This window comes from Coregonus lavaretus (genome assembly GCF_964263955.1).
Source record: "Coregonus lavaretus genome assembly, contig: HAP1_SCAFFOLD_665, whole genome shotgun sequence".
In the NCBI taxonomy this organism is placed as follows: domain Eukaryota; kingdom Metazoa; phylum Chordata; class Actinopteri; order Salmoniformes; family Salmonidae; genus Coregonus; species Coregonus lavaretus.
The window spans coordinates 8,125-132,277 of NW_028163411.1; the positions used below are offsets into that span (position 1 = coordinate 8,125).

The following is a 124,153-nucleotide window of genomic DNA, read 5'->3' on the forward strand; positions in this document are numbered from 1 at the left end:
GAAGTGTGTGGTGTTATGGTGCAGTGAAGTGTGTGGTGTTATGGTGCAGGGAAGTGTGTGGTGTTATGGTGCAGGGAAGTGTGTGGTGTTATGGTGCAGTGAAGTGTGTGGTGTTATGGTGCAGGGAAGTGTGTGGTGTTATGGTGCAGTGAAGTGTGTGGTGTTATGGTGCAGTGAAGTGTGTGATGTTATGGTGCAGGGAAGTGTGTGATGTTATGGTGCAGGGAAGTGTGTGGTGTTATGGTGCAGGGAAGTGTGTGATGTTATGGTGCAGTGAAGTGTGTGGTGTTATGGTGCAGGGAAGTGTGTGGTGTTATGGTGCAGTGAAGTGTGTGGTGTTATGGTGCAGTGAAGTGTGTGGTGTTATGGTGCAGGGAAGTGTGTGGTGTTATGGTGCAGGGAAGTGTGTGGTGTTATGGTGCAGTGAAGTGTGTGGTGTTATGGTGCAGTGAAGTGTGTGGTGTTATGGTGCAGTGAAGTGTGTGGTGTTATGGTGCAGGGAAGTGTGTGATGTTATGGTGCAGTGAAGTGTGTGATGTTATGGTGCAGGGAAGTGTGTGTGGTATATAATGTCTAGCTGCACTGAGCAGCTCCAGCCCTACTCTAGGAGTCATGGAAACGCTGTCTGGATGTTTCTAATGATATCATGTATGAAGTCATCAGAGTGGGACTAACCCTATATGTGTATATATATATAATATTCACTGGAGCCCCTGTAATGAGTCTTTCTAAAGTGAAGCCATACAGAATGACTTGTTTGTTAACTCCACCCATCCAACTCTCAGACAAATCTTCAAATGGGTTTATTGACAACATACGTGAGGGAATGAATCATCCCTCGTGCTTTACTAATGGTAACAGTGATTTGGTATGGAATACTGAATAACCTGTATGACAGTTGAATCTAAACAGGATTTGGTATGGAATACTGAATAACCTGTATGGTGGTCTCTTCCCTCTGACATTTTCTTAAAGAAAAAAAAAAGTAAATATATAATTTTATAAATGTTAATTTAGGAAAACTTTTAAAAACAAAAAGTAGAAAAAGAAAGCAGATATCTAGATTGTCAAATACATGAATGACCACTTAAAGTTTTGTGATATCTTTGGCATAATTGTTCAGTAAAAAAGTGAGCATAGAATTACTTTTTACATGATGAATATCTTTTAAAACACATGTATATCTATGATACAAATCATTATTCTGAACAACTGCAGGGTTGGAGGTGATTGGAGTTCTGGTATCTGTTTAAATGTATTCCTACTTTCTGATTGGTTGTGGAATGTACATGACCAAGTCCTTGCTGTGTGATTGGTTGGCCCAGTGGTAACTATCTGGTGATTGGCTGCGGGGCATAGAGGAAGATGGCGCTGAATGTTGATAGGATGTCTCTGGACTCTGTGGTGGCCAGCTGTCCTGCGGTCTGGACCAGAGCTACGTGGTCCCCTTTCCTCAGAGACAGGATCAGGCTGAACGAGACAGAGCCTCCACAGGGACAACTGTCCTGAGCCACTGTCCCTGCTCCAGACCCGGAGCTCATCAGCCTATGGACACTACGGTTGGAGACAGACAGAACAGCCTCCAGTCCCTCCCCCTGCCGAGACGTCAGAACTCCTGAGATCAGGTAACGCCCTTCCATCGGTATCGTGAAGATACCTGGAGAGAGGGAGGGAAAGATCATATTAGTCTGTGTGTGTGTCTCTCTGTGTGTGTGTGTGTCTGTCTGTGTGTGTCTCAGTCTGTGTGTGTCTCTGTGTGGGTGTGTCTCTGTGTGTGTGTCTCTGTGTGTGTGTGTGTCTGTGTGTGTGTGTGTGTTTCTCTGTGTGTGTCTCTGTGTGTGTGTCTCTGTGTGTGTGTCTCTGTTTGTGAGTGTGTGGACGTGTTTAACGATTCTTGTGGGGACCAGAAGTCCCCACAAGAATAGTAAACAAACAGAAATTTGTCCAACTGGGGACAAAATCAAATGCTATTTCTAGAGGGTTTAGGGTTAAGGTTAGAATTAGTGTTAGGGTTAGAATTACATTAAGGGTTAGCGTTAGGAGCTAGGGTTAGGTTTAGGGTTAAGTTTTTGGGTTAGGGTTAGGGTTAGGGTTAAGTTTTTGGGTTAAGGTTAGGGTTAGGGTTAGGGTTAGGGTTTAGGGAAAATAGAATTTTGAATGGGACTGAATTGTGTGTCCCCACAAGGTTAGCTGTACAATACTGTGTGTGTGTGTGTGTCTCTGTGTGTGTCTCTCTCTCTGTGTGTGTGTGTCTCTGTGTGTGTGTGTATCTCTGTGTATCTCTGTGTGTGTGTGTGTGTGTGTGTGTGTGTGTGTGTGTGTGTGTCTATGTTACCTGTGTGAGGGTTGTAGTGCCCTCCATCGTTGACCAGCACCTTGTTGAAGCGGATGGTTCCAAACTCTCCAGAGAACTGAGTGGTCAGACCAGCAGAGAAGGAGAAGGGGTCTGCCAGGAAACTACTGTCTGAAGACACTGCGACACAAAGACAGACAGGTGGTATTAAATCAAAGTGCTTATGGAGAGTTAAATGTACACCTAATGCAATTAGTGACACATTGCTGTTCTGCGTAGTTGCGTAGCCCCTCAATTTGTAATTTGACGCAAGAGGGTCTAATGGCGCCAGAGGGAATGGTGGCTGTTTTATGGTTATGGTTTTAGTTAGTTAGTTTGTTTAGGGTTAGGGTTAAGGCTTAAATTGTGCTACTTACTCAATTTTTTTCAGCTGATATAGTAATATAATCATGTTTCCACCATCATTTCCTAACCCTAACCCGGGTTAGCCTAATGACCTATGACCTAAAAGAGCTTCTGGACATCAGAGCAGCTATCACTAACCTCCATCTGGACGAGGACTTATACTTCAATGAGTCGGAGGCAAAAGACATATTGATTACCGCGGACCAAGCCGAAATCCCTGACACTCGAAGAAGGAGGAGACAGCGCTATAGATGCCGGTGTGCGGGTTAGGGTTAGGGTTAGGGTTAGGCTATAGATGCCGGCATGTGGGATACCTGACGAGACTACCTCGGAGAGTGGATAAACCGCCTCTACCCTCTGTTCTATTGGAGAACGTGCAATCACTGGAGAATAAACTGGATGACTTCCGTTCAAGATTATCCTATCAACATGATCTGAAGTACTAACAGTGCATTCGGAAATGATTCAGACCCCTTGACTTTTTCCACATTTTGTTACGTTACAGCCTTATTCTAACATGGATTAAATTGTTTTTTTCTCTCCCTCATCATTCTACACACAATACACCATAATGACAAAGCAAAAACAGGTTTGTAGATATTTTTGAAAATGTATTACAAATAAAACACTGAAATATCACATTTACATAAGTATTCAGACCCTTTACTCAGTACTTTGTTGAAGCCCCTTTGGCAGTGGATTACAGCCTCCAGTCTTCTTGGGTATGACGCTACAAGCTTGGCACACCTGTATTTGGGGAGTTTCTCCCATTCTTCTCTGCAGATCCTCTCAAGCTCTGTCAGGGTGGATGGGGAGCATCGCTGCACAGCTATTTTCAGGTCTCCCCAGAGATGTTTGATCGGGTTCAAGTCCGGGCTCTGGCTGGGCCACTCAAGGACATTCAGAGACTTGTCCCGAAGCCACTCCTGTGTTGACTTGGCTGTGTGCTTAGGGTCGTTGTCCTGTTGGAAGGTGAACCTTCGCCCCAGTCTGAGGTCCTGAAAACTCTGGAGCAGGTTTTCATCAAAGATCTCTCTGTACTTTGCTCTGTTCATCTTTCCCTCGATCCTGATTAGTCTCCCAGTCCCTGCCGCTGAAAAACATCCCCACAGCATGATGCTGCCACCACCATGCTTCACCGTAGGGATGGTGCCAGGTTTCCTACAGACGTGACGCATGGCATTCAGGACAAAGAGTTCAATCTTGGTTTCACCAGACCAGATAATCTTGTTTCTCATGGGCTGAGAGTCCTTTAGGTGCCTTTTGGCAAATTCCAAGCGGGCTGTCATGGTCCTTTAACTGAGGAGTGGCTTCCGTCTGGCCACTCTACCATAAAGGCCTGATTGGTGGAGTGCTGCTGAGATGGTTGTCCTTCTGGAAGGTTCTCCCATCTCCACAGAGGAACTCTGGAGCTCTGTCAGAGTGAGAATCGGGTTCTTGGTCACCTCCCTGACCAAGGCCCTTCTCCCTCGATTGCTCAGTTTGGCCGGGTGGCCAGCTCTAGGAAGAGTATTGGTGGTTCCTAACTTCTTCCATTTAAGAATGATGGAGGCCACTGTGTTCTTGGGGACCTTCAATGCTGCAGACATTTTTTGGTACCCTTCCCCAGATCTGTACTCGACACAATCCTGTCTCGGAGCTCTACGGACAATTCCTTCGACCTCATGTCTTGGTTTTTGCTCTGACATGCACTGTCAACTGTGGGACCTTATATAAACTGGTGTGTGCCTTGCCAAATCATGTCCAATCAATTGAATTTCGCACAGGTGGATTCCAATCAAGTTTTAGAAACATCTCAAGGTTGGTCAATGGAAACAGGATGCACTTGAGCTCAATTTCGAGTCTCATAGCAAAGGGTCTGAATACTTATGTAATTAAGGTATATCTGTTTTTGCCTTGTCATTATGGAGCATTGTGTGTAGATTGATGAGTAAAAAAATAATTCAATACATTTTCGAAAAAGTCAAGGGGTCTGAACACTTTCAGAATGCACTGTAAATCTAGCTGTTTTTTCTACACATCGGCAGGACAGAACGGCAGCGTCAGGGAAGCTCAGCGGAGGGGGTGTGTGTCTCTTTGTTAACAGCAAATGGTACACGATCTCTAATATTAAGGAAGTTCTGCTTGCCTGAGTTAGAATACCTCATGATAAACTGCAGACCACACTATTTACCAAGAGAGTTCATCTATGGTAAGATACAGGACTGTTTTGCTAGCACACACTGGAATATTTTCCGGGACTCATCCAATGGCATTGGGGAGTTTACCACATCAGTCACCGGCTTCATCAATAAGTACATTGACGATGTTGTCCCCACTGTGACTGTACGTACATATCCCAATCAGAAGCCATGGATTACAGGCAACATCCGCACTGAGCTAAAGGCTAGAGCTGCCGCTTTCAAGGAGCGGGGCACTTATAAGAAATCCCGCTTGCCCTCAGACTAACCATCAAACAGACAAAGCATAAATAAAGGACCAAGATTGAATCCTACTACACCGGCTCTGACGCTCGTTGGATGTGGCAGGGCTTACAAACTATCACAGCTTACAAAGGGAATCCCAGCCACAAGCTGTCCAGTGATGCGAGTCTAACAGATGAGCTAAATACCTTCTATGCGTGCTTCGTTGCTACCAACACTGAACTATGCACGAGAGCACCAGCTGTTCCAGATGACTGTGTGAACACCAGTGGTGGAAAAGTACCCAATATTCATACTTGAGTAAAAGTAAACATACCTAAATAGAAAATGACTCAAGTAAAAGTGAAAGTCACCCAGTAAAATACTACTTGAGTAAAAGTCTAAAAGTATTCGGTTTTAAATATACTTAAGTATCAAAAGTAAAAGTAAAAGTATAAATCATTTCAAATTCCTTATATTAAGCAAACCAGACAGCACGATTTTATTGTTTTTTAAATTTATTTATGGATAGCCAGGGGCACACTCCAACACTCAGACATCATTTACAAATGAAGCATTTGTGTTTAGTGAGTACGCCAGATCAGAGGCAGTAGGGATGACCAGGGATGTTCTCTTGATAAGTGTGTGAATTGTACCATTTTCCTGTCCTGCTAATCATTCAAAATATAAAAAGTACTTTTGGGTGTCAGGGAAAATGTATGGAGTAAAAAATACATTATTTTCTTGTTGTCAAAATATAAATAGTAAAGTAATGTACAGATACCCCCAAAAACTACTTAAGTTGTAAATATTTATTTAAGTATTTAACACCACGCAATCTGTAGCTGATGTGAGTAAGACCTTTAAACAGGTTAACTTTAACAAGGCCGCAGGACCAGACGGATTACCAGGACACGTACTCAGAGCATGCGCTGACCAGCTGGTAAGCGTCTTTACTGACATTTCCAACCTCTCCCTGACCCAGTCTGTAATAACAACATGTTTCAAGCAGACCACCATAGTCCCTATTCCCAAGAATGCCAAGGTAACCTGTCTAAATGACTATTGCCCCGTAGCACTCACATCTGTAGCCATGAAATGCTTTGAAAGGCTGGTTATGGCTCACATCAACACCATCATCGCAGACACCCTGGACCCACTCCAATTCGCATACCGCCCCAACGGAGCCACAGATGACGCAATCTCAGTTGCACTCCACACTGCCCTCTCCCACCTGGACAAGAGGAATACGGGAGAATGCTGTTCATTGACTACAGCTCAGCGTTCAACACCATAGTGCCCTCAAACCTCATTACTAAGCTAAGGACCATGGAACTAAACACCTCCCTCTGCAACTGGGTACTGTCACCATTCCTGCTGACCAACCATGGAAGCACGTCACCCGCCTTAGGGCAAATGGAGGGAAGCAGCCTGTGGCGAGTGGGGTTTCTTTAGCATTGGGAAGCCCGACCCAAATCCAGTTGTCGAACAGCTTCGCCCTCCTGGCTTCGGAGGTTCAACTACCATCGTCACCTATACAGACTCTTTCCCAGGGGGATTCTGCCTTGGATTCTGTCTTGGACTCGGATCCTCCATGTTCCCGGGGGACTCTGCCTTAGACTCGGATCTGCTGCCCTCCTCCTCTTAACGGACCTCGAGGATGTCTGATGCACCGGATCCTTGGTCAGCCATGTGGGGTCAAACAACATTAGAAGGGCTAGCTCGGAGGTGCTGAAACTGGATTTTAAAGATTCTAGCTCTGAAAGACCCCTAAAAGCAGCCGATTATTTCAGGCCCTGTGCCATCGCTGGGCCCCGGCAGCGAAAGGTTCAGCAGGCTACTGGCATTACACATCTAGCTAAAAGATTACTGTAGTTCTGTTTGCATAACTTTTATAGATACATTTGACACCTTTTGGAAACAGAAGATGCTCTACAGGAATGACGGTGTCCATCCAAATCATCTTGGTGCCTGGACCCTGTTCTCGCATTTCAAGGCTGCATTGAGACAATGACTTATCAGTGACCCAAGCCCTGCTCAGATAATCCCTACCATTGTGTCGCTGAACTGTCATAGTGCTGCTGCAAATTCACAGGGGTGTTAGCAGTCATAATGTAAGTAACCTAATTTCTGTTCCTCTAAATGCCTCTTGCAATCGGACAGCTATTGTCAGCAGTAATCATGTGCCTATGACCCTGAGTTATACTGTTAGCACTGAGACATTTTGCCCTAGTAGGAAGCCCACTGTGAGCAGTTCACCCTACACTATCAGCTCAAATATAAATATCGCTGTCATGTATACCTCTGATAAGCCTCCCAGTAAAGCAAGAAAAACAATCAAGGATCCCAGAAATGTGCTAAAAATAGTCCACATTAACATATGTAGCCTAAGAGGTTAATGAAATCGATTACCTGCTAGCAACAGAAACCATTCATATACTGACTATCTCTGAAGCTCACTTAGATAATTCCTTTGATGATACAGGGGTACCAATACAAGGTTATAACATCTACAGAAAAGCCAGGAATGCCAATGGAGGAGGTATTGCTGTTTATATTCAGTCATATTCCTGTAAAGCGTAGAGAGGATCTCATGTTAAATGCTGTTGAAGTAATATGGCTACAGGTTCACTTGCCTCACCTAAAGCCTATTCTTGTGGGAAGTTGCTATACACCACCAAGTGCTAACAGTCAGTATCTGGATAATATGTGTGAAATGCTTGATAATATATGTGATATCAACAGAGAGGTATATTTTCTAAATATTGAAAAGCTTTTATCAAGCTGTCCACTCAAGAAAAAGCTTCAAACTGTAACCAGTGCCTGCAACCTGGTTCAGGTTATCAGTCAACCTACCAGGGTAGTTACAAACAGCACAGGAATGTAATCATCCACATGTATTGAGCACATCTTTACTAATGCTGCAGAATTTTGCTTTAAAGCAGTATCCAAATCCATTGGATGTAGTGATCACAATATAGTAGCCATATCTAGGAAAACCAAAGTTCCAAAGGTTGGGCCTAATATAGTGTATAAGAGATCATGCAAGAGGTTTTGTAGTGATTCCTATGTTGAAGACATTAAAAATATTTGTTTGTCTGATGTGTGTAATGAGGAATATCCTGACGCTGCACTTGAAGCATTTATGAAATGGTTTATTCCAGTTACTAATCTGGTTTGGGTTTAGTGGGATTATCATTTGTTTTTCAACAAGACAATGACCAAACACACCTCCAGGCTGTGTAAGAGCTATTTTACCAAGAAGGAGAGTGATGGAGTGGTGCATAAGATGACCTGGCCTCGACAATCCCCCGACCTCAACCGAATTGAGATGGTTTGGGATGAGTCGGACGGCAAATTGAAGGAAAAGCCACCAACAAGTGCTCAGCATACAGTGAGAGAAAAAAGTATTTGATCCCGTGCTGATTTTGTACGTTTGCCCACTGACAAAAGACATGATCAGTCTATAATTTTAATGGTAGGTTTATTTGAACAGTGAGAGACAGAACTACATATCTGCATTGTAGATATGTAGTGGTATAATAATGTGTTGTATTGTAGATATGTAGGGGTGTAATAATGTGTTGTATTGTAGATATGTAGTGGTGTAATAATGTGTTGTATTGTAGATATGTAGTGGTGTAATAATGTGTTGTATTGTAGATATGTAGTGGTGTAATAATGTGTTGTATTGTAGATATGTAGTGGTGTAATAATGTGTTGTATTGTAGATATGTAGTGGTGTAATAATGTGTTGTAATGTAGATATGTAGTGGTGTAATAATGTGTTGTATTGTAGATATGTAGTGGTAGAGTAGTGGTGTAATAATGTGTTGTATTGTAGATATGTAGTGGTGTAATAATGTGTTGTATTGTAGATATGTAGTGGTAGAGTAGTGATGTAATAATGTGTTGTATTGTAGATATGTAGTGGTGTAATAATGTATTGTATTGTAGATATGTAGTGGTAGAGTAGTGGTGTAATAATGTGTTGTATTGTAGATATGTAGTGGTGTAATAATGTGTTATATTGTAGATATGTAGTGGTAGAGTAGTGGTGTAATAATGTGTTGTATTGTAGATATGTAGTGGTGTAATAATGTATAGTATTGTAGATATGTAGTGGTGTAATAATGTGTTGTATTGTAGATATGTAGTGGTGTAATAATGTGTTGTTTTGTAAATATGTAGTGGTAGAGTAGTGGTGTAATAATGTGTTGTATTGTAGATATGTAGTGGTAGAGTAGTGGTGTAATAATGTGTTGTATTGTAGATATGTAGTGGTGTAATAATGTGTTGTATTGTAAATATGTAGTGGTAGAGTAGTGGTGTAATAATGTGTTGTATTGTAGATATGTAGTGGTGAAATAATGTGTTGTATTGTAGATATGTAGTGGTGTAATAATGTGTTGTATTGTAGATATGTAGGGGTGTAATAATGTGTTGTATTGTAGATATGTAGTGGTGTAATAATGTGTTGTATTGTAGATATGTAGTGGTAGAGTAGTGGTGAAATAATGTGTTGTATTGTAGATATGTAGTGGTGTAATAATGTGTTGTATTGTAGATATGTAGTGGTGTAATAATGTATTGTATTGTAGATATGTAGTGGTAGAGTAGTGGTGTAATAATGTGTTGTATTGTAGATATGTGGTGGTGTAATAATGTATTGTATTGTAGATATGTAGTGGTGTAATAATGTGTTGTATTGTAGATATGTAGTGGTAGAGTAGTGGTGTAATAATGTGTTGTATTGTAGATATGTAGTGGTGTTATAATGTGTTGTATTGTAGATATGTAGTGGTGTAATAATGTATTGTATTGTAGATATGTAGTGGTAGAGTAGTGGAGTAATAATGTGTTGTATTGTAGATATGTGGTGGTGTAATAATGTATTGTATTGTAGATATGTAGTGGTGTAATAATGTGTTGTATTGTAGATATGTAGTGGTAGAGTAGTGGTGTAATAATGTGTTGTATTGTAGATATGTAGTGGTGTAATAATGTGTTGTATTGTAGATATGTAGTGGTGTAATAATGTGTTGTATTGTAGATATGTAGTGGTGTAATAATGTGTTGTATTGTAGATATGTAGTGGTGTAATAATGTGTTGTATTGTTGATATGTAGTGGTGTAATAATGTGTTGTATTGTAGATATGTAGTGGTGTAATAATGTGTTGTATTGTAGATATGTAGGGGTGTAATAATGTGTTGTATTGTAGATATAAAGTGGTGTAATAATGTGTTGTATTGTAGATATGTAGGGGTGTAATAATGTGTTGTATTGTAGATATGTAGTGGTGTAATAATGTGTTGTATTGTAGATATGTAGTGGTGTAATAATGTGTTGTATTGTAGATATGTAGTGGTGTAATAATGTGTTGTATTGTAGATATGTAGTGGTGTAATAATGTATTGTTTTGTAGATATGTAGTGGTGTAATAATGTGTTGTATTGTAGATATGTAGTGGTAGAGTAGTGGTGTAATAATGTGTTGTATTGTAGATATGTAGTGGTGTAATAATGTATTGTATTGTAGATATGTAGTGGTGTAATAATGTGTTGTATTGTAGATATGTAGTGGTAGAGTAGTGGTGAAATAATGTGTTGTATTGTAGATATGTAGTGGTGTAATAATGTGTTGTATTGTAGATATGTAGTGGTGTAATAATGTATTGTATTGTAGATATGTAGTGGTGTAATAATGTGTTGTATTGTAGATATGTAGGGGTGTAATAATGTGTTGTATTGTAGATATGTAGTGGTGTAATAATGTGTTGTATTGTAGATATGTAGTGGTGTAATAATGTGTTGTATTGTAGATATGTAGGGGTGTAATAATGTGTTGTATTGTAGATATGTAGTGGTGTAATAATGTGTTTTATTGTAGATATGTAGTGGTGTAATAATGTGTTGTATTGTAGATATGTAGTGGTGTAATAATGTGTTGTATTGTAGATATGTAGTGGTGTAATAATGTATTGTTTTGTAGATATGTAGTGGTGTAATAATGTGTTGTATTGTAGATATGTAGTGGTAGAGTAGTGGTGTAATAATGTGTTGTATTGTAGATATGTAGTGGTGTAATAATGTATTGTATTGTAGATATGTAGTGGTGTAATAATGTGTTGTATTGTAAATATGTAGTGGTAGAGTAGTGGTGAAATAATGTGTTGTATTGTAGATATGTAGTGGTGTAATAATGTGTTGTATTGTAGATATGTAGTGGTGTAATAATGTATTGTATTGTAGATATGTAGTGGTAGAGTAGTGGTGTAATAATGTGTTGTATTGTAGATATGTGGTGGTGTAATAATGTATTGTATTGTAGATATGTAGTGGTGTAATAATGTGTTGTATTGTAGATATGTAGTGGTAGAGTAGTGGTGTAATAATGTGTTGTATTGTAGATATGTAGTGGTGTAATAATGTATTGTATTGTAGATATGTAGTGGTGTAATAATGTGTTGTATTGTAAATATGTAGTGGTGAAATAATGTGTTGTATTGTAGATATGTAGTGGTGTAATAATGTGTTGTATTGTAGATATGTAGTGGTGTAATAATGTATTGTATTGTAGATATGTAGTGGTAGAGTAGTGGTGTAATAATGTGTTGTATTGTAGATATGTGGTGGTGTAATAATGTGTTGTATTGTAGATATGTAGTGGTGTAATAATGTGTTGTATTGTAGATATGTAGTGGTGTAATAATGTATTGTATTGTAGATATGTAGTGGTAGAGTAGTGGAGTAATAATGTGTTGTATTGTAGATATGTGGTGGTGTAATAATGTATTGTATTGTAGATATGTAGTGGTGTAATAATGTGTTGTATTTTAAATATGTAGTGGTAGAGTAGTGGTGAAATAATGTGTTGTATTGTAGATATGTAGTGGTGTAATAATGTGTTGTATTGTAGATATGTAGTGGTGTAATAATGTATTGTATTGTAGATATGTAGTGGTAGAGTAGTGGTGTAATAATGTGTTGTATTGTAGATATGTGGTGGTGTAATAATGTGTTGTATTGTAGATATGTAGTGGTGTAATAATGTGTTGTATTGTAGATATGTAGTGGTGTAATAATGTATTGTATTGTAGATATGTAGTGGTAGAGTAGTGGTGTAATAATGTGTTGTATTGTAGATATGTGGTGGTGTAATAATGTGTTGTATTGTAGATATGTAGTGGTGTAATAATGTGTTGTATTGTAGATATGTAGTGGTGTAATAATGTATTGTATTGTAGATATGTAGTGGTAGAGTAGTGGAGTAATAATGTGTTGTATTGTAGATATGTGGTGGTGTAATAATGTATTGTATTGTAGATATGTAGTGGTGTAATAATGTGTTGTATTGTAGATATGTAGTGGTAGAGTAGTGGTGTAATAATGTGTTGTATTGTAGATATGTAGTGGTGTAATAATGTGTTGTATTGTAGATATGTAGTGGTGTAATAATGTGTTGTATTGTAGATATGTAGTGGTGTAATAATGTGTTGTATTGTAGATATGTAGGGGTGTAATAATGTGTTGTATTGTAGATATGTAGTGGTGTAATAATGTGTTGTATTGTAGATATGTAGGGGTGTAATAATGTGTTGTATTGTAGATATGTAGTGGTGTAATAATGTGTTGTATTGTAGATATGTAGTGGTGTAATAATGTGTTGTATTGTAGATATGTAGTGGTGTAATAATGTGTTGTATTGTAGATATGTAGTGGTGTAATAATGTATTGTTTTGTAGATATGTAGTGGTGTAATAATGTGTTGTATTGTAGATATGTAGTGGTAGAGTAGTGGTGTAATAATGTGTTGTATTGTAGATATGTAGTGGTGTAATAATGTATTGTATTGTAGATATGTAGTGGTGTAATAATGTGTTGTATTGTAGATATGTAGTGGTAGAGTAGTGGTGAAATAATGTGTTGTATTGTAGATATGTAGTGGTGTAATAATGTGTTGTATTGTAGATATGTAGTGGTGTAATAATGTATTGTATTGTAGATATGTAGTGGTAGAGTAGTGGAGTAATAATGTGTTGTATTGTAGATATGTGGTGGTGTAATAATGTATTGTATTGTAGATATGTAGTGGTGTAATAATGTGTTGTATTGTAGATATGTAGTGGTAGAGTAGTGGTGTAATAATGTGTTGTATTGTAGATATGTAGTGGTGTAATAATGTGTTGTATTGTAGATATGTAGTGGTGTAATAATGTGTTGTATTGTAGATATGTAGTGGTAGTAATGTATTGTACACAATAATGTATTGTTTTATTATAATGTGATTGGACCTCAGGAAGAGTAGCTGCTGCTGGAATAAAAATAAAATGAAAAAATGTGTACAGTGCATTCGGAAAGAGTTGACTTAACATTTCCACATTTTGATACGTTACAGCCTCATTCTAAAATTGTTTACATTTTCATCAGATCAAATCTACACATAATACGCCATAATGACAAAGTAAAAACAGGTTTTTAGAAATGTATGCTAATAAAAAAATACATTAACAATGAAATATTACATTTACATAAGTATTCAGACATTTTACTCAGTACTTTGTTGAAGCACCTTTGGCAGTGATTACAGCCTCAGGTCTTCTTGGGTATGACGCTACAAGCTTGGCACACCTGTATTTGGGGAGTTTCTCCCATTCTTCTCTGCAGATCCTCTCAAGCTCTGTCAGGTTGCATGGGGAGCGTTGCTGCATAGCTATTTTCAGGTCTCTCCAGAGATGTTTGATCGGGTTCAAGTCCGGGCTCTGGCTGTGCCACTCAAGGACATTCAGAGACTTGTCCCGAAGCCACTCCTGCGTTGTCTTGGTTGTGTGCTTAGGGTTGTTGTCCTGTTGGAAAGTGAACCTTCACCCCAGTCTGAGGTCCTGAGCGCTCTATAGCAGGTCTTCATCAAAGATCTCTCTGTACTTTGCTCCATGAATCTTTCCCTCGATCCTGACTAGTCTCCCAGTCCCTGCCACTGAAAAACATCCCCACAGCATGATGCTGTCACCACCATGCTTCAACGTAGGCATGGTGCCAGGTTTCCTCCAGACGTGACGCTCGGCATTCAGGCATTGTCCTTCTGGAAGGTTCTCCCATCTCCACAGAGGAACTCTGGAGCTCTGTCAGATTGACCATCAGGTTCTTGGTCACCTCCCTGACCAAAGCCCTTCTCCCCCGATTGCTCAGTTTGGCCGGGTGGCCAGCTCTAGGAAGCGTCTTGGTGGTTCCAAACTTCTTACATTTAAGAATGATGGAGGCCACTGTGTTCTTGGGGACATTCAATGCTGAACAAATGTTTTGGTACCCTTCCCCAGATCTGTGCCTCAACGCAATCCTGTCTTGGAGCTCTACAGACAATTCCTTCGACCTCCTGGCTTGGTTTTTGCTCTGACATCAGCTGTTCCGGACGACTATGTGATCACGCTCTCCGTAGCCGATGTGAGTAAGACTTTTAAGGTCAACATTCACAAGGCCGCAGGGCCAGACGGATTACCAGGATGTATAATCCGAGCATGTGCTGACCAACTGGCAAGTGTCTTCACTGACATTTTCAACATGTCCCTGACTGAGTCTGTAATACCAACATGTTTCAAGCAGACCACCATAGTCCCTGTGCCCAAGAACACTAAGATAACCTGCCTAAATGACTACCGACCCGTAGCACTCATATCTGTAGCCATGAAGTGCTTTGAAAGGCTGGTCATGGCTCACATCAACACCATTATCCCAGAAACCTTAGACCCACTCCAATTTGCATAACGCCCCAACAGATCCACAGATGATGCAATCTCTATTGCACTCCACACTGCCCTTTCCCACCTGGACAAGAGGAACACCTACGTGAGAATGATGTTCATTGACTACAGCTCAGTGTTCAACACCATAGTGCCCTCAAAGCTCATCACTAAGCTAAGGACCCAGGGACTAAACACCTCCCTCTGCAACTGGATCCTGGACTTCCTGACGGGCCGCCCCCAGGTGGTAAGGGTAGGGAACAACACATCTGCCACGCTTATCCTCAACACGAGGGCCCCTCAACTGGATCCCTGTTCACCCACGACTGAGTGGCCAAGCACGACTCCAACACTTTCATTAAGTTTGCCGACGACACAACGGTGGTAGGCCTGATCACCGTCAACAATGAGACAGCCAATAGGGAGGAGATCAGAGACCTGGCCGTGTCGTGCTGTCACGCTCTGGCTCCGGGACTCTGTATAGTGAGCCAGGGTGTGTTCATTATTTGGGTGTATTTCTATGTTTGTATTTCTGTTGGGTGCATTTCTATGTTTGGTCAATGACTCCCAATCGGAGGTAACGAGTGTCAGCTGTCGGCTCGTTATCTCTGATTGGGAGCCATATTTAATCTGTATGTTTTCCTGTGGGTGTTGTGGGTTTTTGTTCATTTCGGTTTGTGTTAAACCGTAGACGTCACGTTATTCGTTTGTTGTTCTGATCGGTTGATCATCATCATTATTATTATTAAACATGTTCACCTTCAACGCTGCGCCTTGGTCCTCCTCATTAGACGATCGTGACAGAAAAACCCACCAAGATGGGACCAAGCAGCGTGTCCAGGAGCCGTCGCCAGGGAGATCCCTTACAGATCTCCTTCGCCTCCTGGACTGGGTCAAGCCGAGTGAGGAGGAGAAGGGCTTGACGCTATGGCAGAAGGGCGAGAGGCTGGCGAGGTCTATGGAGACCTGGTCCACGGGTAGGAGAGACGCCCCGAAAATTTTTAGGGGGGGGCTCGAGACGTCGGACCAGCAGGAGGCCGCGATAGAGCGGCCCAGTGGGTTGCTGGAGAAGGCCGCCGGGTTACGGGGGCCACTGGTCAAAGAGGGGATGGAGGAAGTGGAGGCACGGCGAGAGGTACTGGCGTGTGTTGCCAGTCCGGTCCGGCCCGTTCCAGATCCCGGTGTGGGGCCAGTGGTGTGTGTCCCCAGTACAGTCCGGCCCATCCAAGCTTCCCGCACCAAGCCAGTGGTGTGCGTCGTCAGTCCAGTCCGGCCCGTTCCTGCTCCCCGCGTCAAGTCTGTGGTGCGTCTCGTCAGCCCGGCTCTGCCCGTTCCTGCTCTCCGCACCAGGTCTGTGGGGCGCGTCGCCAGCCCAGTCCGGCCCATTCCTGCTCCCCGCATCAAGTCTGTGGTGCGTCTCGTCAGCCCGGCTCTGCCCGTTCCTGCTCTCCGCACCAGGTCTGTGGTGCGCGTCGCCAGCCCGGTCCGGCCCGTTCCTGCTCTCCGCACCAAGTCTGTGGTGCGCGTCGCCAGCCCAGTTCGGTCCATCCAAGCTCCCCGCACCAGGTCAGTGGTGCGCGTCGTCAGCCCGGTCCGGCCCGTTCCTCCTCCACGCATCAGGCCAGGGGCGCGTGTCGTCGGTCCGGCTCCGGCCAGCGGGGCTGGACAGGACCAGGGGTACTTTGGGGGGTTGGAGAGGAGGTGGGGATCAAAGAAGGAGCCAGAGCCACCGCCGAGGAGGTGTGCCCACCCAGCCCTCCCTTGTTTAGCCCGTATTGAGGCGCGGTCGCAGTCCGCGCCTTTAGGGGGGGGTACTGTCACGCTCTGGCTCCGGGACTCTGTATAGTGAGCCAGGGTGTGTTCATTATTTGGGTGTATTTCTATGTTTGTATTTCTGTTGGGTGCATTTCTATGTTTGGTCAATGACTCCCAATCGGAGGTAACGAGTGTCAGCTGTCGGCTCGTTATCTCTGATTGGGAGCCATATTTAATCTGTATGTTTTCCTGTGGGTGTTGTGGGTTTTTGTTCATTTCGGTTTGTGTTAAACCGTAGACGTCACGTTATTCGTTTGTTGTTCTGATCGGTTGATCATCATCATTATTATTATTAAACATGTTCACCTTCAACGCTGCGCCTTGGTCCTCCTCATTAGACGATCGTGACACGTGCCAGGATAACAACCTCTCCCTCAACGTGTTCAAGACAAAGGAGATGATTGTGGACTACTATTGTGGAGTCATTAAAACCAATTTTTCAACCACTCCACAAATTTCTTGTTAACAAACTATAGTTTTGGCACGACAGTTAGGACATCTACTTTGTGCATGACAGAAGTAATTTTTCCAACAATTGTTTACAGACAGATTATTTCATTTATAATTCACTGTATCACAATTCCAGTGGGTCAGAAGTTTATATACACTAAGTTGACTGTGCCTTTAAACAGCTTGGAAAATTCCAGAAAATGATGTCATGGCTTTAGAAGCTTCTGATAGGCTAATTTACATCATTTGAGTCAATTGGAGGTGTACCTGTGGATGTATTTCAAGGCCTACCTTCAAACTCAGTGCCTCTTTGCTTGACATCATGGGAAAATCAAAAGAATTCAGCCAAGACCTCAGAAAAAAGATTGTAGACCTCCACAAGTCTGGTTCATCCTTGCGAGCAATTTCCAAACGCCTGAAGGTACCACGTTCATCTGTACAAACAATAGTACGAAAGTATAAACACCAAGGGACCACGCAGCCATCATACCGCTCAGGAAGGAGACACGTTCTGTCTCCTAGAGATGAACGTACTTTGGTGCGAACCAATCCCAGAACAACAGCAAAGGACCTTGTGAAGATGCTGGAGGAAACAGGTACAAAAGTATCTATATTCACATTAAAACAAGTCCTATATTGACATAACATGAAAGGCCGCTCATCAAGGAAGAAGCCACTGCTCCAAAACCGCTATAAAAAAGCCAGACTACGGTTTGCAACTGCACATGGAGACATAGATCGTACTTTTTGGGGAAATGTTCTCTGATCTGATTAAACAAAAATAGAACTGTTTGGCCATAAAGACCATTGTTGGTTTGGAGGAAAATGGGGAAAGCTTGCAAGCCGAAGAACACCATCCCAATCGTGAAGAACGGGGGTGGCAGCATCATGGTATGGGGGTGCTTTGCTGCAGGAGGGACTGGTGCACTTCACAAAATAGATGGCATCATGAGGAAGGAAAATTATGTGGATATATTGAAGCAACATCTCAAGACATCAGTCAGGAAGTTAAAACTTGGTCGCAAATGGATCATGACCCCAAGCACACTTCCAAAGTTGTGGCAAAATGGCTTAAGTACAACAAGTCAAGGTATTGGAGTGGCCATCATAAAGCCCTGACCTCAATCCAATAGAAAATTTGTGGGCAGAACTGAAAAAGCGTGTGTGAGCAAGGAGGCCTACAAACCTGACTCAGTTACACCATCTCTGTCAGGAGGAATGGGCCAATATTCACCCAACTTATTGTTGGAAGCTTGTGGAAGGCTACCCGAAATGTTTGACCCAGGTTAAACAATTTAAAGGCAATGCTACCAAATACTAATTGAGTGTATGTAAACTTCTGACCCACTGGGAATGTGATGGATGAAATAAAATCTTAAATAAATAATTCTCTCTACTATTATTCTGACATTTCACATTCTTAAAATAAAGTGGTGATCCTAACTGACCTAAGACAGGGAATTTTTACTAGGATTAAATGTCAGGAATTGTGAAAAACTGAGTTTAAATGTATTTGGCTAAGGTGTATGTAAACTTCTGACTTCAACTGTAAGTAAGCATTTCACTGTAATGTCTACCCCTATTGTATTCGGCGCATGTGGCAAATAAAATGTGATTTGATCTGATTAGAGTTGTGTTACCTGGTGTAACTTGTGGGGTCTGTGACGCTGGGTTCCATTGTTGTTCTAGTATGAGTATAGGTGTAGTTGTGTTACCTGGTGTAACTAGTGGGGTCTGTGACGCTGGGTTCCATTGTTGTTCTAGTATGAGTATAGGTGTAGTTGTGTTACCTGGTGTAACTAGTATGAGTATAGGTGTAGTTGTGTTACCTGGTGTAACTAGTGGGGTCTGTGACGCTGGGTTCCAGGGGACCTTGGCAGCTACTGGGATCGTCTCACGTTTGTTGAAGGAGACTGGCTTCCCTGGAGGGTTGTGTCCTGGTGGTTTAGAAAGCATTCACTGGGTTATAATCTCTCATAGCATTTAAAACATTCAGAAGGTTGTGTCCTGGTGGTTTAGAAAGCATTCACTGGGTTATAATCTCTCATAGCATTTAAAACATTCAGAAGGTTGTGTCCTGGTGGTTTAGAAAGCATTCACTGGGTTATAATCTCTCATAGCATTTAAAACATTCAGAAGGTTGTGTCCTGGTGGTTTAGAAAGCATTCACTGGGTTATAATCTCTCATAGCATTTAAAACATTTGGGCAACATTTGGATAACATTGTGGTAGTAACTCTGTCCACATCCCCACCACTACTGACCTGGTGCTCCAGCGAATCCTTTAATAGGTGTGGAGGATGAGTCCTCTGATCCTCTCCTGACTGTCACCCTCCTCATGTAGCCTGGTGGACCAGCCTCTCCCACCTCCAGGACCCGACGCGGCTGACTGGAGGGCTGGCGAGGTACCATTGTTAAGAAGGGTTGGTTAGGGTTTGATGGTTGGTTAGGTTGGTTAGGATTGGGTACTAGGGTTAAGATGGGTTGGTTATGATTGCCTGGTTGGTTAGGATGGGGTACGAGAATGACAGTGGGCTGGCCTGGCTGGTTAGGATGGTTGGGCTGATGTGGCACCAGGTACAGAGTTGGTTGTTTAGGTTGGCGGTGGGTGTTGGGCTGTAGAGGGTTGGTAGGCTGGCGTGGACTGGCTGGCTGTCTGGGGTTGTAGGGTTGCCTGGGGGTCTGGAGGGGCGAGTCAGGGGGGGTCATGTGGGGGATGTAGATCTGGTTAACCCTGGGTCTGGTCTGGTCTGGTACAGAACCAGGTCTCACTGGTTCATCTGAGAGAGAGAGAGAGAGAGAGAGAGAGAGAGAGAGAGAGAGAGAGAGAGAGAGAGAGAGAGAGAGAGAGAGAGAGAGAGAGAGAGAGAGAGAGAGAGAGAGAGAGAGAGAGAGAGAGAGAGAGAGAGACGAGAGAGAGAGAGAGAGAGAACGAGAACGAGAGAGAGAGAGAAAGAGAACGAGAGAGAGAGAGAGAACGAGAGAGAGAGAGATGGAGAGAGAACGAGAGAGAGAGCGAGAGAGAGAGAGAGAGAGAGAGAGGGAGAGAGAGAGAGAGAGAGATGGAGAGAGAACGAGAGAGAGAGAGAGAGAGAAACAGGGAGAGAGCGGGAAACAGGGAGACAGAGAAACAGGGAGAGAGAGAAAGAAACAGGACAGCAACACAATTAGACCCAACCAAATCATGAGAAAACAAAAAGATAATTACTTGACACATTCAAAATAATTAACAAAAAAACAGAGCAAACTGGAATGCTATTTTGCCCTAAACAGAGAGTACAGTGGCAGAATACCTGACCACTGTGACTCACCCAAACTTAAGGAAAGCTTTGACTATGTACAGACTCAGTGAGCATAGCCTTGCTATTGAGAAAGGCCGCCGTAGGCAGACCTGGATCTCAAGAGAAGACAGGCTATGTGCACACTGCCCACAAAATGAGGTGGAAACTGAGCTGCACTTCCTAACCTCCTGCCAAATGTATGACCATATTAGAGACACATATTTCCCTCAGATTACACAGATCCACAAAGAATTCGAAAACAAATCCAATTTTGATAAACTCCCTTATCCTACTGGGTGAAAAACCACAGTGTGCCATCAGAGCAGCAATATTTGTGACCTGTTGCCACAAGAAAAGGGCAACCAGTGAAGAACAAACACCATTGTAAATACAACCCATATTTATGTTTATTTATTTTCCCATTTGTACTTTAACTATTTGCACATTGTTACAACACTGTATATAGACATAATATGACATTTGAAATGTCTTTATTCTTTTGAAACTTCTGAGTGTAATGTTTACTGTTAATATTTATTGTTTATTTCACTTTTGTTTACTATCTACTTCACTTGCTTTGGCAATGTTAACACACGTTTCCTATGCCAATAAAGCCCTTATATTGAAATTGAAAAAATTGAGTAGAGAGAGAGAGAAACAAGGAGAATGAGAGAGTTACAGAGATAGTTTTTTGTTGGTTTACCATAAGGATTGGTGTTGTGGAGCGTGAGTATATATGAAACCACAATGATGCATCATATCTCATAATTAATACCAGTACCTTGGAACACGTGGTGGAAAAACAGGGTAACTATAACAACCCGCTCATAAACTCTTCTCTCCACATACAACCCACCCGGTTTCTCATAAACTCTTCTCTCCAACCCACACGGTTTCTCCCTGAGGAAGCAGCTGCTAGGCATTGTGCAGATGTTATTCCAGTGAGTGTTGGAAGACTGACAGCTGAGCAATAGACTGGTGCCCCTAGAGACCTCCTCACCTTAACCTCACAGAGAGACAGGCAGGGTCCTCCTCACCTTAACCTCACAGAGAGACAGGCAGGGTCCTCCTCACCTTCACAGAGAGACAGGCAGGGTCCTCCTCACCTTAACCTCACAGAGAGACAGGCAGGGTCCTCCTCACCTTAACCTCACAGAGAGACAGGCAGGGTCCTCCTCACCTTAACCTCACAGAGAGACAGGCAGGGTCCTCCTCACCTTCACAGAGAGACAGGCAGGGTCCTCCTCACCTTAACCTCACAGAGAGACAGGCAGGGTCCTCCTCACCTTCACAGAGAGACAGGCAGGGTCCCCCTCACCTTAACCTCACAGAGAGACAGGCAGGGTCCTCCTCACCTTCACAGAGAGACAGGCAGGGTCCTCCTCACCTTAACCTCACAGAGAGACAGGCAGGGTACTCCTCACCTTAACCTCACAGAGAGACAGACAGGGTCCTCCTCACCTTAACCTCACAGAGAGACAGGCAGGGTCCTCCTCACCTTCACAGAGAGACAGGCAGGGTCCTCCTCACCTTAACCTCACAGAGAGACAGGCAGGGTCCTCCTCACCTTCACAGAGAGACAGGCAGGGTCCTCCTCACCTTAACCTCACAGAGAGACAGGCAGGGTCCTCCTCACCTTAACCTCACAGAGAGACAGGCAGGGTCCTCCTCACCTTCACAGAGAGACAGGCAGGGTCCTCCTCACCTTAACCTCACAGAGAGACAGGCAGGGTCCTCCTCACCTTAACCTCACAGAGAGACAGGCAGGGTACTCCTCACCTTCACAGAGAGACAGGCAGGGTCCTCCTCACCTTAACCTCACAGAGAGACAGGCAGGGTCCTCCTCACCTTCACAGAGAGACAGGCAGGGTCCTCCTCACCTTCACAGAGAGACAGGCAGGGTCCTCCTCACCTTCACAGAGAGACAGGCAGGGTACTCCTCACCTTCACAGAGAGACAGGCAGGGTCCTCCTCACCTTCACAGAGAGACAGGCAGGGTACTCCTCACCTTCACAGAGAGACAGGCAGGGTCCTCCTCACCTTAACCTCACAGAGAGACAGGCAGGGTCCTCCTCACCTTCACAGAGAGACAGGCAGGGTCCTCCTCACCTTCACAGAGAGACAGGCAGGGTCCTCCTCACCTTCACAGAGAGACAGGCAGGGTTCTCCTCACCTTAACCTCACAGAGAGACAGGCAGGGTCCTCCTCACCTTAACCTCACAGAGAGACAGGCAGGGTCCTCCTCACCTTCACAGAGAGACAGGCAGGGTCCTCCTCACCTTCACAGAGAGACAGGCAGGGTCCTCCTCACCTTCACAGAGAGACAGGCAGGGTACTCCTCACCTTCACAGAGAGACAGGCAGGGTCCACCTCACCTTAACCTCACAGAGAGACAGGCAGGGTCCTCCTCACCTTCACAGAGAGACAGGCAGGGTTCTCCTCACCTTAACCTCACAGAGAGACAGGCAGGGTCCTCCTCACCTTAACCTCACAGAGAGACAGGCAGGGTCCTCCTCACCTTCACAGAGAGACAGGCAGGGTCCTCCTCACCTTCACAGAGAGACAGGCAGGGTCCTCCTCACCTTAACCTCACAGAGAGACAGGCAGGGTCCTCCTCACCTTCACAGAGAGACAGGCAGGGTCCTCACCTTAACCTCACAGAGAGACAGCCAAGGTCCTCCTCACCTTCACCTCACAGAGAGACAGGCAGGGTCCTCCTCACCTTCACAGAGAGACAGGCAGGGTCCTCCTCACCTTCACAGAGAGACAGGCAGGGTCCTCCTCACCTTCACAGAGAGACAGGCAGGGTCCTCCTCACCTTAACCTCACAGAGAGACAGGCAGGGTCCTCCTCACCTTCACAGAGAGAAAGGCAGGGTCCTCCTCACCTTCACAGAGAGACAGGCAGGGTCCTCCTCACCTTCACAGAGAGACAGGCTGGGTCGTCCTCACCTTCACAGAGAGACAGGCTGGGTCGTCCTCACCTTAACCTCACAGAGAGACAGGCAGGGTCCTCCTCACCTTCACAGAGAGACAGGCAGGGTCCTCCTCACCTTCACAGAGAGACAGGCATTGTCGTCCTCATCTTCACAGAGAGACAGGCAGGGTCCACCTCACCTTCACAGAGAGACAGGCAGGGTCATCCTCACCTTAACCTCACAGAGAGACAGGCAGGGTCGTCCTCACCTTCACAGAGAGACAGGCAGGGTCGTCCTCACCTTAACCTCACAGAGAGAGAGACAGGGTCCTCCTCACCTTAACCTCACAGAGAGACAGGCAGGGTCGTCCTCACCTTAACCTCACAGAGAGACAGGCAGGGTCCTCCTCACCTTAACCTCACAGAGAGACAGGCAGGGTCCTCCTCACCTTAACCTCACAGAGAGACAGGCAGGGTCCTCCTCACCTTAACCTCAAAGAGAGACAGGCTGGTTCGCCCTTACCTTAACCTCACAGAGAGAAAGGCAGGGTCCTCCTCACCTTCACAGAGAGACAGGCAGGGTCCTCCTCACCTTAACCTCACAGAGAGACAGGCAGGGTCCTCCTCACCTTCACAGAGAGACAGGCAGGGTCCTCCTTACCTTCACAGAGAGACAGGCAGGGTCGCCCTCACCTTAACCTCACAGAGAGACAGGCAGGGTCCTCCTCATCTTCACAGAGAGACAGGCAGGGTCCTCCTCACCTTAACCTCACAGAGAGACAGGCAGGGTCCTCCTCACCTTAACCTCACAGAGAGACAGGCTGGGTCGCCCTCACCTTAACCTCACAGAGAGACAGGCAGGGTCCTCCTCATCTTCACAGAGAGACAGGCAGGGTCCTCCTCACCTTCACAGAGAGACAGGCAGGGTCATCCTCACCTTCACAGAGAGACAGGCAGGGTCCTCCTCATCTTAACCTCACAGAGAGACAGGCAGGGTCATCCTCACCTTAACCTCACAGAGAGACAGGCAGGGTCCTCCTCACCTTCACAGAGACAGACAGGGTCCTCCTCACCTTAACATCACAGAGAGACAGGCAGGGTCCTCCTCACCTTAACCTCACAGAGAGACATGCAGGGTCCTCCTGACCTTCACAGAGAGACAGGCAGGGTCCTCCTCACTTCACAGAGAGACAGTTAGGGTCCTCCTCAACTTCACAGAGAGACAGACAGGGTCGTCCTCACCTTAACCTCACAGAGAGACAGGCAGGGTCCTCCTCATCGTCACAGAGAGACAGACAGGGTCGTCCTCACCTTAACCTCACAGAGAGACAGGCAGGGTCCTCCTCACCGTCACAGAGAGACAGACAGGGTCGTCCTCACCTTAACCTCACAGAGAGACAGGCAGGGTCCTCCTCACCTTAACCTCACAGAGAGACAGGCAGGGTCCTCCTCACCTTCACAGAGAGACAGGCAGGGTCCTCCATACCTTCACAGAGAGACAGGCAGGGTCCTCCTCACCTTAACCTCACAGAGAGACAGGCAGGGTCCTCCTCACCTTCACAGAGAGACAGGCAGGGTCCTCCTCACCTTAACCTCACAGAGAGACAGGCAGGGTCCTCCTCACCTTCACAGAGAGACAGGCAGGGTCCTCCTCACCTTAACCTCACAGAGAGACAGGCAGGGTCCTCCTCATCTTCACAGAGAGACAGGCAGGGTCCTCCTCACCTTAACCTCACAGAGAGACAGGCAGGGTCCTCCTCACCTTAACCTCACAGAGAGACAGGCTGGGTCGCCCTCACCTTAACCTCACAGAGAGACAGGCAGGGTCCTCCTCATCTTCACAGAGAGACAGGCAGGGTCCTCCTCACCTTCACAGAGAGACAGGCAGGGTCATCCTCACCTTCACAGAGAGACAGGCAGGGTCCTCCTCATCTTAACCTCACAGAGAGACAGGCAGGGTCATCCTCACCTTAACCTCACAGAGAGACAGGCAGGGTCCTCCTCACCTTCACAGAGACAGACAGGGTCCTCCTCACCTTAACCTCACAGAGAGACAGGCAGGGTCCTCCTCACCTTAACCTCACAGAGAGACATGCAGGGTCCTCCTGACCTTCACAGAGAGACAGGCAGGGTCCTCCTCACTTCACAGAGAGACAGTTAGGGTCCTCCTCAACTTCACAGAGAGACAGACAGGGTCGTCCTCACCTTAACCTCACAGAGAGACAGGCAGGGTCCTCCTCACCGTCACAGAGAGACAGACAGGGTCGTCCTCACCTTAACCTCACAGAGAGACAGGCAGGGTCCTCCTCACCGTCACAGAGAGACAGACAGGGTCGTCCTCACCTTAACCTCACAGAGAGACAGGCAGGGTCCTCCTCACCTTAACCTCACAGAGAGACAGGCAGGGTCCTCCTCACCTTCACAGAGAGACAGGCAGGGTCCTCCATACCTTCACAGAGAGACAGGCAGGGTCCTCCTCACCTTAACCTCACAGAGAGACAGGCAGGGTCCTCCTCACCTTCACAGAGAGACAGGCAGGGTCCTCCTCACCTTCACAGAGAGACAGGCAGGGTCCTCCTCACCTTAACCTCACAGAGAGACAGGCAGGGTCCTCCTCACCTTCACAGAGAGACAGGCAGGGTCCTCCTCACCTTAACCTCACAGAGAGACAGGCAGGGTCCTCCTCACCTTCACAGAGAGACAGGCAGGGTCCTCCTCACCTTCACAGAGAGACAGGCAGGGTCCTCCTCACCTTAACCTCACAGAGAGACAGGCAGGGTCCTCCTCACCTTCACAGAGAGACAGGCAGGGTCCTCCTCACCTTCACAGAGAGACAGGCAGGGTCCTCCTCACCTTAACCTCACAGAGAGACAGGTAGGGTCCTCCTCACCTTCACAGAGAGACAGGCAGGGTCCTCCTCACCTTCACAGAGAGACAGGCAGGGTCCTCCTCACCTTCACAGAGAGACAGGCAGGGTCCTCCTCACCTTAACCTCACAGAGAGACAGGCAGGGTCCTCCTCACCTTCACAGAGAGACAGGCAGGGTCCTCCTCACCTTAACCTCACAGAGAGACAGGCAGGGTCCTCCTCACCTTCACAGAGAGACAGGCAGGGTCCTCCTCACCTTCACAGAGAGACAGGCAGGGTCCTCCTCACATTCACAGAGAGACAGGCAGGGTCCTCCTCACCTTCACAGAGAGAAAGGCAGGGTCCTCCTCACATTCACAGAGAGACAGGCAGGGTCCTCCTCACCTTCACAGAGAGACAGGCAGGGTCCTCCTCACCTTCACAGAGAGACAGGAAGCTTTGGCACTGACCGACTGCACAATATGGGTCTCCTAACATGAATAACTCTGTGTGTACCTCACCCTACACCAGAGCCTCTTTCAGACATGAGGTGATGTATTCTGGAGCTGAAGTACAGAAACACTCTGCTGGTTTAGTAACTTCAGTAGCTTCAGCTGTTTGTTGTCTTGCTGATTACTGGAGACCTGTGTTCCAGAACGCATCTGGAGGTGGTGATCATGACTACCATCCTCTGCTCTGTCCTAGGTACTGTGGTGATCATGACTACCATCCTCTGCTCTGTCCTAGGTACTGTGGTGATCATGACTACCATCCTCTGCTCTGTCCTAGGTACTGTGGTGATCATGACTACCATCCTCTGTCCTAGGTACTGTGGTGATCATGACTACCATCCTCTGCTCTGTCCTAGGTACTGTGGTGATCATGACTACCATCCTCTGCTCTGTCCTAGGTACTGTGGTGATCATGACTACCATCCTCTGCTCTGTCCTAGGTACTGTGGTGATCATGACTACCATCCTCTGCTCTGTCCTAGGTACTGTGGTGATCATGACTACCATCATCTGCTCTGTCCTAGGTACTGTGGTGATCATGACTACCATCCTCTGCTCTGTCCTAGGTACTGTGGTGATCATGACTACCATCCTCTGCTCTGTCCTAGGTACTGTGGTGATCATGACTACCATCCTATGCTCTGTCCTAGGTACTGTGGTGATCATGACTACCATCCTCTGTCCTAGGTACTGTGGTGATCATGACTACCATCCTCTGCTCTGTCCTAGGTACTGTGGTGATCATGACTACCATCCTCTGTCCTAGGTACTGTGGTGATCATGACTACCATCCTCTGCTCTGTCCTAGGTACTGTGGTGATCATGACTACCATCCTCTGCTCTGTCCTAGGTACTGTGGTGATCATGACTACCATCCTCTGCTCTGTCCTAGGTACTGTGGTGATCATGACTACCATCCTCTGCTCTGTCCTAGGTACTGTGGTGATCATGACTACCATCCTCTGCTCTGTCCTAGGTACTGTGGTGATCATGACTACCATCCTCTGCTTTGTCCTAGGTACTGTGGTGATCATGACTACCATCCTCTGCTCTGTCCTAGGTACTGTGGTGATCATGACTACCATCCTCTGTCCTAGGTACTGTGGTGATCATGACTACCATCCTCTGTCCTAGGTACTGTGGTGATCATGACTACCATCCTCTGTCCTAGGTACTGTGGTGATCATGACTACCATCCTCTGCTCTGTCCTAGGTACTGTGGTGATCATGACTACCATCCTCTGTCCTAGGTACTGTGGTGATCATGACTACCATCCTCTGTCCTAGGTACTGTGGTGATCATGACTACCATCCACTGTCCTAGGTACTGTGGTGATCATGACTACCATCCTCTGCTCTGTCCTAGGTACTGTGGTGATCATGACTACCATCCTCTGTCCTAGGTACTGTGGTGATCATGACTACCATCCTCTGTCCTAGGTACTGTGGTGATCATGACTACCATCCTCTGTCCTAGGTACTGTGGTGATCATGACTACCATCCTCTGCTCTGTCCTAGGTAATGTGGTGATCATGACTACCATCCTCTGCTCTGTCCTAGGTACTGTGGTGATCATGACTACCATCCTCTGCTCTGTCCTAGGTACTGTGGTGATCATGACTACCATCCTCTGTCCTAGGTACTGTGGTGATCATGACTACCATCCTCTGTCCTAGGTACTGTGGTGATCATGACTACCATCCTCTGTCCTAGGTACTGTGGTGATCATGACTACCATCCTCTGTCCTAGGTACTGTGGTGATCATGACTACCATCCTCTGCTCTGTCCTAGGTACTGTGGTGATCATGACTACCATCCTCTGTCCTAGGTACTGTGGTGATCATGACTACCATCCTCTGCTCTGTCCTAGGTACTGTGGTGATCATGACTACCATCCTCTGTCCTAGGTACTGTGGTGATCATGACTACCATCCTCTGTCCTAGGTACTGTGGTGATCATGACTACCATCCTCTGTCCTAGGTACTGTGGTGATCATGACTACCATCCTCTGTCCTAGGTACTGTGGTGATCATGATTACCATCCTCTGTCCTAGGTACTGTGGTGATCATGACTACCATCCTCTGCTCTGTCCTAGGTACTGTGGTGATCATGACTACCATCCTCTGTCCTAGGTACTGTGGTGATCATGACTACCATCCTCTGTCCTAGGTACTGTGGTGATCATGACTACCATCCTCTGTCCTAGGTACTGTGGTGATCATGACTACCATCCTCTGTCCTAGGTACTGTGGTGATCATGACTACCATCCTCTGTCCTAGGTACTGTGGTGATCATGACTACCATCCTCTGTCCTAGGTACTGTGGTGATCATGACTACCATCCTCTGTCCTAGGTACTGTGGTGATCATGACTACCATCCTCTGCTCTGTCCTAGGTACTGTGGTGATCATGACTACCATCCTCTGTCCTAGGTACTGTGGTGATCATGACTACCATCCTCTGTCCTAGGTACTGTGGTGATCATGACTACCATCCTCTGCTCTGTCCTAGGTACTGTGGTGATCATGACTACCATCCTCTGTCCTAGGTACTGTGGTGATCATGACTACCATCCTCTGCTCTGTCCTAGGTACTGTGGTGATCATGACTACCATCCTCTGTCCTAGGTACTGTGGTGATCATGACTACCATCCTCTGCTCTGTCCTAGGTACTGTGGTGATCATGACTACCATCTTCTGCTCTGTCCTAGGTACTGTGGTGATCATGACTACCATCCTCTGCTCTGTCCTAGGTACTGTGGTGATCATGACTACCATCCTCTGTCCTAGGTACTGTGGTGATCATGACTACCATCCTCTGCTCTGTCCTAGGTACTGTGGTGATCATGACTACCATCCTCTGTCCTAGGTACTGTGGTGATCATGACTACCATCCTCTGCTCTGTCCTAGGTACTGTGGTGATCATGACTACCATCCTCTGCTCTGTCCTAGGTACTGTGGTGATCATGACTACCATCCTCTGCTCTGTCCTAGGTACTGTGGTGATCATGACTACCATCCTCTGCTCTGTCCTAGGTACTGTGGTGATCATGACTACCATCCTCTGCTCTGTCCTAGGTACTGTGGTGATCATGACTACCATCCTCTGCTCTGTCCTAGGTACTGTGGTGATCATGACTACCATCCTCTGCTCTGTCCTAGGTACTGTGGTGATCATGACCTCCATCCTCTGCTCTGTCCTAGGTACTGTGGTGATCATGACTACCATCCTCTGCTCTGTCCTAGGTACTGTGGTGATCATGACTACCATCCTCTGCTCTGTCCTAGGTACTGTGGTGATCATGACTACCATCCTCTGTCCTAGGTACTGTGGTGATCATGACTACCATCCTCTGCTCTGTCCTAGGTACTGTGGTGATCATGACTACCATCCTCTGTCCTAGGTACTGTGGTGATCATGACTACCATCCTCTGCTCTGTCCTAGGTACTGTGGTGATCATGACTACCATCCTCTGCTCTGTCCTAGGTACTGTGGTGATCATGACTACCATCCTCTGCTCTGTCCTAGGTACTGTGGTGATCATGACTACCATCCTCTGCTCTGTCCTAGGTACTGTGGTGATCATGACTACCATCCTCTGCTCTGTCCTAGGTACTGTGGTGATCATGACTACCATCCTCTGCTCTGTCCTAGGTACTGTGGTGATCATGACTACCATCCTCTGCTCTGTCCTAGGTACTGTGGTGATCATGACTACCATCCTCTGTCCTAGGTACTGTGGTGATCATGACTACCATCCTCTGTCCTAGGTACTGTGGTGATCATGACTACCATCCTCTGTCCTAGGTACTGTGGTGATCATGACTACCATCCTCTGTCCTAGGTACTGTGGTGATCATGACTACCATCCTCTGTCCTAGGTACTGTGGTGATCATGACTACCATCCTCTGTCCTAGGTACTGTGGTGATCATGACTACCATCCTCTGCTCTGTCCTAGGTACTGTGGTGATCATGACTACCATCCTCTGCTCTGTCCTAGGTACTGTGGTGATCATGACTACCATCCTCTGTCCTAGGTACTGTGGTGATCATGACTACCATCCTCTGTCCTAGGTACTGTGGTGAACATGACTACCATCCTCTGTCCTAGGTACTGTGGTGATCATGACTACCATCCTCTGCTCTGTCCTAGGTACTGTGGTGATCATGACTACCATCCTCTGCTCTGTCCTAGGTACTGTGGTGATCATGACTACCATCCTCTGCTCTGTCCTAGGTACTGTGGTGATCATGACTACCATCCTCTGTCCTAGGTACTGTGGTGATCATGACTACCATCCTCTGTCCTAGGTACTGTGGTGATCATGACTACCATCCTCTGTCCTAGGTACTGTGGTGATCATGACTACCATCCTCTGTCCTAGGTACTGTGGTGATCATGACTACCATCCTCTGCTCTGTCCTAGGTACTGTGGTGATCATGACTACCATCCTCTGTCCTAGGTACTGTGGTGATCATGACTACCATCCTCTGCTCTGTCCTAGGTACTGTGGTGATCATGACTACCATCCTCTGTCCTAGGTACTGTGGTGATCATGACTACCATCCTCTGTCCTAGGTACTGTGGTGATCATGACTACCATCCTCTGTCCTAGGTACTGTGGTGATCATGACTACCATCCTCTGTCCTAGGTACTGTGGTGATCATGATTACCATCCTCTGTCCTAGGTACTGTGGTGATCATGACTACCATCCTCTGCTCTGTCCTAGGTACTGTGGTGATCATGACTACCATCCTCTGTCCTAGGTACTGTGGTGATCATGACTACCATCCTCTGTCCTAGGTACTGTGGTGATCATGACTACCATCCTCTGTCCTAGGTACTGTGGTGATCATGACTACCATCCTCTGTCCTAGGTACTGTGGTGATCATGACTACCATCCTCTGTCCTAGGTACTGTGGTGATCATGACTACCATCCTCTGTCCTAGGTACTGTGGTGATCATGACTACCATCCTCTGTCCTAGGTACTGTGGTGATCATGACTACCATCCTCTGTCCTAGGTACTGTGGTGATCATGACTACCATCCTCTGCTCTGTCCTAGGTACTGTGGTGATCATGACTACCATCCTCTGTCCTAGGTACTGTGGTGATCATGACTACCATCCTCTGTCCTAGGTACTGTGGTGATCATGACTACCATCCTCTGCTCTGTCCTAGGTACTGTGGTGATCATGACTACCATCCTCTGTCCTAGGTACTGTGGTGATCATGACTACCATCCTCTGCTCTGTCCTAGGTACTGTGGTGATCATGACTACCATCCTCTGTCCTAGGTACTGTGGTGATCATGACTACCATCCTCTGCTCTGTCCTAGGTACTGTGGTGATCATGACTACCATCCTCTGCTCTGTCCTAGGTACTGTGGTGATCATGACTACCATCCTCTGCTCTGTCCTAGGTACTGTGGTGATCATGACTACCATCCTCTGTCCTAGGTACTGTGGTGATCATGACTACCATCCTCTGCTCTGTCCTAGGTACTGTGGTGATCATGACTACCATCCTCTGTCCTAGGTACTGTGGTGATCATGACTACCATCCTCTGCTCTGTCCTAGGTACTGTGGTGATCATGACTACCATCCTCTGCTCTGTCCTAGGTACTGTGGTGATCATGACTACCATCCTCTGCTCTGTCCTAGGTACTGTGGTGATCATGACTACCATCCTCTGCTCTGTCCTAGGTACTGTGGTGATCATGACTACCATCCTCTGCTCTGTCCTAGGTACTGTGGTGATCATGACTACCATCCTCTGTCCTAGGTACTGTGGTGATCATGACTACCATCCTCTGTCCTAGGTACTGTGGTGATCATGACTACCATTCTCTGTCCTAGGTACTGTGGTGATCATGACTACCATCCTCTGCTCTGTCCTAGGTACTGTGGTGATCATGACTACCATCCTCTGGTCTGTCCTAGGTACTGTGGTGATCATGACTACCATCCTCTGCTCTGTCCTAGGTACTGTGGTGATCATGACTACCATCCTCTATCCTAGGTACTGTGGTGATCATGACTACCATCCTCTGTCCTAGGTACTGTGGTGATCATGACTACCATCCTCTGCTCTGTCCTAGGTACTGTGGTGATCATGACTACCATCCTCTGTCCTAGGTACTGTGGTGATCAAGACTACCATCCTCTGTCCTAGGTACTGTGGTGATCATGACTACCATCCTCTGTCCTAGGTACTGTGGTGATCATGACTACCATCCTCTGTCCTAGGTACTGTGGTGATCATGACTACCATCCTCTGTCCTAGGTACTGTGGTGATCATGACTACCATCCTCTGTCCTAGGTACTGTGGTGATCATGACTACCATCCTCTGCTCTGTCCTAGGTACTGTGGTGATCATGACTACCATCCTCTGCTCTGTCCTAGGTACTGTGGTGATCATGACTACCATCCTCTGCTCTGTCCTAGGTACTGTGGTGATCATGACTACCATCCTCTGCTCTGTCCTAGGTACTGTGGTGATCATGACTACCATCCTCTGCTCTGTCCTAGGTACTGTGGTGATCATGACTACCATCCTCTGCTCTGTCCTAGGTACTGTGGTGATCATGACTACCATCCTCTGTCCTAGGTACTGTGGTGATCATGACTACCATCCTCTGTCCTAGGTACTGTGGTGATCATGACTACCATCCTCTGTCCTAGGTACTGTGGTGATCATGACTACCATCCTCTGCTCTGTCCTAGGTACTGTGGTGATCATGACTACCATCCTCTGTCCTAGGTACTGTGGTGATCATGACTACCATCCTCTGTCCTAGGTACTGTGGTGATCATGACTACCATCCTCTGCTCTGTCCTAGGTACTGTGGTGATCATGACTACCATCCTCTGTCCTAGGTACTGTGGTGATCATGACTACCATCCTCTGTCCTAGGTACTGTGGTGATCATGACTACCATCCTCTGCTCTGTCCTAGGTACTGTGGTGATCATGACTACCATCCTCTGTCCTAGGTACTGTGGTGATCATGACTACCATCCTCTGTCCTAGGTACTGTGGTGATCATGACTACCATCCTCTGCTCTGTCCTAGGTACTGTGGTGATCATGACTACCATCCTCTGTCCTAGGTACTGTGGTGATCATGACTACCATCCTCTGTCCTAGGTACTGTGGTGATCATGACTACCATCCTCTGCTCTGTCCTAGGTACTGTGGTGATCATGACTACCATCCTCTGTCCTAGGTACTGTGGTGATCATGACTACCATCCTCTGCTCTGTCCTAGGTACTGTGGTGATCATGACTACCATCCTCTGCTCTGTCCTAGGTACTGTGGTGATCATGACTACCATCCTCTGCTCTGTCCTAGGTACTGTGGTGATCATGACTACCATCCTCTGCTCTGTCCTAGGTACTGTGGTGATCATGACTACCATCCTCTGCTCTGTCCTAGGTACTGTGGTGATCATGACTACCATCCTCTGTCCTAGGTACTGTGGTGATCATGACTACCATCCTCTGTCCTAGGTACTGTGGTGATCATGACTACCATTCTCTGTCCTAGGTACTGTGGTGATCATGACTACCATCCTCTGCTCTGTCCTAGGTACTGTGGTGATCATGACTACCATCCTCTGGTCTGTCCTAGGTACTGTGGTGATCATGACTACCATCCTCTGCTCTGTCCTAGGTACTGTGGTGATCATGACTACCATCCTCTGTCCTAGGTACTGTGGTGATCATGACTACCATCCTCTGTCCTAGGTACTGTGGTGATCATGACTACCATCCTCTGTCCTAGGTACTGTGGTGATCATGACTACCATCCTCTGCTCTGTCCTAGGTACTGTGGTGATCATGACTACCATCCTCTGTCCTAGGTACTGTGGTGATCAAGACTACCATCCTCTGTCCTAGGTACTGTGGTGATCATGACTACCATCCTCTGTCCTAGGTACTGTGGTGATCATGACTACCATCCTCTGTCCTAGGTACTGTGGTGATCATGACTACCATCCTCTGTCCTAGGTACTGTGGTGATCATGACTACCATCCTCTGTCCTAGGTACTGTGGTGATCATGACTACCATCCTCTGCTCTGTCCTAGGTACTGTGGTGATCATGACTACCATCCTCTGCTCTGTCCTAGGTACTGTGGTGATCATGACTACCATCCTCTGCTCTGTCCTAGGTACTGTGGTGATCATGACTACCATCCTCTGCTCTGTCCTAGGTACTGTGGTGATCATGACTACCATCCTCTGCTCTGTCCTAGGTACTGTGGTGATCATGACTACCATCGTCTGCTCTGTCCTAGGTACTGTGGTGATCATGACTACCATCCTCTGTCCTAGGTACTGTGGTGATCATGACTACCATCCTCTGTCCTAGGTACTGTGGTGATCATGACTACCATCCTCTGTCCTAGGTACTGTGGTGATCATGACTACCATCCTCTGTCCTAGGTACTGTGGTGATCATGACTACCATCCTCTGTCCTAGGTACTGTGGTGATCATGACTACCATCCTCTGTCCTAGGTACTGTGGTGATCATGACTACCATCCTCTGCTCTGTCCTAGGTACTGTGGTGATCATGACTACCATCCTCTGCTCTGTCCTAGGTACTGTGGTGATCATGACTACCATCCTCTGCTCTGTCCTAGGTACTGTGGTGATCATGACTACCATCCTCTGCTCTGTCCTAGGTACTGTGGTGATCATGACTACCATCCTCTGCTCTGTCCTAGGTACTGTGGTGATCATGACTACCATCCTCTGCTCTGTCCTAGGTACTGTGGTGATCATGACTACCATCCTCTGTCCTAGGTACTGTGGTGATCATGACTACCATCCTCTGTCCTAGGTACTGTGGTGATCATGACTACCATCCTCTGTCCTAGGTACTGTGGTGATCATGACTACCATCCTCTGTCCTAGGTACTGTGGTGATCATGACTACCATCCTCTGCTCTGTCCTAGGTACTGTGGTGATCATGACTACCATCCTCTGTCCTAGGTACTGTGGTGATCATGACTACCATCCTCTGCTCTGTCCTAGGTACTGTGGTGATCATGACTACCATCCTCTGCTCTGTCCTAGGTACTGTGGTGATCATGACTACCATCCTCTGCTCTGTCCTAGGTACTGTGGTGATCATGACTACCATCCTCTGCTCTGTCCTAGGTACTGTGGTGATCATGACTACCATCCTCTGCTCTGTCCTAGGTACTGTGGTGATCATGACTACCATCCTCTGTCCTAGGTACTGTGGTGATCATGACTACCATCCTCTGTCCTAGGTACTGTGGTGATCATGACTACCATTCTCTGTCCTAGGTACTGCGGTGATCATGACTACCATCCTCTGCTCTGTCCTAGGTACTGTGGTGATCATGACTACCATCCTCTGGTCTGTCCTAGGTACTGTGGTGATCATGACTACCATCCTCTGCTCTGTCCTAGGTACTGTGGTGATCATGACTACCATCCTCTGTCCTAGGTACTGTGGTGATCATGACTACCATCCTCTGTCCTAGGTACTGTGGTGATCATGACTACCATCCTCTGTCCTAGGTACTGTGGTGATCATGACTACCATCCTCTGCTCTGTCCTAGGTACTGTGGTGATCATGACTACCATCCTCTGTCCTAGGTACTGTGGTGATCAAGACTACCATCCTCTGTCCTAGGTACTGTGGTGATCATGACTACCATCCTCTGTCCTAGGTACTGTGGTGATCATGACTACCATCCTCTGTCCTAGGTACTGTGGTGATCATGACTACCATCCTCTGTCCTAGGTACTGTGGTGATCATGACTACCATCCTCTGTCCTAGGTACTGTGGTGATCATGACTACCATCCTCTGCTCTGTCCTAGGTACTGTGGTGATCATGACTACCATCCTCTGCTCTGTCCTAGGTACTGTGGTGATCATGACTACCATCCTCTGCTCTGTCCTAGGTACTGTGGTGATCATGACTACCATCCTCTGCTCTGTCCTAGGTACTGTGGTGATCATGACTACCATCCTCTGCTCTGTCCTAGGTACTGTGGTGATCATGACTACCATCCTCTGCTCTGTCCTAGGTACTGTGGTGATCATGACTACCATCCTCTGTCCTAGGTACTGTGGTGATCATGACTACCATCCTCTGTCCTAGGTACTGTGGTGATCATGACTACCATCCTCTGTCCTAGGTACTGTGGTGATCATGACTACCATCCTCTGTCCTAGGTACTGTGGTGATCATGACTACCATCCTCTGTCCTAGGTACTGTGGTGATCATGACTACCATCCTCTGTCCTAGGTACTGTGGTGATCATGACTACCATCCTCTGCTCTGTCCTAGGTACTGTGGTGATCATGACTACCATCCTCTGTCCTAGGTACTGTGGTGATCATGACTACCATCCTCTGTCCTAGGTACTGTGGTGATCATGACTACCATCCTCTGCTCTGTCCTAGGTACTGTGGTGATCATGACTACCATCCTCTGTCCTAGGTACTGTGGTGATCATGACTACCATCCTCTGTCCTAGGTACTGTGGTGATCATGACTACCATCCTCTGCTCTGTCCTAGGTACTGTGGTGATCATGACTACCATCCTCTGTCCTAGGTACTGTGGTGATCATGACTACCATCCTCTGTCCTAGGTACTGTGGTGATCATGACTACCATCCTCTGTCCTAGGTACTGTGGTGATCATGACTACCATCCTCTGTCCTAGGTACTGTGGTGATCATGACTACCATCCTCTGCTCTGTCCTAGGTACTGTGGTGATCATGACTACCATCCTCTGTCCTAGGTACTGTGGTGATCATGACTACCATCCTCTGTCCTAGGTACTGTGGTGATCATGACTACCATCCTCTGTCCTAGGTACTGTGGTGATCATGACTACCATCCTCTGCTCTGTCCTAGGTACTGTGGTGATCATGACTACCATCCTCTGTCCTAGGTACTGTGGTGATCATGACTACCATCCTCTGTCCTAGGTACTGTGGTGATCATGACTACCATCCTCTGCTCTGTCCTAGGTACTGTGGTGATCATGACTACCATCCTCTGTTCTAGGTAATGTGGTGATCATGACTACCATCCTCTGCTCTGTCCTAGGTACTGTGGTGATCATGACTACCATCCTCTGTCCTAGGTACTGTGGTGATCATGACTACCATCCTCTGCTCTGTCCTAGGTACTGTGGTGATCATGACTACCATCCTCTGCTCTGTCCTAGGTACTGTGGTGATCATGACTACCATCCTCTGCTCTGTCCTAGGTACTGTGGTGATCATGACTACCATCCTCTGCTCTGTCCTAGGTACTGTGGTGATCATGACTACCATCCTCTGCTCTGTCCTAGGTACTGTGGTGATCATGACTACCATCCTCTGCTCTGTCCTAGGTACTGTGGTGATCATGACTACCATCCTCTGTCCTAGGTACTGTGGTGATCATGACTACCATCCTCTGTCCTAGGTACTGTGGTGATCATGACTACCATCCTCTGTCCTAGGTACTGTGGTGATCATGACTACCATCCTCTGCTCTGTCCTAGGTACTGTGGTGATCATGACTACCATCCTCTGTCCTAGGTACTGTGGTGATCATGACTACCATCCTCTGTCCTAGGTACTGTGGTGATCATGACTACCATCCTCTGTCCTAGGTACTGTGGTGATCATGACTACCATCCTCTGCTCTGTCCTAGGTACTGTGGTGATCATGACTACCATCCTCTGCTCTGTCCTAGGTACTGTGGTGATCATGACTACCATCCTCTGCTCTGTCCTAGGTACTGTGGTGATCATGACTACCATCCTCTGCTCTGTCCTAGGTACTGTGGTGATCATGACTACCATCCTCTGCTCTGTCCTAGGTACTGTGGTGATCATGACTACCATCCTCTGTCCTAGGTACTGTGGTGATCATGACTACCATCCTCTGTCCTAGGTACTGTGGTGATCATGACTACCATCCTCTGTCCTAGGTACTGTGGTGATCATGACTACCATCCTCTGTCCTAGGTACTGTGGTGATCATGACTACCATCCTCTGCTCTGTCCTAGGTACTGTGGTGATCATGACTACCATCCTCTGTCCTAGGTACTGTGGTGATCATGACTACCATCCTCTGCTCTGTCCTAGGTACTGTGGTGATCATGACTACCATCCTCTGCTCTGTCCTAGGTACTGTGGTGATCATGACTACCATCCTCTGCTCTGTCCTAGGTACTGTGGTGATCATGACTACCATCCTCTGTCCTAGGTACTGTGGTGATCATGACTACCATCCTCTGCTCTGTCCTAGGTACTGTGGTGATCATGACTACCATCCTCTGTCCTAGGTACTGTGGTGATCATGACTACCATCCTCTGCTCTGTCCTAGGTACTGTGGTGATCATGACTACCATCCTCTGCTCTGTCCTAGGTACTGTGGTGATCATGACTACCATCCTCTGCTCTGTCCTAGGTACTGTGGTGATCATGACTACCATCCTCTGCTCTGTCCTAGGTACTGTGGTGATCATGACTACCATCCTCTGCTCTGTCCTAGGTACTGTGGTGATCATGACTACCATCCTCTGTCCTAGGTACTGTGGTGATCATGACTACCATCCTCTGTCCTAGGTACTGTGGTGATCATGACTACCATCCTCTGTCCTAGGTACTGTGGTGATCATGACTACCATCCTCTGCTCTGTCCTAGGTACTGTGGTGATCATGACTACCATCCTCTGGTCTGTCCTAGGTACTGTGGTGATCATGACTACCATCCTCTGCTCTGTCCTAGGTACTGTGGTGATCATGACTACCATCCTCTGTCCTAGGTACTGTGGTGATCATGACTACCATCCTCTGTCCTAGGTACTGTGGTGATCATGACTACCATCCTCTGTCCTAGGTACTGTGGTGATCATGACTACCATCCTCTGCTCTGTCCTAGGTACTGTGGTGATCATGACTACCATCCTCTGTCCTAGGTACTGTGGTGATCATGACTACCATCCTCTGTCCTAGGTACTGTGGTGATCATGACTACCATCCTCTGTCCTAGGTACTGTGGTGATCATGACTACCATCCTCTGTCCTAGGTACTGTGGTGATCATGACTACCATCCTCTGCTCTGTCCTAGGTACTGTGGTGATCATGACTACCATCCTCTGTCCTAGGTACTGTGGTGATCATGACTACCATCCTCTGCTCTGTCCTAGGTACTGTGGTGATCATGACTACCATCCTCTGTCCTAGGTACTGTGGTGATCATGACTACCGTCCTCTGTCCTAGGTACTGTGGTGATCATGACTACCATCCTCTGTCCTAGGTACTGTGGTGATCATGACTACCATCCTCTGTCCTAGGTACTGTGGTGATCATGACTACCATCCTCTGTCCTAGGTACTGTGGTGATCATGACTACCATCCTCTGCTCTGTCCTAGGTACTGTGGTGATCATGACTACCATCCTCTGTCCTAGGTACTGTGGTGATCATGACTACCATCCTCTGTCCTAGGTACTGTGGTGATCATGACTACCATCCTCTGTCCTAGGTACTGTGGTGATCATGACTACCATCCTCTGTCCTAGGTACTGTGGTGATCATGACTACCATCCTCTGTCCTAGGTACTGTGGTGATCATGACTATTTCAGCCACACCCGTTGCTGACGGGTGTATAAAATCGAACACACAGCCATGCAATCTCCATAAACAAACCTTGGCAGTAGAATGGCCTGTACTGAAGAGCTCAGTGACTTTCAACATGGCACCGTCATTGGATGCCACCTTTCCAACAAGTCAGTTTGTCCAATCTCTGCCCTGCTAGAGCTGCCCCAGTCAACTGTAAGTTCTGTTATTGTGAAGTGGAAACATCTAGGAGCAACAACAGCTCAGCCGCTAAGTGGTAGGCCACACAAGCTCACAGAACGGGACCGCTGGGTGCTGAAGCACGTAGCACGTAAAAATCATCTGTCCTTGGTTGCAACACTCACTTCCGAATTCCAAACTGCCTCTGGAAGCAACGTCAGCACAACTGTGTTGGGAGCTTCGATGAAATGGGTTTTCATGGCCAAGCAGCCACAAGCCTAAGATTGCAATACCAACGTCGGCTGGAGTGGTGTAAAGTTCGGCGCCATTGGACTCTGGAGCAGTGGATACGCATTATGAATCTGGGTTTGGCGGATGCCAGTAAAATGCTACCTACCCGAATGCATAGTGCCAACTGTAAAGTTTGTTGGAGGAGGAATATGGTCTGGGGCTGTTTTTCATGGTTTGGGCTAGGCCCCTTACTTCAAGTGAAGGGAAATCTTAACACTACAGCATACGATGACATTCTGTGCTTCCAACTTTGTGGCAACAGTTTGGGGAAGGCCCTTTCCTGTTTCAGCATGACAATGTCCCCATGCACAAAGAAATGGTCCATACACACACTACCGTTCAAAAGTTTGGGGTCACATAGAAATGTCCTTGTTTTCTAAAGAAAATCACTTTTTTTGTCCATTAAAAGAACATCAAATTGATCAGAAATACAGTGTAGACATTGTTAATGTTGTAAATGGCTATTGTAGATGGAAACGGCTGATTTTTAATGGAATATCTACATAGCCGTACAGAGGCCCATTATCAGCAACCATCAGTCCTGTGTTCCAATGGCACGTTGTGTTTGATAATCCAAGTTTATCATTTTAAAAGGCTAATTGATCATTAGAAAACCCTTTTGCAATTATGTTAGCACAGCTGAAAACTGTTGTGATGATTAAAGAAGCAATAAAACTGGCCTTCTTGAGACTAGTTGAGTATCTGGAGCATTAGCAATTGTGGGTTCAATTACAGGCTCAAAATTGCCAGAAACAAAGAACTTTCTTCTGAAACTTGTCAGTCTATTCTTGTTCTGAGAAATGAAGGCTATTCCATGCGAGAAATTGCCAAAACTGAAGATCTCGTACAACGCTGTGTACTACTCCCTTCACAGAACAGCAAAACTGGCTCTAACCAGAATAGAAAGAGGAGTGGGAGGCCCCGGTGCACAACTGAGCAAGAGGACAAATACATTATCTAGTTTGAGAAACAGACACCTCACAGGTCCTCAACTGGAAGCTTCATTAAATAGTACCCACAAAACACCAGTCTCAACGTCAACAGTAAAGAGGTGACTCCGGGATGCTGACCTTCTAGGCAGAGTTGTAAAGAAAAAGCCAAATCTCAGACTGGCCTATAAAAAGAAAAGATTACGGCAGTCTAAGATAACCCTTACTACACCCAGCTAACACTAACACTAACCCTTACTACACCCAGCTAACACTAACCCTTACTACACCCAGCTAACACTAACCCTTACTACACCCAGCTAACACTAACACTAACCCTTACTTCACCCAGCTAACACTAACCCTTACTACACCCAGCTAACACTAACACTAACCCTTACTACACCCAGCTAACACTAACCCTGACTACACCCAGCTAACACTAACACTAACCCTTACTACACCCAGCTAACACTAACACTAACCCTTACTACACCCAGCTAACACTAACCCTAACCCTTACTACACCCAGCTAACCCTAACACTAACCCTTACTACACCCAGCTAACACTAACCCTTACTACACCCAGCTAACACTAACCCTAACCCTTACTACACCCAGCTAACACTAACCCTTACTACACCCAGCTAACACTAACACTAACCCTTACTACACCCAGCTAACACTAACACTAACCCTTACTACACCCAGCTAACACTAACCCTTACTACACCCAGCTAACACTAACCCTAACCCTTACTACACCCAGCTAACAGTAACACTAACCCTTACTACACCCAGCTAACTCTAACACTAACCCTTACTACACCCAGCTAACACTAACCCTTACTACACCCAGCTAACACTAACACTAACCCTTACTACACCCAGCTAACACTAACCCTTACTACACCCAGCTAACACTAACCCTTACTACACCCAACTAACACTAACCCTTACTACACCCAGCTAACACTAACACTAACCCTTACTACACCCAGCTAACACTAACACTAACCCTTACTACACCCAGCTAACACTAACACTAACCCTTACTACACCCAGCTAACACTAACACTAACCCTTACTACACCCAGCTAACACTAATACTAACCCTTACTTCACCCAGCTAACACTAACACTAACCCTTACTACACCCAGCTAACACTAACACTAACCCTTACTACACCCAGCTAACACTAACCCTTACTACACCCAGCTAACACTAACACTAACCCTTACTACACCCAGCTAACACTAACCCTTACTACACCCAGCTAACACTAACCCTTACTACACCCAGCTAACACTAACACTAACCCTTACTACACCCAGCTAACACTAACCCTTACTACACCCAGCTAACACTAACACTAACCCTTACTACACCCAGCTAACACTAACCCTTACTACACCCAGCTAACACTAACCCTTACTACACCCAGCTAACACTAACCCTTACTACACCCAGCTAACACTAACACTAACCCTTACTACACCCAGCTAACACTAACCCTTACTACACCCAGCTAACACTAACCCCTACTACACCCAGCTAACACTAACCCTTACTACACCCAGCTAACACTAACCCTTACTACACCCAGCTAACACTAACACTAACCCTTACTACACCCAGCTAACACTAACCCTAACCCTTACTACACCCAGCTAACACTAACACTAACCCTTACTACACCCAGCTAACACTAACACTAACCCTTACTACACCCAGCTAACACTAACACTAACCCTTACTACACCCAGCTAACACTAACACTAACCCTTACTACACCCAGCTAACACTAACACTAACCCTTACTACACCCAGCTAACACTAACCCTTACTACACCCAGCTAACACTAACCCTTACTACACCCAGCTAACACTAACACTAACCCTTACTACACCCAGCTAACACTAACACTAACCCTTACTACACCCAGCTAACACTAACACTAACCCTTACTACACCCAGCTAACACTAACCCTTACTACACCCAGCTAACACTAAACCTTACTTCACCCAGCTAACACTAACCCTTACTACACCCAGCTAACACTAACCCTTACTACACCCAGCGAACACTAACACTAACCCTTACTACACCCAGCTAACACTAACCCTTACTACACCCAGCTAACACTAACCCTTACTACACCCAGCTAACACTAACACTAACCCTTACTACACCCAGCTAACACTAACACTAACCCTTACTACACCCAGCTAACACTAACACTAACCCTTACTACACCCAGCTAACACTAACACTAACCCTTACTACACCGAGCTAACACTAACCCTTACTACACCCAGCTAACACTAAACCTTACTTCACCCAGCTAACACTAACCCTTACTACACCCAGCTAACACTAACCCTTACTACACCCAGCGAACACTAACACTAACCCTTACTACACCCAGCTAACACTAACCCTAACTACACCCAGCTAACACTAACACTAACCCTTACTACACCCAGCTAACACTAACCCTTACTACACCCAGCTAACACTAACACTAACCCTTACTACACCCAGCTAACACTAACCCTTACTACACCCAGCTAACACTAACCCTTACTACACCCAGCTAACACTAACCCTTACTACACCCAGCTAACACTAACACTAACCCTTACTACACCCAGCTAACACTAACCCTTACTACACCCAGCTAACACTAACCCCTACTACACCCAGCTAACACTAACCCTTACTACACCCAGCTAACACTAACCCTTACTACACCCAGCTAACACTAACACTAACCCTTACTACACCCAGCTAACACTAACCCTAACCCTTACTACACCCAGCTAACACTAACACTAACCCTTACTACACCCAGCTAACACTAACACTAACCCTTACTACACCCAGCTAACACTAACACTAACCCTTACTACACCCAGCTAACACTAACACTAACCCTTACTACACCCAGCTAACACTAACACTAACCCTTACTACACCCAGCTAACACTAACCCTTACTACACCCAGCTAACACTAACCCTTACTACACCCAGCTAACACTAACACTAACCCTTACTACACCCAGCTAACACTAACACTAACCCTTACTACACCCAGCTAACACTAACACTAACCCTTACTACACCCAGCTAACACTAACCCTTACTACACCCAGCTAACACTAAACCTTACTTCACCCAGCTAACACTAACCCTTACTACACCCAGCTAACACTAACCCTTACTACACCCAGCGAACACTAACACTAACCCTTACTACACCCAGCTAACACTAACCCTTACTACACCCAGCTAACACTAACCCTTACTACACCCAGCTAACACTAACACTAACCCTTACTACACCCAGCTAACACTAACACTAACCCTTACTACACCCAGCTAACACTAACACTAACCCTTACTACACCCAGCTAACACTAACACTAACCCTTACTACACCGAGCTAACACTAACCCTTACTACACCCAGCTAACACTAAACCTTACTTCACCCAGCTAACACTAACCCTTACTACACCCAGCTAACACTAACCCTTACTACACCCAGCGAACACTAACACTAACCCTTACTACACCCAGCTAACACTAACCCTAACTACACCCAGCTAACACTAACACTAACCCTTACTACACCCAGCTAACACTAACCCTTACTACACCCAGCTAACACTAACACTAACCCTTACTACACCCAGCTAACACTAACCCTTACTACACCCAGCTAACACTAACCCTTACTACACCCAGCTAACACTAACACTAACCCTTACTACACCCAGCTAACACTAACACTAACCCTTACTACACCCAGCTAACACTAACCCTTACTTCACCCAGCTAACAATAACCCTTACTACACCCAGCTAACACTAACCCTTACTACACCCAGCTAACACTAACCCTTACTACACCCAGCTAACACTAACCCTTACTACACCCAGCTAACACTAACACAAACCCTTACTACACCCAGCTAACACTAACACTAACCCTTACTACACCCAGCTAACACTAACCCTTACTACACCCAGCTAACACTAACCCTTACTACACCCAGCTAACACTAACACTAACCCTTACTTCACCCAGCTAACACTAACCCTTACTACACCCAGCTAACACTAACACTAACCCTTACTACACCCAGCTAACACTAACCCTTACTACACCCAGCTAACACTAACACTAACCCTTACTACACCCAGCTAACACTAACACTAACCCTTACTACACCCAGCTAACACTAACCCTAACCCTTACTACACCCAGCTAACCCTAACACTAACCCTTACTACACCCAGCTAACACTAACCCTTACTACACCCAGCTAACACTAACCCTAACCCTTACTACACCCAGCTAACACTAACCCTTACTACACCCAGCTAACACTAACACTAACCCTTACTACACCCAGCTAACACTAACACTAACCCTTACTACACCCAGCTAACACTAACCCTTACTACACCCAGCTAACACTAACCCTAACCCTTACTACACCCAGCTAACAGTAACACTAACCCTTACTACACCCAGCTAACTCTAACACTAACCCTTACTACACCCAGCTAACACTAACCCTTACTACACCCAGCTAACACTAACACTAACCCTTACTACACCCAGCTAACACTAACCCTTACTACACCCAGCTAACACTAACCCTTACTACACCCAACTAACACTAACCCTTACTACACCCAGCTAACACTAACACTAACCCTTACTACACCCAGCTAACACTAACACTAACCCTTACTACACCCAGCTAACACTAACACTAACCCTTACTACACCCAGCTAACACTAACACTAACCCTTACTACACCCAGCTAACACTAATACTAACCCTTACTTCACCCAGCTAACACTAACACTAACCCTTACTACACCCAGCTAACACTAACACTAGCCCTTACTACACCCAGCTAACACTAACCCTTACTACACCCAGCTAAAACTAACACTAACCCTTACTACACCCAGCTAACACTAACCCTTACTACACCCAGCTAACACTAACCCTTACTACACCCAGCTAACACTAACACTAACCCTTACTACACCCAGCTAACACTAACCCTTACTACACCCAGCTAACACTAACACTAACCCTTACTACACCCAGCTAACACTAACCCTTACTACACCCAGCTAACACTAACCCTTACTACACCCAGCTAACACTAACCCTTACTACACCCAGCTAACACTAACACTAACCCTTACTACACCCAGCTAACACTAACCCTTACTACACCCAGCTAACACTAACCCCTACTACACCCAGCTAACACTAACCCTTACTACACCCAGCTAACACTAACCCTTACTACACCCAGCTAACACTAACACTAACCCTTACTACACCCAGCTAACACTAACCCTAACCCTTACTACACCCAGCTAACACTAACACTAACCCTTACTACACCCAGCTAACACTAACACTAACCCTTACTACACCCAGCTAACACTAACACTAACCCTTACTACACCCAGCTAACACTAACACTAACCCTTACTACACCCAGCTAACACTAACCCTTACTACACCCAGCTAACACTAACCCTTACTACACCCAGCTAACACTAACACTAACCCTTACTACACCCAGCTAACACTAACCCTTACTACACCCAGCTAACACTAACCCCTACTACACCCAGCTAACACTAACCCTTACTACACCCAGCTAACACTAACCCTTACTACACCCAGCTAACACTAACACTAACCCTTACTACACCCAGCTAACACTAACCCTAACCCTTACTACACCCAGCTAACACTAACACTAACCCTTACTACACCCAGCTAACACTAACACTAACCCTTACTACACCCAGCTAACACTAACACTAACCCTTACTACACCCAGCTAACACTAACACTAACCCTTACTACACCCAACTAACACTAACACTAACCCTGACTACACCGAGCTAACACTAACCCTTACTACACCCAGCTAACACTAAACCTTACTTCACCCAGCTAACACTAACCCTTACTACACCCAGCTAACACTAACCCTTACTACACCCAGCGAACACTAACACTAACCCTTACTACACCCAGCTAACACTAACCCTAACTACACCCAGCTAACACTAACACTAACCCTTACTACACCCAGCTAACACTAACCCTTACTACACCCAGCTAACACTAACACTAACCCTTACTACACCCAGCTAACACTAACCCTTACTACACCCAGCTAACACTAACCCTTACTACACCCAGCTAACACTAACACTAACCCTTACTACACCCAGCTAACACTAACACTAACCCTTACTACACCCAGCTAACACTAACCCTTACTTCACCCAGCTAACAATAACCCTTACTACACCCAGCTAACACTAACCCTTACTACACCCAGCTAACACTAACACTAACCCTTACTACACCCAGCTAACACTAACCCTTACTACACCCAGCTAACACTAACACAAACCCTTACTACACCCAGCTAACACTAACACTAACCCTTACTACACCCAGCTAACACTAACCCTTACTACACCCAGCTAACACTAACCCTTACTACACCCAGCTAACACTAACACTAACCCTTACTACACCCAGCTAACACTAACCCTTACTTCACCCAGCTAACACTAACCCTTACTACACCCAGCTAACACTAACCCTTACTACACCCAGCTAACACTAACCCTTACTACACCCAGCTAACACTAACCCTTACTACACCCAGCTAACACTAACCCTTACTACACCCAGCTAACACTAACACTAACCCTTACTACACCGAGCTAACACTAACACTAACCCTTACTACACCCAGCTAACACTAACCCTTACTACACCCAGCTAACACTAACACTAACCCTTACTACACCCAGCTAACACTAACCCTTACTACACCCAGCTAACACTAACACTAACCCTTACTACACCAAGCTAACACTAACACTAACCCTTACTACACCCAGCTAACACTAACCCTTACTACACCCAGCTAACACTAACACTAACCCTTACTACACCCAGCTAACACTAACCCTTACTACACCCAGCTAACACTAACCCTTACTACACCCAGCTAACACTAACCCTTACTAAAACCCAGCTAACACTAACACTAACCCTTACTACACCCAGCTAACACTAACCCTTACTACACCCAGCTAACACTAATACTAACCCTTACTACACCCAGCTAACACTAACCCTTACTACACCCAGCTAACACTAACCCTTACTACACCCAGCTAACACTAACACTAACCCTTACTACACCCAGCTAACACTAACCCTTACTACACCCAGCTAACACTAACATTTACTACACCCAGCTAACACTAACACTAACCCTTACTACACCAGGCTAACACTAACCCTTACTACACCCAGCTAACACTAACACTAACCCTTACTACACCCAGCTAACACTAACCCTTACTACACCCAGCTAACACTAACCCCTACTACACCCAGCTAACACTAACCCTTACTACACCCAGCTAACACTAACCCTTACTACACCCAGCTAACACTAACACTAACCCTTACTACACCCAGCTAACACTAACCCTAACCCTTACTACACCCAGCTAACACTAACACTAACCCTTACTACACCCAGCTAACACTAACACTAACCCTTACTACACCCAGCTAACACTAACACTAACCCTTACTACACCCAGCTAACACTAACACTAACCCTTACTACACCCAGCTAACACTAACCCTTACTACACCCAGCTAACACTAACCCTTACTACACCCAGCTAACACTAACACTAACCCTTACTACACCCAGCTAACACTAACCCTTACTACACCCAGCTAACACTAACCCCTACTACACCCAGCTAACACTAACCCTTACTACACCCAGCTAACACTAACCCTTACTACACCCAGCTAACACTAACACTAACCCTTACTACACCCAGCTAACACTAACCCTAACCCTTACTACACCCAGCTAACACTAACACTAACCCTTACTACACCCAGCTAACACTAACACTAACCCTTACTACACCCAGCTAACACTAACACTAACCCTTACTACACCCAGCTAACACTAACACTAACCCTTACTACACCCAACTAACACTAACACTAACCCTGACTACACCGAGCTAACACTAACCCTTACTACACCCAGCTAACACTAAACCTTACTTCACCCAGCTAACACTAACCCTTACTACACCCAGCTAACACTAACCCTTACTACACCCAGCGAACACTAACACTAACCCTTACTACACCCAGCTAACACTAACCCTAACTACACCCAGCTAACACTAACACTAACCCTTACTACACCCAGCTAACACTAACCCTTACTACACCCAGCTAACACTAACACTAACCCTTACTACACCCAGCTAACACTAACCCTTACTACACCCAGCTAACACTAACCCTTACTACACCCAGCTAACACTAACACTAACCCTTACTACACCCAGCTAACACTAACACTAACCCTTACTACACCCAGCTAACACTAACCCTTACTTCACCCAGCTAACAATAACCCTTACTACACCCAGCTAACACTAACCCTTACTACACCCAGCTAACACTAACACTAACCCTTACTACACCCAGCTAACACTAACCCTTACTACACCCAGCTAACACTAACACAAACCCTTACTACACCCAGCTAACACTAACACTAACCCTTACTACACCCAGCTAACACTAACCCTTACTACACCCAGCTAACACTAACCCTTACTACACCCAGCTAACACTAACACTAACCCTTACTACACCCAGCTAACACTAACCCTTACTTCACCCAGCTAACACTAACCCTTACTACACCCAGCTAACACTAACCCTTACTACACCCAGCTAACACTAACCCTTACTACACCCAGCTAACACTAACCCTTACTACACCCAGCTAACACTAACCCTTACTACACCCAGCTAACACTAACACTAACCCTTACTACACCGAGCTAACACTAACACTAACCCTTACTACACCCAGCTAACACTAACCCTTACTACACCCAGCTAACACTAACACTAACCCTTACTACACCCAGCTAACACTAACCCTTACTACACCCAGCTAACACTAACACTAACCCTTACTACACCAAGCTAACACTAACACTAACCCTTACTACACCCAGCTAACACTAACCCTTACTACACCCAGCTAACACTAACACTAACCCTTACTACACCCAGCTAACACTAACCCTTACTACACCCAGCTAACACTAACCCTTACTACACCCAGCTAACACTAACCCTTACTAAAACCCAGCTAACACTAACACTAACCCTTACTACACCCAGCTAACACTAACCCTTACTACACCCAGCTAACACTAATACTAACCCTTACTACACCCAGCTAACACTAACCCTTACTACACCCAGCTAACACTAACCCTTACTACACCCAGCTAACACTAACACTAACCCTTACTACACCCAGCTAACACTAACCCTTACTACACCCAGCTAACACTAACATTTACTACACCCAGCTAACACTAACACTAACCCTTACTACACCAGGCTAACACTAACCCTTACTACACCCAGCTAACACTAACACTAACCCTTACTACACCCAGCTAACACTAACCCTTACTACACCCAGCTAACACTAACCCCTACTACACCCAGCTAACACTAACCCTTACTACACCCAGCTAACACTAACCCTTACTACACCCAGCTAACACTAACACTAACCCTTACTACACCCAGCTAACACTAACCCTAACCCTTACTACACCCAGCTAACACTAACACTAACCCTTACTACACCCAGCTAACACTAACACTAACCCTTACTACACCCAGCTAACACTAACACTAACCCTTACTACACCCAGCTAACACTAACACTAACCCTTACTACACCCAGCTAACACTAACCCTTACTACACCCAGCTAACACTAACCCTTACTACACCCAGCTAACACTAACACTAACCCTTACTACACCCAGCTAACACTAACCCTTACTACACCCAGCTAACACTAACACTAACACTTACTACACCCAGCTAACACTAACACTAACCCTTACTACACCCAGCTAACACTAACCCTTACTACAACCAGCTAACACTAACCCTTACTACACCCAGCTAACACTAACCCTTACTACACCCAGCTAACACTAACACTAACCCTTACTTCACCCAGGTAACACTAACACTAACCCTTACTACACCCAGCTAACACTAACACTAACCCTTACTACACCCAGCTAACACTAACACTAACCATTACTACACCCAGCTAACACTAACCCTTACTACACCCAGCTAAAACTAACCCTAACCCTTACTACACCCAGCTAACACTAACACTAACCCTTACTACACCCAGCTAACCCTAACCCTTACTACACCCAGCTAACACTAACCCTTACTACACCCAGCTAACACTAACCCTTACTACACCCAGCTAACACTAACACTAACCCTTACTACACCCAGCTAACACTAACACTAACCCTTACTACACCCAGCTAACACTAACACTAACCCTTACTACACCCAGCTTACACTAACACTAAGCCTTACTACACCCAGCTAACACTAACCCTTACTACACCCAGCTAACACTAACACTAACCCTTACTACACCCAGCTAAAACTAACCCTTACTACACCCAGCTAACACTAACCCTTACTACACCCAGCTAAAACTAACCCTAACCCTTACTACACCCAGCTAACACTAACACTAACCCTTACTACACCCAGCTAACACTAACCCTTACTACACCCAGCTAACACTAACACTAACCCTTACTACACCCAGCTAACACTAACCCTTACTACACCCAGCTAACACTAACACTAACCCTTACTACACCCAGCTAACCCTAACCCTTACTACACCCAGCTAACACTAACACTAACCCTTACTACACCCAGCTAACACTAACACTAACCCTTACTACACCCAGCTAACACTAACACTAACCATTACTACACCCAGCTAACACTAACCCTTACTACACCCAGCTAAAACTAACCCTAACCCTTACTACACCCAGCTAACACTAACACTAACCCTTACTACACCCAGCTAACCCTAACCCTTACTACACCCAGCTAACACTAACCCTTACTACACCCAGCTAACACTAACCCTTACTACACCCAGCTAACACTAACACTAACCCTTACTACACCCAGCTAACACTAACACTAACCCTTACTACACCCAGCTAACACTAACACTAACCCTTACTACACCCAGCTTACACTAACACTAAGCCTTACTACACCCAGCTAACACTAACCCTTACTACACCCAGCTAACACTAACACTAACCCTTACTACACCCAGCTAAAACTAACCCTTACTACACCCAGCTAACACTAACACTAACCCTTACTTCACCCAGCTAACACTAACACTAACCCTTACTACACCCAGCTAACACTAACACTAACCCTTACTACACCCAGCTAACACTAACACTAACCATTACTACACCCAGCTAACACTAACCCTTACTACACCCAGCTAAAACTAACCCTAACACTTACTACACCCAGCTAACACTAACACTAACCCTTACTACACCCAGCTAACCCTAACCCTTACTACACCCAGCTAACACTAACCCTTACTACACCCAGCTAACACTAACCCTTACTACACCCAGCTAACACTAACACTAACCCTTACTACACCCAGCTAACACTAACACTAACCCTTACTACACCCAGCTAACACTAACACTAACCCTTACTACACCCAGCTTACACTAACACTAAGCCTTACTACACCCAGCTAACACTAACCCTTACTACACCCAGCTAACACTAACACTAACCCTTACTACACCCAGCTAAAACTAACCCTTACTACACCCAGCTAACACTAACCCTTACTACACCCAGCTAAAACTAACCCTAACCCTTACTACACCCAGCTAACACTAACACTAACCCTTACTACACCCAGCTAACACTAACCCTTACTACACCCAGCTAACACTAACACTAACCCTTACTACACCCAGCTAACACTAACCCTTACTACACCCAGCTAACACTAACACTAACCCTTACTACACCCAGCTAACCCTAACCCTTACTACACCCAGCTAACACTAACACTAACCCTTACTACACCCAGCTAACACTAACACTAACCCTTACTACACCCAGCTAACACTAACCCTTACTACACCCAGCTAACACTAACCCTTACTACACCCAGCTAACACTAACCCTTACTACACCCAGCTAACACTAACCCTTACTACACCCAGCTAACACTAACCCTTACTACACCCAGCTAACACTAATACTAACCCTTACTACACCCAGCTAACACTAACCATTACTACACCCAGCTAACATTAACCCTTACTACACCCAGCTAACACTAACACTAACCCTTACTACACCCAGCTAACACTAACACTAAACCTTACTACACCCAGCTAACACTAACCCTTACTACACCTATCTAACACTAACCCTTACTACACCCAGCTAACACTAACACTAACCCTTACTACACCCAGCTAACACTAACCCTTACTACACCCAGCTAACACTAACACTAACCCTTACTACACCCAGCTAACACTAACCCTTACTACACCCAGCTAACACTAACACTAACCCTTACTACACCCAGCTAACACTAACCCTTACTACACCCAGCTAACACTAACACTAACCCTTACTACACCCAGCTAACACTAACCCTTACTACACCCAGCTAACACTAACACTAACCCTTAATACACCTAGCTAACACTTACCCTTACTACACCCAGCTAACACTAACACTAACCCTTACTACACCCAGCTAACACTAACCCTTACTACACCCAGCTAACACTAACACTAACCCTTACTAAACCCAGCTAACACTAACCCTTACTACACCCAGCTAACACTAACCCTTACTACTCCCAGCTAACACTAACACTAACCCTTACTACACCCAGCTAACACTAACACTAACCCTTTCTACACCCAGCTAACACTAACCCTTACTACACCCAGCTAACACTAACCCTTACTACACCCAGCTAACACTAACACTAACCCTTACTACACCCAGCTAACACTAACACTAACCCTTACTACACCCAGCTAACACTAACACTAACCCTTACTACACCCAGCTAACACTAACCCTTACTACACCCAGCTAACACTAACACTAACCCTTACTAAACCCAGCTAACACTAACCCTTACTACACCCAGCTAACACTAACCCTTACTACACCCAGCTAACACTAACACTAACCCTTACTACACCCAGCTAACACTAACACTAACCCTTACTACACCCAGCTAACACTAACCCTTACTACACCCAGCTAACACTAACCCTTACTACACCCAGCTAACACTAACACTAACCCTTACTACACCCAGCTAACACTAACACTAACCCTTACTACACCCAGCTAACACTAACACTAACCCTTACTACACCCAGCTAACACTAACCCTAACCCTTACTACACCCAGCTAACACTAACATTAACCCTTACTACACCCAGCTAACACTAACCCTAACCCTTACTACACCCAGCTAACACTAACACTAACCCTTACTACACCCAGCTAACACTAACCCTTACTACACCCAGCTAACACTAACCCTTACTACACCCAGCTAACACTAACACTAACCCTTACTACACCCAGCTAACACTAACACTAACCTTTACTACACCCAGCTAACACTAACCCTTACTACACCCAGCTAACACTAACCCTAACCCTTACTACACCCAGCTAACACTAACACTAACCCTTACTACACCCAGCTAAAACTAACCCTTACTACACCCAGCTAACACTAACCCTTACTACACCCAGCTAACACTAACACTAACCCTTACTACACCCAGCTAAAACTAACCCTAACCCTTACTACACCCAGCTAACACTAACACTAACCCTTACTACACCCAGCTAACACTAACCCTTACTACACCCAGCTAACACTAACACTAACCCTTACTACACCCAGCTAACACTAACCCTTACTACACCCAGCTAACACTAACACTAACCCTTACTACACCCAGCTAACCCTAACCCTTACTACACCCAGCTAACACTAACACTAACCCTTACTACACCCAGCTAACACTAACACTAACCCTTACTACACCCAGCTAACACTAACCCTTACTACACCCAGCTAACACTAACCCTTACTACACCCAGCTAACACTAACCCTTACTACACCCAGCTAACACTAACCTTTACTACACCCAGCTAACACTAACCCTTACTACACCCAGCTAACACTAATACTAACCCTTACTACACCCAGCTAAACCTAACCCTTACTACACCCAGCTAACACTAACTCTTACTACACCCAGCTAACACTAACACTAACCCTTACTACACCCAGCTAACACTAACACTAACCCTTACTACACCCAGCTAACACTAACACTAACCCTTACTACACCCAGCTAACCCTAACCCTTACTACACCCAGCTAACACTAACCCTTACTACACCCAGCTAACACTAACACTAACCCTTACTACACCCAGCTAACACTAACACTAACCCTTACTACACCCAGCTAACACTAACCCTTACTACACCCAGCTAACACTAACACTAACCCTTACTACACCCAGCTAACACTAACCCTTACTACACCCAGCTAACACTAACCCCTACTACACCCAGCTAACACTAACCCTTACTACACCCAGCTAACACTAACCCTTACTACACCCAGCTAACACTAACCCTAACCCTTACTACACCCAGCTAACACTAACACTAACCCTTACTACACCCAGCTAACACTAACCCTTACTACACCCAGCTAACACTAACACTAACCCTTACTACACCCAGCTAACACTAACACTAACCCTTACTACACCCAGCTAACACTAACACTTACTACACATAGCTAACACTAACCCTTACTACTCCCAGCTAACACTAACCCTTACTACACCCAGCTAACACTAACACTAACCCTTACTACACCCAGCTAACACTAACACTAACCCTTACTACACCCAGCTAACACTAACCCTTACTACACCCAGCTAACACTAACACTAACCCTTACTACACCCAGCTAACACTAACCCTTACTACACCCAGCTAACACTAACCCTTACTACACCCAGCTAACTCTAACCCTAACCCTTACTACACCCAGCTAACAGTAACACTAACCCTTACTACACCCAGCTAACACTAACCCTTACTACACCCAGCTAACACTAACCCTTACTACACCCAGCTAACACTAACACTAACCCTTACTACACCCAGCTAACACTAACCCTTACTACACCCAGCTAACACTTACCCTTACTACACCCAGCTAACACTAACACTAACCCTTACTACACCCAGCTAACACTAACCATTACTACACCCAGCTAACACTAATACTAACCCTTACTACACCCAGCTAACACTAACACTAACCCTTACTACACCCAGCTAACACTAATACTAACCCTTACTACACCCAGCTAACACTAACACTAACCCTTACTACACCGAGCTAACACTAACACTAACCCTTACTACACCCAGCTAACACTAACCCTTACTACACCCAGCTAACACTAACACTAACCCTTACTACACCCAGCTAACACTAACACTAACCCTTACTACACCCAGCTAACACTAACCCTAACCCTTACTACACCCAGCTAACACTAACCCTTACTACACCCAGCTAACACTAACACTACCCTTACTACACCCAGCTAACACTAACCCTTACTACACCCAGCTAACACTAACACTAACCCTTACTACACCCAGCTAACACTAACCCTTACTACACCCAGCTAACACTAACACTAACCCTTACTACACCCAGCTAACACTAACACTAACCCTTACTACACCCAGCTAACACTAACACTAATCCTTACTACACCCAGCTAACACTAACACTAACCCTTACTACACCCTGCTAACACTAACCCTTACTACACCCAGCTAACACTAACCCTTACTACACCCAGCTAACACTAACCCTTACTACACCCAGCTAACACTAACACTAACCCTTACTACACCCAGCTAACACTAACACTAACCCTTACTACACCCAGCTAACACTAACCCTTACTACACCCAGCTAACACTAACACTAACCCTTACTACACCCAGCTAACACTAACCCTTACTACACCCAGCTAACACTAACCCTTACTACACCCAGCTAACACTAACACTAACCCTTACTACACCCAGCTAACACTAACACTAACCCTTACTACACCCAGCTAACACTAACACTAACCCTTACTACACCCAGCTAACACTAACCCTTACTACACCCAGCTAACCCTAACCCTTACTACACCCAGCTAACACTAACACTAACCCTTACTACACCCAGCTAACACTAACACTAACCCTTACTACACCCAGCTAACACTAACCCTTACTACACCCAGCTAACCCTAACACTAACCCTTACTACACCCAGCTAACACTAACACTAACCCTTACTTCACCCAGCTAACACTAACACTAACCCTTACTACACCCAGCTAACACTAACACTAACCCTTACTTCACCCAGCTAACACTAACACTAACCCTTACTACACCCAGCTAACACTAACACTAACCCTTACTACACCCAGCTAACACTAACCCTTACTACACCCAGCTAACCCTAACACTAACCCTTACTACACCCAGCTAACACTAACACTAACCCTTACTACACCCAGCTAACACTAACCCTTACTACACCCAGCTAACCCTAACACTAACCCTTACTACACCCAGCTAACACTAACACTAACCCTGACTACACCCAGCTAACACTAACCCTTACTACACCCAGCTAACACTAACCCTTACTACACCCAGCTAACACTAACACTAACCCTTACTACACCCAGCTAACACTAACACTAACCCTTACTACACCCAGCTAACACTAACCCTTACTACACCCAGCTAACACTAACACTAACCCTTACTACACCCAGCTAACACTAACCCTTACTACACCCAGCTAACACTAACACTAACTCTTACTACACCCAGCTAACACTAACACTAACCCTTACTACACCCAGCTAACCCTAACCCTTACTACACCCAGCTAACACTAACCCTTACTACACCCAGCTAACACTAACACTAACCCTTACTACACCCAGCTAACACTAACACTAACCCTTACTACACCCAGCTAACACTAACCCTTACTACATCCAGCTAACACTAACACTAACCCTTACTACACCCAGCTAACACTAACCCTTACTACACCCAGCTAACACTAACACTAACCCTTACTACACCCAGCTAACACTAACCCTTACTACACCCAGCTAACACTAACACTAACCCTTACTACACCCAGCTAACACTAACACTTACTACACCCAGCTAACACTAACACTAACCCTTACTACACCCAGCTAACACTAACACTAACCCTTACTACACCCAGCTAACACTAACACTAACCCTTACTACACCCAGCTAACACTAACACTAACACTTACTACACCCAGCTAACACTAACACTAACCCTTACTACACCCAGCTAACACTAACAATAACCCTTACTACACCCAGCTAACACTAACCCTTACTACACCCAGCTAACACTAACCCTTACTACACCCAGCTAACACTAACCCTTACTACACCCAGCTAACACTAACACTAACCCTTACTACACCCAGCTAACACTAACACTAACCCTTACTACACCCAGCTAACACTAACCCTTACTACACCCAGCTAACACTAACACTAACCCTTACTACACCCAGCTAACACTAACCCTTACTACACCCAGCTAACACTAACCCTTAACTAACTCAAAATCACCTCATCACAGAAGGTATCTTTATTTTTACTCAAGTAGGACCATTGGGTACTTTTTCCAACACTGAGTGTGGAAGTAAGGTATCAGGTTGACTGGGAGGAAATGAACTTTCTACAGATAAACATGTTAGCTATAACCTTCTGTTTGATTTTGGATCTCATCCCTTCACACCATTATACCCACCCCCATCTACACCCCCCTTACCCAGGGTAGTCAAAACTGTGGAGACATCCCAGCTCCAGGGACTCTGCCTCTGTCATGACCTCACAGCTGAGGAGAGGACAGAGTATCTGGAGTGGGGTGTGGAGCCATGAGTCTCCCCTAGTTCCCTGAACTCTGGCTCTCTTCTCCCTTCACCACTCCAGCCTCCTCCTCTCCTCCTCTCCCTGAACTCTGCCTCTCTTTTCCCCTCACCACTCCAGCCTCCTCCTCTCCCTGAACTCTGCCTCTCTTTTCCCCTCACCACTCCAGCCACCTCCTCTCCCTGAACTCTGTCTCTCTTCTCTCCTCACCACTCCAGCCTCCTCCTCTCCTCCTCTCCCTGAACTCTGCCTCTCTTCTCCCCTCACCACTCCAGCCTCCTCCTCTCCCCTAACCCAGCCTCTGGGGAATAGGTGGAGGGGTAGTTCTATACATCAGTTGGGGTCTCTATAAGCTTCTAAATGAGGTCCTAAACTTAGCATGAAAGTGCATCCTTGTAGCTGTGTGAGCTAATATAGTCAAAATGTTTGCCTTGGAGCCAATGGCCATGGGGTAACCTGAGACAATGGTTGAGCCAATGGCCATGGGGTAAGCTGAGCCAATGGTTGAGCCAATGGCCATGGGGTAAACTGAGACAATGGTTGAGCCAATGGCCATGGGGTAAACTGAGACAATGGTTGAGCCAATGGCCATGGGGTAAACTGAGACAATAGTTGAGCCAATGGCCATGGGGTAAACTGAGACAATGGTTGAGCCAATGGCCATGGGGTAAACTGAGACAATGGTTGAGCCAATGGCCATGGGGTAAGCTGAGACAATGGTTGAGCCAATGGCCATGGGGTAAGCTGAGACAATGGTTGAGCCAATGGCCATGGGGGAAGCTGAGACAATGGTTGAGCCAATGGCCATGGGGTAAGCTGAGCCAATGGTTGAGCCAATGGCCATGGGGGAAGCTGAGACAATGGTTGAGCCAATGGCCATGGGGTAAGCTGAGCCAATGGTTGAGCCAATGGCCATGGGGGAAGCTGAGACAATGGTTGAGCCAATGGCCATGGGGGAAGCTGAGACAATGGTTGAGCTAATGGCCATGGGGTAACCTGAGGCAATGGTTGAGCCAATGGCCATGGGGGAAGCTGAGACAATGGTTGAGCCAATGGCCATGGGGTAAGCTGAGACAATGGTTGAGCCAATGGCCATGGGGTAAGCTGAGACAATAGCAAGTTGAGAAAATTGAAGTGTTTTCCCCCCGGCGTAACACAAGACATTACGTTAAAGTTTTAAAAGTACAAAGTGTTTGTTAGGTGTGATGCCTGTGTTAAATTATGCTTTAAATTATTAAAAGACAAAAAAGCCATTGTGATTGTATTGAATTGTGTTTGGGAAATAAAGATAGACATGGTTTTAAAAAGGTAGAGGTAATATTTCATTCAGTACAGACATTTGTAGGTGGCTTAACTTAACCTGTCCCGCGGCACTACTTACCCCATACCCGGGGTAAGTTGTGCCAAGAGACCACTTATTTTGGACAAGCCACAGTATCTTTTCAAACTGTAATGTTTACATGAATTCTGATTATTTCCAGGGATACACAACATCCTGAAATATACAGTGTATGTAAATATCTTTGTTAAAAATAATACTATATTTCCCTTGACGGAGTGATGCTGAATGTAAACATGTCTCATCTTACCCCACTCTCCCCTACAGTAATGGTAGTACAGGTGCAATGCTTCACCCTCTGAAAGGGACGCACCATGAGACCCAAACCATCTGAAAGGGACGCACCATGAGACCCAAACCGTTGCTGGCAGCAGCGCAGGCCCTCAACCAGGGGTGTAGAGCCGCCGCTTCTCAGAATGGTGCTTGTTTAATAAAGTTGAATCAATATGTCTAGTGAGATCTCTTAATGATTAGTTATTATTCTACATAACAAAGTGAATATAGTATAACGTTAGGCTCTACTGTCAGACCAAAAACGGAATTCATTAATGAATAAGTAATTAGGCTACTTAGGATGTCCCCCACCACCCCTACTCTTCCTGTAGAGTAGAGTACCCTCAGCTCTGAGAGAGGGGAAGGTCTGGTCCTCATTAAGAGCTGACTCACTGTCAGAGCTGGGAAATGCAGAGGCAGGGTTGGGGGAGGAACCATGAGAGAGGTTGGGTTGGGGGAAAGGAGGAGGCTGGAGTGGTGAAGGGAGAAGAGAGCCAGAGTTCAGGGAACTAGGGGAGACTCATGGCTCCACACCCCACTCCAGATGCTCTGTCCTCTCCTCAGCTGTGAGGTCATGACAGAGGCAGAGTCCCTGGAGCTGGGATGTCTCCACAGTTTTGACTACCCTGGGTAAGGGGGGTGTAGATGGGGGTGGGTATAATGGTGTGAAGGGAACAGATCCCAAACCAAATGACGGTGTAGTAAAAAATAAAATAAAAAACACCTAAAAAAATAGCACTACACCACTGCCTCCAACAAAAAACCGAAGGAAAAAAAAGTATGTTTCAATGTTAAGAAATGTTTTCCAATTGTCACATCCCTACTGTGGGCCTCTACTATAGAGAGCTGTGCCTATGATGGCTGCAGGGTTGAGGGTAACGTACTGCAGGGAGGCATGACAGACCCAGTGACCTCAGCACGGCACTCTCCTAGAAACACCCTCAGGACAGGGGGACAGGAGGAGACCCTCTCTATGCAAACTGGAGACCCCCTCTCTTCTCCCTCTCTCTATGAGGCCCAGCATATGAACCTTTAAAAACCTCTTCATCATTTAAACCAAGCAGACTGCATTCCTTCCCCGTGGCTCTGACCTAATCACAACCCTATGGCCTATTACTTACTTTTGGCCATTTCCTAAAATCTAAACCAATCAGATTAAACCTCTCCTTTTGCTCCATACAGGGGATTACCTTCAGGAAACAGCCTCTTCAGAGTGGAAACACGCCGCTGGTTAACTATTAGTTCTCCAGTTATCCATGTCTCTAATATGATTTTATCTCCGTAGCCCATATTGACACAGCTGTCTGCAGGTCACAGGATTTAGGAGGAGCTGAGAGTGGAACCATGAGACTAAAACAGACTCTTCCATCCTCTATCCCTGTTAATTACCTAGCAGGTCTAGGACCCAAAGCCCCAATTAATTAATTCATACCTCCATCCAACCACCCAAGCATCTTTGACCAGTGTTTTGACTTACTGCCCTGCATGCTGCTTGTATCCTCAGCACTAACTTGAGTTGGTGATCTCCTACTAGTTCAGTAAAGTGCAGCCAGGATCCATACAGTGAGTTAGTTCTCTGCCTTCTCTCTGTTTATCGTACTGGTGCGTGTTGGGCGGCAGGTTTTACTACTAACCTACAAAGCGTTACATGGGCTTGCTCCTACCTATCTCTCTGATTTGGTCCTGCCGTACATACCTACACGTACGCTACGGTCACAAGACGCAGGCCTCCTTAATGTCCCTAGAATTTCTAAGCAAACAGCTGGAGGCAGGGCTTTCTCCTATAGAGCTCCAATTTATGGAATGGTCTGCTTATCCATGTGAGAGACGCAGACTCGGTCTCAACCTGTAAGTCTTTACTGAAGACTCATCTCATTAGGTCCTATGATTGAGTGTAGTCTGGCCCAGGGGTGCGAAGGTGAACGGCAAGGCACTGGAGCGACGAACCGCCCTTGCTGTCTCTGCCTGGCCGGCTCCCCTCTCTCCACTGGGATTCTCTGCCTCTGACCCTATTACGGGGGCTGAGTCACTGGCTTACTGGTCCTTTCCATGCCGTCCCTAGGAGGGGTGCATCACTTGAGTGGGTTGAGTCACAGACATGATCTTCCTGTCTGGTTTTGCATCCCCTCAGGGTCATGCGGTGGAGGAGATCTTTGTGGGCTATACTCAGCCTTGTCTCAGGGTAGTAGGTTGGTGGTCTGTTGATATCCCTCTGGTGGTGTGGGGGCTGTGCTTTGGCAAAGTGGGTGGGGATATATTTTTACATTTACATTTTATATATATCCTACCTGGTTGGCCCTGTCCTGGGGTATCGTCGGACGGGGCCCCAGTGTCTCCCGACCCCCCCTCCGTCTCAGCCTCCAGTATCTATGCTGCAATAGTCTATGTGCCGGGGGGCTAGGGTCAGCTAGGGTCAGTCGGGGGGCTAGGGTCAGTCTGTTATATCTGGTGTAATTCTCCTGTCTTATCTGGTGTCCTGTGTGAATTGAAGTATGATCCCTCTAATTCTCTCTCTCTCTCCCTCCACTCCCGGAGGATCTGAGCCCTAGGACCATGCCTCAGGACTACCTGGCCTGATGACTCCTTGCTGTCCCCAGTCCACCTGGTCATGCTGCTGCTCCAGTTTCAACAGTTCTCCCTGCGGCTATGGAACCCTGACCTGTTCACTGGACGTGCTACCTTGTCCCAGACCTGCTGTTTTTAACTCTCTCTCTCTACCACTCCTGCTATTTCAACCTCTAAATGACCGGCAATGAAAAGCCAAGTGACATTTACTCCTGATGTACTGACCTGTTGCAACCTCTACAACTACTATGATTATTATTTGACCCTGCTGGTCATCTATGAACGTTTGAACATCTTGGAGAAAAATCTGGCCTTAATGGCCATGTACTGTTATAATCTCCACCCGGCACAGCCAGAAGGGGACTGGCCACCCCTCAGAGCCTGGTTCCTCTCTAGGTTTCTTCCTATGTTTCTGCCTTTCTATGTTTCCTAGCCACCGTGCTTCTACATCTGCATTGCTTGATGTATGGGGTTTTAGGCTGGATTTCTGTATAGCCATTTGTGACATCTGCTGATGTAAAAAGGGCTTTATAAATACATTTGATTGATTGATTGATTGATTGATTAAGAGCATTGGGCCAATCACTGAACGGTTTCTGGTTCGAATCCCCGAGCTGACTAGATGAAACATCTCTCGATGTGTCCTAAAGCAAGGTACTTAACCCCAATTGCTCTTGCAAGTCGGTCTGGATAAGAGCATCTGCTAAATGACTAAAATGTAAAATGTTGCTTGTGTGTGTTTGCCATTTCACAGGCGGAGCTTATTTTCAGGAGGCGGGCCTGTTTTCAGGAGGCGGGGTGTGGGTTGTGTTTGCGAACTCATTTTAGCTCACAACAAGCTTGTAGCATGGCTAATACTAGACAGAAAAACACTGCAAAGCTCAATGTAGAAGAGGAATACGTATCAACACTACACTCCATGAACTACTCGATCAACAAAATAGTTCTATAAAGATCTAATAGATCTGCAGGAAAATAACTTTAAGTCCTTCCTGCAACTCTTTATGGATTCTACCAACAAAAGGGTTGATGATCTATTTAAGGATGTAATGGAATTTAAACATAGTTTGGAGTTTACCCAGCCAGAGGTGGAGGAGCTAAAGGGAGTGAATGTCACCAGCCAGACCACATTCAAAACCATGTCTGAGGATTTCAAAATCTTCCAAACAAAACTTGACAAGCACTCTTCCTAAGGAGACTACCTCAAAAACCAATCGCGGCGCAATAACATTTGAATCGATGGAATTGAGGACGTAAAGACTGAAAGCACCTTTGGCAGCGGTTACAGCCTCAAGTCTTCTTGGATATGACGATACAATTTTGGCACACCTGTATTTGGGGAGTTTCTCCCATTCTTCTCTGCAGATCCTCTCAAGCTCTGTCAGGTTGGATGGGGAGTGTTGCTGCACAGGTATTTTCAGGTCTTTCCAGAGATGTTCGATCGGGTTCAAGTCCGGGCTCTGGCTGGGCCACTCAAGGACATTCAGAGACTTGTCCTGACTTCTGTGCTTAGGGTCGTTGTCCTGTTGGAAGGTGAACCTTTGACCCAGTCTGAGGTCCTGAGCGCTCTGGAGCAGGTTTTCATCAAGGATCTCTCTGTACTTTGCTCCGTTCCTCTTTGCCTCGATCCTGACTAGTCTCCCAGTCCCTGCCACTGAAAAACATCCCCACAGCATGATGCTGCCACCACCATGCTTCACCGTAGGGTTGGTCTCAGGTTTCCTCCAGACATGACGCTTGGCATTCAGGCCAAAGAGTTCAATGTTGGTTTCATCAGACCAAAGAATGTTGTTTCTCATGGTCTGAGAGTCTTTAGGTGCCTTTTGGCAAACTCCAAGCGGGCTGTCATGTGCCTTTTACTGAGGAGTGGCTTCTGTCTGGCCACTCTACCATAAAGGCATGATTGATGGAGTGCTGCAGAGATGGTTGTCCTTCTGGAAGGTTCTCCCATCTCCACAGAGGAACTCTAGAGCTCTGTCAGAGTCACCATCAGGTTTTTGGTCACCTCCCTGACCAAGGCCCTTCTCCCCCGATTGCTCAGTTTGGCCGGGCGGCCAGCTCTAGGAAGAGTCTTGTCAGTTCCAAACTTCTTCCATTTAAGAATGATAGAGGCCACTGTGTTCTTGGGGACCTTCAATGCTGCAGACATTTTTTGGTACCCTTCCCCAGATCTGTGCCTCAACACAATCCTGTCTCAGAGCTCTACAGACAATTCCTTCGACCTCATGGCTTGGTTTTTGCTCTGACATGCCCTGTCAACTGTGGGACCTTATATAGACATGTGTGTGTCTTTCCAAATCATGTCCAATCAATTGAATTTGCCACATATGGACTCCAATCAACTTGTAGAAACAGGAAACAGGATGCACCGGAGCTCAATTTCAAGTCTCATAGCAAAGGGTCTGAATACTTAAATAAATATGCAACAATTTAAAAAAAACTGTTTTTGCTCTGTCATTATGGGGTATTGTGTGTAGATTGCAGATTTTTTTAAATTATTCATTACATCCTTTTTAGAATAAGACTGTAACATAAGAAAGTGTGGGAAAAGTGAAGCTGTCTGAATACACCGAATTCACTCTAAATACTGAACTTGTTTTTGCATGGATTCCGCGACGCGGTTTGCTTTTAACAGCTAGGACCGCTATTTCTTGTCCCAGAATCCCGCTTAACAGACAAGTTGAAGCCTGCTTGTCATAATGGCGCCGGAAGGGATGGCTGCCGTTTTACGGGCTCCTAACCAACTGTGCTATTTTGTGTGTTTTTTCGCTTTGTTTGTAACTTATTTTGTACATAATGTTGCTGCTACCATCTCTTATGACTGAAAAGAGCTTCTGGATATCAGAACAGCAGTTACTCAACTCGAACTGGACGAAGATGTTTTCTTTAATGAGTCTGATGCGAAGGAAATACTGCTTCTCCGAGAAAAGGCCCAAATCCCCGTCATTCGTGTGAAGAAAATAAGGAAATACAGGGGGCTGAGATCGGGGTGCCTTGTGAGAATTAGTCGGCGAGTGGGTAACCCGCCTCTACCATTCGTTTTATTGGCCAACGTGCAATCACTGGAGAATAAACTAGATGATCTCCGTTCGAGACTATCCTACCAACGGGACATAAACTGTAATATCTTATGTTTCACCGAATCGTGGCTGAACAACGACACGGATAATATAGAGTTGGCTGGGTTTTCCGTGCATCGGCAGGACAGAACAGCTACGTCTGGTAAGACAAGGGGTGGGGGTGGGGGTCTATTTGTCAATAACAGCTGGTGCGCAATGTCTAATATTAAGGAAGTCTCAAGGTATTGCTCACCTGAAGTAGAGTACCTCATGATAAGCTGTAGACCACACTATCTACCAAGAAAGTTTTCATCTATATTTTTCGTAGCCGTCTATTTAACACCACAAACCGATGCTGGCACTAAGACCGCACCCAACAAGCTGTAGAAGGCCATAAGCAAACAATAAAATTCTAATCCAGAAGCGGGGCTCCTAGGGACTTCATAGAAGGCAGACTTAAATCAGTTTTACATAATTTCTACCAGCATGTCACATGTGCGAGAAAGGAAACTCTACACCACCTTTACTCCACACACAGAGACGCATAAAAAGATCTCCCTCACCCTTCATTTGGCAAATCTGACCATAATTATATCCTCCTGATTCCTGCTTACAAGCAAAAGCTAAAGCAGAGAGTACCAGTGACTCACTCAATATGGAAGTGGTCAGATGATGCGGATGCTACGCTACAGGACTGTTTTGCTAGCACAGACTGGAATATGTTCTGGGATTCATCCAATGGCATTGAGGAAATTTACCACCTCAGTCACCGGCTTCATCAATAAGTGCATCAACGACGTCATCCCCACAGTGACCGTACGTACATACCCCAACCAGAAGCCATGGATTACAGGCAACATCCGCACTGAGATAAAGGCTAGAGCGGCCGCTTTCAAGGAGCGGGACACTAATCCGGACGCTTTTAAGACATCCCCCTATTCCATCACACAAACCATCAAACAGGCAAAGCGTCAATACAGGACTAACATTGAATCCTACTACACCGGCTCTGACGCTCGTCGGATGTGGCAGGACATGCAAACTATTATGGACTACAAAGGGAAACCCAGCCACGAGCTGGATGATCTAAATACCTTTTATGCTGGCTTCGAGGCAAGCAACACTGAAGCATGCATGAGAGCACCAGCTGTTCCTGACGACTGTGTGATCACGCTCTCCGTAGCCGATTTGAGCAAAACCTTTAAACAGGTCAACATTCACAAGGCTGCAGGGCCAGATGGAATACCAGGACGTGGACTAAGAGCGTGTGCGGACCAACTGGTGTAGTGCGTGCTTAGTCCCCTCCTGTACTCCCTGTTCACCCATGACTGCATGGCCAAGCACGACTCCAACACCATCATTAAGTTTGCCGACGACACAACAGTGGTAGGCCTGATCACCGACAATGATGAGACCGCCTATATGGAGGAGGTCAGAGACCTGGCAGTGTGGTGCCAGGACAACAACCTCTCCCTCAACGTGAGCAAGACAAAGGAGTTGATCGTGGACTACAGGAAAAGGAGGGCGGAACACGCCCCCATTCACATCGACTGGGCTGTAGTGGAGCGGTTCAAGAGTTTCAAGTTCCTTGGTGTCCACATCACCAACAAACTATCATGGGTCAAACACACCTAGTCAGTCGTGAAGAGGGCTTGACAACACCTTTTCCCTCTCAGGAGACTGAAAAGATTTGAAATGGGTCCCCAGATACTAAAAAAGTTCTACAGCTGCACCATCGAGAGCATCCTGACCGGTTGCATCACTGCCTGGTATGGCAACTGCTCGGCATCTGACCATAAGGCGCTACAGAAGGTAGTGCATATGACCCAGTACATCACTGGGGCCAAGCTTCCTGCCATCCAGGACCTATATACTAGGCGGTGTCAGAGGAAAGCCAAAAAAATTGTCAAAGACTCCATTCGCCCAAGTCATAGACTGTTCTCTCTGCTACCGCATGGCAAGCAGTACCGGAGCACCAAGTTTAGGTCCAAAAGGCTCCTTAACAGCTTCTACCCTCAAGCAATAAGATTGTTGAACAATTGATAAAATGGCCACCCGGACTATTTATATTGACACCACACCACTGCTGCTACTCGCTGTTTATTATCTATGCATAGTCACTTTACCCCTACCTACATGTACAAATTACCTTGACTAAACTGTACCCCCGCACATTGACTCGGTACCGGTACCCCCTGAAAATATCCTTGTTATTGTCATTTTATTGTGTTACTTAATTTTTTACTTAACTCTATTTCTTGAACTGCACTGTTGGTTAAGGGCTTGTAAGTAAGCATTTCACGGTAAGGTCTAGAACTGTTGTATTCGGCGCATGTGACAAAAAAAAGTGATTTGACTTGATTTGACAGAGCCTCTAACCTTATCTAGCTAAGCTGCTAGCTAAGCTGCTAGCCATCAAGCTAACGAAGTTAGTCCCAGATGAGTTTTGCAATGGAGAAATAAATGAACGGTTCCAGCGCTGTAGGAGCTGTATCTACTATGCTTTGTTTCAGGACAAACTAGATCACTCAGAGTTCCAATGCAGCTATTGTGGTCCTCTGTAGCTCAGCTGGTAGAGCACGGCGCTTGTAACGCCAAGATAGTGGGTTCGATCCCCGGGACCACCCATACACAAAAATGTATGCACGCATGACTGTAAGTCGCTTTGGATAAAAGCGTCTGCTAAATGGCATATTATTATTATTATTATTATTATTATTGTTTGCTTGCCGAGGATAATAGGATTGAAGTGGCTTCCTTGATCAAGCAGGTCACCAGCCTCCGTAATAAATTGGGGAAAACGCAGAGTGGAATGTTTACCTTTTCTACGCCGGTGGCTGGATGGCGTTTGCGCTTGTTGGATGCATCTCTGCCTTGTCGTTGTCCGACTGGCCGGTGTTTCCCGGAGTTCGTTTGCCAGGGGAGCCATCGCCTGCCTCTCCTCCCCCATCTGATAGTGGAGTCGAAGGAGCACAGCAAGAGGAGCATGCCAATCAAAGATGATCACTGAATCACTGGACCTTAACACCGGATCATCGCAACTAGCTAGCTGCAACCGAATGGCTGTTGTTGGCTAATCACCACTGCCCCGCCGATCCATCACGACTGGTCTGCCGACGTAATAGTCTGATGTGGTTAAAACAGGCTTCCCGTTGCGACGACCACGAAGATCCATCTGCTAAATTCAGAAATGTCTATCCTGGACTACAACATTTTCTGTCTAGATAGAACTGCCAAAGGGGGCGGAGTTGCAATCTACTGTAAAGATAGCCTGCAGAGCTCTATCATACTATCCAGGTCTGTGCCCAAACAGTTTGAGCTTCTACTTCTAAAAATCCACCTTTCCAGAAATAAGTCTCTCACTGTTGCCGCTTGCTACAGACCCCCCTCAGCCCCCAGTTGTGCCCTGGACACCATATGTGAATTGCTTGCCCCCCATCTATCCTCAGTTCGTACTGCTTGGTGACCTAAACTGGGATATGCTTAACACCCCAGCCGGCCTACAATCTAAACTAGATGCCCTCAATCTCACACAAATTATCAAGGAGCCTACCAGGTACAACCCTAAATCAGTAAACATGGGCACCCTCATAGATATCATCCTGACTAATTTACCCTCTAAATACACCTCTGCTGTCTTCAACCAGGATCTCAGCGATCACTGCCTCATTGCCTACGTCCGTAAGGGGTCCGCTGTCAAACGACCATCCCTCATCACTGTCAAACGCTCCCTAAAACACTTCAGCGAGCAGGCCTTTCTAATTGACCTGGCCCGGGTATCCTGGATGGATAATGACCTCATTCCGTCAGTATAAGATGCCTGGATGTTCTTCAAAAGTGCTTTCCTCTCCATCTTACATAAGCATGACGACTTGACTGCCCTTGACCAGCACAAAAACATCCTGTGGGGTACTGCATTAGCATCGATCAGCCCCCGCGATATGCAACTTTTCAGGGAAGTCAGGAAACAATATACACAATCAGTTAGGAAAGCAAAGGCTAGCTTTTTCAAACTGGTCATCCCCAAAGCCAACACCTCCTTTGGCCGCCATTCCTTCCAGTTCTCTGCTGCAAATGACTGGAATGAACTGCAAAAATCTCTGAAGCTGGAGACACTTATCTCCCTCACTAACTTTAAGCATCAGTTGTCAGAGCAGCTTACCGATCACTGCACCTGTACACAGCCCATCTGTAATTAGCCCACCCAACTACCTCATCCCCATATTGTTATTTACATTGTTATTTATTTTGCTCATTTGCACCCCAGTATCTCTATTTGGACATCATCTTCTGCACATCTATCACTCCAGTGTTAATACTAAATTGTAATTATTTTGTACTATGGCCTATTTATTGCCTTACCTCCATAACTTACTACATTTGCACACACTGTATTTAGATTTTCTATTGTGTTATTGACTGTACGTTTTGTTTATTCCATATGTAACTCTGTGTTGTTGTTGTTTTTATCGCACTGCTTTGCTTTATCTTGGCCAGGTCGCAGTTGTAAATGAGAACTTGTTCTCAACTGGCTTACCTGGTTAAATAAAGGTGAAAAAAATATATAACAAAAATACCCATCATATCTGGCCCTGTACCCTCTCTGAATCGTGGCATTGATTGCTTTAGCAGGATTCTTTCTCTTAACAACTGGCTATGTGATTATTGCAGCTCAATGGGTGTAACTTTTGTTGACAATTTCGATACCTTTTGGAAACAAAACACATTTTATAAGGAGGATGGCATCCACTCAAATTATTTGGTTTCCTGGATCCTTTCACAGCATTATAAGGCTGCGTTGAGACAATGATTAATCAATAGCCCAAGCCCAGCTCAGTTAATGCCTACCATTATGTTGCTGAGTTGTCATAATGTTTTTTCAAATGTACATTATACCAGGGGCATTGTTTTGTGGAAAATTACATAATTAGTCATGCTATCCCGTGGTTTACTGCTTAAAGAATAGTCTCTTGTTATATGCTAGTGTTTTTTCTAACCTGATACAAACTTGTCTTTGTGTGACTTGTCATAAGACTGGGCGTATAGCTAAGATCTGTTTAGGTGCAACCGCAGCATGTGAGACATCCCGTGGGTTTACTATCTGCAGGAAGTCAGCTGTGTGGAACCTTGCAGGAAGGACATTATAGTGTGAACTGTGACATAACGCAGTTATAAGGTTGAGCCCTCGTGCTATCAACCTCGAGCTATCTTAATCTACACAGACAAACCAACCACCTTTTACACTATGTTTCCACACATCTGCTAAAAAGAGGTAGTACTTTTTCTATAAAAGCTGAGACCCAACTATGATTCGTTGGGCCTTAACTATGCACTGTTGAAGTGCATGGTTAACTGCTCAGTTTTTGCAAATCTTATAATAAAGTTGTTGTTTGAAGAATCTGCAGTCTCTCGTCCCTTCAAACAGATACAACCCCCCACAATTGGTAGACACAAATGTAAATAACCTAACTGATGTCCCTCTAACTGCCCTGAATGCCTCTGTTGATCCTACAGCTACTGTATGTAGCAATCATGTACCTATGAACCAGAGTTATACTTATAGCACTGAGGCAGTGTGCCCTAGTAGGAATTCCACTGTGTGCAGCTCACCCTGCACTAACATAAATAACATGAGCATGTCTACTTCTGCTAAGCTTCCCAGTAAAGCAATGAAAGCAATCAAGTATCCCAGAAAAGTGCTAAAAATAGCCCATATTAACATATGTAGCCTAAGAAATAAGGTTCATGAAATCAAAAAATTGTTAGTAACATATGACATTCATGACATTTTTTATATTTTTGTCATTTAGCAGACACTCTTATCCAGAGCAACTTAAAGTTAGTGAGTGCATACATTTTCATACTAGCCCCCCATGGGAAATGAACCCACAACCCTGGCGTTGCAAGCGCCATGCTCTACCAACTGAGCTACAGGGGACAGAATTCATATTCTGACTATCTCTGAAACTCACTTAGATATTACCTTTGATGATACAGTGGTAGCAATACGTGGTTACAACATCTTCAGAAAATACAGAAATGCCAATGGGGGCGGTGTTGCGGTCTATATTCAGAACCACATTCCTTTAAAGCTTAGAGAGGATCTTATGTTAAATACAGTTGAAGTAATATGGTTACAGGTTCATCTGCCTCACCTAAAGCCCATTCTTGTGGGAAGCTGCTATAGACCACCAAGTGCTAACAGTCAGTATCTGGATAATATGTATGAAATGCTTGATAATGTATGTGATATCAACAGAGAAGTATATTTTCTGGGTTATTTATACAGTTGAAGTCGGAAGTTTACATACACTTAGGTTGGAGTCATTAAAACTCGTTTTTCAACCACACTACAAATTTGTTGTTAACAAACTATAGTTTTGGCAAGTCGGTTAGGACATCTCCTTTGTGCATGACACAAGTAATTTTTCCAACAATTGTTTACAGACAGATTATTTCACTTATAATTCACAGTATCACAATTCCAGTGGGTCAGACGTTTACATACACTAAGTTGACTGTGCCTTTAAACAGCTTGGAAAATTCCAGAAAATGATGTCATGACTTTAGAAGTTTCTGATGGGCTAATTGACACCATTTGAGTCAATTGGAGGTGTACCTGTGGATGTATTCCAAGGCCTACCTTCAAACTCAGTGCCTCTTTGCTTGACATCATGGGAAAATCAAAAGAAATCAGCCATGACCTCAGGAAAAAATGTGTAGACCTCCACAAGTCTGGTTCATCCGTGGGAGCAATTTCCAAATACCTGAAGGTACCACGTTCATCTGTACAAACAATAGTACGCAAGTATAAACACCATGGGACCACGCAGCCGTCATACCGCTCAGGAAGGAGACGCGTTCTGTCTCCTAGAGATGAACGTACTTTGGTGCGAAAAGTGCAAATCAATCCCAGAACAACAGCAAAGGACCTTGTAAAGATGCTGGAGGAAACAGGTACAAAAGTATCTATAGCCACAGTAAACCGAGTCCTATATCGACATAACCTGAAAGGCCGCTCAGCAAGGAAGAAGCCACTGCTCCAAAACCACCATAAAAAAGCCAGACTACGGTTTGCAACTAAACATTGGGAGAAAGATCGTACCTAGGGCGGCAGGTAGCTTAGCGGTTAAGAGTGTTGTGCCAGTAACCGAAAGGTCGCTGGTTCTAATCCCCGAGCCGACTAGGTGAAAAATCTGTCGATGTGCCCTTGAGCAAGGCACTTAACCCTAATTGCTCCTGTAAGTAGCTCTGGATAAGAGCGTCTGCTAAATGACCAATTTTTTTTTTTTTTTTTTTGGAGAAATGTCCTCTGGTCTGATGAAACAAAAATATAACTTTTTGGCCATAATGACCATGGTTATGTTTGGAGGAAATATGGGGGTGGCTTGCAAGCCGAAGAACACCATCCCAACCGTGACGCTCGGGGGTGGCAGCATCATGCTTTGGGGTTGCTTTGCTGCACGAGGGACTGGTGCACTTCACAAAATAGATGGCATCATGAGGAAGGAAAATTATGTGGATATATTGAACATCTCAAGACATCAGTCAGGAAGTCAAAGCTTGGTCGCAAATGGGTCTTCCAAATGGACAATGACCCCAAGCATACTTCCAAAGTCGTGGCAAAATGGCTTAAGGACAACAAAGTCAAGGTATTGGAGTGGCCATCACAAAGCACTGACCTCAATCCTATAGAACATTTGTGGGCAGAACAGAAAAAGCATGTGCGTGCAAGGCCTACAAACCTTACTTAGTTACACCAGCTCTGTCAGGAGGAATGGGCCAAAATTCACCCAACTTATTGTGGGAAGCTTGTGGAAGGCTACCCGAAACATTTGACCGAAGTTAAACAATTTAAAGGCAATGCTACCAAATACTAATTGAGTGTATGTAAACTTCTGACCCACTGGGATTATGATGAAATAAATAAAAGCTTAAATAAATAATTCTCTCTACTATTATTCTGACATTTCACATTCTTAAAATAAAGTGGTGATCCTAACTGACCTAAGACAGGGAATTTCTACTAGGATTAAATGTCAGGAATTGTGAAAAACTGATTTTAAATCTATTTGGCTAAGGTGTATGTAAATGTCCGACTTCAACTGTATATTGACTGGCTTTTATCAAGCTGCCCACTCAAGAAAAAGCTTCAAACTGTAACCAGTGCCTGCAACTTTGTTCAGGTTACCAGTCAACCTACCAAGGTAGTTACAAACAGCACAGCAATGAAATCATCAACATGGATTGATCACATCTTTATTAATGCTGCAGAAATTTGCTTTAATGCGGTATCCAAATCTATTGGATGTAGTGATCACAATATTGGGCCTAATATAGTGTATAAGAGGTCATACAATACGTTTTGTAGTGATTCTTATGTTGATGATGTAAGGAATATTTGCTAGTCTGTATTTGTATTTATTATAGATCCCCATTAGCTGCTGCCAAGGCAGTCATCCTGGAGTCCGGCAAAATTAAGGCATTTATACAATTTTAAAAACATTACAATACATTCATAACAGATTTCACAACACACTAAGTGTGTGCCCTCAGGCCTCTACTCTACTACCATATATCTACAACACAAAACCCATGTGTACGTGTGTGTATAGTGCGTATGTTATCATGTGTGTGTATGCATGTGTCTGTGCCTATGTTTGTGTTGCTTCACAGTCCCCGCTGTTCCATAAGGTGTATTATTATATATTTTTAAAAATCTGATTTTACTGCTTGCATCAGTTACTTGATGTGGAATAGAGTTCCATGTAGTCATGGCTCTATGTAGTACTGTGTGCCTCCCATAGCCTGTTCTGGACTTGAGGACTGTGAAGAGACCTCTGGTGGCATGTCTTGTGGGGTATGCATGGGTGTCAAACAGACTGCTCGGTGCACTCAACATGTCAATACCTCTCACAAATACATGTAGTGATGAAGTCAATCTCTCCTCCACTATGAGCCAGGAGAGATTAACATGCATATTATTAATGTTAGCTCTCTGTATACATGCAAGGGCCAGCCTTGCTGCCCTGTTCTGAGCCAATTGCAATTTTCCTAAGTTCCTCTTTGTGGCACCTGACCACACGACTGAACAGTAGTCCAGGTGCGACAAAACTAGAGCCTGTAGGTCCTGCCTTGTTGATAGTGCTGTTAAGAAGGTAGAGAAGCGCTTTATTATGGACAGACTTCTCCCCATCTTAGCTACTGTTGTATCAATATATTTTGACTGTGACAGTTTACAATTCAGGGTTACTCCAAGCAGTTTAGTCTCCTCAACTTGCTCAATTTCCACATTTTGTATTACAATATTTAGTTGAGGTTTAGGGTACAGTGAATGATATGTCCCAAATACAATACTTTTAGATTTTGAAATATTTAGGACTTACTTATTCCTTGCCACCCACTCTGAATCTAACTGCAGCTCTTTTTTTAATTGTTGCAGTCATTTCAGTCGCTGTAGTAACTGACGTGTATAGTGTCCAGTCATCCGCACACATAGACACACTGACTTTACTCAAAGCCAGTGGCATATCGTTAGTAGATTGAAAAAAGTAAGGGGCCTAGACAGCTGCCCTGGGGAATTCCTGATTTTACCTGGATTATGTTGGAGAGGCTTCCATTAAAGAACACCCTCTGTGTTCTGTTAGACAGGTAACTCTTTATCCACATTATAGCAGGGGGCCCTAGTTTTGTCTTACCTGGACTACTGTTCAGTCGTGTAGTCAGGTGCCACAAAGAGGGACTTCTGAAAGTTACAATTGGCTCAGAACAGGGAAGCACGGCTGGCCCTTAAATGTACACAGAAAGCTAACATTATGATATGCAAGTCAATCTCTCATGGCTCAAAGTGGAGGAGAGATTGACTCCATCACTACTTGTTTTTGTAAGAAGTGTTGACAAGCTGAATCCACCGAGCTGTCTGTCTAAATTACTAGCAGACAGCTCGGACACCCATGCATACCCCACAAGACATGACACCCGAGGTCTCTTCACAGTCCCCAAGTCCAGAACAGACTATGGGAGGTGCACAGTCCTACATAGAGCCATGACTACATGGAACTCTATTCCACATCAGGTAACTGATGCAAGCAGTAGAATCAGATTTAAAAAACAGATAAAAATACACCTTATGGAACAACGGGGACTATGAAGAGACACACACACAGGTACAGACACATGCATATGCACACATACGCTAGCATTCTACACACACGTACATTGAAATAACATTGTATGGTGGTATTATACATGTTGTATTGTAGATATGTAGTGGTGTAATATTGTTGTATGGTGGTATTATACATGTTGTATTGTAGATATGTAGTGGTGTAGCGATGCTATATGATGTACTGTTTTATTAGTTGTTTTATTTGTGATGTAAGTGCCTTAATGTGTTTGGACCCCAGGAAGAGTAGCTACTGCAGTAACTAATGGGGATCCATAATAAACCCCAGGAAGAGTAGCTGCTGCAGGAACTAATGGGGATCCATAATAAACCCCAGGAAGAGTAGCTGCTGCAGGAACTAATGGGGATCCATAATAAACCCCAGGAAGAGTAGCTGCTGCCTTGGCAGGAACTAATGGGGATCATAATAAACCACAGGAAGAGTAGCTGCTGCCTTGGCAGGAACTAATGGGAATCCATAATAAACCCCAGGAAGAGTAGCTGCTGCCTTGGCAGGAACTAATGGGGATCCATAATAAACCCCAGGAAGAGTAGCTGCTGCCTTGGCAGGAACTAATGGGGATCCAGAATAAACCCCAGGAAGAGTAGCTGCTGCCTTGGCAGGAACTAATGGGGATCCATAATAAACCCCAGGAAGAGTAGCTTCTGCCTTGGCAGGAAATAATGGGGATCCAGAATAAACCCCAGGAAGAGTAGCTGCTGCCTTGGCAGGAACTAATGGGGATCCAGAATAAACCCCAGGAAGAGTAGCTGCTGCCTTGGCAGGAACTAATGGGGATCCATAATAAACCCCAGGAAGAGTAGCTGCTGCCTTGGCAGGAACTAATGGGGATCCAGAATAAACCCCAGGAAGAGTAGCTGCTGCCTTGGCAGTAACTAATGGGGATCCATAATAAACCCCAGGAAGAGTAGCTGCTGCCTTGGCAGGAACTAATGGGGATCCAGAATAAACCCCAGGAAGAGTAGCTGCTGCCTTGGCAGGAACTAATGGGGATCCATAATAAACCCCAGGAAGAGTAGCTGCTGCAGTAACTAATGGGGATCCATAATAAACCCCAGGAAGAGTAGCTGCTGCCTTGGCAGGAACTAATGGGGATCCATAACAAACCCCAGGAAGAGTAGCTGCTGCCTTGGCAGGAACTAATGGGTATCCATAATAAACCCCAGGAAGAGTAGCTGCTGCCTTGGCAGGAACTAATGGGAATCCATAATAAACCCCAGGAAGAGTAGCTGCTGCCTTGGCAGTAACTAATGGGGATCCATAATAAACCCCAGGAAGAGTAGCTGCTGCCTTGGCAGGAACTAATGGGGATCCATAATAAACCCCAGGAAGAGTAGCTGCTGCCTTGGCAGGAACCAATGGGGATCCATAATAAATACAAACTCAAACTGGACCCTAAACTCATCGAGATGGAGAGGGCGCATAGAAAGGGCACTTTCTTCCCCGATGGACGGCCCAGATCTATAGTGGTGAAACTGCTCAGGTTCAAAGACAAGGAGGAGATTCTCAGGAGAGCCAAGTGCCTGACGGGAATTAAAATCTTCATCATTGAAGAATTCTCTGAAAAGGTACGCCTCAAAGAAAGGAACTGCTGCCACGACTAATTGAAGAACAAAGTAAAGACAACATACCTGAAGTGATCAGCTGGTCGTTCACCCCCCTCTCCTAGGTCTATGGCAAGGGATCAGCTGGTCGTTCACCCCCCTCTCCTAGGTCTATGGCAAGGGATCAGCTGGTCGTTCACCCCCCTCTCCTAGGTCTATGGCAAGGGATCAGCTGGTCGTTCACCCCCCTCTCCTAGGTCTATGGCAAGGGATCAGCTGGTCGTTCACCCCCCTCTCCTAGGTCTATGGCAAGGGATCAGCTGGTCGTTCACCCCCCTCTCCTAGGTCTATGGCAAGGGATCAGCTGGTCGTTCACCCCCCTCTCCTAGGTCTATGGCAAGGGATCAGCTGGTCGTTCACCCCCCTCTCCTAGGTCTATGGCAAGTGACTCCGCTATAGTGACTCCGCTATAGGGACTCCGCTATAGGGACTCCGCTATAGTCCACTGATTTGACACACACACACACACACACACATATTTACTCTACTTTGTTCATGTGTTTCACCTAACCTCATGACCAAAAACACACATTGCTGTAAATGTCTTAACCCTCTGAAGTCTTCAGTGGTGTTGTGTGGAGTGTCCATTTTGTTCATAAACGTTTTCAATTCTTTGTAAGAGAGGACCTCACACTTACATCTGATAACATTGATGTTGAATCTCTTTTCATAGAAATTCCTTCCTGTTCATTTTTTGGTGGTAAGAAAATGGTAATTGGATGCATTTATCATCCACCCGATTTTGACACTGGTAGTTTCATTGATTTCCTTGCATCAACCTTGGATTTGATTAATAATTAAGATAAAATTAGTTTTTTATTGGGTAATTACAACATAAACTTATTTAAAAGTGAGAACCACTCAGTGACATCTGACTTTGTGAATACTCCAGCTATCTGGGGCCCTCCCAGGTGGATAACGAATGCCAATCGGTCTGTATCCCCTCACCTATAAGAGTGGCCAGTTCATCTCCCACCCTTACTGATAATATTTTTTACAAATTCTTTATTTTTTATGGATAATACAGGTATACTTTATACTGACATTTCTGACCAATTTCCAATTTTCCAATTCTCTTTGGCAGCTGAAAATGAACAGATGGGAATGATTAGTATCATTAAATGTAGAATATTTAACAAAGGTAATTGAGAGCGCTTTAAGATGTTGATTGATGATATTTAAATGGGGAAATGTTTATAATCAGGCCGATGTGGAGTCTGCTTACCAGACTTTTCTCACATCTTTCAATTCTGTATTTCACCACTGCTTTCCCTTAGTTAAACCACGTAAGAGAGCAGCAGAAGGGTTCTGGAAACCTTGGTTTACAACCGGTCTAAAAAAAGTATCAGTAAAAAAAAAAAAGTTGTATGAAATGTTTCTCACAAATCCCTTTCCCCTGAATTCTGCAAATTATAAAAAGTATAAGAACAATTTGACTCACCTACATCAGATATCCCAAAAAAGATATTTAACTAACAAATTCCAAGAATGTATGTATGTATATATATATATATATATATATATATATATATATATATATATATATATATATATATATATATATATATATATATTTGTGAGAGAAAAAAAACATATGGGGGATTGGAAGTGATGCAGACAATTACATTGATGGAAGTTACAATCTATCTGCAATATTAAAGCTGATCTACCCCCCAAAACATAAAAATAAAGAAATCCTTAAATAATATAAAGTCAACTTGGAAAATTAGCAATCAACTGTTGAATAAGAAAACGGCCTCTCCAACTATCCCATCTCAATTTATTGTTGGAAATGAGACCTATAGTGATCCTGATGTTATTCCATGTGAATTTACTGTAATAACTTTTGTTGTGAATGTGTCAAAGAAAATAGAGAGAACTGATGGAAATCCCTTGGATTAAATTATTTGCTTCAATTTGATCCTCCTGATGTAATGGAGGTGATGGATTGCGAAAGTATTCACCCCACCTGGCATTTTTCCTATTTTGTTGCCTTACAACCTGGAATTAAAATTGATTTTTGGGGGGTTTGTATCATTTGATTTACACAACATGCCTACCACTTTGAAGATGCAAAATATTTTTTCTTGTAAAACAAACAAGAAATAAGACAAAAAAACGGAAAACTTGAGCGTGCATAACTATTCACCCCCCCCCAAAGTCAATACTTTGTAGAGCCACCTTTTGCAGCAATTACAGCTGCAAGTCTCTTGGGGTATGTCTCTATAAGCTTGGCATATCTAGCCACTGGGATTTTTGCCCATTCTTCAAGGCAAAACTGCTCCAGCTCCTTCAAGTTGGATGGGTTCCGCTGGTGTACAGCAATCTTTAAGTCATACCACAGATTCTCAATTAGATTGAGGTCTGGGCTTTGACTAAGCCATTCCAAGAAATGTAAATGTTTCCCCTTAAACCACTCGAGTGTTGCTTTAGCAGAATGCTTAGGGTCATTGTCCTACTGGAAGGTGAACCTCCATCCCAGTCTCAAATCTCTGGAAGACTTAAAAAGGTTTCCCTCAAGAATTTCCCTGAATTTTGTGCTGGTTAAGTGTGCCTTGAATTCTAAATAAATCACTGACAGTGTCACCAGCAAAGCACCCCCACACCATCACACCTCCTCCTCCATGCTTCACGGTGGGAACCACATATGTAGAGATCATCCGTTTACCTACTCTGCGTCTCACAAAGACACGGAGGTTGGAACAGAAAATCTCCAATATGGACTCCAGACCAAAGGACACATTTCCATTGCTTATGTTTCTTGGCCCAAGCAAGTCTCTTCTTCTTATTGGTGTCCTTTAGTAGTGGTTTCTTTGCAGCAATTCGACCATGCAGTCTCCTCTGAACAGTTGATGTTGAGATGTGTCTGTTACTTGAACTCTGTGAAGCATTTATTTTGGCAGAAATCTGAGGTGCAGTTAACTCTAATGAACTTATCCTCTACAGCAGAGGTAACTCTGGGTCTTTATTTCCAGTGGCAGTCCTCATGAGAGCCAGTTTCATCATAGTGCTTGATGGGTTTTGTGACTGCACTTTCAAAGTTCTTGAAATTTCTGGATTGACTGACATTCATGTCTTAAAGTAATAATGGACTGTCGTTTCTCTTTGCTTATTTGAGCTGTTCTTGCCATAATATGGACTTGGTCTTTTACCAAATAGGGCTATCTTCTGTATACCACCCCTACCTTGTCACAACACAACTGATTGTCTCAAATGCATTAAGAAGGAAATAACTTTCCACAAATTAACTTTTAACAAGGCACACCTGTTAATTGAAATGCATTCCAGGTGACTACCTCATGAAGCTGGTTGAGAGAATGCCAAGAGTGTGCAGGGCTGTCATCAAGGCAAAGGGTGGCTACTTTGAAGAATCTCAAATATATAATATATTTTGATTTGTTTAACACTTTTTTGGTCACTACATGATTCCATATGTGTTATTTCATTGTTTTGATGTCTTCACTGTTATTCTACAATGTAGAAAATAGTAAAAATACAGAAAAACACTTGAATGTGTAGGTGTGTCCAAACTTTTGACTGGTACTGTATATCTTCTCCAAATCTATGCAAACTGGTAATGTTCCTAAAGATCTGAAAATTGACAAATTTTCCCCCTCTATAAATATGGGATCCAAAATATTTTACAAATTATCACCCAATATCTGTCCTACCATGTTTTTCTAAAATCCTAGAAAAATTGGTGTATAAGAGAATGTTGAAACATTTAAATCAACACTGTATTCTATATGAGCACCAATATGGTTCCAACACTGTATTCTATATGAGCACCAATATGGTTCCAACACTGTATTCTATATGAGCACCAATATGGTTCCAATACTGTATTCTATATGAGCACCAATATGGTTCCAACCCTGTATTCTATATGAGCACCAATATGGTTCCAACCCTGTATTCTATATGAGCACCAATATGGTTCCAACACTGTATTCTATATGAGCACCAATATGGTTCCAACCCTGTATTCTATATGAGCACCAGTATAGTTTCAACACTGTATTCTATATGAGCACCAATATGGTTCCAACCCTGTATTCTATATGAGCACCAGTATGGTTTTGGTAAAAACTACTCCACAGATATGGCTCTTTTGCAACTTGTGGATAAAATATTTACAGCCTTTAACAACAATGAATACGCTATTGGCATCTTTTTAGATTTATCCAAAGCGTTTGACACGGATGATCATGAAATATGACTTTCTAAATTGCATTATTACGGTTTTCATGACTATACATATAATTGGCTATATAGTTATGTTTATGATAGAGAACAATTTGTTTATGCAAACAGCTGTGCATCTACCAGGGCCAAGATATCCTGTGGTGTCCCACAGGGTTGGATAATTGGACCTTTGTTATTCCTAATCTATATCAATGACCTTGGACCTTTGTTATTCCTAATCTATATCAATGACCTTGGACCTTTGTCATTCCTAATCTATATCAATGACCTTGGACCTTTGTCATTCCTAATCTATATCAATGACCTTGGACCTTTGTCATTCCTAATCTATATCGATGACCTTGGACCTTTGTCATTCCTAAACTATATTAATGACCTTGGACCTTTGTCATTCCTAAACTATATGAATGACCTTGAACCTTTGTCATTCCTAATCTATATTAATGACCTTGCTTCTGTGTCTCCTACCATACTTCCCCTTCTCTTTGCTGATGATACCAAGTAGATTTTATCACACAATCATTTTGATTCACTAATTAATGAAGCCAGCTCAGGCATGGACAAATGTTCCGAATGGTTCCAGATAAACAAGTTATCTTTAAATGTTAAAAAATCAAACTTTATTGTATTCACTAGTAAGAATAAGAAATATTGTAAAAAATGAGCCAGAATCTCAATTGGTGGGAATGAAATGGATGAAAAGTTTCATCTACAAATACTCACACCTCCCAGACAGTTTACCTAAACCCTTCAATGGATTCTTCCAGGTTAATTCCAAATCCATCTATATAACACAAGACACTGTGATAACCTTCACCCTCCCCACTGCCCCACCTCTCATAGTAAATTCTCTATCAGATATAGAATTCTTATCTTCACACTGCCAAAACATCATCATCCCTCAATAACTTAAAGGTAAGACTGGGGGTCAGCCTGATGAACCAAACTACTCAGTAATCTCCTCCATATAGCCCAACTCTCACACACTCACATGCACACGCACATTTAAACAAAACAAATACTGTTAGTTTTTTTTTCTCGTGATTACTGATCAATTAATTTATACATTTATGATTAGTAGGTTTTGTTATCCGTTTTAACAAAACCTTTTTATTTTTGTACTTATGTATTGTATATAGTTTTTTTGTGGTGTGGTTTTTATACAAGCCCCTGGGCTTCCAACTACACCTGCACACCGTTTATTTATTAGTTTTTATCTGTATTGTTGTTTATCAATTGTTTTCTTTGGTGCAAATTAAACTAAACAAAAACAAAGCCGTCCAGCCATTCATCCACCGACCCACCCATCCATCCATTATCTCCTGTATACTACTGACCTGTCTCCCTGGCGGTGGTGTCTTTAGGGAGGTCTGTATACTACTGACCTGTCTCCCTGGCGGTGGTGTCTTTAGGGAGGTCTGTATACTACTGACCTGTCTCCCTGGCGGTGGTGTCTTTAGGGAGGTCTGTATACTACTGACCTGTCTCCCTGGCGGTGGTGTCTTTAGGGAGGTCTGTATACTACTGACCTGTCTCCCTGGCGGTGGTGTCTTTAGGGAGGTCTGTATACTACTGACCTGTCTCCCTGGCGGTGGTGTCTTTAGGGAGGTCTGTATACTACTGACCTGTCTCCCTGGCGGTGGTGTCTTTAGGGAGGTCTGTATACTACTGACCTGTCTCCCTGGCGGTGGTGTCTTTAGGGAGGTCTGTATACTACTGACCTGTCTCCCTGGCGGTGGTGTCTTTAGGGAGGTCTGTATACTACTGACCTGTCTCCCTGGCGGTGGTGTCTTTAGGGAGGTCTGTATACTACTGACCTGTCTCCCTGGCGGTGGTGTCTTTAGGGAGGTCTGTATACTACTGACCTGTCTCCCTGGCGGTGGTGTCTTTAGGGAGGTCTGTATACTACTGACCTGTCTCCCTGGCGGTGGTGTCTTTAGGGAGGTCTGTATACTACTGACCTGTCTCCCTGGCGGTGGTGTCTTTAGGGAGGTCTGTATACTACTGACCTGTCTCCCTGGCGGTGGTGTCTTTAGGGAGGTCTGTATACTACTGACCTGTCTCCCTGGCGGTGGTGTCTTTAGGGAGGTCTGTATACTACTGACCTGTCTCCCTGGCGGTGGTGTCTTTAGGAAAGTCTGTATACTACTGACCTGTCTCCCTGGCGGTGGTGTCTTTAGGGAGGTCTGTATACTACTGACCTGTCTCCCTGGCGGTGGTGTCTTTAGGGCGGTCTGTATACTACTGACCTGTCTCCCTGGCGGTGGTGTCAGTGCTCCTGGTCTGTAGTGTCTTTAGGGAGGTCTGTAGTGTGGTGATGTCAGTAGCCTGTCTGTCCAGCATGGTGTTGACCCGGCTGACGTGGTGCCAAAGCCCAGCAACGTGCTTCTCCAACCCCTCCTTCACCCCCTGCACGCCGGCCGACACCCCGTCCAGCTGAACACACACCTTTTCCAGACGCTGGACACGACCCTCCACCCCAGACACACCAGAGCAACGCTGGAGCTCTGTATGCACCTAAAAAGAAGAAGAGCAATCAAAATATTTTGGGATCTCAATTAAATTGTAACAAGATAACAAGACAGATAACAGTGTTAACCACTAACTAATAACTGACCACTAGACTACTAAATAACTACCTGGTTAGTGAGACAACAGACTACTAGATAACTACCTGGTTAGGGAGATAACAGACTACTAGATAACGGACTACTAGATAACTACCTGGTTAGTGAGGCTGTCCAGTTTGGTTCTCAGCTCCTCCACCTGGCTGCTGCTGCTGCCCTCCCCCTCTTCTCTGGGGACCATTACACCCTCAGACACACTCTGGATCCTGGCTAACCCTTCCCCTGACCCGGCCCTTGCTCCAGCCCCAACCTGGCAGCAGGTGTTGTAGGTGGTGTTAATGCTGTTGAGGTCCTGGGTGTACTTGCTCAGAGAGTCCCCCAGCCCCGTAACTGCCACCCCCAGACCCCCCATATTGTCCTGCAGGATCACCATCCCCCTCTGGAGGTCCTCCACCGTCTTAATGCTCCGCTGCTGCCCCGCCATTTGCCTGTCTATAATCTCCTCCAGCTCGCTCAGTTTGTCAGAGTTGGCCGTCACATCCGTGTGGAGGATATCCAGGTCGTTACGACAGAGCTTCAGGTCCTTCACCACACTGTCCAGAACTACAGGGTGGGAGGACGCTCCAGGGTTGGTGTTGGTAAAGCCCCCAGTATTAGGTCCTCCACCACAGCTGGTAGCACAGAGCTCAGCCACAGCGGTCACCTTGTCATCCAGACCCTGCAGAAGAACCTTGTTGTTGTTCAGCTCAGCCTGCAGGGGAGAACAAGACAGAATCAGTTACCATGGACACATAACACACAAACACACTGCCATGTACAGTGCAGCGCCCCTCGAGGGCACAACGGCTGGAGATGGTACCTGGGATCTGAGACCAGCAGCCCTCCGTTTGCCAGTTCATCTCCCACTTTCTATCACCAGGTCTGGGATTAAAACCAACAACGTTGTTAAAACTGGTCCTCCTCTACCCTACTTGTCTACCTACAGTACCTGAGGGTCCACGCTCCCTCCTTCTTCAACAGGATATGACCCGTTGTTCATCTCGACCAGCATGGTGGTAAACTGGTCCTCCAGTGCGTTTACTCGTTCCTCCAGCAGCTGTCGTAGCTCCGCCCCCTGCTCGGCTAGTGCCCGGGTCAGCTTCTCCTCCACGTAGAAACAGTGGACCTCCGCGTTCTGCTCTGTCACATTCAGACGCGCCTCCAACTCATCCAGCCGAGACCCCACCTCTCCCTCTAGTCCTAACCCCTCCCCCTCTAGCGCTAACCCCTTTCCCTCTAGCTCCCCCTGTGGAGGGGACAGGTACTGCATTTCGTTGTCCATTCGGGCATTCAGGATGCGATGGGCCTCCGCAACACGCTCCAGCTCCCTCCACAGGTCAGATAGGTCACCACGCTGGACAGCTGGTAGGATACCTGGTGGCTGGTTATCCTGTCTAGCCAGGTCGGTCTGTCTTGCAGGGACAGTTTGTCTAAGGCTAGGTTTGGGATCAGTCTGTCTAACATTAGGTTTGGGGTCAGTCTGTCTGAGTGTCCGTCCGGGCTGGTCAGAGGCGGTGATGTCCAGTCTCAACTCCCTGATCTCCTCCTTTAGCTGCTCCTCCTTGTCCACCATTTCAGTCAGACTGAGCAGTCCTCTCTCCCGCTCCTCCTCACACCTCCTCTCCATCGACTGGATCCTTCCATCACAGGAGCTCTGCAGCTTCTCCACCTCCTTCCCCATCCTCTCCTCCATCATTCTCTCCATGCTGTCCTCCATGTTCTTCCTCAGGGAGCCCAGCTGCCTGTCCATGTATTTCTCTAGTAGCTCCTCCAGGTCAGCGGGGGCTCCACCCCCCACAGGGTTAGGGTCAGGGCCTTGCTGTGTCTGAGAGGCATCCAGCAGCAGGCGGATATGACCGCTGTGTGAGGTCACGGTTCCTCTCAGCTCCTCCAGAGCCTCCTCTTTACTCTTCAGAGAGGTGTTGACATCATCCAACCTGGCCAGGACCTTCTCCAGCCCCCTGTCCAGGACAGGCCCCCTGGTGGCCTGGTGCCCGTCGATCACTGACCCCTGGTGGTTGTCCGGCGGTACTGCGGCCTGCTCTATGTCGGGGACGTGGGCACTGTCGGGGGTCAGAGGGCGGAGGTTGTTGAGCAGGGTGACCAGCATCTTGGAGGTGTCCTCCTGCAGGTCAGTCCTCAGAGTGGAGCTCAGCCCAGTCACCGCAGCCTGCAGCGCCCCCACTGTTTGGGAGAGGCGCTGCACCTCCCCCTCCAGGAGACGCACCCTGTCTCTGTCTGCTCCTCCACCCCCATGCCTCCCCTCATACACCCCCGTCTCCCTCCTCTCTGGCCCTGAGACAGAGGACACAAGACACAGTTAAGTCAATACAACACACTAACACACTTCATATACTTTTCAAATCCATCTCTAAAAAGTGGATTGAGACAGCAGCAACATGTTATGTTGTCAAGTATCTTACTCTGTGTGTGTCTGGTCTGTTCAGGGATGGATCTGGTCTGGGGGTAGTGTGGTGCTGCCCCAGAGTTTTGGGTCTGGTGTGGCTGTGACCCTGCTGGCACTGTCTGTCTGTTAGGGTACTGGTTCTGGTAAGGCTGTGACCCTGCTGGTACCGTCTGTCTGTTAGGAGCAGCCTTCAGCTCAGAGCAGTCTGGTCCCTGGTAACTAGGGCAACACCTCCACTCCAGGTCTGTCACCGTCTTATAGGCGATCTTATAGGCTGGCCGGAACCGCGTCCGATACCTGGGAGAGACGGCAGGACACGCTCACATACGGACAAACACGTCTTCAGTGTTTCTACTTACGTCTATTATAGTGTTTCTCTGTTGATCATAGAATCTTTGTTGAGAATATTATAAACTGATGGGAAGTTAATGACAGTAACCTTGGGAACCTTAAAACAACAGGCCCTTCCCCTGGTGGTGATCTATAACGTCTATGTATATCTATGTATCTATAACGTCAATGTATATCTATGTATCTATAACGTCTATGTATATCTATGTATCTATAACGTCTATGTATATATATGTATCTATAACGTCTATGTATATCTATGTATCTATAACGTCTATGTATATATATGTATCTATAACGTCTATGTATATCTATGTATCTATAGCGTCTATGTATATCTATGTATCTATAACGTCTATGTAGAAACTCTGCTCTACTCTACTATACTCACACATGATTCTACCTCGCTCCTGATTGGAGGAATTGTAAGCGTTCCTTCCGGACTTGTCTCTGCGCTGCTGTGCTGTTTGTTGCTACTTAGCTACCTGACAAACTTTACAGTTTTTACTTTTAATAACCGTTTAATCAAAATCTGCATTTAACACATTTACTAACATCTTTAGTGTTTTCCTCGCTTGACTTTTTTCATTCAACTTTTTCACCCTGGACGCTTTATCTGGACATGGTTCTACAGGACCCTTTATCTGGACATGGTTCTACAGGACTCTTTATCTGGACATGGTTCTACAGGACTCTTTATCTGGACATGGTTCTACAGGACCCTTTATCTGGACATGGTTCTACAGGACCCTTTATCTGGACATGGTTCTACAGGACCCTTTATCTGGACATGGTTCTACAGGACCCTTTATCTGGACATGGTTCTACAGGACCTCCACCAGCCGAAGCTAAGTAGTAACATTAACATTATGCCATCTAATTGCAGTCGCTGTACTCATAATATACAGGAGAACTATCGCCTTATGGTGAGGATAGCCGTGCTGCAAGCCCAGCTTCAGATGCAATCGTTAGGCAAGGGCAATGTAAGTGTAGGAAAGGATGAAACAGCGTCTGTGCCACCAGTAAGTACAGATAGTAGTATAAATCCCCCCACACAGTCCCCGCAGCCGGACAATTTTCTTAAGGCTTCTGGAAATAAATGCTGTCGGCATGCTCAACCGGTGTCGCTCATTCAGCCGATAGAAACTTTCAACCGGTTCTCTCCATTAAGCAACGAGTCGGAGTCAGAGGCCGAGCCTTCTCAGGTCTCTCCTCCACCCGTTACGGGGTCTGAGCCGTCGAAGCCTTCCACCATTAGCTCTGACAAATTGAAAACCCTAGTCATTGGCGACTCCATTACCCGCAATATTAGACTTAAAAAGAATCATCCAGCGATCATACACTGTTTACCAGGGGGAAGGGCTACCGACGTAAAGGCTAATCTGAAGATGGTGCTGGCTGAGGCTAAGCTAGCTAAAGTACCAGCTCAATACGGAAGTGGTCAGATGACGCAAATGCTACGCTACAGGACTGTTTTGCTAGCACAGACTGGAATATGTCCCGGGATACATCCAATGGCATTGAGGAGTATACCACCTCAGTAATTGGCTTCATCAATAAGTGCATCGATGACGTCGTACCCACAGTGACCGTACGTACATATCCCAATCAGAAGCCATGGATTACAGGCAACATCCGCATCGAGCTAAAGGCTAGAGCTGCCATTTTCAAGGAGCGGGACACTGATCCGGACTCTTATAATAAATCCTGCTACGCCCTCAGACGAACCATCAAACAGGCACAGCGTCAATACAGGATTAAGATTGAATCCTACTACACCGGCTCTGACGCTCGTCGGATGTGGAAGGGCTTGAAAACTATTACGGACTACAAAGGGAAACCCAGCCGCGAGCTGCGCATTGACACGAGCCTACCAGATGAGCTAAATGCCTTTTATGCTCGCTTTGAGGCAAGCAACACTGAAGCATGCATGAGAGCACCAGCTGTTCTGGACGACTGTGTGATAACGCTCTCGGTAGCCGATGTGAGCAAGACCTTTAAACAGGTCAACATTCACAAAGCTGCGGGGCCTGACGGATTACCAGGAAGTGTTATCAAAGCATGCGCGGACCAACTGGCAAGTGTCTTCACCAAAAATTATTTACTGAAACTGGTTACAAATGACGGATTCACCCATGATTCACCAAATTATATTTTGAGGGAGGAAGCAAAGTTTTAAGCATATGTTTTCGTTTCAGTCGCCTCCAACTCCTCTAACCGAAGCTAATTGTATGGATTTTTTTTCTATTGATAATGTAAAATTAACAGCCATACAGAAAGACTCATCTGAAGGGGAAATTACAGAGGAGGAACTTCTGGATTCTTCTATTGGTTTTTAAATCAATCCACGATTGTGCACCCAAATACCTGTCAGACATGCTTTTAAATTATGTACCCAGTAGGTCCCTTAGGTCCTCTGGCCCTGGCCTTGTAACTATCCCAAAGCCTAGGACCAAGAGGTATGGAGAGGCATTCTTTAGTTACTATGCCTCCAGCCTCTGGAATAGCCTGCCAGAGAACCTGAGGGGGGCCGAAACTGTGGACATATTTAAAAGAGATCTTAAAATACATATTTTTAGCTTTGCTTTTCCTTAGGGTGCTTTTTAGTTATTCAGTTTATCATTCTTTTGTTTTTTAGCTTACAGTGGGGAAAAAAGTATTTAGTCAGCCACCAATTGTGCAAGTTCTCCCACTTAAAAAGATGAGAGAGGCCTGTAATTTTCATCATAGGTACACGTCAACTATGACAGACAAAATGAGGAAAAAAAATCCAGAAAATCACATTGTAGGATTTTTAATGAATTTATTTGCAAATTATGGTGGAAAATAAGTATTTGGTCAATAACAAAAGTTTCTCAATACTTTGTTATATACCCTTTGTTGGCAATGACACAGGTCAAACGTTTTCTGTAAGTCTTCACAAGGTTTTCACACACTGTTGCTGGTATTTTGGCCCATTCCTCCATGCAGATCTCCTCTAGAGCAGTGATGTTTTGGGGCTGTCGCTGGGCAACACGGACTTTAAACTCCCTCCAAAGATTTTCTATGGGGTTGAGATCTGGAGACTGGCTAGGCCACTCCAGGACCTTGAAATGCTTCTTACGAAGCCACTCCTTCATTGCCCGGGAGGTGTGTTTGGGATCATTGTCATACTGAAAGACCCAGCCACGTTTCATCTTCAATGCCCTTGCTGATGGAAGGAGGTTTTCCACTCAAAATCTCACGATACATGGCCCCATTCATTCTTTCCTTTACACGGATCAGTCGTCCTGGTCCCTTTGCAGAAAAACAGCCCCAAAGCATGATGTTTCCACCCCCAAGCTTCACAGTAGGTATGGTGTTCTTTGGATGCAACTCAGCATTCTTTGTCCTCCAAACACGACGAGTTGAGTTTTTACCAAAAGGTTCTATTTTGGTTTCATCTGACCATATGACATTCTCCCAATCCTCTTCTGGATCATCCAAATGCACTCTAGCAAACTTCAGACGGGCCTGGACATGTACTGGCTTAAGCAGGGGGACACATCTGGCACTGCAGGATTTGAGTCCCTGGCGGCGTAGTGTGTTACTGATGGTAGGCTTTGTTACTTTGGTCCCAGCTCTCTGCAGGTCATTCACTAGGTCCCCCCGTGTGGTTCTGGGATTTTTGCTCACCGTTCTTGTGATCATTTTGACCCCACGGGGTGAGATCTTGCATGGAGCCCCAGATCGAGGGAGATTATCAGTGGTCTTGTATGTCTTCCATTTCCTAATAATTGCTCCCACAGTTGATTTCTTCAAACCAAGCTGCTTACCTATTGCAGATTCAGTCTTCCCAGCCTGGTGCAGGTCTACAATTTTGTTTCTGGTGTCCTTTGACAGCTCTTTGGTCTTGGCCATAGTGGAGTTTGGAGTGTGACTGTTTGAGGTTGTGGACAGGTGTATTTTTATACTGATAACAAGTTCAAACAGGTGCCATTAATACAGGTAACGAGTGGAGGACAGAGGAGCCTCTTAAAGAAGAAGTTACAGGTATGTGAGAGCCAGAAATCTTGCTTGTTTGTAGGTGACCAAATACTTATTTTCCACCATAATTTGCAAATAAATTCATAAAAAATCCTACAATGTGATTTTCTGGATTTTTTTTCCTCAATTTGTCTGTCATAGTTGACGTGTACCTATGATGAAAATTACAGGCCTCTCTCATCTTTTTAAGTGGGAGAACTTGCACAATTGGTGGCTGACTAAATACTTTTTTCCCCCACTGTATGTTTGTTGTGTAGTAAATATTTCAGCTTTTATTTTCATTTTTTAAAATTAGTTTTTTCCTGTAAAGCACATTACGTTGCATTCCATGTCTGTATAAATAAAGCTTGATATGATTACTGTAGAAACAGTACTCTACTGTAGAAATCACAGGAGCTGGGGAATCCTACACAAGCTACTGGGGAATCCTACACAAGCTACTGGGGAATCCTACACAAGCTACTGGGGAATCCTACACAAGCTACTGGGGAATCCTACACAACCTACTGGGGAATCCTACACAAGCTACTGGGGAATCCCTAACAAGCTACTGGGGAATCCTATACAAGCTACTGGGGAATCCTACACAACCTACTGGGGAATCCACGCCCACCTACTTTTTCTTTCTCCAGTAGGTGGACGCCTCTCTGGCCTGGTGGGAGTGTCTCCACAGCCGACTGGCAGGTGCTCTGCAGGGATCCTTCCCCGAAGGAGTCTCCCCCTTCCCTGAATAATGGAGTTAGCGGGTTGCTTCTGGATGACTTAGTGGATGTTCTTGATCCTACCAACCAGCCATGGAGGCACGTCACTCACCGTGGAAGTAGAAAGCAGCGGCCTTTGGCAATATGGGCCTCCTTGGTGATGAGAAGCCCAGACCGCATACAGACTTCAAACAGCATCGCCGCCCTTGATCCAGAGGTTCCAGCAACTTCATCCCTTGGGGCTTCCGCTTCGAGATCAGATCCGGAGGTACCCCTGTTCTGAATCCTCCCTCTCCGGTGTCTTCTACGGTGAATGAGGCTTCGTTGGTTATGGGAGGCTATAACCGGGTACCAAGAGTTACTAGGCTCCCCACCGTTCTACGTCAGTACACGGAGTTTGATGCTGTTGTAGTCCATGTGGGATTTAATGACATTAGGAATGTTAGCTCGGAACGGCTGAAACAGGATTTTGAAGAACTGATTGGGTCTCTGCTGGACACCAAAAAACATCCTATAATTTCTGGCCCTGTGCCCTCGCTGGGTCGATGTAGTGAACGTTTTAGCAGGCTATGTGTGCTTCACAACTGGCTACATGACTACTGCAGCTCCATTGGTGTAACTTTTGTAGACAACTTTGACACCTTTTGGAAGCAGAAAATGCTCAACAAGGAGGATGGGATCCACCCTAATCATCTGCCTGGATCCTGTCCAAACACTACAATCAATTTTCAATCAATTTTATTTTATATAGCCCTTCTTACATCAGCTAATATCTCGAAGTGCTGTACAGAAACCCAGCCTAAAAACCCCAAACAGCTAGTAATGCAGGTGTAGAAGCACGGTGGCTAGGAAAAACTCCCTAGAAAGGCCAAAACCTAGGAAGAAACCTAGAGAGGAACCAGGCTATGAGGGGTGGCCAGTCCTCTTCTGGCTGTGCCGGGTGGAGATTATAACAGAACCATGCCAAGATGTTCAAAAAATGTTCATAAGTGACAAGCATGGTCAAATAATAATCAGGAATAAATCTCAGTTGGCTTTTCATAGCCGATCATTAAGAGTTGAAAACAGCAGGTCTGGGACAGGTAGGGGTTCCATAACCGCAGGCAGAACAGTTGAAACTGGAATAGCAGCAAGGCCAGGCGGACTGGGGACAGCAAGGAGTCACCACGGCCGGTAGTCCCGACGTATGGTCCTAGGGCTCAGGTCTCTCAGTTGGCTTTTCATAGCCGATCATTAAGAGTTGAAAACAGCAGGTCTGGGACTGGTAGGGGTTTCGTAACCGCAGGCAGAACAGTTGAAACTGGAATAGCAGCAAGGCCAGGCGGACTGGGGACAGCAAGGTGTCATCATGCCCGGTAGTCCTGACGTATGGTCCTAGGGCTCAGGTTCTCAGAGAGAAAGAGAGAACGAGAGAATTAGAGAGAGCATACTTAAATTCACACAGGACACTGGATAAGACAGGAGAAGTACTCCAGGTATAACCAACTAACCCCAGCCCCCCGACACATAAACTACTGCAGCATAAATACTGGAGGCTGAGACAGGAGCGGTCCGGAGACACTGTGGCCCCATCCGAAGAAACCCCCGGACAGGGCCAAACAGGAAGGATATAACCCCACCCACTCTGCCAAAGCACAGCCCCCGCACCACTAGAGGGATATCCTCAACCACCAACTTACAATCCTGAGACAAGGCCGAGTATAGCCCACAGAGGTCTCCACCACAGCACAAACCAAGGGGGGGCGCCAACCCAGACAGGAAGATCACGTCAGTAACTCAACCCACTCAAGTGACGCACCCCTCCTAGGGATGGCATGAAAGAGCACCAGCAAGCCAGTGACTCAGCCCCTGTAACAGGGTTAGAGGCAGAGAACCCCAGTGGAGAGAGGGGAACCGGCCTGGCAGAGACAGCAAGGGCTGTTCGTTGCTCCAGAGCCTTTCCGTTCACCTTCACACTCCTGGGCCAGACTACACTCAATCATATGACCTACTGAAGAGATAAGTCTTCAGTAAAGACTTAAAGGTTGAGACCGAGTCTGCGTCTCTCACATGGGTAGGCAGACTGTTCCATAAAAATGGAGATCTATAGGAGAAAGCCCTGCCTCCCGCTGTTTGCTTAGAAATTCTAGGGACAATTAGGAGGCCTGCGTCTTGTGACCGTAGCGTACGTATTGGTATGTACGGCAGGACCAACTCGGAAAGATAGGTAGGAGCAAGCCCATGTAACGCTTTATAGGTTAACAGTAAAACCTTGAAATCAGCCCTTGCCTTAACAGGAAGCCAGTGTAGGGAAGCTAGCACTGGAGTAATATGATCAAATTTCTTGGTTCTAGTCAGGATTCTAGCAGCCGTATTTAGCACTAACTGAAGTTTATTTAGTGCTTTATCCGGGTAGCCGGAAAGTAGAGCATTGCAGTAGTCTAACCTAGAAGTAACAAATGCATGGATTAATTTTTCTGCATCATTTTTGGACAGAACATTTCTGATTTTTGCAATGTTACGTAGATGGAAAAAAGCTGTCCTTGAAACAGTCTTGATATATTCGTCAAAAGAGAGATCAGGGTCAAGAGTAACGCCGAGGTCCTTCACAGTTTTATTTGAGACGACTTTACAACCATCAAGATGAATTGTCAGATTTAACAGAAGATCTCTTTGTTTCTTGGGACCTAGAACAAGCATCTCTGTTTTGTCCGAGTTTAAAAGTAGAAAGTTTTCAGCCATCCACTTCCTTATGTCTGAGACACAGGCTTCTAGCGAGGGCAATTTTGGGGCTTCACCATGTTTCATTGAAATGTACAGCTGTGTGTCATCCGCATAGCAGTGAAAGTTAACATTATGTTTTCGAATAACATCCCCAAGAGGTAAAATATATAGTGAAAACAATAGTGGTCCTAAAACGGAACCTTGAGGAACACCGAAATGTACAGTTGATTTGTCGGAGGACAGACCATTCACAGAGACAAACTGATATCTTTCCGACAGGTAAGATCTAAACCAGGCCAGAACTTGTCCGTGTAGACCAATTTGGGTTTCCAGTCTCTCCAAAAGAATGTGGTGATCGATGGTGTCAAAGGCAGCACTAAGGTCTAGTAGCACGAGGACAGATGCAGAGCCTCGGTCTGATGCCATTAAAAGGTCATTTACCACCTTCACAAGTGCAGTCTCAGTGCTATGATGGGGTCTAAAACCAGACTGAAGCATTTCGTATACATTGTTTGTCTTCAGAAAGGCAGTGAGTTGCTGCGCAACAGCTTTTTCTAAAATTTTTGAGAGGAATGGAAGATTCGATATAGGCCGATAGTTTTTTATATTTTCCGGGTCAAGGTTTGGCTTTTTCAAGAGAGGCTTTATCACTGCCACTTTTAGTGAGTTTGGTACACATCCGGTGGATAGAGAGCTGTTTATTATGTTCAACATAGGAGGGCCAAGCACAGGAAGCAGCTCCTTCAGCAGTTTAGTAGGAATAGGATCCAGTATGCAGCTTGAAGGTTTAGAGGCCATGATTATTTTCATCATTGTGTCAAGAGATATAGTACTAAAACACTTAAGTGTCTCTCCCGATCCCAGGCCCCCGCAGAGCTGTGCAGATCCAGGCAGCGTTGAGGCAATGACTGATCAAATCAAGCTCCTCAAAGGTATTTACTCCCATTAAATCACAGCGATATCATTCCGCCACAGCTTCCCATGTTGATAGATATTTACTCCCATTAAATCACTGCGATATCATTCCGCCACAGCTTCCCATGTTGATAGATATTTACTCCCATTAAATCACTGCGATATCATTCCGCCACAGCTTCCCATGTTGATAGGGGTATTGTAAATAGTAATTATGTGCCTGTTAATTTAATTTCCATTGATATCTCTGTTAGCTCCTATAAAGAATCCACCTATAAATAGTTTTATATCAAGCTATCGTATTGCTACATGTGCTCATAAGCATAGGGGTATTGTTAATAGTTAGGGTTAGGGTTAGGGTTAGGGTCAGGGTCAGGGTTAGGGTTAGGGTCAGGGTCAGGGTCAGGGTTAGGGTTAGGGTCAGGGTCAGGGTTAGGGTTAGGGTCAGGGTCAGGGTTAGGGTTAGGGTTAGGGTCAGGGTTAGGGTCAGGGTCAGGGTCAGGGTTAGGGTTAGGGTCAGGGTTAGGGTCAGGGTCAGGGTCAGGGTTAGGGTTAGGGTCAGGGTTAGGGTCAGGGTCAGGGTCAGGGTTAGGGTTAGGGTTAGGGTCAGGGTTAGGTTCTGGTAATCTTGTGCACATTGACCTGAATTCTACTATTAGAGCTGCAACTTTGAATCCAATCAGGAAGCCCATTGTGGCTAGCTCATTCAGTTCTATTGACTCATGCGTCACCATGTTTTCAAATCTTGCAGAGGGCTTGGACTGTTACATATAAATGTACGAAGCCTGATGTCTAAACTTTCTGAATGTCACTAGCCCAGACGTTCTGGCTATCTCAGAGACCTGGCTGAATAATTTGATTATGGATAAGGACATTGCCATTGCAGACCCGAACATTTTCAGATGTGATAGACTAAAGAAAAGGGTGAACGGTGGCTATTTATGTAAGATCTACTCATATGGCATCATGCTGTTTTAGCAATCCTTGTCCTCAAAATGTGTGAGCTGTTGGTTATAAAAGTGGCCATAAGCCAAAATATGCATATATCTATTGATGCAGTCTACCAGCCAGCCCATACAGCCGCTTCGGCGGAGGCTGTTAGTAATCTTTCTGATTATTTAAAACCCTTTCTGGTATCTGAAGTGGTTGTGTTAGGAGATCTAAATCCTGATTGGCTTACACATGCCTCAGATCAGTTGAAGAATATCTGTTTTGAGTTTAACTTGACTCAGCTGATAATGAAAACCTAGCAAACTCCTCATTGATCATTAACCCTAACCCTAACCCTAACCCGGGAAAATGTAGTCAGGGTTTTTCTTTTTGGCAACTCACAGAAACTGAAGTTCTTGCTGCCTTAATAGCTATCGACACCAAGAAGTCATTAGGGGCTAACAATTTGGACCCATCTTTGCTTAAGTACGCAGCGCTCCCCTCATTGCTGGCTCAGTAACACACATGTTTTATTTTACTTTAGTATCAGGAAATATTCCAAAAGTGTGGAAAGCAGCTTTTGTGCTGCCACTCCATAAGGGTGGTGATGGTAGTGATCTCGATTACCGACCCATTTCCAGGCGCCCTTGTCTTGCGAAAATCCTAGAATCATTGGTCAACAAACAGCTACTGTACATTATTTTCTATCTGTAAATGGTATTCTTAATGTTAATCCATCCAGATTCAGACCAAAAACATAGCACCACTACGGCTACCATGCTTGTTGTAAATTATATTGCAAATGCCTTAGATGATAGAAAGACTTGTGCTGCCATGTTTGTAGATTTACTGTAGACCATGTTATTCTGTTGAATAAGCTGTCCTCGATAGGGTTGGGTACTTATGCTTGCAGAAGGTTTTATAATTATCTCAATGGCAGAACTCAGGTCATCAAAGTAGATGGGGTCAAATCTGATTTTTTTTGCAACCTTTAAATTTTTTTTAATTCACCTTTATTTTAACAGGGAAGACATATTGAGACCTCATCAGGGTCTTGACCTTACTGCAGTTCGGCATCTTAACCGACTTCAGTGGGCATATCCCCTGCTGATTTTGTACATTTGCCCACTGACAAAGAAATTATCAGTCTATAATTTTAATGGTAGGTATATTTGAACAGTGAGAGACAGAATAACAACAGAAAAATCCAGAAAAATGCATGTCAAAAATGTTAGAAATTGATTTGCATTTTAATGAGGGAAATAAGTATTTGACTCCCTCTCAATCAGAAAGATTTCTGGCTCCCAGGTGTCTTTTATACAGGTAACAAACTGAGATTAGGAGCACACTCTTAAAGGGAGTGCTCCTAATCTCAGCTTGTTACCTGTATAAAAGACACCTGTCCAGAGAAGCAATCAAACAATCAGATTCCAAACTCTCCACCATGGCCAAGACCAAAGAGCTCTCCAAGGATGTCAGGGACAAGATTGCAGACCTACACAAGGCTGGAATGGGCAACAAGACCATCGCCAAGCAGCTTGGTGAGAAGGTGACAACAGTTGGTGCGATTATTCGCAAATGGAAGAAACACAAAATAACTGTCAATCTAACTCGGCCTGGGGCTCCATGCAAGATCTCACCTCGTGGAGTTGCAATGATCATGAGAACGGTGAGGAATCAGCCCAGAACTACACGGGAGGATCTTGTCAATGATCTCAAGGAAGCTGGGACCATAGTCACCAAGAAAACAATTGGTAACACACTACACCATGAAGGACTGAAATCCTGCAGCGCCCGCAAGGCCCCCCTGCTCAAGAAAGCACATATACAGGGCCGTCTGAAGTTTGCCAATGAACATCTGAATGATTCAGAGGAGAACTGGGTGAAAGTGTCAGATGAGACCAAAATCGAGCTCTTTGGCATCAACTCAACTCGCCGTGTTTGGAGGAAGAGGAATGCTGCCTATGACCCCAAGAACACCATCCCCACCGTCAAACATGGAGGTAGAAACGTTATTCTTTGGGGGTGTTTTTCTGCTAAGGGGACAGGACAACTTCACCGCATCAAAGGGACGATGGACAGGGCCATGTACCATCAAATCTTGGGTGAGAACCTCCTTCCCTCAGCCAGGGCATTGTAAATGGGTCGTGGATGGGTATTCCAGCATGACAATGACCCAAATCACACGGCCAAGGCAACAAAGGAGTGGCTCAAGAAGAAGCACATTAAGGTCCTGGAGTGGCCTAGCCAGTCTCCAGACCTTAATCCCATAGAAAATCTGTGGAGGGAGCTGAAGGTTCGAGTTGCCAAACGTCAGCCTCGAAACCTTAATGACTTGGAGAAGATCTGCAAAGAGGAGTGGGACAAAATCCCTCCTGAGATGTGTGCAAACCTGGTGGCCAACTACAAGAAACGTCTGACCTCTGTGATTGCCAACAAGGGTTTTGCCACCAAGTACTAAGTCATGTTTTGCAGAGGGGTCAAATACTTATTTCCCTCATTAAAATGCAAATCAATTTATAACATTTTTGACATGCGTTTTTCTAGATTTCTTTGTTGTTATTCTGTCTCTCACTGTTCAAATAAACCTACCATTAAAATTATAGACTGATAATTTCTTTGTCAGTGGGCAAACGTATGTATATGTGCTTTCTTGAGCAGGGGGACCTTGCGGGCGCTGCAGGATATCAGTCCTTCACGGCGTAGTGTGTTACCGATTGTTTTCTTGGTGACTATGGTCCCAGCTGCCTTGAGATCATTGACAAGATCCTCCCGTGTAGTTCTGGGCTGATTTCTTACTGTTCTCATGATCATTGCAACTCCACAAGGTGAGATCTTGCATGGAGCCCCAGGCCGAGGGAGATTGACAGTTCTTTTGTGTTTCTTCCATTTGCAAATAATCACACCAACTGTTGTCACCTTCTCACCAAGCTGCTTGGCGATGGTCTTGTAGCCCATTCCAGCCTTGTGTAGGTCTACAATCTTGTCCCTGACATCCTTGTAGAGCTCTTTGGTCTTGGCCATGGTGGAGAGTTTGGAATCTGATTGATTGCTTCTGTGGACAGGTGTCTTTTATACAGGTAACAAGCTGAGATTAGGAGCACTCCCTTTAAGAGTGTGCTCCTAATCTCAGCTCGTTACCTGTATAAAAGACACCTGGGAGCCGGAAATCTTTCTGATTGAGAGGGGGTCAAATACTTATTTCCCTCATTAAAATGCAAATCAATTTATAACATTTTTGACATGCGTTTTTATAGATTGTGTTGTTGTTATTCTGTCTCTCACTGTTCAAATAAACCTACCATTACAATTATAGACTGATCATTTCTTTGTCAGTGGGCAAACGTACAAAATCAGCAGGGGATCAAATACTTTTTTCCCTCACTGTAGCTGCTACCGATCTATGTTTTGGTGTTTGTCTTGTTTGGTCTTAATTGTGTACACCTGTTCCCAATGATGTTGTATTGTATTCCCTATATAACCCTCTGTCTTTCATTGTGTATTGTGTGTGATTGTTTTTGTCATTTCGGCAGTTGCTTATTGTGCTGGTACTTTTCCTCCCTGTTTGGAGGTTGTTTTGTACTCTGGGTACTTTGTTAGTAAAGTATGTTTCCAGTAGCGCGGTGTCCTGCGTTTGACTTCGCCTACCGCATTCACGTCGCACATGACACGGACAAGCTAAACACCTTCTTCGCCCGCTTTGAGCACCACAGTGCCACCGACGGGGCCCGCTCCCAAGGAATGTGGGCTCTCATTTTCGTGGCCAACATGAGTAAGACATTTAAGCGTGTTAACCCTCGCAAGGATGACGGCCCAGACGGCATCACTAGCTGAGTCCTCAGAGCATGATCAGACCAGCTGGCTGGAGTTTTTACGGACATATTCAATTTCTCCCTATCCCAGTCTGCTGTCCCCGCTTGCTTCAAGATGTCCACCATTTATCCTGTACCCAAGAAAGCAAAGGTAACTGAACAAAATGACTATCGCTCCGTAGCACTCACTTCTGTCATCATGAAGTGCTTTGAGAGGCTAGTTAAGGATCATATCACCTCTACCTTACCTGACACCCTAGACCCACTTCAATTTGCTTACCGCCCCAATAGATCAACAGACGATGCAATCACCATCACACTGCACACTGCCCTATCCCATCTGGACAAGAGGAATACCTATGTAGAGAATGCTGTTCATTGACTATAGCTCAGCATTCAACAACATAGTACCCTCCAAGATCATCATTAAGCTCGAGGCCCTGGGTCTGAACCCCGCCCTGTGCAACTGGGTCCTGGACTTCCTGACGGGCCGCCCCCAGGTGATGAAGGTAGGAAACAACATCTCCACTTTGCTGATCCTCAACACTGGAGCCCTACAAGGGTGCGTGCTCAGCCCCCTCCTGTACTCCCTGTTCACCCATGACTGCGTGGCCAAGCACGCCTCCAACTCAATCATCAAGTTTGCAGACGACACAACAGTAGTAGGCTTGATTACCAACAATGACGATAACCTCTCCCTCAACGTCAACCAAATGAAGGAGCTGATCATGGACTTCAGGTAACAGCAGAGGGAGCGTGCCCCTATCCACATCAACGGGACCGCAGTGGAGAAGGTGAAAAGCTTCAAGTTCCTTGGTGTACACATCACTGACAATCTGAAATGGTCCACCCAAACAGACAGTGTGGTGAAGAACGCACAACAGCGCCTCTTCAATCTCAGGAGGCTGAAAGAATGTGGCTTGGCACCTAAAACCCACAAACTTTTACAGACGCACCATTGAGAGCATCCTGTCGGGCTGTATCACCGCTTGGTACAGCAACTACACCACCCGCAACCGCAGGGCTCTCCAGAGGGTTGTGCGGTCTGCACAACGCATCAACGGGGGCACACCGATGTCATGGGAAGGCCAAAAAGATAATCAAGGACATCAACCACCCGAGCCACGGCCTGTTCACCCCGCTATCATCCAGAAGGCGAAGTCAGTACAGGTGCATCAAAGCTGGGACCGAGAGACTGAAAAACAGCTTCTATCTCAAGGCCATCAGACTGTTAAATAGCCATCACTAGCCGGCTACCAGCCGGTTACTCAACCCTGCACCTTAGAGGCTTCTGCCCTATATACAGTTGAAGTCGGAAGTTTACATACACTTAGGTTGGAGTCATTAAAACTTGTTATTCAACCACTCCACACATTTCTTGTTAACATCTATAGTTTTGGCAAGTCGATTAGGACATCTACTTTGTGCATGACACAAGTAATTTTTTCAACAATTGTTTACAGACAGATTATTTCAATTATAATTCACTGTATCACAATTCCAGTGGGTCAGAAGTTTACATACACTAAGTTAACTGTGCCTTTAACCAGCTTGGAAAATTCCAGAAAATTATGTCATGGCTTTAGAAGCTTCTGGTGGGCTAATTGACATCATTTGAGTCAAATGGAGGTGTACCTGTGGATGTATTTCAAGGCCTACCTTCAAACTCAGTGCCTCTTTTCTTTATTAACGTACTTTGGTGCGAAAAGCGCAGATCAATCCCAGAACAAGAGCAAAGGACCTTATGAAGATGCTGGAGGAAACAGGTTCAAAAGTATCTATATCCACAGTAAAACGAGTCCTACATCGACTTAACCTGAAAGGCCGCTCAGCAAGGAAGAAGCCACTGTTCCAAAACCGCAATAAAAAAGCCAGACTACGGTTTGCAACTGCACATGGGGACAAAGATCATACTTTTTGGAGAAATGTCCTCTGGTCTGATGAAACAAAAATAGAACTGTTTGGCCATAATGACCATCGTTATGTTTGGAGGAAAAAGGGGGTTACTTGCAAGCTGAAGAACACCATCCCAACCGTGAAGCACGGGGGTGGCAGCATCATGCTGTGGGGGTGCTTTGCTGCAGGAGGGACTGGTGCACTTCACAAAATAGATGGCATCATGAGGAAGAAAAATTATGTAGATATATTGAAGCAACATCTCAAGACATCAGTCAGGAAGTTAAAGCTTGGTCGCTTATTGTGGGAAGCTTGTGGAAGGCTACCCGAAACGTTTGACCCAAGTTAAACAATTTAAAAGCAATGCTACCAAATACTAATTGAGTGTATGTAAACTTCTGACCCACTGGGAATGTGATGAAATAAATAAAAGCTTTACTATTATTCTGACATTTCACATTCTTAAAATAAAATGGTGATCCTAACTGACCTAAGACAGGGAATTTTTCCTAGGATTAAATGTCAGGAATTGTGGTAAACTGAGTTTAAATGTATTTGGCTATGGTGTTTGTAAACTTCCGACTTCAACTGTACATAGACATGGAATCACTGGCCACTTTAATAATGTTTACATACTGCTTTACTCATCTCATATGTACAGTGCATTCGGAAAGTTATCAGACCCCTTGACTTTTTCCACATTTTGTTACGTTACAGCCTTATTCTAAAATTGATTAAATTGTTTTTTCCAATCATCAATCTACACACAATACCCCATAATGACAAAGCAAAAACAGGTTTAGAAATATTTGCAAATGTATTAAAAATAATAAAAGGAAATATCACATTTACATAAGTATTCAGACCCTTTACTCAGTACTTGTTTAAGCCCCTTTGGCAGTGATTACAGCCTCGAGTCTTCTTGGGTATGACGCTACAAGCTTGGCACACCTGTATTTGGATAGTTTCTCCCATTCTTCTCTGCAGATCCTCTCAAACTCTGTCAGGTTGGATGGGGAGTGTTGCTGCACAGGTATTTTCAGGTCTCTCCAGAGATTTTAGATCGGGTTCAAGTCTGGGCTGTGGCTGAGCCACTCAAGGACATTCAGAGACTTGTCCCAATCCCTGCCGCTGAAAAACATCCCCACAGCATGATGCTGCCACCACAATGCTTCACCGTAGGGATGGTGCCAGGTTTCCTCCAGACGTGAAGCTTAGCATTCAGGCAAAATAGTTCAATCTTGGTTTCATCAGACCAGAGAATCTTGTTTCTCATGGTCTGAGAGACTTTAGGTGCCTTTTGGCAAACTCCAAGCGCGCTGTCATGTGCCTTTTACTGAGAAGTGGCTTTCGTCTGGCCATTCTACCATAAAGGCCTGATTGGTGGAGTGCTGCAGAGATGGTTGTCCTTCCGAAAGGTTCTCCCATCTCCACAGAGGAACTCTAGAGCTCTGTCAGAGTGACCATCGCGTTCTTGGTCACTTCCCTGACCAAGGCCCTTCTCCCCAATTGCTGAGTTTGGCCGGGTGGCCAGCACTAGGAAGAGTGTTGGCGGTTCTAAACTTCTTACATTTAAGAATGATGGAGACCACTGTGTTCTTCGGGACCTTCAATGTTGCAGAAATGTTTTGGTACCCTTCCACAGATCTATGCCTCGACACAATCCTGTCTCGGAGCTCTACGGACAATTCCTTCGACTTCATGGCTTGGTTTTTGCTCTGACATGCACTGTCAACTGTGGGACCTTACATAGACAGGTGGATCCCTTTCCAAATCATGTGCAATCAATTGAATTTACCACATGAGGACTCCAATCAAATTGTAGAAACATCTCAAGGATGATCAATGGAAACAGGACGCATCTGATCTCAATTTCGAGTCTCATAGCAAAGGGTCTGAATTCTTATGTAAATAAGGTATATCTGTTTTTTATTTTTTATAAATTTGCAAGAATGTCTAAAAACCTGTTTTCGCTTTGTTATTATGGGGTATTGTTTGTAGATTGCCGAGGATCTATTTATTGAATCTATTTTAGAATAAGGCTGTAAGGAAAAAAATATGGAAAATTCAAGGGGTCTGAATAGTATTTTGCTGTATTTAGTCAATGCCACTCCGACATTGCTCGTCCTAATATTTATATATTTCTTAATTCCATTATTTTACTATTTAGATTTGTGTGTATTGTTGTATATATATATACACACACACATTAAAATACAAAAACACAATCATGGGAAGCACAAATAAAACATCACAAATCACCCAGAAAAACTGTTAAAATTCTCCACAAATAAGGGTTAAATAAAGGGGTGCCCCAAGGTTTGATACATAACCCACTACTGTTTCCAATCTATATAAATAACATTGGTAATGCTGTAAAAAAAAACAACTAAAAAAACATTTGGATGCAGATTATACGGTGTTGTATTCCATTGCTCCATTGGTTGGCCAATCGGAGGTCACTATTGGATCTACATTTAGTACTAACTTTAGACACAGGTCTGTTCTGGTCTCTGGCTGAGACAGTTAAAAACATTTAATCAGAAGAAACAATAAGTGAGATCACTTCCCTTTCGACAGGGGTCATGACCTCAGCAACATCTGGAGTGTTGATTATGGATGAGAACCATGTCCATTGTAACTGTTAGATTATGAATGAGAACCACCTCCATTTTAACTGTTAGATTATGGATCAAAACAGCGGGAGAACCACCTCCATTTTAACTGTTAGATTATGGATCAAAACAGCGGGAGAACCACCTCCATTTTAACTGTTAGATTATGGATCAAAACAGCGGGAGAACCACCTCCATTTTAACGGTTAGATTATGGATCAAAACAGCGGGAGAACCACCTCCATTTTAACGGTTAGATTATGGATCAAAACAGCGGGAGAACCACCTCCGTCTAAGTCAGTCACTACAAACATCCACTCAGATAGCACTACTCTAGACTAACAGAGACTGAGAGATTGGAAATGCAGGGTGAGCAAGAGTAAGATAGATAAAGAGATAGCAACAGATGATGAGGTAGCAACAGATGATGAGGTAGCAACAGATGATGAGGTAGCAACAGATGATGAGGTAGCAACAGATGATGAGGTAGCAACAGATAAAGAGATAGCAACAGATAAAGAGATAGCAACAGATAAAGAGATAGCAACAGCTAAAGAGATAGCAACAGATAAAGAGATAGACCCACCAAGTAAAGTCCAGTATTGAAACAGAGCTGTCTAACCATAACCCACCGCCAGGCCTCCTCCCTATCTCCCTTCATATCTCTCTCCCACCGCCAGGCCTCCTCCCTGTCTCCCTTCCTAACCCTTCCTCTCTCTTATGGAAACTTGGATTCAGGTTTCCCTGACCTGCCTTCCAGGATACTCTGGGATTTCCAGATCATTTTCCGTCACGCAGAGAAAGGGGTTAGGCTCTCTCTCTCTCTCTCTCTCTCTCTCTCTCTCTCTCTCTCTCTCTCTCTCTCTCTCTCTCTCTCTCTCTCTCTCTCTCTCTCTCTCTCTCTCTCTCTCTCTCTCTCTCTCTCTCTCGCTCTCTCTCTCTCTCGCTCTCTCGCTCTCTCTCTCTCTCGCTCTCTCGCTCTCTCTCTCTCTCATTTTATTACATGAAGTTATGACCTTTTGAGAACAGATTTCACAAGACAGAGTTGTTCTCAAGGGGTGAAACGTCAAATCGCCTTTTTTCACTGCACTCCATATATGTGTCTAAAGTGTATGTTGTAAAACAGTGCTGCAACAAGTTCCAACTTACAGTAAAAACCATGACTTCACCGTAAACATGAATGTCACAGTGTTATGGCAAGACCGAGTTACTTATTATTGGAGCCAAAGCACAGAGAGAGCATCTGGCCGCATTGTTTTTTTATTTGTTTTTTTCCTGTAAAGCACATTACGTTGCATTCCATGTCTGAAATGTACTGTATAAATAAAGCTTGCTTTGATTTGATGGTAAATCTAATTGCGTGAAACCCCATCAGTGGAACCTCGGCTGGGCTGCCCAGCTATGAAATGTTTCCCCCTCCAGCGGAGCTCTAATGATGTGCGATGAAAACAACATAACTTTCATTTGATGTTGTCAGGGCCAGTGTTGTCATTCATTCTGTGGTTGACCAGTCAGTCTCATCACTAGAATAAACATAATGAATGAGCTAAACAGAGTGGATTAATCACAATGATTAATTGCTGTTCACTGGCAAATGCATAAATACATTCCAAACTGCTGTTTCCTCCATTCTGTCCGCCCTTTTCATAACCCTTCTCACCCCTCCAGTGGACCTGAGGTGACTGAGTAGTAAGGAGCAACTCCACCTAGTTTCCATCACATTGCTGTAACCTACCCAGAAGGGAGGGAATCATATTCTGAAGAAGGAAACCATATACAGCCCCTTGTCCTCCACCCATCCCTCTCTCCCCTCCCTCCCTCCCTCCCTCCCATCCTTCTCTCTCTCCATCCTACACCCATCCCTCTCTCCAGGGAAACTTACATCACTTGTTGCTCACAGTCCGGGTCATGTTTTGGGCACGGTGCCACCTCAGGCTCCACAAAGCTCTCCACATTCCCCTGGACGGTACAGCTCACGTTCTTATGGACCACATACGCACACCAGTTCCTAGAGGGGGAAGGAGAGAGAGAGAGAGAGAGAGAGAGAGAGAGAGAGAGAGAGAGAGAGAGAGAGTGAGAGAGAGAGAGAGAGAGAGAGAGAGAGAGAGAGAGAGAGAGAGAGAGAGAGAGATAGAGAGAGCGAGAGATAGAGAGAGCGAGAGATAGAGAGAGCGAGAGATAGAGAGAGAGAGAGAGAGAGAGAGAGAGAGAGAGAGAGAGAGAGAGAGAGAGAGAGAGAGAGAGAGAGAGAGAGATAGATATATATATATATATATAGAGAGAGAGAGAGAGAGAGAGAGAGAGAGAGAGAGGAGAGAGAGAGAGAGAGAGAGAGATAGAGATATATATATATATAGAGAGAGAGAGAGAGAGAGAGAGAGAGAGAGAGAGAGAGAGAGAGAGAGAGAGAGAGAGAGAGAGAGAGAGAGAGAGAGAGAGAGAGAGAGAGAGAGAGAGAGAGAGAGAGAGAGAGATAGAGATAGAGATAGAGATAGAGAGAGATGTGGAAGCAAAATATGTCATTGGTAACGAACCAACCATCAGGCAACAATTCCAACCCTCCCAGGCTTGAGAACTCCTTATCGTAAAAAAAAAAAAGAACAAATAGTCTATTGTCTGATAAAAACAGTTGAGCAAAGACAGAGAGAAATAAAAGTCAGCATCTGTATGCATTGTTTAGCTGGAGGTGACGGGTGCAGATTACCAGCCTATCACGTTACAGGGTGACTGGTGCAGATAACCAGCCTATTACGTTACAGGGTGACTGGTGCAGGTAACCACCCTATCACGTTACAGGTTGACTGGTGCAGACAACCAGCCTATCACGTTACAGGGTGACTGGTGCAGATAACCAGCCTATCACATTACAGGGTGACTGGTGCAGACAACCAGCCTATCACGTTACAGGTTGACTGGTGAAGATAACCAGCCTATCACGTTACAGGGTGACTGGTGCAGATAAGCAGCCTATTACATTACAGGGTGACTGGTGCAGATAACCAGCCTATCACATTACAGGGTGACTGGTGCAGATAACCAGCCTATCACGTTACAGGGTGTCTGGTGCAGACAACCAGCCTATCACATTACAGGGTGACTGGTGCAGATAACCAGCCTATCACATTACAGGGTGACTGGTGCAGATAACCAGCCTATCACGTTACAGGGTGACTGGTGCAGATAACCAGCCTATCACATTACAGGGTGACTGGTGCAGATAACCAGCCTATCACATTACAGGGTGACTGGTGCAGATAACCAGCCTATCACGTTACAGGGTGACTGGTGCAGATAACCAGCCTATTACGTTACAGGGTGACTGGTGCAGATAACCAGCCTATCACGTTACAGGGTGACTGGTACAGATAACCAGCCTATCATGTTACAGGGTGTCTGGTGCAGATAACCAGCCTATCACATTACAGGGTGACTGGTGCAGATAACCAGCCTATCACATTACAGGGTGACTGGTGCAGATAACCAGCCTATCACGTTACAGGGTGACTGGTGCAGATAACCAGCCTATTACGTTACAGGGTGACTGGTGCAGATAACCAGCCTATCACGTTACAGGGTGACTGGTACAGATAACCAGCCTATCACGTTACAGGGTGACTGGTATCCACCTCCAATATATGTACTGATTGACATGTGATATTATCATTATGGATTAGAGCAGATTGGTTGATATGTACAGTAGAGACACAGACTCCCATTAGAGCAGAACACAGACAGCAGACAGACTGCCACTAGACACTCAGTGGTCCATAATTCTCAATATAAGAACTCAGAAATAACTCAACAATGATAAATAACTGCAGTAAAATAATTCAAACTGTAAACATATCTTGAATTTATTCAATGTAATAACATTTAATCCCTCCATTTCATGCACTAAATAAAGATAACAAGTCCTGCGAAAATAAAATAACCATTGCAGACACAGAACACAACTCGTAAATAAAACAGATACATATATACAAAATAATAACTGACCTATTCCTCTGTGACTGTCGGTGTCTTGAGCCCTGGTACGCAGCTCCTTGGAAAAGGTTGTAGTTTGGCGGATTTTGTCCGTTGGTGACAGAAAAGTTGAACAACAGAGAGAAAAATGTCCATGTCACCCCCAAATCAGCTGCTCCCCACTTCATCGTAGACAACAGATTACATTAACTACTACGAAACATGGAAAAGAAAAGTTAAGATATGTGGAGTTTTAAATAAAAGTTGGTATCCTATGTGCGGCCACCCGGTAACTGAGCAGAACGGGACTAAATTTTGGAGTAGTCTTTACGGATCGCTGTTGACTCCACTGGAATGACGTCGCTGTTAGACTAGGGTTCACCCCTCCACCCCACCCATCCCTCTACCCCACCCCCTCTCCTTCTCCACCCCAACCCTCTCCCTCTCCACCCCCCCCCCCCCCCATTCTCCTTCTCCACCCTGTGGGGGGAGAAACAAACGTGCCCCGAATTGCCTGCAGCTTGTACTTCTACACACACACGCGCGCGCACTGTGACGTGCAGGCAGAATGTTACTAAAGTTTATAGCATCTACCTTATTGCCTTTGTACTGTTGTCTGTGGACAATAATGTTTGTACCCTGTTTTGTGCCGCTACCATGCTGTGTTGCTGCCAGGCTGTCTTTATGTAGTGTTGTGGTGTCTCTTTATGTAGTGTTGTGGCGTCTCTCTTTATGTAGTGTTGTGGTGTCTCTCTTTATGTAGTGTTGTGGTGTCTCTCTTTCTGTAGTGTTGTGGTGTCTCTCTTTATGTAGTGTTGTGGTGTCTCTCTTTATGTAGTGTTGTGGTGTCTCTCTTTATGTAGTGTTGTGGTGTCTCTCTTTCTGTAGTGTTGTGGTGTCTCTCTTTATGTAGTGTTGTGGTGTCTCTCTTTCTGTAGTGTTGTGGTGTCTCTTTATGTAGTGTTGTGGCGTCTCTCTTTATGTAGTGTTGTGGTGTCTCTCTTTATGTAGTGTTGTGGTGTCTCTTTATGTAGTGTTGTGGTGTCTCTCTTTATGTAGTGTTGTGGTGTCTCTCTTTATGTAGTGTTGTGGTGTCTCTCTTTATGTAGTGTTGTGGTGTCTCTCTTTATGTAGTGTTGTGGTGTCTCTCTTTCTGTAGGGTTGTGGTGTCTCTCTTTATGTAGTGTTGTGGTGTCTCTCTTTATGTAGTGTTGTGGTGTCTCTCTTTATGTAGTGTTGTGGTGTCTCTCTTTCTGTAGTGTTGTGGTGTCTCTCTTTATGTAGTGTTGTGGTGTCTCTCTTTATGTAGTGTTGTGGTGTCTCTCTTTCTGTAGTGTTGTGGTGTCTCTCTTTATGTAGTGTTGTGGTGTCTCTCTTTATGTAGTGTTGTGGTGTCTCTCTTTATGTAGTGTTGTGGTGTCTCTCTTTATGTAGTGTTCTGGTGTCTCTCTTTATGTAGTGTTGTGATGTCTCTCTTTATGTAGTGTTGTGGTGTCTCTCTTTCTGTAGTGTTGTGGTGTCTCTCTTTATGTAGTGTTGTGGTGTCTCTCTTTATGTAGTGTTGTGGTGTCTCTCTTTATGTAGTGTTGTGGTGTCTCTTTATGTAGTGTTGTGGTGTCTCTCTTTATGTAGTGTTGTGGTCTCTCTTTATGTAGTGTTGTGGTGTCTCTCTTTATGTAGTGTTGTGGTGTCCCTCTTTATGTAGTGTTGTGGCGTCTCTCTTTATGTAGTGTTGTGGTGTCTCTCTTTCTGTAGTGTTGTGGTGTCTCTCTTTATGTAGTGTTGTGGTGTCTCTCTTTATGTAGTGTTGTGGTGTCTCTCTTTATGTAGTGTTGTGGTGTCTCTCTTTATGTAGTGTTGTGGCGTCTCTCTTTATGTAGTGTTGTGGCGTCTCTCTTTATGTAGTGTTGTGGCATCTCTCTTTATGTAGTGTTGTGGTGTCTCTCTTTATGTAGTGTTGTGGTGTCTCTTTATGTAGTGTTGTGGTGTCTCTTTATGTAGTGTTGTGGTGTCTCCTTATGTAGTGTTGTGGTGTCTCTCTTTATGTAGTGTTGTGGTGTCTCTCTTTATGTAGTGTTGTGGTCTCTCTTTATGTAGTGTTGTGGTGTCTCTCTTTATGTAGTGTTGTGGTGTCCCTCTTTATGTAGTGTTGTGGCGTCTCTCTTTATGTAGTGTTGTGGTGTCTCTCTTTCTGTAGTGTTGTGGTGTCTCTCTTTATGTAGTGTTGTGGTGTCTCTCTTTATGTAGTGTTGTGGTGTCTCTCTTTATGTAGTGTTGTGGCGTCTCTCTTTATGTAGTGTTGTGGTGTCTCTCTTTATGTAGTGTTGTGGCGTCTCTCTTTATGTAGTGTTGTGGCGTCTCTCTTTATGTAGTGTTGTGGTGTCTCTCTTTATGTAGTGTTGTGGTGTCTCTCTTTATGTAGTGTTGTGGCGTCTCTCTTTATGTAGTGTTGTGGTGTCTCTCTTTATGTAGTGTTGTGGTGTTGTGGTGTCTCTCTTTCTGTAGTGTTGTGGTGTCTCTCTTTATGTAGTGTTGTGGTGTCTCTCTTTATGTAGTGTTGTGGTGTTGTGGTGTCTCTCTTTCTGTAGTGTTGTGGTGTCTCTCTTTCTGTAGTGTTGTGGTGTCTCTCTTTATGTAGTGTTGTGGTGTCTCTCTTTATGTAGTGTTGTGGTGTCTCTCTTTATGTAGTGTTGTGGTGTCTCTCTTTATGTAGTGTTGTGGTGTCTCTCTTTATGTAGTGTTGTGGTGTTGTGGTGTCTCTCTTTCTGTAGTGTTGTGGTGTCTCTCTTTCTGTAGTGTTGTGGTGTCTCTCTTTCTGTAGTGTTGTGGTGTCTCTCTTTCTGTAGTGTTGTGGTGTCTCTCTTTATGTAGTGTTGTGGTGTCTCTCTTTATGTAGTGTTGTGGTGTCTCTCTTTATGTAGTGTTGTGGTGTCTCTCTTTATGTAGTGTTGTAGTGTTGTGGTGTCTCTCTTTCTGTAGTGTTGTGGTGTCTCTCTTTATGTAGTGTTGTGGTGTCTCTCTTTCTGTAGTGTTGTGGTGTCTCTCTTTATGTAGTGTTGTGGTGTCTCTCTTTATGTAGTGTTGTGGTGTCTCTCTTTATGTAGTGTTGTGGTGTCTCTTTATGTAGTGTTGTGGTGTCTCTCTTTATGTAGTGTTGTGGTCTCTCTTTATGTAGTGTTGTGGTGTCTCTCTTTATGTAGTGTTGTGGTGTCCCTCTTTATGTAGTGTTGTGGCGTCTCTCTTTATGTAGTGTTGTGGTGTCTCTCTTTCTGTAGTGTTGTGGTGTCTCTCTTTATGTAGTGTTGTGGTGTCTCTCTTTATGTAGTGTTGTGGTGTCTCTCTTTATGTAGTGTTGTGGTGTCTCTCTTTATGTAGTGTTGTGGCGTCTCTCTTTATGTAGTGTTGTGGCGTCTCTCTTTATGTAGTGTTGTGGCATCTCTCTTTATGTAGTGTTGTGGTGTCTCTCTTTATGTAGTGTTGTGGTGTCTCTTTATGTAGTGTTGTGGTGTCTCTTTATGTAGTGTTGTGGTGTCTCCTTATGTAGTGTTGTGGTGTCTCTCTTTATGTAGTGTTGTGGTGTCTCTCTTTATGTAGTGTTGTGGTCTCTCTTTATGTAGTGTTGTGGTGTCTCTCTTTATGTAGTGTTGTGGTGTCCCTCTTTATGTAGTGTTGTGGCGTCTCTCTTTATGTAGTGTTGTGGTGTCTCTCTTTCTGTAGTGTTGTGGTGTCTCTCTTTATGTAGTGTTGTGGTGTCTCTCTTTATGTAGTGTTGTGGTGTCTCTCTTTATGTAGTGTTGTGGCGTCTCTCTTTATGTATTGTTGTGGTGTCTCTCTTTATGTAGTGTTGTGGCGTCTCTCTTTATGTAGTGTTGTGGCGTCTCTCTTTATGTAGTGTTGTGGTGTCTCTCTTTATGTAGTGTTGTGGTGTCTCTCTTTATGTAGTGTTGTGGCGTCTCTCTTTATGTAGTGTTGTGGTGTCTCTCTTTATGTAGTGTTGTGGTGTTGTGGTGTCTCTCTTTCTGTAGTGTTGTGGTGTCTCTCTTTATGTAGTGTTGTGGTGTCTCTCTTTATGTAGTGTTGTGGTGTTGTGGTGTCTCTCTTTCTGTAGTGTTGTGGTGTCTCTCTTTCTGTAGTGTTGTGGTGTCTCTCTTTATGTAGTGTTGTGGTGTCTCTCTTTATGTAGTGTTGTGGTGTCTCTCTTTATGTAGTGTTGTGGTGTCTCTCTTTATGTAGTGTTGTGGTGTCTCTCTTTATGTAGTGTTGTGGTGTTGTGGTGTCTCTCTTTCTGTAGTGTTGTGGTGTCTCTCTTTCTGTAGTGTTGTGGTGTCTCTCTTTCTGTAGTGTTGTGGTGTCTCTCTTTCTGTAGTGTTGTGGTGTCTCTCTTTATGTAGTGTTGTGGTGTCTCTCTCTATGTAGTGTTGTGGTGTCTCTCTTTATGTAGTGTTGTGGTGTCTCTCTTTATGTAGTGTTGTAGTGTTGTGGTGTCTCTCTTTCTGTAGTGTTGTGGTGTCTCTCTTTATGTAGTGTTGTGGTGTCTCTCTTTATGTAGTGTTGTGGCGTCTCTCTTTATGTAGTGTTGTGGTGTCTCTCTTTATGTAGTGTTGTGGTGTCTCTCTTTATGTAGTGTTGTGGTGTCTCTCTTTATGTAGTGTTGTGGTGTCCCTCTTTATGTAGTGTTGTGGCGTCTCTCTTTATGTAGTGTTGTGGTGTCTCTCTTTATGTAGTGTTGTGGTGTCTCTCTTTATGTAGTGTTGTGGTCTCTCTTTATGTAGTGTTGTGGTGTCTCTCTTTATGTAGTGTTGTGGTGTCCTCTTTATGTAGTGTTGTGGCGTCTCTCTTTATGTAGTGTTGTGGTGTATCTCTTTCTGTAGTGTTGTGGTGTCTCTCTTTATGTAGTGTTGTGGTGTCTCTTTATGTAGTGTTGTGGTGTCTCTCTTTATGTAGTGTAGTGGTGTCTCTTTATGTAGTGTTGTGGTGTCTCTCTTTATGTAGTGTTGTGGTCTCTCTTTATGTAGTGTTGTGGTGTCTCTCTTTATGTAGTGTTGTGGCGTCCCTCTTTATGTAGTGTTGTGGCGTCTCTCTTTATGTAGTGTTGTGGTGTCTCTCTTTCTGTAGTGTTGTGGTGTCTCTCTTTATGTAGTGTTGTGGTGTCTCTCTTTATGTAGTGTTGTGGTGTCTCTCTTTATGTAGTGTTGTGGTGTCTCTCTTTATGTAGTGTTGTGGCGTCTCTCTTTATGTAGTGTTGTGGCGTCTCTCTTTATGTAGTGTTGTGGCGTCTCTCTTTATGTAGTTTTGTGGTGTCTCTCTTTATGTAGTGTTGTGGTGTCTCTTTATGTAGTGTTGTGGTGTCTCTTTATGTAGTGATGTGGTGTCTCTTTATGTAGTGTTGTGGTGTCTCTCTTTATGTAGTGTTGTGGTGTCTCTCTTTATGTAGTGTTGTGGTTCTCTTTATGTAGTGTTGTGGTGTCTCTCTTTCTGTAGTGTTGTGGTGTCTCTCTTTATGTAGTGTTGTGGTGTCTCTCTTTATGTAGTGTTGTGGCATCTCTCTTTATGTAGTGTTGTGGCGTCTCTCTTTATGTAGTGTTGTGGCGTCTCTCTTTATGTAGTGTTGTGGCGTCTCTCTTTATGTAGTGTTGTGGCGTCTCTCTTTATGTAGTGTTGTGGTGTCTCTTTATGTAGTGTTGTGGTGTCTCTCTTTATGTAGTGTTGTGGTGTCTCTCTTTATGTAGTGTTGTGGTGTCTCTCTTTATGTAGTGTTGTGGTGTCTCTCTTTATGTAGTGTTGTGGTGTCTCTCTTTATGTAGTGTTGTGGTGTCTCTCTTTATGTAGTGTTGTGGTGTCTCTCTTTATGTAGTGTTGTGGTGTCTCTCTTTATGTATTGTTGTGGTGTCTCTCTTTATGTAGTGTTGTGGTGTCTCTCTTTATGTAGTGTTGTGGTGTCTCTCTTTATGTAGTGTTGTGTGTCTCTCTTTATGTAGTGTTGTGGTGTCTCTCTTTATGTAGTGTTGTGGCGTCTCTCTTTATGTAGTGTTGTGGCGTCTCTCTTATGTAGTGTTGTGGTGTCTCTCTTTATGTAGTGTTGTGGTGTCTCTCTTTATGTAGTGTTGTGGTGTCTCTCTTTATGTATTGTTGTGGTGTCTCTCTTTATGTAGTGTTGTGGTGTCTCTCTTTATGTAGCGTTGTGGTCTCTCTTTATGTAGTGTTGTGGTGTCTCTCTTTATGTAGTGTTGTGGTGTCTCTCTTTATGTAGTGTTGTGGTGTCTCTCTTTATGTAGTGTTGTGGTGTCTCTCTTTATGTAGTGTTGTGGTGTCTCTCTTTATGTAGTGTTGTGGTGTCTCTCTTTATGTAGTGTTGTGGTGTCTCTCTTTCTGTAGTGTTGTGGTGTCTCTCTTTATGTAGTGTTGTGGTGTCTCTCTTTATGTAGTGTTGTGGTGTCTCTCTTTATGTAGTGTTGTGGTGTCTCTCTTTATGTAGTGTTGTGGTGTCTCTCTTATGTAGGGTTGTGGTGTCTCTCTTTATGTAGTGTTGTGGTGTCTCTCTTTATGTAGTGTTGTGGTGTCTCTCTTTATGTAGTGTTGTGGTGTCTCTCTTTCTGTAGTGTTGTGGTGTCTCTCTTTATGTAGTGTTGTGGTGTCTCTCTTTATGTAGTGTTGTGGTGTCTCTCTTTCTGTAGTGTTGTGGTGTCTCTCTTTATGTAGTGTTGTGGTGTCTCTCTTTATGTAGTGTTGTGGTGTCTCTCTTTATGTAGTGTTGTGGTGTCTCTCTTTATGTAGTGTTCTGGTGTCTCTCTTTATGTAGTGTTGTGGATGTCTCTCTTTATGTAGTGTTGTGGTGTCTCTCTTTCTGTAGTGTTGTGGTGTCTCTCTTTATGTAGTGTTGTGGTGTCTCTCTTTATGTAGTGTTGTGGTGTCTCTCTTTATGTAGTGTTGTGGTGTCTCTTTATGTAGTGTTGTGGTGTCTCTCTTTATGTAGTGTTGTGGGTCTCTCTTTATGTAGTGTTGTGGTGTCTCTCTTTATGTAGTGTTGTGGTGTCCCTCTTTATGTAGTGTTGTGGCGTCTCTCTTTATGTAGTGTTGTGGTGTCTCTCTTTCTGTAGTGTTGTGGTGTCTCTCTTTATGTAGTGTTGTGGTGTCTCTCTTTATGTAGTGTTGTGGTGTCTCTCTTTATGTAGTGTTGTGGTGTCTCTCTTTATGTAGTGTTGTGGCGTCTCTCTTTATGTAGTGTTGTGGCGTCTCTCTTTATGTAGTGTTGTGGCATCTCTCTTTATGTAGTGTTGTGGTGTCTCTCTTTATGTAGTGTTGTGGTGTCTCTTTATGTAGTGTTGTGGTGTCTCTTTATGTAGTGTTGTGGTGTCTCCTTATGTAGTGTTGTGGTGTCTCTCTTTATGTAGTGTTGTGGTGTCTCTCTTTATGTAGTGTTGTGGTCTCTCTTTATGTAGTGTTGTGGTGTCTCTCTTTATGTAGTGTTGTGGTGTCCCTCTTTATGTAGTGTTGTGGCGTCTCTCTTTATGTAGTGTTGTGGTGTCTCTCTTTCTGTAGTGTTGTGGTGTCTCTCTTTATGTAGTGTTGTGGCGTCTCTCTTTATGTAGTGTTGTGGTGTCTCTCTTTATATAGTGTTGTGGCGTCTCTCTTTATGTAGTGTTGTGGTGTCTCTCTTTATGTAGTGTTGTGGCGTCTCTCTTTATGTAGTGTTGTGGCGTCTCTCTTTATGTAGTGTTGTGGTGTCTCTCTTTATGTAGTGTTGTGGTGTCTCTCTTTATGTAGTGTTGTGGCGTCTCTCTTTATGTAGTGTTGTGGTGTCTCTCTTCATGTAGTGTTGTGGTGTCTCTCTTTATGTAGTGTTGTGGTGTCTCTCTTTATGTAGTGTTGTGGTGTCTCTCTTTATGTATTGTTGTGGTGTCTCTCTTTATGTAGTGTTGTGGTGTCTCTCTTTATGTAGCGCTGTGGTCTCTCTTTATGTAGTGTTGTGGTGTCTCTCTTTATGTAGTGTTGTGGTGTCTCTCTTTATGTAGTGTTGTGGTGTCTCTCTTTATGTAGTGTTGTGGTGTCTCTCTTTATGTAGTGTTGTGGTGTCTCTCTTTATGTAGTGTTGTGGTGTCTCTCTTTATGTAGTGTTGTGGTGTCTCTCTTTCTGTAGTGTTGTGGTGTCTCTCTTTATGTAGTGTTGTGGTGTCTCTCTTTATGTAGTGTTGTGGTGTCTCTCTTTATGTAGTGTTGTGGTGTCTCTCTTTATGTAGTGTTGTGGTGTCTCTCTTTCTGTAGGGTTGTGGTGTCTCTCTTTATGTAGTGTTGTGGTGTCTCTCTTTATGTAGTGTTGTGGTGTCTCTCTTTATGTAGTGTTGTGGTGTCTCTCTTTCTGTAGTGTTGTGGTGTCTCTCTTTATGTAGTGTTGTGGTGTCTCTCTTTATGTAGTGTTGTGGTGTCTCTCTTTCTGTAGTGTTGTGGTGTCTCTCTTTATGTAGTGTTGTGGTGTCTCTCTTTATGTAGTGTTGTGGTGTCTCTCTTTATGTAGTGTTGTGGTGTCTCTCTTTATGTAGTGTTCTGGTGTCTCTCTTTATGTAGTGTTGTGATGTCTCTCTTTATGTAGTGTTGTGGTGTCTCTCTTTCTGTAGTGTTGTGGTGTCTCTCTTTATGTAGTGTTGTGGTGTCTCTCTTTATGTAGTGTTGTGGTGTCTCTCTTTATGTAGTGTTGTGGTGTCTCTTTATGTAGTGTTGTGGTGTCTCTCTTTATGTAGTGTTGTGGTCTCTCTTTATGTAGTGTTGTGGTGTCTCTCTTTATGTAGTGTTGTGGTGTCCCTCTTTATGTAGTGTTGTGGCGTCTCTCTTTATGTAGTGTTGTGGTGTCTCTCTTTCTGTAGTGTTGTGGTGTCTCTCTTTATGTAGTGTTGTGGTGTCTCTCTTTATGTAGTGTTGTGGTGTCTCTCTTTATGTAGTGTTGTGGTGTCTCTCTTTATGTAGTGTTGTGGCGTCTCTCTTTATGTAGTGTTGTGGCGTCTCTCTTTATGTAGTGTTGTGGCATCTCTCTTTATGTAGTGTTGTGGTGTCTCTCTTTATGTAGTGTTGTGGTGTCTCTTTATGTAGTGTTGTGGTGTCTCTTTATGTAGTGTTGTGGTGTCTCCTTATGTAGTGTTGTGGTGTCTCTCTTTATGTAGTGTTGTGGTGTCTCTCTTTATGTAGTGTTGTGGTCTCTCTTTATGTAGTGTTGTGGTGTCTCTCTTTATGTAGTGTTGTGGTGTCCCTCTTTATGTAGTGTTGTGGCGTCTCTCTTTATGTAGTGTTGTGGTGTCTCTCTTTCTGTAGTGTTGTGGTGTCTCTCTTTATGTAGTGTTGTGGCGTCTCTCTTTATGTAGTGTTGTGGTGTCTCTCTTTATGTAGTGTTGTGGCGTCTCTCTTTATGTAGTGTTGTGGTGTCTCTCTTTATGTAGTGTTGTGGCGTCTCTCTTTATGTAGTGTTGTGGCGTCTCTCTTTATGTAGTGTTGTGGTGTCTCTCTTTATGTAGTGTTGTGGTGTCTCTCTTTATGTAGTGTTGTGGCGTCTCTCTTTATGTAGTGTTGTGGTGTCTCTCTTTATGTAGTGTTGTGGTGTTGTGGTGTCTCTCTTTCTGTAGTGTTGTGGTGTCTCTCTTTATGTAGTGTTGTGGTGTCTCTCTTTATGTAGTGTTGTGGTGTTGTGGTGTCTCTCTTTCTGTAGTGTTGTGGTGTCTCTCTTTCTGTAGTGTTGTGGTGTCTCTCTTTATGTAGTGTTGTGGTGTCTCTCTTTATGTAGTGTTGTGGTGTCTCTCTTTATGTAGTGTTGTGGTGTCTCTCTTTATGTAGTGTTGTGGTGTCTCTCTTTATGTAGTGTTGTGGTGTTGTGGTGTCTCTCTTTCTGTAGTGTTGTGGTGTCTCTCTTTCTGTAGTGTTGTGGTGTCTCTCTTTCTGTAGTGTTGTGGTGTCTCTCTTTCTGTAGTGTTGTGGTGTCTCTCTTTATGTAGTGTTGTGGTGTCTCTCTTTATGTAGTGTTGTGGTGTCTCTCTTTATGTAGTGTTGTGGTGTCTCTCTTTATGTAGTGTTGTAGTGTTGTGGTGTCTCTCTTTCTGTAGTGTTGTGGTGTCTCTCTTTATGTAGTGTTGTGGTGTCTCTCTTTATGTAGTGTTGTGGCGTCTCTCTTTATGTAGTGTTGTGGTGTCTCTCTTTATGTAGTGTTGTGGTGTCTCTCTTTATGTAGTGTTGTGGTGTCTCTCTTTATGTAGTGTTGTGGTGTCCCTCTTTATGTAGTGTTGTGGCGTCTCTCTTTATGTAGTGTTGTGGTGTCTCTCTTTATGTAGTGTTGTGGTGTCTCTCTTTATGTAGTGTTGTGGTCTCTCTTTATGTAGTGTTGTGGTGTCTCTCTTTATGTGGTGTTGTGGTGTCCCTCTTTATGTAGTGTTGTGGCGTCTCTCTTTATGTAGTGTTGTGGTGTATCTCTTTCTGTAGTGTTGTGGTGTCTCTCTTTATGTAGTGTTGTGGTGTCTCTTTATGTAGTGTTGTGGTGTCTCTCTTTATGTAGTGTAGTGGTGTCTCTTTATGTAGTGTTGTGGTGTCTCTCTTTATGTAGTGTTGTGGTCTCTCTTTATGTAGTGTTGTGGTGTCTCTCTTTATGTAGTGTTGTGGCGTCCCTCTTTATGTAGTGTTGTGGCGTCTCTCTTTATGTAGTGTTGTGGTGTCTCTCTTTCTGTAGTGTTGTGGTGTCTCTCTTTATGTAGTGTTGTGGTGTCTCTCTTTATGTAGTGTTGTGGTGTCTCTCTTTATGTAGTGTTGTGGTGTCTCTCTTTATGTAGTGTTGTGGCGTCTCTCTTTATGTAGTGTTGTGGCGTCTCTCTTTATGTAGTGTTGTGGCGTCTCTCTTTATGTAGTTTTGTGGTGTCTCTCTTTATGTAGTGTTGTGGTGTCTCTTTATGTAGTGTTGTGGTGTCTCTTTATGTAGTGATGTGGTGTCTCTTTATGTAGTGTTGTGGTGTCTCTCTTTATGTAGTGTTGTGGTGTCTCTCTTTATGTAGTGTTGTGGTCTCTCTTTATGTAGTGTTGTGGTGTCTCTCTTTCTGTAGTGTTGTGGTGTCTCTCTTTATGTAGTGTTGTGGTGTCTCTCTTTATGTAGTGTTGTGGCGTCTCTCTTTATGTAGTGTTGTGGCGTCTCTCTTTATGTAGTGTTGTGGCGTCTCTCTTTATGTAGTGTTGTGGCGTCTCTCTTTATGTAGTGTTGTGGCGTCTCTCTTTATGTAGTGTTGTGGTGTCTCTTTATGTAGTGTTGTGGTGTCTCTCTTTATGTAGTGTTGTGGTGTCTCTCTTTATGTAGTGTTGTGGTGTCTCTCTTTATGTAGTGTTGTGGTGTCTCTCTTTATGTAGTGTTGTGGTGTCTCTCTTTATGTAGTGTTGTGGTGTCTCTCTTTATGTAGTGTTGTGGTGTCTCTCTTTATGTAGTGTTGTGGTGTCTCTCTTTATGTATTGTTGTGGTGTCTCTCTTTATGTAGTGTTGTGGTGTCTCTCTTTATGTAGTGTTGTGGTGTCTCTCTTTATGTAGTGTTGTGGTGTCTCTCTTTATGTAGTGTTGTGGTGTCTCTCTTTATGTAGTGTTGTGGCGTCTCTCTTTATGTAGTGTTGTGGCGTCTCTCTTCATGTAGTGTTGTGGTGTCTCTCTTTATGTAGTGTTGTGGTGTCTCTCTTTATGTAGTGTTGTGGTGTCTCTCTTTATGTATTGTTGTGGTGTCTCTCTTTATGTAGTGTTGTGGTGTCTCTCTTTATGTAGCGCTGTGGTCTCTCTTTATGTAGTGTTGTGGTGTCTCTCTTTATGTAGTGTTGTGGTGTCTCTCTTTATGTAGTGTTGTGGTGTCTCTCTTTATGTAGTGTTGTGGTGTCTCTCTTTATGTAGTGTTGTGGTGTCTCTCTTTATGTAGTGTTGTGGTGTCTCTCTTTATGTAGTGTTGTGGTGTCTCTCTTTCTGTAGTGTTGTGGTGTCTCTCTTTATGTAGTGTTGTGGTGTCTCTCTTTATGTAGTGTTGTGGTGTCTCTCTTTATGTAGTGTTGTGGTGTCTCTCTTTATGTAGTGTTGTGGTGTCTCTCTTTATGTAGTGTTGTGGTGTCTCTCTTTCTGTAGTGTTGTGGTGTCTCTTTATGTAGTGTTGTGGTGTCTCTCTTTATGTAGTGTTGTGGTGTCTCTCTTTATGTAGTGTTGTGGTGTCTCTCTTTATGTAGTGTTGTGGTGTCTCTCTTTATGTAGTGTTGTGGTGTCTCTCTTTCTGTAGTGTTGTGGTGTCTCTCTTTATGTAGTGTTGTGGTGTCTCTCTTTATGTAGTGTTGTGGCGTCTCTCTTCATGTAGTGTTGTGGTGTCTCTCTTTATGTAGTGTTGTGGTGTCTCTCTTTATGTAGTGTTGTGGTGTCTCTCTTTATGTATTGTTGTGGTGTCTCTCTTTATGTAGTGTTGTGGTGTCTCTCTTTATGTAGCGCTGTGGTCTCTCTTTATGTAGTGTTGTGGTGTCTCTCTTTATGTAGTGTTGTGGTGTCTCTCTTTATGTAGTGTTGTGGTGTCTCTCTTTATGTAGTGTTGTGGTGTCTCTCTTTATGTAGTGTTGTGGTGTCTCTCTTTATGTAGTGTTGTGGTGTCTCTCTTTATGTAGTGTTGTGGTGTCTCTCTTTCTGTAGTGTTGTGGTGTCTCTCTTTATGTAGTGTTGTGGTGTCTCTCTTTATGTAGTGTTGTGGTGTCTCTCTTTATGTAGTGTTGTGGTGTCTCTCTTTATGTAGTGTTGTGGTGTCTCTCTTTATGTAGTGTTGTGGTGTCTCTCTTTCTGTAGTGTTGTGGTGTCTCTTTATGTAGTGTTGTGGTGTCTCTCTTTATGTAGTGTTGTGGTGTCTCTCTTTATGTAGTGTTGTGGTGTCTCTCTTTATGTAGTGTTGTGGTGTCTCTCTTTATGTAGTGTTGTGGTGTCTCTCTTTCTGTAGTGTTGTGGTGTCTCTCTTTATGTAGTGTTGTGGTGTCTCTCTTTATGTAGTGTTGTGGTGTCTCTCTTTATGTAGTGTTGTGGTGTCTCTCTTTCTGTAGTGTTGTGGTGTCTCTCTTTATGTAGTGTTGTGGTGTCTCTCTTTATGTAGTGTTGTGGTGTCTCTCTTTCTGTAGTGTTGTGGTGTCTCTCTTTATGTAGTGTTGTGGTGTCTCTCTTTATGTAGTGTTGTGGTGTCTCTCTTTATGTAGTGTTGTGGTGTCTCTCTTTATGTAGTGTTCTGGTGTCTCTCTTTATGTAGTGTTGTGGTGTCTCTCTTTATGTAGTGTTGTGGTGTCTCTCTTTCTGTAGTGTTGTGGTGTCTCTCTTTATGTAGTGTTGTGGTGTCTCTCTTTATGTAGTGTTGTGGTGTCTCTTTATGTAGTGTTGTGGTGTCTCTCTTTATGTAGTGTTGTGGTGTCTCTCTTATGTAGTGTTGTGGTGTCTCTCTTTATGTAGTGTTGTGGTCTCTCTTTATGTAGTGTTGTGGTGTCTCTCTTTATGTAGTGTTGTGGTGTCCCTCTTTATGTAGTGTTGTGGCGTCTCTCTTTATGTAGTGTTGTGGTGTCTCTCTTTCTGGAGTGTTGTGGTGTCTCTCTTTATGTAGTGTTGTGGTGTCTCTCTTCATGTAGTGTTGTGGTGTCTCTCTTTATGTAGTGTTGTGGTGTCTCTCTTTATGTAGTGTTGTGGCGTCTCTCTTTATGTAGTGTTGTGGCGTCTCTCTTTATGTAGTGTTGTGGCGTCTCTCTTTATGTAGTGTTGTGGTGTCTCTCTTTATGTAGTGTTGTGGTGTCTCTTTATGTAGTGTTGTGGTGTCTCTTTATGTAGTGTTGTGGTGTCTCCTTATGTAGTGTTGTGGTGTCTCTCTTTATGTAGTGTTGTGGTGTCTCTCTTTATGTAGTGTTGTGGCTCTCTCTTTATGTAGTGTTGTGGTGTCTCTCTTTATGTAGTGTTGTGGTGTCCCTCTTTATGTAGTGTTGTGGCGTCTCTCTTTATGTAGTGTTGTGGTGTCTCTCTTTCTGTAGTGTTGTGGTGTCTCTCTTTATGTAGTGTTGTGGTGTCTCTCTTTATGTAGTGTTGTGGTGTCTCTCTTTTCTGTAGTGTTGTGGTGTCTCTTTATGTAGTGTTGTGGTGTCTCTCTTTATGTAGTGTTGTGGTGTCTCT

The 124,153-nt window shown here is 44.9% G+C and overlaps 1 protein-coding gene across 1 annotated transcript; it reads right to left on the bottom strand.

The window, feature by feature from the left end:
* Positions 1-1,331: 1,331 nt before the first annotated feature.
* On the bottom strand, positions 1,332-110,183 carry LOC311118174 (EMILIN-2-like; the record flags this gene model as incomplete). The annotated part of the gene is made up of 10 exons (XM_084193031.1): positions 1,332-1,657; positions 2,336-2,473; positions 18,933-19,040; positions 19,367-19,882; positions 85,341-85,608; positions 85,816-86,409; positions 86,647-87,992; positions 88,121-88,401; positions 107,915-108,040; positions 110,029-110,183. 10 exons carry the CDS (start codon positions 110,181-110,183, stop codon positions 1,332-1,334), a joined length of 3,858 nt encoding a protein of 1,285 aa, XP_084049157.1.
* Positions 110,184-124,153: the final 13,970 nt, after the last annotated feature.